Here is a 144,179-nt window from a genome sequence, read left to right on the forward strand (position 1 = left end):
TCACACCCATAGTTCCCACCATTGCAGGCATGCTTGATTCTGAGGCTTTCAGAAGGGTATACTTGTATCTTGACCTTTCTCTTTCCCACTGAAGTGAAAGGAAATAAAGACTAGAAAACCTAATGAGGACACCAGGAACTCTAATTAGGTACAGTTGCTCATATTATCTTCTTGCAACACCAACCAGGACTTTCGATTTATTGGATATATGGGGAGAGCAGTGGCGTAGCCAGACCTGAGATTTTGGGTGGGCCCAGAGCTAATATGGGTGGGCACGCACTGTCTATATAAGTATGAGTAGTGTCTCTTGGGATCCTACAAAATAATGCCTAAGAATTCACTTGATGATGGATTTCTAAGTAGTCTGCCCAACAGCTGCCCTGCATCAGTATAACCACATACATACTTAATGGAAAAATTGATATTTTTAAATATAATTACATTATCCCACAATCTCTCCACTGCAAAATGCTATACACAAACTTGTGCAAAAACACACTCATATCTTTAAAACCATAACAGCACTAATTCCAAGGACAGGATGAGCTACAACATTATGCTTGAAAAGGCAGAACTGTAATTACACTAGGCTCTAAAACACCAATACACTACCTCGTGAAAAAAAGCAAAACAAAAAGGGCTGCAAATACTACATGCTAGCAGAATACTGCACCTTGATCACACTTGAAAAACACATGACACAACAGACATGACACAAGGAACTAAAGATCAAAAAATATGAAGGCAAAATACTGAACTGGAAAGTTAACTCAAGAAGTCAGACTCAGCATGCAGCAATACCAGAAAAATTGAAACTTACATGCAAAATATCACAGATGCACATTTCCAAAAGATGACATATTCAAATTAATAAATTCTAAATAAAATACTTTTTTCTACCTTTGTTGTCTGATCTATTCGCTTTGGTCCCAGTGTCTTCTGTTTTACGCAGTGTCTTCTTTCCATTTGATATTTTTTCACTCACCATGTCCACCATACTCCTGTGTCCTTATGCGTCCTGTCTACCATCTGTAGCCCTGCCCCTATCCTTCCTCGAGTTTCAGTATCTGCCCTCAACGTGTTCCAACCCAGCCCTTAAACTCAGCAGTTTTCCCTCCATCCATATCCAGCATTTCTCCTCACTCCCCTCCATCCATGTGCATCTACTTCCACTGTCTTCCCTTCCCTCCATCCATGTCCAGCATTTCTCCTCTCTCCCTTCCCCTCCATCCATGTGCATCTCCTTCCTTTGTCTTTCCTTACCTCCATCCTTGTCCAACATTTCTCCTCTCTTCCCTGCCCTCCACTCCATCCATGTCCAGCATTTCTCCTCTCTTCCATCCCCTCTATCCATGTGCACCTCCTTCCTGACTTCTCTCCCCTCCCTCCCTCCATCCATTCATCCAGCAACTCTCCATTCTCCCCTGCCCTCTCCTCCAGCCATCCATCTCCAGCAAATTTCCTCTCTCCCCTTTCCACTCCATCCATTCATGTTCAGCAATTTTCTTCTTTCCCCTGCCCTCCGCTCCATGTCCAGCAACTCTCCATTCTCCCCTGCCCTCTCCTCCAGCCATCCAGCTCCAGCAAATTTCCACTCTCCCCTTTCCGCTCCATCCATTCATGTCCAGCAATTTTCTTCTTTCCCCTGCCCTCCGCTCCATGTCCAGCAACTCTCCATTCTCCCCTGCCCTCTCCTCTCCTCTAGCCATCCATCTCCAGCAAATTTCCTCTCCCCTTTCCCCTCCTTCCATCCCTGTTGTCCAGCAATTCACCTCTCTCCCCTGCCCATCCTGTTTCTGTCCATCCCCTTCCCCCTTCTATTCAGCGTGTCCCCCCTCCCCCTTCACAGCATCTCCAAGCCAACTTCCGTTCCAGTCTACTCCCGAAGTTGCAGCGATGAACGGGCATGCAGCGCTGCGGTAGTAAAAGCAACAAGGAGACTGGTTCGACTCTCCGTCCTTCACTTCCCTCCCTCTGCGTCCCGCCTTCCTCTGACATCATTTCCTTTCGGGCGGGACGCAGAGGGAGGGAAGTGAAGGACGGAGAGTCAAACCAGTCTCCTTGTTGCTTTTACTACCGCAGCGCTGCCTGCCCGTTCGTCGTTGCGACTTCGGGTAAAAGTCGCCGTTCCAGTCGTCGTCGCTTGGGCAGGCCTGAGCCAAGATTGGGTGGGCCTGGGCCCACCCAGGCCCACCCGTAGCTACGCCCCTGGGGGAGAGGGTAGAGATGGGGACAGGATATTTACATTAGAGGGGTGAGGTTTATGAAAGGGAGCAGGGTTTTCTGTTGGTGTAGCCAATTGTCTGCAGGGGTTTCAGGACTGGATTTAGGTATCAGAGTAGTGATGGGGGGTTGGGTTCTATGGTGAGGTGTCAGGGCTTCAATCAAGGGGTTGAGGTTTGAATCAAAGGGATCAGGTCTTGCATCAGGGAGTCAGGTCTGCAATCAGGCTGTGTGTGGGGGGATGGTCAGAGCTATGACTGGGAAGATACAATTGGGGGGAGGGAAGGTGAGTTCACTGCCACATCAGATCTTACTTATTTATATATTCTACACGATATCACATGCAGTGCCTGATAGAGGAGGTGCTCCTATGCTATAGTCTATGTCACTGCATGTAATGCAGTGGCTGTGCTGCTTTATGGGGGTCTTTTACAAAGGCACGGTAGTGTTTTTATCATGCACTAATGATTAACACACGCTAAATGCTAGAGATACCCATAGAAATATATGAGCATCGCTAGCAATTAGCGTATGTTAAAACGCTAGCGTGCCTTTATAAAAGGGACCCTATCTGACTTTCCCTGGATTTACCACACTGGCTTTGCACTTATTTTTGTGTTAAATGTGTGATAACCCCCCAGATTCTATATATGGCACACAGATTTGTGCACCCAAGTTTGGGAGCACTTACTGTATGAGATGCACATGCACCTTCTTTAATTGAGCCATTAACTAGCAATAATTGGAGGCTAACAGTCACTCATTGATGTTAATTGGCACCAATTAGTATTTGCATGCACATCGGGCTGAATGCTATTCTATAATGCTGGGTGCCTAATTTCCATTGCACACAACTTCAAAGGGGGCATGGCCATGGGAGGGGCATGGGCTGGTCAGTGGCATTACAAAAAGTGTTTTGAATAATGGGTCTCTGTGTCCAACTTGGGTGCCGGGATTTACGTTTCAGCAAACTTAAGTCTGGCACTCAGAGTTGGGCACAGAAATGGTGCTAAGCACTATTGTGTTAAGGGTATGGACTTTCTAGAATAGTGCTTAGGGCCAATTTTCTCTGGCGCTCATTTTTGAGCACCATTTATAGAATTTCCCCCTTAACCCCGAGATTCTATATATGGCACCATAATTTCTGTGCGGAAAGCGAAGCATATCTATAATAATATGTGTAGCTTAATTGGTTAACTAGCTAATCAGCGCTGTCAAGTAGATGTTAACATCTGGTCATTTTGGGCATCTTTTTGTACCTTAGTCGTAAGAAAAACAGGTCCGGGTGAAAACGTCCAAGTGCTCGTCAGGGACGTCCTTGTTTTTTTTCAATTATGGGTCAAGGACATCCAAGTGTTAGGCATGCCCACATCCGGCCTTCGCTACGCCTTCGGCATGCCCCCTTGAACTTTGTCTGTCCTTGTGACGGAGTGCAGTTGATGATGTCCTAAATTGAGCTTCGATTATACTGATTTGGATGTCCTTCTCTTTTGAAAATGAGCCCAATAGTTGAAAAGAGAACATGGTCATGGGTGGGACGTGGGCAATTCTAAAGTCTATGTGTGTTGTTATATAATATACCTGCTGTGCACCTAATTTAGGCATCAAGATTTACACCAAGTAAAACATGGCCTAAATGGCTGTGATTACATTTGGTCGCATGGAGAGTCACTCAGCATTATTCTATATACCACGTGGAAATGTAAGCCTATTCTATAAAATGTAGATGTATTTTACAGAATACATCTAAGCATATTTTCTTTTTCCACTTGGAGTTTTGAGGCACCATATATATAGAATCTAGCTCTAAGAATTAGGGGGGTGTACAGACAAAACATTTTGCCCTATATTTGGAAAATTTGGCTTTCCCCTGATATATATATATTAGATTTCACATGTTTGTTTTGATAAAATAAATTTCAACTCATGTTAGAATTTTTCAATAAGTGGAAATTAATTGTTTTTATTAATATATAGGTTAATTCCCATTAAATTAATTTTGTGTTTACAAAAAACATTTAAATTGCCTTAATGACTTGAATGTGTGCTAATGAATGCACATGTCTAGCTGTGACAGCTATTTGTATGATACTGTTAAATGGGCAGCATTATCTGGATGGCAATAAATATTGTCTCTATCCCAGTAACTTTTTAATCTTTCCCCCAGAACACCTCCTGGCTCTACTCCTCCTATATAAATATCCACCCAACACCCACTGCACTACTACAATGGCCCTTATGGTGGGGGCACCTATATGTGGGCACAGTGGGTTTCTGGTGAATTTTGCAGGGCTCACACTTTCCCCCACAAATGTGACAGGTAGAGGGAGATAGAGACCAGAGTCCCCCCACTCCATGGTGCACTGCACTGACCACTACACTACTTGAAGGAGCTGCATACTGCTCTAATAGACCTGGCTCTAACATCTGAGGCTGTCATAGAGGCTGATAAATCATATTTGTATTCACATTTGGGGGGTGGGAGGGGATCAGTGACCACTGGAGGGGTATTGGGGAGTCACCCTGATTCTCTCCAGTGGTCATCTGGTCATTTAGGGCACTCTTTTGTGCCGTATTTGTTATAAAAACAGGTCTAGCTCAAAATGTCTTAGTAAAATATGAGGATACTGAGGATGATTCGGGAATTTTTCATGGTCAAGCTTGACATGTATTTCCTGTAAAGAGACAACATGTGGTTTTAAATGAAGCAATTCCTTGAAAAGCTTTTGTCACTTATGTGGAAAGTTTAAGTCTTTAACATTATAAGTTAAAACCTTCACATCAGCACACATTTAACAAGAATGCATCAGCAATTATATAAGTATCTTGAAGTCCACTGCAGTGCCCCCTAGGGTGCCCCATTTATCTCCTTGGATGTCTGGGAGACCAGTCTACTAAAAATGCTGGCCCCTACTACATCCCAATGACTTGATTGTCAACATTTTTCACTTGGACCTTTTTTTTAATAGACCAAAAAAACAAAATGTCCAAAGCATAAAACCTTTTTAGAAACAGTATTTTCGAAAACAAAAGATACACGTTTTTCTTTTTTCAGATTTTGGACGTTTTTTGCAAAACATCTAAAGTCGGACTTAGATGTCATATCGAAAATGCCCCTCTATGTTACCTAGTCCTTGTATTAGCTGGGTGTGTGTGTGTGTGTGGGGGGGGGGGGTTGGATGGGGGGCTACTGTGTAAAAAATCACAAAATGATTAGAGGGTTATCTTGTAGTTCTATCATTTTATCCAGGCTCATTATTTCTTTGCTCCTGTTTGCTGTGCATGCTTGTATTGTTATTTTGTTTTGTTACATTTGTTTTTGGTGCTTGGATTTCAATAAAGACTTTTTGAAATTATTTTTTAAAAATCAATCTCCTTATTTTCCAACTCCTGCTAATATATTTTATTTATTTGCATCACCTTTTCTCAGACTCTATGCTGTCTATTCAAATGCTTTATTGAATATTGTGTCAACATTACAAGTATCATAATATGCCATATTAAGGTGTTATTTGAATATTTTACTGCTTTAGTTGTTTATTGCTTATGTCCAATGTATTCTTGTTGTACACCGCCTTGAGAGAATTTCAGTAAATGAGCCTGATAAGTAAATAAATACTAATAACTAATTAAATAAATACAAATAAATCAGATTTTTTTTTTATTAGAAGACAAACCGGAGGCTGCTCTGGAGAAGGAATGTTGCATGGGGACAAGTAGACTGAATTACTTACTCGATTGCATAATTGACTGTTAGGGATGCACATTCAATTCATTAGCATGCCTTAAAAATATACTTCCCCCTCCCCCAATATTCAGCCAGTGTCAGGCTGCGTGGTGACTGCCCAACGCTGATGCTCAGAGCAGACATTCAATGTTGGCCCATATCCAGCAACTGGCATTGAATATCCGGTTTCACTTTTGACTCAGGCAACTTAAGTAGTTAAGCTGATATTCAGCGCTAACTGGTATAGGGTCCCATTTGCCAAGCTGCGGCAAAAGGGGGCCTCCACTGGCATCGGCGCATGTTTTTCACATGTGCCGGGTCCCCCTTTTACCACAGCGGGTAAAAGGGAAGTTTCTCTTTCCTGCATAAAATGGCCCTGTGGCCATTTTTTTTTTTTGGGGGGGAAGCCCTTACCGCCACCCATTGAGGTGGCAGTAAGGGCTTCCGTGCTAACCCCCGATTACCACCAGGTATACTCTGGAGCTACAAAAATAAATATATTTTTGTAGTGCCGGATGTGATGTCGCGCTAAGAGTGGGAAGTACTGCAAGCTGCTGTGGTAGCCCAGCAGTACTTCCGATTTAGCTTAGTAGTGGTGAAAGATAGACCTGTTATTTATATGGCCTATTTTAACTGCTAAACATAGTCGGTTTGGCCTTAAATATCTGTTTAACCAGCCAGGAACAGTTCCTGGCCATTTAAATAGTTTTGAATATTGGCCAAATAGTGCACACAAAATAAATTTAGGGTGGAAGTTACGGTGGGCTCCTGTTAAGTCAGGTTATTTCACTACAAATTGGGTTATTTTGGCATAGGGTCTCATTAGCCTATAAGTCAATACATGCAACAAAAATGAGCACATGTTAAAAATATCTGATGTTCATTTCTAGTGTTATATAAACAAAAATCTTTGAAATGAGTAGAATTGATGTCAAAAGTTTGAGCAAAAAGTTGGTTAATGATCTACAAACTACTTCTCCCCCCACCTCCCCCACCCCCGCCCCAGGTAACCCTTACTGTTTGAAAATCCTTCTGAATTGTCTTTGAGGCATGTTTAAGTATAGTAAATTTTTGCACTTACCTCTGGATTCTATATAGCACATCAAAAGATCTACGCTGAAAGCCAGGCAGATTCTATAACAATGCATGTAACTTAATTGACTTAATAAGCTAATTAGCATTGATAACAGCACCTAACAAGCAATAATGAGCACTAATTGGAAATAATTAGAATTTACGTGCACAACTCGCTAAGCATATTTTGTACTGCACTGCACCTAACTTCTAATATGCGTAGACAAAAAGGGATTTGGTTATGGGCAGGGAAATGAGTTTTTTGTGGGTGTTCTGAAATGTACGTGCATAGTTTTAGAATATGGCCCTCTGTGCCTAAATCTACATGCCGGGATTTACACCATGTTTTCATTGGTATATATGGACCTGCATAGTTTTAGGCGCTGGGATATCAACTAAGTGTTTTCTATATACTGCGCCTAAATCTCGGCACTACATATAGAATACGCTTAGGCGAAAATGTTTTCCGCACTGATTTTTTAGGCACCATATATAGAATCCTCCCTTAATGCACACTTAACTGCAAAAAATGAGGTGACGTAAGTGCAAAACCTGTGTGGTATATACAGGGGGTGTGCCCTTCATTTGCTCTGCATTTACCGCACAAGGCAATCACTGACTGCGCAGGCACTACATTATCACATGCAGAGCTAGATGATGTGAACCTGTACTATTAGGCACTGCATGTAACTCAGTTCCTAAGCTGACAGTTTCTCTATGTACCATGGTGAAACAAGAGACCAGGTATACATGTATAAAATATTGAATGTAAAGTATTAATAATGAATGTGGGAGCCCTCACTTCCTAACTGTGGCATCCAGTCCTCAGTGTGTGGCAGCATATTAAATGAATAATACCTAAAAAGAGGCTATAATTAGTGTTCTACCATGCATCAGCAGGCTCCCACGAGATGAGTAATAAGTGCAATCAAAATAATAAATTGCTTTCAAATAAATAAGTGGGCCTGATATTCAAAAGTATTTAACTGGCCAGGAATGGCTCCTAGCCTGTTAAATAGAGTTTTAGCGCCTAGCTGCAGATATTCAGCGGGAGACAACCGATGATTAGCGGCTATATTTTGTGACATAAATAGCAGGCCTATCTTTAACCGCTAACTGCCGGATTCTATACAGCGCACCTAGAGATCTGTGCTGAAATCCAGGCATATTCTATAACAACACACATAACTTAGTTGGCTTAACAAGCTAATCAGAGTTGATAACAGCACTTAACAAGCAATAATGAGCACTAATTGACAATAATTACAATTTACAAACACAACTCGCTAAGCGTACTCTGTAATGAACTGTACCTAAATTCTAATGCATGCAGTTCAAAAGTGGTGTGGCTAAGGTGGGGAAATTGGTGTTTCATTCTAAAATTTATGCACATAGTTATGGAATATGGCCCAGTGTGTGTAAATCTATAAGCGGGCGCTTAGTTTTAGGCGCTGGGATATCAACTAATCATATTCTAGATACTGCACCTAAATCTAGGTGCTACTTATAGAACACACTTAGGCGGAAATGTTTACTGCATGGATTTTTTAGGCACCTTATATAGAATCTGGCCCTAAGCACTTAACCAGTTAGTGCTAAATATCAGCTTAACCGGTTAAGTTGCTGCAGTCAAAAATGAAAGTAGATATTCAATGCCGGTCGCTGGAAATGGCCCAACATTAAATATCCAGGTCTAATGCCAGCTGCAGACAGCAAAAGTGCTGCCTGCCATTGGCTAAATATTGGGGGAAGTGAGTTTTTGTGTTAAAAAGCCTTGCTAAATATATATAAGCATCAACCTCAGTAACTGTATCACCAAATCATCAATTGTGAGTCTCAGATGTGTGTAAGCAAAAGGGCAGTACACTGTTAAGTAATCTCGTAGAAATATCAAAACTTATCAGCCCTGTCTGTCTTAACCCTACCTATTATCCAAGTGGAAAGGTTCAACAGTCTATCAAAATTCTTTTCTATCTGATCCATGTTTATTCTTTCTTTTGGAATGTTATTCTAGTCTTTGTAGATCACAACACTGGTATGTCAAAATGTTGGCACCAGTGTTAACTCACTCATACTAGAAAATGTAATAGAATGTTAGAAGAGAAGATTAAGGGTCTGTTCATGCCTTGTGCCCTTACACCATAAAAAATCCACTGAAATGAGAAATTTATACCAAGCACTGCTGTCCACCCAATGTAATTCTGTCCCCCTTTGTGTCTGCAGATGTGATCTGCAGGTTATCAATGCTTCTGCACTTTGATAATCACATTCTAAATCAAACCCCTACAGGATCAGATTGGATTGAAGGAATGGTTACAAAGCACTAATATTCTACAAAGTGAAAAAAAAAAAAGCTTTCTGGATAGATTTTGCATGTGTTTCAACAGTTTAAGATTTGCACAAAAGCTTGTGCGGTTTCAATAATATGCACTTAAAATAATTAGAAAGTTATTAATTCTAAACCATTTGGATATAATATGAATTGCATATGATTTTCTTTTATAAAAATATAATCACGTAGCTGACTAATGCATTACCTATTTAAATGGCATCTTAGAAAGCTGTATCTTCTTTGCATATCTACTATACATTGGATTACTTTCCATTTTTGTATAAGAGCTACTTTTCTAAAATGTTAAACTGTTACAAACATGCAATTATTCTGACTGCAGGATTTCATATATCACAATATGCAGAAGATAAAAGCATATGAATCCAGTGTCCTGTGGTCCTCTATTTCCTGGAAAATACTATCACCAGTAAAGGAAATTCACAGGAAGAGAAAGCAATAACCCATCTAATAAATAGCTTTAACAATAAGAAAATGCAGAATGAAAAGAGAAAAATAAACATGGATTTATTAATACCATTTCTTACCTTGGTCAACTGTGATATCTTCATGATTGGTATTCTTCCTGAACCTACAGTTGAAAAAAACCTTTCAATGTGTAGAACAGGAACATTTTTTGCTAGTAAGCTTAGTTTTATACTGAATTCACAACTCACAAATTTTCTCTCTATAAATATAAATATTGTTTATTTTATTTATTTATTAGGATTTATTTACCGCCTTTTTGAAGAACAGATCAAACATGAGCAATAGGCAATTACAGCAGTAAAAATATTCAAATAACAATACAAAGTACAACATAGTATACTACTTACAATGTCAACACAATATGTGATAGAACATTTTAATTGATAGTGAAGGGTATAAGCAAAGATGGAACATATAGATAGGTAAGAGAGTAAGAAAGTAAGGTGACTAATTTAAAGAAAGTTGCACATGAGGTCAAAGAGATGGTAAAATATTATCTCAGCTAGGGTAGGAGTGGATAAACATGTCCTGCTGCAGTATGTGCAGCCGGTGTCACTTTGTGTGTGTGTGTGAGTGAGACTGACAGGTTAGTTACTTCTTCCATTGAAGGCCTGGTTGAAGAGCCAAACTTTCTCCTGCTTTCTGGAGTTAGTGTTGTGTTAAGTGTAACCTTTTAGGCAGTGCATTCCAGAGTGTGGGGTTTACTTTGGAGAAGGCTCGCTTGTGGGTATCACATTGTATAATGTCTTTTGGAGAGGCATTTGGGGGCATTTTTACCTGCTTCAGTAAAAAGGGCCCTGGTGCATGGGACAAATGGCCCCCACCACTAGCGCAGGGACCTTTTTCCTGCAGTTTGGTAAAAGGGCCCCTAAATGTATCAGAATTTAAAGCAATTTTTTTTTTTTGCAAGTCCCATGCTAATTTTTTCCCATTAACATGCAGGACTTGCAAACAGTTAAGGCAGGATCATTTACTACCTCCTATATAGAGGTGCTAAGTGCTCCTGCTTTAATTCTGTACTATCCAGTTAGAACACACCAATGTGAACTTAGTGGCTGGATAGTACTTTCATGCCCATCCCCACCCACGTTTTGCAGTAAGCGTTTTTTCCATGTTAAGCACACAATAGGCACTTAGTAGTTTAGTAAAAGGCCCCCTTTGTTAGACTAAGGTCTATTAAATCCAGCATCCTGTCTCTTACAGTGGCCGCTGTCGTGGACAGGATGCTGGGCTCGATGGACCCTTGGTCTTTTCCCAGTGTGGCATTACTTATGTACTTAGTCCAGATCATATGTACCCTGTGAATCCCATAAAATAGACTATTATGATGATGATGATGATGATAATCATAATCATAATTATTGTTACCAGTCCTCTCCCTGAAATCAGCAACTGACCAACTAAATAACAAATTGTTGTAGTCATGACTTGAGTACCTCAGGACAAACTCACGAACCTTGCCTGGCTTGTCTTTAGATCAGGGGAAATAGGATCTGAAACAGTATGATGTTAAAGATGATATTTTTATTTTGTTTTAATAAAATAGGTAACACAATGAATTCAGGTGCCTCGGTGTGTGGCAAACCCATGTGCTGATGCCACCACAGGCCCCTTTTACCACAGCTTGGTAAAAAGTACCACTTAAATCTCTGTTAAGCTTTTCATTCAGAGAATAAGAGAGAATAAGGTCCACAGTAACTATTCAAAAGAAACAGCTTGGGATTGGAGTACAGTTTTCACAAGACCCATAATCAGAGAAGTACTACCATTTATTTCTTACTAGCCGTTAAGCCCGTTAAAACGGGCGAGTATTGGTATGGGGGTTTTCCAAGGCCCCCTCCCCTCGCGGCTGCAAGGCCCCCTGCCCTCCCTCCTTCCCTCCCAGCTCCAAGGCCCCAGTCCCTCCCCCCCAGCTCCAAGGCCCCCTGCCCTCCCTCCCAGTTCCAAGGCCCCATTCCCTCCCAGCTCCAAGGCCCCCCTCTCCCAGCTCCAAGGCCCCCCGCCTGCCCTCCCAGTTCCAAGGCCCCATTCCCTCCCAGCTCCAAGGGCTCCCCTCTGTCCCTCCCTCCCAGCCAGCTCCAAGGCCCCCCTTCTATCCCTCCCTCCCAGCTCCAAGGCCCCCCTCCTTCTGACCTCCCATGTCCAGCATCCTCCCTCCTTCCCTGCCAGCTGTAAGGCCCTCTGTCCCTCCCTCCAGGGCCCACCCCACCCCACCCGAGGTCATCGTCGCCGCCGCCCCCCCCCCCCACCCGCTACCGGGCCCTGAACTAACCTTAAACGCCTCCTTCCTTTCCTTTCACCACCTTCGCGGCAAGCAGCAGCAGGGCAGACCTCTCCTTCCTTCCGTGCTCTGCCCTCGCGGACGTTACATCACGTGAGGACGGGACAAGGAAGGAAGGAGTGGCCTGCTCTGCTGCTGCTTGCCGCAAAGGTGTTGAAAGGAAAGGAAGGAGGCGTTTAAGGTTAGTTAGTTCGGCAGCGACGGCGGGCGGACCTGACTGGGGTGGTGCCGGGCCCCCTCCGGAGGCCCGGGCCCGGGGACTTTTGTTCCCCCTGTCTCCCCCTCTCGGTGGCCCTGCCTTCCTCCCAGCTCCAATGGCCCTCTATCCCTCCCCCTCCCAGCTCCAAGGCCCCCATCCCTCCCAGCTCCAAGGCCCCCCTCCTTCTGATACCTCCCATGTCCAGCATTTCTCCTGCCCTCCCCTCCCTCCCCCCACAAGGTCGCCGCTACCGGTCTCCCCCCCCCCCCGAGTCACTGCTGCCGCCACCCCTCCACCAGGGCTGGGCCCTCTGTTCGCCACTGAACTTACAGCGCAGAAACTGCAGCAGGCAGATCAGCTGAGCTCCCGTCGGCCTTCCTTCTCTGCCTGTGTCCCACCCTCGTGTGACGTAACGTCGGCAAGGGCGGGACATAGGCAGGGAAGGAAGGCCAACGGGAGCTCAGCTAATCTGCCTCTCTGCGGTTTCGGCGCTGTAAGTTCAATAGCGAAGAGAGGGCCTGGGCCGGGTGGAAGGGGGGCGGTGGCGGCGACTTCGGGTGGGGGGAGCGGTAGCGACCTCGGCGGTTCCCTTCCTCCCCTTCGCGCAGTTTCCCTCTCTGTCCCGCCCCCATCATCACATATTGATGCAGGGGCAGGACAGAGAGGAAAGTCTCTACTGCACATTTGCGGGTGAGTACGGTCACTCGCAATTTATATGTTTGATTACTTGGGTGGCATTATTTATCTTTTACTAGTGTATAAAATTTAAAAAAATATATTCTTTGTATGTTTTATCCTTTCTCTACAGGTGAAGATTTAAAATGTCTGAAGACACCTAAGAAATCCTCAGCGTTGACTCCTACAAAGGTACGTATTAACTTATTTTTTCTCTCTCTATATATATATATATATTTGTCTTTAACTGTTCCTTTTCCTTTTTATGTATTTTATTAAATTTTTATACTCCACATTTTCCAACCAATGTGGCTTACATTTTACATCAGTTAATCAGTTAATCATATTATGTTGTTTTTGACGTTTCCATGTGTCTTTGTCCGGTTTCATTCGTAATTAATTCTTTGTGTTATGTTGCAGTGTTTTATTATTGTCCAGTGAGATTAAGTAGTGTTTGGCTGAAAAAGTGGACTTTCAGATGTTTTCGTAAAGTTAGGTAGTTAATCATGGGTTTACCACCACTTTGTAAAAGTGCCCCTAAATTCTTAATGATAGGACAATCATCAGAAATTTGGAATGACAACATCTTGAAATTGAGTAATGCTAGATTTAAGTTTGAAACCAAGTTGAAAGATTTGGTTAGTTATCTCCAAAGGCACATATAAATGCATTGGTTAAGAAAACCTTCTTTTTGATGAAGAAATTACAGAAAATCAGAAATATGATGACACATCGGGCATTCAAATTGGTGGTCCAAAGTTTAATATTAGGCAACTTGATTATTGTAATATCATTTATCTGGGTTACTCAAAATTTCTTATTATAAAGTTACAGACAATACAAAACACCGCAGCCAGATTATTATTCTCTACACATGCTTGAGAGTGGGCTACCCCACCACTGATATACTTGCATTAGTTACTGATAGAGGCCCTGGTTGAGTTTAAATTATATGTAATGATTTATAAGATTCTTAATGGTATTATGCCATTGGAATTAATAGGCTTTCGTAATTTTGATAGGTCCAGGATTTCTAGGAATCATTTTTTTATTACACTATCCAAGTTTAAAGAATGTTTGTTTGAAGTCAGTTTTTTCTACCACCTTTTTTTCTGTCTGTTTGGGTTTGGAATAAGCTGCAGGTTCAGCTAAGAATTGTAACCATCTATGGCCAACTTGGAACATTTTTGTTTCAGAAATATCTATCTTGTTATTTGTTATATGTTATTACTTGGAAATTCTCAGGATTTGTCTGAGTTACTCTGCATGGAACTTGGTGGTTGTTGTGGACTACAAGAATAAATTGTAATGTAATGTAATCAGGTTGCTTTATATCTTGAGTCAAACTACTGGTATATGTTAACTATCAATTTAAATAATACCATCTGATCTGTAATTGATGTGCCTACCGGTTTAGAATAGTAGTGTCTCCTTGTTACATTTAATTCATATTTGTATTTATTTATCTGTTGTTTCCATGTACTTTTAGATGCTGGAAAACCACACTTTCTCCAAATGTATTCTAATTCCATACAGATCCTCTTTAAAGAGATCAGTTGAGGTGTATACCATGGGGAAACTCCTAGTTTTTGGAGAACTCATTTGTAAAGGAGCTATGGAGGGGCATTTTCGATATCACATCTAAGTCCGACTTTGGACTTTTTGCACAAAGGACCTAATTCTATATATGGTGCCTAAAATTAATGTGTGCAAGGCAATCATGTCTAAGCGTGTCATGTTTTCCAAAGCAGGAACTAGGATTGTGAGCCCTTGGGCCTCTGCTGAGGAGCGGCAGTGGCAGGCAAAACCACCCCACACAGGGATAAGACAGAACTCTGACAGGGATGGCTAGACTTCATCTGCACCTGGCCACCCTTCCCCAGGAGTTGAGCCCCTGGGTGCAGGTGGCCGGCAAAACTTGCCAGACAGGGCTGGAAGTGGATACCAGCAGGATACATACAGGGACTAGAATATACAGGGAGGCTAGGCAGAATACTAGACTAGGACTCTCAGATAGACAAGGGACAGATCTGAAAGCTGCAGGCAGCTACTGAAACAGGGAACAAACACTGATAGACAGGAGACAGAACTGAAAGCTGCCAGGCAGCCACTGAACAAGAAACACAGGCAACTAAGAACTAGACAAAGACATACAAACAAGAAACAAGACTGGGAAACAAGCAATACAGAAGAAGAAGCTACACAAAGACTAAACTAGAATCAGGCAAGAATTACAGACTATAAACTGGACTAGGCAGAAGTGCACCAGCACCCCAACATACCAGGGACCTTAGACGATGCAAAGGCAAAGCAGAGAGTTTCCAAATGGCTAATAAGCCCAGCAGCAGCTGAGATTCAGCTGCAGCAATCACCAGGCAGCTACGGGTGCTGTGCAGGCTCAAACAAGACAAGCAAGTCTGGCAGGCCGGAAGATCCGGACTGGACTGGGCTGAAGTCTGGAACGGGAAACAGCACACAGAAAATCCAATGCAGCCACCAGGTCTGGCCACCAGAGGGCAAGAGGAACACAAACCAAAACACAGGCAGAAAGCATACTGAAGCACAGAGACGCTTAACACACAGAGGTGCATTATAGTGGAATAATCAGAGCCATGCTGGAAGCAGTCAGCACACAGAGACAGAACTAGATCAGGAAGAACAGATAGAAGCCAGCTCAGAAGCTGACCGCCGGAAATAAGGTGAGCCTGAGAGGGGTCACAACCACAATCGTGACAAAGCGCATTGTAAATACCACATGTAAATCTACACGTGCCCAGGAGAGCAATGGGGCACCCTAGATAGCACTTATGTGCACTGCATAAAATGATTCCCAGGTGCATTCTCATCTTTGTTCCCTTATCTTGTCCCCTAAGCCCTCCAAAACCTACCCAAAACACACTCTCCCCCAACTGTAAAATACTACAGTAGCCATTGTAGATGAAGAGGGAATTTATATGTCAGTTTAGTAGGGTTTTGGAAACATTGGGAAGGGTCACAGTTTCCACCTCAACTGTGACAGGTAGAAGGAGATAGGTACATTTGTCCCCCACTCCATAATGCACTGTACTGACCACTACACTACTCCAGGGACCTGCATGCTGGTCTAATAGACCTGACTTTAACATCTGAGGCTGTTATAGAGGCTGGTAAGTCATATTTTATTCACATATTTGGGGGGGGGGGGGGGTCAGTGAACATTGGGGGTTATTGGAGGTCACCCCTGATTCCCTCCAGTGGTCATCTGATCATAGGGCACCTTTTTGTGCCTTATTCATTCTCAAAACTGGTCTTGACCAAAATGACTTAGTTTTACATCTGGATGTTTTTGTTTTGTTCAATTATGGCTGTAAAATGCCCAAGTGTTAGTCATGCCCTAATCCCACCTTCAAAATGCCCCTGAAATAACCCCTTTGTGATTTGGACATACTGTGGATGAATTGTATAGCTAAATGTCTACAAAATAGGTTTTGAAAATACCGATTTGGACATTTTGAAGTTTTTGAAAATACTAATTTGGATGTTTTGAGAAGACAAACATCAAAATGGTGCTTTATGACATTATTTGGATGTTTTTCTCTTTTTAAAATTAGTCATGTATAATCCAAAGTGTTGGCTACAGCATTACAGCATTGTTCTAATGGGATAAAGAAGTATCAGGATCTTTAGTAAAGGCGAAAGATTTATTCGGTCTGAAGAGAAACCAGAGATTATCAGTTCCTGATTTGATAGTAGGCAATTGAACGTGTGCCCAAAAGGTTAAGGATTCTATTTTTCTTCTAGATTGATAAGAACGTCTAGATAAATAGTGACTTGACCATGCATCTGAACACAAAAACAATGAGGAACTCATATCACTGTTTGTTAAACAAGAGAAAAAGGCAATTAAATCCAATGAATGGCTTTTGGAATTAGTTGGACTAATGGGCACATATTTAGTTTGAAGTGATTCCAAAAAAGAGAGCAATTTAGAAGTATAACTATCATCAGTCCTCTCCAAATGTAAGTTCACATCGCCAAAAATAATTATCCTAGAATATGTATCAGAAACAGATACAATATAATCAAAGAGACTCTGCTATTAGTCCAGCTGCCTGGTACTCAATAGATGAACAAAATCCCAATTGATTCATTTACCATAAGAATATAAGAACATAAGCATTTGCCATACTGGGACAGACTGAAGGTCCATCAAGCCCAGTATCCTGTTTCCAACAGTGGCCAACCCAGGTCACAAGTACTGGCAAGATCCCCAAAAAGTGCTTATCCCAGAAATAAGCAGTGGATTTTCCCCAAGGCCATATTAATAACGGCTTATGGACTTTTTTTTAGGAAGATATCCAGACCTTTTTTAAACCTCGCTAAGCTAACTACTTTTACAACATTCTCTGGTAACGGATTCCAGAGTTTAATTACACTGAGTGAAGAAATATTTTCTCCAATTCATTTTAAAATTACTACTTTGTAACTTCATTGTGTGTCCCCTAGTCCTAGTATTTTTGGAAAGAGTAAACAAGTGACTCACGTCTACCCGTTCCACTCCACTCATTATTTTACAGACTTCTATCATATCTCCCCTCAGCTGTCTCTTGCCCTAGCCTTTCCTCATAGGGAAGTTTTCCCATCCCCTTTATCATTTTTTGTTGCCTTTCTCTGTACCTTTTCTAATTCCACTATCAGGCTCATTTTCAAAAGAGATACACCTCTGAAAAGAAACATACGTCAGCATGTGGACGTTTATCTCACAGAAATGTCCAAATCAGTATTATCAAAACCTCTTTTTGGACGTCTTTCTCTGAAGTCCATCAGAAGGACGTCCAAATCTCAAGGGGGTGTGATCAAGGTGGGACTTGGGCATTCCTAAGATATAGACGTCTTTCAGCAATAATGGAACAAAACAAAAACGTCCAAGACTAAAACTTAGATGTTTTGAGCTAGACCTCTTTTTATAGTGAATACCTGCAGTGGGCATTGAACCTACTTCTCCAGGATCAATGTCTGCTGCACTAACCACTAGGCTACTCTTCTACTCCACACATGAGGTGCCCCAAATGGCCAGATGACCACTGAAGGGAATCGGGGATCACCTCCCCTTACTCCCCCAAATCACAAAACATTTTTCAAAAGGAAAAGATAGACTTTTTTGTAGAAAATGACCTTTCCTGTTCTGATTTTGGACGTTTTACAAAAAACTTCCAAATTCAAACTTAGATGTCATATCCAAAAACACCCTTTGTGTATTTGACTTGCCCAAAGTGACAAGACGCAGCAGTTGGAATTGAACCCATGTTACCAGGATCAGTGGCGTCGTGAGGGCAGCTGACACCCGGGGTGGGTCGCCGCTGCGCACCCCCCAGCGGCGTGCACCCGGGGTGGACCGCCCCACCTCCCCCCCTTTCTATGCCACTGACCAGGATCAAAGCCCGCTACACTAACCATTAAGTCACTCCTCCTCTGTTTTTGGATATCTTGCATTTGGACATCTTTTATTCGAAAATGGATAAAAAAGACGTCCAAATCACAGGGCGCCCATAGTATTTTTGAACACAAAACATAGACGTCCATCTTTTTCAAAAATGACCTTCTTTCCTGTTCGGAATTTGGACGTCTTTGTAAAACATCCAAATTCTGATTTAGACGTTTATTTTGAAAATGCCCCTCTAAATCTTTTTTGAGATGCGGTGACCAGAATTAAACACAATATTCGAGGTGCAGTCGCACCATGGAGTGATATAAAAGCATTATAACATCTTCATTTTTGTTTTCCATTCCTTTCTTAATAATACTTAACATTCTATATGCTTTCTTAGCTGCCTCTACACACTAAGCAAAGGATTTCAACATATCATCACCGATGACACCTAGATCCCTTTCCTGATCTGTGACTCCTAATGTGGAGCCTTGCATTAAGTAGCTATATTTCAGGTTCCGCTTTTCCACATTCATCACTTTGCACTTGCTCACATTAAACGTCATCTGCCATTTGGATGCCCAGTTTTCCAGTCTCGTAAGGTCTTCTTACAATTTTTCACAATACTCTTGCGATTATTTAACAACAACAAATTTAGGGCCCTGTTTACTAAGTCGTGTTATAGGTGCGTTAACATTTTTACCGCATGTTAACCATGTATATGCGTTAACCGTGTATGCACCTACAATATCCCTATAGGTACCTATAAATAGAAAGAAATATTTTTTCACTCCCAATGAATAGTTAAGCTTCAAAACTCATTGCCAGAGGATATAGTAACAGTGGTTAGTATATCTGGGTTTAACAGAAGTCTGGACAACTTCCTGGAGGAAAAGTCCATAGTTTGCTATTGAAATAAGACATGGGGGAAGACTCTGCTTGCTCTGGAATTGGTAGCATTGAATGTTGCTACTATTTAGGTTTCTGCCAAGAACTTGTGACCTAGATTGGCCACTGTTGGAAACAGAATACTAGGCTAGATGGACCATTGGTCTGATCCAGTATAGTTATTCTTATGTTCTTATGACATCCAACAGAGCTAATTGAACAGTAAGAAATGTTCAAGTCTAAAAAGAAGAACATTTTTATTTAGATGTTTCAGTCACCTCCAGGGAACAAAATGCTCTATGATAGCATCAGGTATTGCTGATTAGGGGCATTCTGAACAAAACAGAAACCAGATCTGATGAGTAGTCAGTGTTTAGTGCAGTGGCCTGTAAACCAGGTGACCCAGCTCAATTCCCACTTCACATTTCTTTTCCTTTAAACTGTGAGCCCTCCAGAAACAGACATATATCTACTGTACCTAGTGGTGTGCTGGAGCCGGCTCGAATTTTTAAAGCTCTTGCAAGCCGGTTGTTCTGGCAGGGGAGCCGGCTCCCAGGGGTGGCGCAACCTGGTGGTAAGTGAGGTAAACACGGCAGGAGGGCACCACAAGCCATGCTTACCTCACCTCCCGCTGCTCTGGGGGGGGGTTAAATTGTTGATTTACATCCGTCGCAGCAGCCACAGTGAAAGCCCGTCTCTAGTCTTCCCTTCGTTCCCGTCAGTGTCCTGCCTTCTTCTGACGTCATTTCCTCTTTCCGCAAGGGCGGGACACTGACAGGAAATGAAGAGAAGGCTAGAGACAGGCTTTCACTACGGCTGAAGCGACAGAGGTAAATCAACGATTTAACCCCCCCCCCCCCCCCAGGGTGGCAGGAGCAAAAAGAGGGATGTTGGGGGGGGGGGATAAGAGGGCGGGCAGGTGGACATTGGAGTGGGAGGGCAGGGGAGAGAGGAGCATTGAAGCCATTGATGGAGATGGATGGGAAGGCAGGGCCCAAGGAGAGAGGAGAAATTGCTGGACATGGAGGGGAGGGCAGAGGAGAGAGGACAGCTGCTGTATATGGATGGCTGGAGGGGGGCAGGGAAGAGAGGAGAATTGCTGGGAATGGATGGCTGGAGGGGGGCAGGGGAGAGAAGAGAATTGCTGGATATGGATGGACGGATGGAGGGCAGGGGAGAGGATAGTTGCTGGACATGGGTGGATGGAGGGGAGTGCAGGGGAGAGGGCAGTTGCTGGACATGGGTGGATGAAGGGGAGGGCAGGGGAGAGAGGAGGGTTGCTGGACATGGATGGATGGAGGAGAGGGCTGGAGAAATTCTGGACAAGGATGGAGGGGAGGGAAGACAGGAAGGAGATGCACATGGATGGAGGGGAAGGGAGAGAGAGAGAAGAAATGCTGGGCATCGATGGAGGGGAGGGAAGAGAGAGGAAGTGAGATGAACATGAATAGAGGGGAGAAAGGAGAATTGCTGAACATGGATGGAGGAGAGGGAAGGGAGAGAGAAGAAATGCTGGACATGGAGGGAAGAGAGAGGAAGGAGATGAGATGAGGGAAAAGGAAGAGAGGAGAAAAACTGCACATGGATGGAGAAAATAGAAAGAAGCTGGATCCACTGGACAGTCAAGTCTGCGGAGGACCAGAAATGAAGAAGAAAGGAGGAAAGAAAAGAAATAAATGGAAAGGAAGCCCTGGAAACTGAGTCAAGGGAACAGATAGAGAGCAGCAGAACCAGATACTGGGCCAGCATGATGAGAAAAAACAAAGTCACCAGACAACAAAGGTAGAAAAAATTATTTTCATTTTAGTGTTTGGAATATGTCCACTTTGAGAATTTACATTTGCTATCACATTTTGCAGTGTATAGCAATGTGTTTCTTTCTGTTTTTTCTGTTATTGCGCTTCTTAGGATTTCAGGTTAATTTTTGAAGAATTTGAATAGGGGCTATCTTTGTTCTGCATGTATGACTGCAAGGCCAAGTGTCTGAATATGGATCTGTTTGTTATGTTCTGAGATTTTGATAACACATTGTTTTTCAGAGTTGGCAAGACTGTCTGTTCTCCTAATTCCTGGTCTGTATGCTAATTTGGTTTGTGTCATTTTGGGTATACTGCAGAGATTTTATTTTCCTGGTAAAGGGCTTCTAAAACAGACATCATGTTATGAGAATCAGGATCTCAACATTAAAAGTTTATATTTATTTACTTAATTATGGCATATAGCCAGCTCTGCAATTGGGGGGGGGGGGGGGGGGGGGGGCGCAGAGGTGGACCGTGGAGAGAGCCTGTTGTTAAACATTTACCAGCACACCACTGACTGTACCTAAATATTTATGACACATGCAAGCCTGAAGGCTATTGAGGTGGTGTGCAGTCAGGTACAGTGGGCATTTCCCTATTTCTGAAGGACTCCGCATTTAAAATAAAGGAGTTATAGGGGAATATGAACCTGGGTGCCCTGGTTTACAGTCCACTGTACAGTCCACTGTACTGACCACTAGGCTGCTCCTCTACTCTGCAAGAATGACTATGTGGCCATTTCTTCAAAAATGTTGCCAGAAAAAGTCCTTGTCCCTGAAATTTTAGCATTCATACTTTGAATGTTTTGGTTTGTAAAATGGCTGTTCATTTTGGACATTCTCACATATTTCTTATCAGGAAACCCTAACTTATTTCCTGTTTGAAAATAGCTGAGAGATGGATTGTTTGTTTGTTTGTTTTGAGGTTATGAGCAGGACGTCCTTTTGAAAATGCCCCTCTATGATTGCATTTGTACAAAGGAGCACCTCTGTCTAGGTGCTTCAAGGCCTCATGGTGAGATCCTTTTCTATAACAACACCTGGGCGACCAGATTCCATTATTGAATACTAGCACAACCTGGTATCAGCTTGCTTTATATTTATGTGCCTGCAGTTCTACCAGCCATGTATTCCTCCCCCCTTGAATTGTGTGCTATGCCACTTACACACACCATTACAGAACTGCACTTTAATATCCTGCTGACACTTTCACAGTTAAGTGTGTACTTATGTGCATAAGTATTCTGTAAATTTATGCACACAAGTGGCTGGTAAATATGGATGACCAATTTTAGAATTTAAACACCTATTAAGAATAAAGGCAGAGGAAAAGAGAGAAAGAAGGGCAAGAGAGAGAGAAAAAGGGGCAAACGGTGGGGGGGGGGGGGGGGGGAGTGGAGGACGTCAAACAGGGAAATAGGAAATACCATTTCTCAGTTGCAAAGATCTGTGGGAGGAAAAAAATTTCATAGCTCATTTCCAGGGTGTAGTTCCCTGTCTTATTCTCCTAGGCCTGTAGAGGAGTTTTAGGTTTGTCCTTCTTCCTCTTGTAAATCTGACATGGATCCTCTGATAGAGGGGATATATTAATCACTTTAAGGCCCAAGGTGTGACTTTTCTTCTGTTCTATTAACAAATTACTCTGGAAATGTTAACAGTGCTAAAAAAAAAAAAAAAAAACTTTCTTAATGGAATTAGTTCATCCATCCTGTCAAAACACATTGCAGCAGCAAGCAAACCTCCAAATACTAGCTCTAAAATTTGTATCCTTCTTCTACCTCTCAGTTAGGGATTCTCTCTTAAACTGGGGAGGTTTCTCTCCACAGATTCTTAGGTACCTATCAGGATCCTCAGGCAGCACCTGATTGCATTTTGATGAACTTGACTATCTCTGAATCTCTTTTCTTCGGTTACTGGTTCAGGAAGCTTTAGTTGTGCAGCTCTGTGTGTTCAATGTCCTCTCTACTGGTCACTTTCTACTCGACTTCCACAGTACATCTTCTCTTATGCCCTACTTCTGTCTTCAGTATCAGATACAGACACCAAGAACAGACATTTACTCTTTAATTTACTTCACACAGGAGCACCTGGACAGTTGCTTCAGCTATTTGCTATAATTCTGGGGTCCTTTTACCAAGTTGTGGTAAAAAGGGCCTTGCGCTAGCAGTAGGGGCTGTTTTTCCCATGTGCCATGACCCTGTTTACCACAGCAGGTAAAAAGGCCCTAGAAATAAAATGGTCATGTGGTAAGATTACTCTTATCACGTGGCCTTGTGACAGGGAGCACTTACCGCCACCAATTGAGATAGCGGTAAGGTCTTCCGCAGTAACCTAGCGGTATCCTTGCGCTACCTTATTACCGCCAGGTTAGCACCATGGTGAAAATAACAAAAATATTTTCTGGCACACCGAAAATAGTGCATACTTGAGGTGGAACTACCGCCGGCGGCTGCGATGGGCTGGCGGTAGTTCCAGGTTGCTGCGCAGCGACCCTTTCTTAAAAGGGCCCTTCTATTTTCTTTCTGACCTTAAACTCCTTATGGAAACACTTTGCCACTCCTAGGAATCCACTAGTGTAGTAATGTGGTCTCTCGTAGGAGGAGTACCATAGTGAGAAGTCAGTACAGCTATTCCATTCCTTTGCACAAATGTTTCAGTGCTGTCATATGAGAAAGGAACCTTAATAGTGGGGGGAGGGGAGCTAAGCTGAACTTCCCTGATTTATAAACTGCTTTTTCTGTAGTCTTCCTCCCCTCAATTCCCCTGATATGTTAATATAATATAAAAGAAACATTAACTGCTCAATGAAAAACAAAGTAACAACTAGTAAAAAAAATTTAAAAAAAGAGAAGAAAAAACATAGAAAGTTGAGGCACATGGAGTGCCTCAAAGCCCTTAAAACTAAAGACTAGTGCATGTGTCACAACTCCAAGCTGCCTCATAGCTGGTTAGAACAGGACAATGCTATGGCGTTAACTGAAAACAAGGAGATTATGTTGGAATATATTTTTTTAGCTGGTCCAGTGGATCATGGTACCCACCAGTAGGCCCAAGTATAAAAAATTAAACCAGGAAGGGAACATTGAAAAATGAAGGCATGGGGAAGAAGCTACAAAATAAATCTAAAGCCCCAGAAAGGAGGAAATAAATTTAAAGCTGTTTTGTGTCTTGGGAGAAGTAAAACTGTATTAAGATTCTTTTGGAGTTAACACACCAAGTCCTTATCTACTAGTCCTTGATAAGACACTGCCTTATTGCACTATTCTATATGCAAATTATTCTTCTTCAAAAAAGTCATGCCTCTAGCAGTATCTAATGGCTACCACATATGGGAGCATTCCCTTTTTTTGCAAGCTTTATCCTGTAACTTAAGACACTTAGCAGTATTATCACAAGATTATGGCTAAAGGTATGGTAGCATAATTTTTGAAGATAGAGCTAAAGGGGCAGAAGTAGTCAGTAATCAGTGGTGTTGTATACTAAACCTCATGGACAGCTGATACATGCTAGGGGAAGGGAGGGGGGTTACTGCCAAGATGTTTCTTTAAATTTTTATAATGATCACTACTATTTTATTTGTGTTTTATTCCAAACATTTTAAATATTTTTATGAATTGTATAAATTCCTAAAAGAAAAATGAAGGAAAGTCTATTACATTGGTGTCTCAGTCTAAGGGCTTCTTTTACAAAGCAGTGCATTATGGGGTCCTTTTACAAAGCTGCGGTAAAAAGTGGCCCGTGGTAGTGTAGACACATCTTTTAGGTGCGCGTTGGACCAGGAAATGGGCCTGCGCTAATATTAAAACTAGCACTTGCCTATTTATTGCCTGAGCCCTTACAGCCACCCATTGACCTAGTGGTAAGGGCTCACGTGCTACCCACACGGTACCTACGCAGCATGTGCCAATGTGGGCACACTGCCAGTTACCACTGGGAACGCTCCCTGTGGTAGAAAATAGAAGATTATTTTCTACTGTGGGATTTGGCCAAAATCGGAAAAACTACTGAGTGCACGCACTACACCAGCGGTAGCGCACTATAGCCTTCCTGCACCTTTGTAAAAGGGCCTCTAAATGCAAAGAAGCCCGTTCAATTCACATGGGCTTCCTCACGTTCAACACATGCTAATCGATAGTGCCATTTTGTAAAAGGAGTCCTAAGTGTCCCAATGCCATGCACTTAGTGCCAATTCTATAAAGGCATCTTGGTACCAAGATTCCATTACAGAATACTGGTGTAAGTCGGCATTGGTGTGTCCATTTTTATGCATGTCCTCTTTAGCTATGTCACTGACAGCCATAAATTGGAACATTATTTATAGTATGACCTTCCCATGCTCCACCCACATGTATACCCCCTCCCTTGTAATTAGGCATTATGGCATTTAGGTACTACTTTACAGAACAGCACTTAGGGGGCTGCAGGCATTAGAATTTATGTGTATCACATTGTAGAATATGCCTAGAAAGTTCTGCAGGTAAATGCTAATTAAATCTAATTAGTACAGCTAATTGGTTGCTAAGTACCAATTATCAGCACTGATTGGCTTGCTAATCAATTAAGTTGTTTGTGCAATTTGGCCACTCAGCCAAATAAGCACGCACATGTTAAAGCACCATATAAAGAATTTGGGGATTAGTGCACATAGGCGACTATTAATTAACAGCTCATTTGATACACATAAGTGGCTCATACATCTAAGAGCCAGCTTATAGAATTGCCCCAAATGTGTTTTAATATTATCTTTCAAAACACACAGTGCCTGGAAAATACAGAACTTCTTACACAGGGCCCTGTTTACTAAGCCACACTAGAGGCACACTAGCATTTTTAGAACGTGCTAATTTTTAGCACATGCTAAAAATGCTAGTGCACCTTAGTAAACAGGACCCTTAGAATGACCTTTGAAATTAAAGTAATATGATTATTTTTCTTAGTTAATTCATAATTTGAGTTCAAATTAAGGCTCAACTGTTTTGCAAACTCCATCTTGTTGAAAAATAAAATGCTCAGAAATGTCTCAAATTTCAGGCACATGTTTCTGCTGTTAAACATTGGTGATTCCATTTTTTCCAGACATCATGCATTATGCTGTATTTGTCATATTATTCTTATGTTTTATGATTCACTTTAGACTGAACTATGTCTAGGGGATGTGGTATACAAATGCAACCGTGAAATGCACAGCACAAATATTGTCAGTTTCTTTGGGCTTTGTCCTGATTTTCATACTTGTTTTGGATCTTTTCACATATTTGTTTTAATAAAACTTAACACACATTAGAGCTTCTTAATGTACACTGATGGACATGAAGCCCTATTGCACATCAAGGAGTAGAGTCAGTAAAGGGTGCCTTAAGGTAGGTATTGGGATACAGAACATTAAACATGAATTCTATATCGGCAGTTAGGCATAGCTGTTACAGAATACTAGCTAAAGGCTGGTATAAATGCTCACGCCTAATAAAGCATGTAGGCTTGTAAATACAAATATGTTATAACAGTTCATCTAAATACTTGGCAGAGCCCCATGTATCAATACAGCAGAACTGGTTATTTGTTATCTATTTGTTTATCAAGTCTATTTATATGATCTGTTCCGTTTTTATTAATGTTGATTTGAATGGTCATTTTATACCCCTTTTTAACCACATTTGGGCTTGTTCTAATATTAGTATGTGTATTTTAAAATGTTTCAAGTGTTTTCATATTCAAATAGATTACCTCATGTTGTCTAGAGTGCTCTGGATGGCCAATGATGTTATCAGCTTCACTGGAATGCATTCATTATGGTCACTGGAATGCATAGTGCATAGTATTTTTATACTTTTCCAGTGCTTTCAGTTAAAAATTAGTGTTTAAAGTTGACAAACATGCCTTTGTTCAATATGACCCTCAATTTTAAAAGAATACATATTTATATTTTTATGGACCCAACGAGGTTTAATTGTGATGTTTTTTTTTTCTTTGGTGGGGGGGGGGGGCAGTTTATTTAAATTGCTCCTTAGTTGGTGGATCTAAGATAGCACTATAGGCAGCAGTGTTGGAGCGACTCTCTTACCTCCATGCGCTATCTAGAATCTTTCCTGGTGTTAACGGGAAGAAGAGAAGGGCCAAAACCATGGAATCTCTCCTGCCTCTGGTATGACTGCCTTGTTCCAACCATTGCTGGAGTCATTGGGAGTTGCTCCGGTAAGGGAGTGTCTTTCTTTGGTGTCTCCACTTACATCAGAGAGGAGTGCAAATGGGGTCTCTTTGAGCCCTGAAGAATGACCCAGCTGCTGCTTCTCCGTCCTGCCATGGGACATGCAGGGGAACGTGAAGAGTGATATTCCCCATTCCCCTCTTATTGAGGGAGACCCGGCAGTGTTTTTTTACTCCCCGCTTGGAACCAGCTGAATGAACTGGTGGGGAACTAGAAGGAAGTGCATTTGCTGGAGCTGGTTTGAGCCTTATGGCTACAGGTACTCTTGCAGCATTAAGAGAGGCTATTGGGGTGTTGGAACATTCTTTAAAGTCGTTTTCTGCTAAGGTTCTTGAGGATTCGAGCAAAGTTAGTGCATTTGTTCAAGAACAGATAGTGACTCAATCTCAGCACATTTCCCTGCCCATGACCTTCCCTCTTTTGAACTGCGTGCATTAGAATTTAGGTGCATTTCATTATAGAATACACTTAGTGAGTTGTTTGCGTAAATTCTAATTATTGCCAATTATTGCTTGTTATGTGTTGTTATCAACAATGATTATTGGTTATTGATGGATATCTATCCTTTTTGTATGAATGTTTCTCTTTTACTATCCTGTGGTTGTTGTAGTTTTCTTGTTTCTTTACCATTTTAATTATTGTTTGTACATTGCCCTGTTCTGCACATAAGTTTGGGCAGTGTCAAAATTCTGAATAAATTGTAAGCTGTAAACTAATTAGCTTGTTAAGCTGATTAAGTTATGTGAGTTGTTATGGAATACACATAGATTCAGTGCAGAATGGTGGGCATGCTAGATAGAATCCAGAGTTATATGTCCTTCTGCAAAATGCTGAAAACATTCTTGATGAGTACTGCTTTTAATGATGACAAAATATGATTCAACCGTTAATAATATTATCTGTCTTCAACAGTTCTCTGACAGTAACCATCTTTTGGCGTGATGTAATAATCTGTGCTTACTATTAACTTTACTTTTTATTGTTAGTCAATGCTGTTTATTGCTTGGAAGTCACAATGAACCTGAGCCAGTTTGGGTTAACATAGACAGTGCAATCAAACAAAAGTAGAAGCTGGCAAACAGGCAATCCAACATAGGAAACAGTGCTTAAAAGATGTTTTATTCACTACTTAGGCAAGAGGACCTGTCATGGTCCGTGTTTCAGCACAAAAGCCTGCTTCAGGGGTCCTATAAATATTCAAGCAAAATCTGAACAAATTAAATTGCCCAACACAACTCTGTTCAGGAGAAAATATCAGACACACAGCATAACCCGAAGGCATCAGCTCAGTATAATAAATAAATAATAAATGTGTGCACTTTTAGATTTGCTGGTCAGCATTGTGTCATTTGCTGGTAAGAGTTATTTGCATACAATGGAATCAGCACATGCAAATCAATCTCATGCATATTTGTTGTGGAAATCTTGAAAACCCAAATGGGTTCTGGCCCTTGAGGACCATGGTTGTCTACCCAAAACCAGTACAAGTGATTCAAAAGATTGTATAATGAGTCAACTGAACGAGATTGCATCTATGAGAGTCAACAATAATTTTTATTCTGTTGGAAAAGCTTACGAGTCTTATGGTTCTCACACATGTTCATGGAGTTGATTTTAAACTACCTGCTTTGGTGCGCTCTTCATGAGTAATTTTTACTTGTATACTTTGGGGCCTTTTTATTACATTGCGTTAGATGTTAATGGGCACCAAAAGAAGCAAAAAGTGGAGTATTGTGAGACAGTCCACAGCATTGCACCACAGGTTTGGAATGTGCACACAGTAATCGCACACTATATAATTCTTTGCATTTTTGTATCAGGGCGGAGAGTGGGTGCTCCTGTACTAACCAGTTGGCACATATATATTACCCTGCACTAGTTGGTTAGCACATGAGTAACACGGGACCCTTTCAAACTACAAATTAAGTGGCAGTTAGTGCTCAATTGGTTATTCTTAGCATATGAAAAAACCCCAAATAAGGGCCTATTTTTACTATAGCTTAGTCAACAGACCTCTTTATGCCATATTTCAAAGGGAAAATGAGTATAAACTTCCTCTTAGAAATTTTTCTTGTATTATTTTTCATCTTCTTTGAGCGTGGGCAAAATTCCGGCATGAAATAATGTGTATTAAAACATCAATCTATACATGATATTTTTGTAACATGCCCAGAACATGTTGTTAAACCTAGACTGTCCTGTTTGCTGGATGAAGAGAGGATACTTTTCTAGGGGCTCCTTTTACAAAGATGTGGTACTGATTAGTGGTGCGCTGAATGGGAAGAAGCTCAGGGGAATAGAAGGAGCTTTCTCGCATTCAGCACACCACTAATTGGTAGCAAAGCTTTGTAAAAGGATTCCTAGGAATGTGCAAAGGTTAAAAAAATGTGGTTCTTTTTTAATTTGTTTGTCTTTTTCTCCTGCTGTTAGCTCATTTCACACATTTGTTGTAACATAAATTTTTATCATCGTCTCTAACTTTTTAATATGCAGTAATATGATTACCATGCATATGCATTTAAATCCATTTAGCATGCATTAACATTTTTAATTAACACTAACATATAGAATGTACACTAACAAATGTTCTTACCTATAATTTTCCGATAACCAGTTTAACTAAGTAGATTGCTATTTACCTAGGTAAATGCTTTTCAAAATTGCTCTCAGAGTCTTACAAAGCCTTTCATGTTCCTTTGTTTATAGTAAAGAAAGAAAACTTCACCATGAATGCATGGTACATTAAGAATGATCAAGATTCCACTGTTAAATATCCCAAAGGAGTACCTATTGCTATACACACAGTTTCTGCTTTTTGTTTAAAAGAATTCTTGCTAGAATTATTCATCACAAGAACACTGGAGTGACAAGAGGGATATAATTCATTGAATGGCAGCCTTAGAAAACACATTAAAATTCTACACTGAACCTGGAGCTGACAGAATGGGCAAGCAGCTTCTCCTAAGTGATCATCTACCTATGAATGTAATACAGAAGCCAGACACAACATCTTTCGTTTTCTGACACCCTTGTTCCCATATCATTGGCCCTGTATAATCTTTGCTTATGCAAGAATGACCTTCAACTCTGATAGAAGGGGATGTTGCCATTGTTTTTATTCCATTTGCAGTTTTTATCAAAGGAGGAAAAAATGACAGGGCTCACATTTGTTCTTCAGCAGGTTAATAAATAAGAAAGAGGTAAAGACAGATCAAAAATACTACAGCTGAAAATGCCTCATCTTGTCACAGATCCTTTTCCTATGCCATCAAAAAGTTCTAAATCATCATGTCCTCATGACACACTGAATAAGACACATGGCATAGGAATTGCCATACTGGGTCAGACCAGGGGTCTATCTAGCCCAGTATTCTGCTTTAAACAGTGGCCAAGCCAAGGCACAAGTACCAGGAAGATTCAAAACATAGCAAATATAAGATGATCTTAAAATGGCCAAATAGGTAGAAAAAGCAACAGCAAAATCTAGAAGGATGCTTGGGTACATAGGGAGATGAATGGCCAGTATGAAAAAGGAGGTGATGATACCCCTGTATAAGACTCTGGTGAGATCTCATTTAGAATATTGTGTACAATTCTGGAGACCACACCTTCAAAAAGATATAAACAGGATGGAGTCGGTCCAGAGGATGGCTACTAAAATGATCAGTAGACTTTATCATAAAGTGTATAGGACAGACTTAAAGATCTCAATATGTATACTTTGGAAGAATGGCAGGAGAGAGGAGATATGATAGAGACATTTAATATACCTGTGCAGCATAAATACACAGGAGTCAAGTATCAACTGAAAAGAAGCTCTTGAACGAAGGGGCATAGGATGAAGATGAAAGGGGATAGACTCCAAAGTAGCTTGAGGAAATACTTCTTCTTGATAGAAGGGTGGTGGATTCATGGAATGGCCTCCTAGTGAAAGTGATGGAGATAAAAACAGTACATGAATTCAAGGGAGTACATAGGATCTCTAAAGGGAGTGATAGGGAGAGTAGATGGCATGGATGGGCAGACTGGATAGGTCTTGTGGAGGAGCATAATCAAACTGGGCGCCCAAGTTTTCCTGAGGGCGTCCTCGCAGGACGTCCTCGTGAAGGGGCGGAGAAACCCGTATTATCGAAACAAGATGGGCAGCCATCTTTTGTTTCGATAATACAGTCAGGGACGCCCAAATCTTAACATTTAGGTCGACCTTAGAGATGGTCGTCCCCGGTTTTCAGCAATAATGGAAACCGAGGACACCCATCTCAGAAACGACCAAATCCAAGCCATTTGGTCGTGGGAGGAGCCAGCATTTGTAGTGCACTGGTCCCCCTCACATGCCAGGACACCAACCGGGCACCCTAGGGGGCACTGCAGTGGACTTCACAAATTGCTCCCATGTGCATAGCTCCCTTACCTTGTGTGCTAACCCCCGAACCCCCTCCCAAAACCCACTACCCACAACTGTACAACACTACCATAGCCCTAAGGGGTGAAGGGGGGCACCTACAGGTGGGTACAGTGGGTTTGTGGTGGGTTTTGAAGGGCTCACATTTACCACCACAAGTGTAACATGTAGGGGGGATGGGCCTGGGCCCGCCTATCTGAAGTGCACTGCACCCACTAAAACTGCTCCAGGGACCTACATACTGCTGTCAGGGAGCTAGGTATGACATTTGAGGCTAGCAAAAATATTTAAAAAGTTTTATTTTGAGGGTGGGAGGGGGTAGTCTTTATCTGCCTACATTTTGCTATGTTTCTATATAAGATTCCATGCTGCTTAACCCAGGGATAAGCAGTGACTTTCCCCAGGTGTATCTTATTAATGGTTTATGAAATGTTCTCTAGGAATTTGTCCAAACCTCTTTTTTTAAACCCAGCTACATTAACTGCTTTTACCACCTGCACCAGCAATGAGTTTGAGCTTTTAACTATACTTTGATGAAAAAAATATTTTCTCCTGCTTGTTTTAATTGTGCCACTATCCACCTTATAATTGAAAGAGAAAAACGCCTAGATTTCGACCCAAATCGGGAGATAGACGTTTATCTCACAAAAACGAATAAATCGGTATAATGGAAAGCCGATTTTGGACGTTTTCAACTGCACTCCATCGCGGAAGCGTACAAAGTTGACGGGGGCGTGTTGGAGGCGTGGCGAAGGTGGAACTGGGGCGTGGTTATCGGCCGAGGAGAGATGAGTGCCTTTCGCCGATAATGGAAAAAAAGTATACGTTTGTAGCTAGAATTTAGGGCACTTTTCCTGGACCCTGTTTTTTCACGAATAAGGCCCCAAAAAGTGCCCTAAATGACCAGATTACCACCATATGGAATCGGGGATGACCTCCCCTGACTCCCCCAGTGGTCACTAACCCCCTCCCACCACAAAAAATGATGTTTCACAACTTTTTATTTTCACCCTCAAATGTCATACCCACCTCCCTGGCAGCAGTATGCAGGTCCCTGGAGCAGTTGTTAGGGGGTGCAGTGGACTTCAGGCAGGTGGACCCAGGCCCATCCCCCCCTACCTGTTACAATTGTGCTGCTTAATGCTTAGTCGTCCAACCCCCCCCCCCCCCAAACCCACTGTACCCACATGTAGGTGCCCCCCTTCACCCCTTAGGGCTATAGTAATGGTGTAGACTTGTGGGCAGTGGGTTTTGAGGGGGATTTGGGGGGCTCAACACACAAGGGAAGGGTGCTATGCACCTGGGAGCTTTTTTACCTTTTTTTTGGTTTTTGTAAAAGTGCCCCCTAGGGTGCCCGGTTGGTGTCCTGGCATGTGAGGGGGACCAGTGCACTACGAATCCTGGCCCCTCCCACGAACAAATGCCTTGGATTTATTCGTTTTTGAGCTGGGTGCTTTCATTTTCCATTAGCACTGAAAAACAAAAACGCCCAGCTCACAAATTGTCGAATAAAACATAGACGTCTATTTTTTTCGAAAATACGGTTCGGTCCGCCCCTTCACGGACCCGTTCTCGGAGGTAAACGCCCATGGAGATAGACGTTTTCGTTCAATTATGCCCCTCCACGTAACATCATGGAGTTTCCCCCTAGTCTTTGTACTTTTTGAAAGAGAAAACTATTGATTTGCATTTACCTGTTCTACTCCATTCAAGGTTTTATAGACATCTATTGTATCTCCCTTCAAGCATCTGTTCTCCAAGCTGAAGAGCCCTAATATCTTTAGCCTTTCCTCATATGAGAGGTGTTCCATCTTCTTAATCATTTTGGTTGCCCTTCTTTGTAACTTTTTCAGTTCTACTATATCCTTTTTGAAGTGGGGTGACCAGAATTGCACACAACGGACCAAATTCTATATATGGAACCTGAAAAATCAGTGCAGAAAATATTTCCACTTAGGCATTTTCTGTAAACTGCACCTAGATTTAGACATGGTCTATAGAATATGCCTAGTGGATTTATAGAATATGCCTAGTGGCCATACCTGTGCCTAAATCTGGGTGCGTCCATTTACAACAAGTAAAAATTGGTGTAAATACTGGTGCCTAAGTTAGGTGCAGAGCAAGTTTATTCTATAACCCTGCATATAGATTTTTGGAATGCCCACAGCCTGCCCATTCCATGCCCATGGTGGCTGCACTCCCCTTTTGACAGTATGCATTAGAATTTACATGTACCACTTTACAGAATACCCTCAGCAAATGTGCGCATAAATTCTAATATATATCAATTAGTGTCAACAATTGCTTGTTAACTGGTAATTACCAGTGCTGATTGGATTGCTAAGTAATTAAATTGCGTGAACAATTTCAGAATACATCTGGATTTGTGCACACAATTTTGGTTGTGCTATATAGAATCCGGGGAATACTCAAATTCTAGTCACACCAAGAAGCATTATAATATTCTTTGCTTTATTCTCTATTCCTTTCCTAACAATTTCTAACATTCTGTTTACTTTATTAGCCACCACCACCTACTGAGCAAAGAATTTCAATGTTTCATCTGTGATGACACCAAGATCTTTTTCCTGGGTGATGACTTTTAATGTGGAGCCCAACATCGAGCATCTATAATTTGGGTTGTTCTTCTCAATAACCATCGCTTTGCATGTGTCTATGCTACATTTCACCAGCCATCACCCCCCCCCCCCTCCCGATACTCAGTGCTATTTAATTGGCCACAAATAGTTCCTGGCCAGTTTAATAGCCTTAAGTCAGCTAAGCGCTAATATTCTATGACCATCTCATCTGAATATTAGTGCTTAGCACCAACCAAGTCATCAGCTATGACACACAACCTAGCTGATTAGTGCCAATATTCATCGGTTGACCAGCTAAGTTTAGTGGCCAGATAGACCTGCATAAATAGCAGGTCTATCTTCGACTGCTATATCTTAGATGGTCAGAAGATGAATATCGGCTTAACCAACCACGTTCATAGCAGTCAAAAAAAAAAGGGAAATTCAATGCCAGTCGCTGGATGCAGTCCGGTATTGAATTTTCGGGTTCGCAGCCAAATGCAGGAGTTAGCCGGGTTGCCTCCCATGTTCTGAACATCAGTCCTTTGATTGTACACCTATTGCAAGTTGAGAAATAAATTGGACTTCCATCATCCAGCTTTGGATTCCTCATTTTTAATTTCCTCACTCCTTTTTGTTGGTGTTTATGTGTTCATGAGGACTGGAGTTTCTCCTTCTTTTCCCTTTTCTGAATATCAGCTCCATTCATAAACTGTGGAACTTGGGTTTGTATATAAGTTTTTTCCTTTGATTGCTTCTAGCTTTAATTAGCTGTGATTTAATAGTTGCTTTTCTGGAAAAGGTGTATTTCTTGGTTGTATATATTAAATTGTTTAAATAAAAATTTCAAAATACACTTCATTTGTCAGTTGGATGCCCAGTCTTACAGTCTTCTGCAATTTCTCACAGTCTGTAAGTGATTTAATAATTGTGGGTTTTGTGTCATCTGCAATTTGATCATCTCACTAGTCATGTTTATTTGTTTTGTTACATTTGTAATGTGCTTTCCCACTCATGGCAGGCTCAATGCGGCTTACATGGGGCAATGGAGGGTTAAGTGACTTGCCCAGAGTCACAAGGAACTACCTGTGGCTGAAGTGGGAATTGAACTCAGTTCCTCAGAACCAAAGTCCACCACCCTAACCACTAGGCCACTCCGCCAGATACACCATGATGCTAGATAGATGAGACCCCAGAATGTAGGGCAGTATCTCTGCCTAGGGGAAACACTTACAGCTATCCCTGGTTCTGACTTCACTCTGGGGCTCATTTTCAAAAGAAATAAAATGTCCAAAAAATGACATAACATGCTAGAAATACATTTTTTCTCACAAATTACTACTTATCATTTTTAAAGCACTATTAGACATAGTCAGTGCTGTACACATTATATACAGGTACTTTTTTCTGTGTAGGGCTCACAATCTAAGTTTTTGTGCCTGATGATTAAGGGCCCCTTTTACAAAGCTTGGCAAAAGGGAACCTGCGCTGGTGTTGGCATGTGTTTTTGATGCATGCCAAGACCCCTTTTACTGCAGCTGGGTAAAAGGTAGGTCTTTCTTTTCTACAGGAAATGGCCGTGCAGCAAGTAAAGCACTTGCCGTGCAGCCATTTTGGGGTCGAGCCTTTACCGCCACCCACTGAGGTGGCAGTAAAGGTTCCTATGCTAACCGGGCAGTGAGTGTCACTGCCTGATTGCCACTGGGTACAAACTGGCGCCAGAGACAGATATCACGGTGCGTTGGGGGAGGGAACTACCACTGGGCTGCTGCAGTAGCCTGGCAGTATTTCCTTTTAGAAAGTGGTAAGTCCACATTGGGCTTGCCACTGCTTTGCAAAAGGGACCCTGAGTAACTTGCCCAAGGTCTCAAGGAACTGCAGTGGGAATTGAACTCAGAATGCCAGAATCAAAGTCTGCTGCACTAACCATTAGGTTACTCCTCCACTGGTCCAAGTCTTGATTTTCAAAACTCCAGTTTTAGATGTTTTGCTCCGCTGTTTGTCCTAATTTCAAGGGTGTGTATTAGGGGGCATTTTTTGGATGGGCATTTCCAAAAGATAGATATTTTTTTCTGCTATAATCGAACAAAGATAAAATGTCTAGGGCAAACACTAAGATGTTTTTGTTTAGACATATTTCAAATAAGATAGAAAAAGGTGCCCTATATAACCAGGTGACCACTGGAGGGATTAAGGTGTGACACCCCCCCCCCATTCATCCTTCAGTGGTCACTGACCCCCACCCACCCCTCTAAGATGTGAAAATGACAATACATACCAGGCTGTATGATAGCTGCAGATATGATCACTATTCTTATCAGTGCAGTAAGCAGGTCCCTTTCTGTTCAGTCCACTGCACCGTTGGGTCAGTGAACTAAACAGAAAGGGACTCAGGCCTATATCCCACTCTAACTTGTACATTTGTGGTGGAAAGTGTGAGCCCTCCAAAAACCACTAAACATGTACCTACATAGAGATGACACCTGCAGGCTTGAGGGCTATTATAGTGAGGTACAATAGGATTTTGTTTTCTGTTCCTGAAGAGCTCACCATGCAATATAACGGAGTTATAGTAAGATTTGTACCTGGGACCTTTTATGTGTGGTCCACTGCAGTACCCCCTATGCTGCCTCTTTCTCATCTAGGATATCTGTTTGGCCATTCCACTAAGAATGCTGGCTCCAAGACATCCAAATGGCATGTTTTGGGGCATTTTTATCGTGGATGCTTTTTATTTTCCTCGAACATGTTCCTAAACGAAAGATACACTAAGCACAAAAACATCTAAAAAAAATTGTGATTTTTTTTTTTAAACCCAAAAGATAGATTTTTTTCTGGTTTGAAAATGGCGATGTTCACTACTATATTTTGTGGCGTTTTCACAAAACGTCCAAAATCGGATTAAGATGTCATATCAAAAATGCCCCTCTATATCTGGTGTCAATAATAACTGCATATAAATATATAAACAGATTCTGTAAAACTAATAATTTATTGTAGCATGGCAAAACAAATAATAACAACTTATTATATCCTTCTTCTTACCCCTCCACTACATTTTTCCTATAATAACTACATGTTATTACAATAATGTAAGCCATATGTAAGCCATACTGAGCCATTCTATATCATTTTGTTAATCCGTTTTACTATGTAAGCCGCACTGAGCGGGAAAGTGTGGGGTACAAATGTTACAAATAAATAAATAAGTAAATAAATAAAAACCTGAAGCAAATTTCTAAGAGTAGATTCAATATTATTTTCACCCAAAAAAACAAATTTCTATTTTATGACAACTAACAAATTTTCCCTAGCAATCAAAATTTCACACAGAGCTTAGCTTCCACTTGGACCAAATGAAATGCCCTTATCTAGCAGAAAAGTACCTGGGGAGATCAGGGCATATATCTGTTCACAGAGCTTCAGCAAAGAGATCTCTCTCTCTCTTCTCCCAGGCTGAAACTGAAGCAACAACCAACAACAACTGCTAGATAATTTCAAACTCCAGTCCAATCAAAGTCCAGTCAACAAGTTTTAAATGTATACTGCTACTTGCTTCCTGCTTAGGTTAAAGAAAAAGAACATTCAGGGGTTATTTTACTAAGGCACGCTTGTGTTTTTAACATGCGCTAAATGCTAAAGACACCTATGTATTCCTATGGATGTTTAGCACGCACCTATTTTTAACGCATGCTAAAAACGCAAACGTGCCTAAGTAAAAGACCCCCTCAGTTCCTTATAATAGCTTTACAGCAAAGAAACACCACCTGCTGGCCAAATAAGAAAAATACAATTCAGAACAATTAAAACAGGGAAATATCTAATACATTTTACAGGCTTCAAACACACTGTTTCTTCACACACATTGTTATGGAATAAACTTTGATTTCCATGCAGAAATCTCAGCATGATATACAGAATCCCAGGGTAAGCACCTAACATGCTTTAATAAAAGGGCCCCTTAAACTGCAAGTGTGTTCTTTAATGATTTCTTGCTTAAAAGAGTGTTCTTTCATAGCATCAGGGCTTTTTTTGAGGGGGTACTTGGAGGTACTGAGTACCGGCACCTTTTCCATTGTCTGCTAAAATTGACCCATGGAACCCAAGTTTTAATGAAAGAGCTCAGGCTCTACACACCAATTCTGTCTTGTCATATATTCTATGACTGGTTGCAGGTGGCCTGGCTATTATGGGGTGGGTCCCTCTGTGATTACCCCACTCTTGAAGGGTGGCCTAGCATTTGAGTACTGGCACCTTTTTTGCTAGAAAAACAACACTGCATAGCAGGGACAATTTCTAACTCCTTGCTTAGTTGCAAAGCCTGTGCTTATTTTTAACATGTGGATCTTGTACTAGTTTCCTTCAAAGGGAAGGTGTGTGTGTGTATTTCCCTTTCAACATTCTCCAAGGCTGCAAAAGACCTATGGATTCTACATCAATTTTTCTTGTTGTTCTTCTTTATTTTTTATTATAATTATTATTATTATTGCAGAATAGAAATTTCAATTGAAAATAACACACGAAGATGTGAAAATACAGCTTATACATATTATTTTCCTTCCTGGTCCAAACATGTACTTCAACCAGATGAAAAAGGTCAAATTTCAGATGACCAAGCTACCTTAATAAATAGTTATTTATCTAAAGAAAATCTGTAATTCAGCTTGTTTTTTCTATAAAGAACTCATTTTTTGCAGTTTCACCTATAAACTGCCACTGAAATGATGTCAGTGAAAACCAGCAATGTTGTTTCAGCCTAAAAAATAAACTAAGTGTAATCTGCAGGAAAGAAATTGGAAAAGGATGTCTGAAGCCTTCTCCAAACAGTCAGTAATGGAGGATATTTTCTGTTCCAGGACACAATCCCAATGAGATCTGGTCAATACTGTATTCTGTGTTGCTGTATTCTATTTGAGCACTCAATTGCCAATTTTTCTCAAATCGGTATCATCAGGAAAGGGCTGTGCTCTGGATGGCCGGGAGTGCCCTCTTTCTGTGCATAGCCAGATCTAGATTGAAAAGCTATTCATTTCACAGTTGGATGTGGCAATTCAGGATATAAGACAGTGAGCCAGCAGACTGTACAATATTAGTATGAGTGTTTCAGCTTCTGTCATCTTGAGCCCTAATAAATGTAGGTCTCTGTGAGTTGCAATGTATACATTTCCTTTTAAGGATGCATATTTGTTAGTTCATATTTAGTTCATTAATACACCTTAAAAATGTAGTCCTTTCTAAATCAATGTACGTGTTCGATACATACAGCCAAAAATAATTTTTATTTTCGTCCGCACGTATTGGATGCACGCCAAGTGGCATTTGGCGCACATAGGTTATTACTGTCCGGTTACCATGTGAGACTTTACTGCTAGGTCAATGGCTGGTGGTAAGATCACAGGCCCAAAATGGACATGCAGCAATTTTGATTTTGCTGCACATCCATTTTCGGCAAAAATAAAAAAAAAAACCATTTCTTACAGGTGCACTGAAAAATGATTCTGCGCATGCTGAAAACCCACGCCTGTACTACTGCAAGCCATTTTTCAGTGCACCATAGTAAAAGGACTCCTCAGTTTTTGCACATAAGTCATTTCCTTATTCAAATGGAATGTCAGTTTTTCATGTTATGGAATGTTATCTGTTCATCTAAGTTATCAAACACTAATAATTATATCTGTTTTAATATATGCATATAAATCATTTACTTTATTCAAATGGAAAGTCATTTTTTCATTTAAATGGAATATCATCTGTTTATGATTGCTTTGTGCCCTTTTAGAGTTTTTAGCTATTCATGTATTTAAGGAAGTTATTTTTATTTTTTACATATATTTGCTCTTTTTTTGTTTATAGAATTGCATAGCTCCTGATGCAGGCATTGTTTGCTGAAACACGGCCATGTTGAGTCTGTTTTCTGTGTCGTGGATGCTGGTTGATAATAATGAGTATTAATGTTTTCTCGGTTCACCAATTATTTCTTCTCTGTTGATTTATTCATCTGTTTTTTCCAACAGAAGCAGTAGACAATTTAAGTTAGCTTTTCCATTGCCATGTTACTCCAGTGTTTATTCCATGAAGCTCACATGTGTATTGAAGCATGTCCATTGTGGCTTTGCATAGATACTCATAAAATAAACATCCTTAACATCAGTGTGAATTATGGTAGGGGCTGTAGGTGCTAATGGTCAAGGCATGCCTACTTGTGGGGATATTTAAGCAGATAAGCATTAATCTGTCATTGATTCCTTATGGAAAAATGTCCAATTTAGATAAGAAATGTACAACTGCAAAACCCACTCCATAAGTTCCCATTGATTTTTGGGGTTTTCTATCCAGTTGTGTATGTAGCTTATGTCAAACTTTATGAGATTCAACTCTGGTATTCCATTGTTGTATTTGTAGAGTCTTGCCTAGTAGGACTGTGTGTCTTTTTCTCTCTTTTCTTGAAAACATCAAAGAGTGTAAGACTAGCCTACTGGTAAGAGCACCGATTTTGAAATCCAGAGGTGGTTGCTTCAAATCCCACTGCTGCTCCTTGTGATCTTGGGCAAGTCACTTAATCCCCCATTGCCTCAGGTACAAACTTAGATTGTGAGCCCTCCTGGGACAGAGAAATATCCAGAGTACCTGAATGTATCTCACCTTGAGCTACTACTGAAAAAGGTGTGAGTAAAATCTAAATAAATAAAGTTACATCACACTCATCCAGTAATGACTGCCATCAATACACACATGGGGGGGGGGGGGGATTCTATATATGGCACCTAAAACAAAATTGGCACTGAAATCAGTACTGACTAAACATAATCTATAATCGGCACCTAGATTTAGGTGCCGATTATAGAATACACGATAGTTGATATTTCAGCACCTAAACTTGCACACATACATTTACATGAATGAAAATGTGGTGTAAATCCCAGCACATAGATTTAGGCACACTGGGCCATATTTTATAACTAGGCATCTACATTTCAGAATGCCCACAAAATGCCCATTTCCCCACTTATAACCAAGCCCCTTTTTACCTGTGCATGTTAGAAGTTCTGCGCATATTGTTACAGAATACACTTAGTGAGTTGCACACCTAAATTCTAATCAGTGCCAATTAGTGCTCATTATTGCTTAAGTGCTATTATCAGCACTCATTAGCATATTAAGCCAACTGAGTTGCACTAATTGCTACAGAATCCATACTGATTTCGGCACAGATCTCTAAGTGTGCTATATAGAATCCGGGGGATAGGGCCAGATTCTATATATGGCGCCCAAAAACTCAGCGATGAACAAAACCGCACTTAGCTCTATTCTATAAACCTCGCCTAAAGTTAGGCATGGTTTATAGAATACATATAGTGGCTGTCCCATGACTAAAATTTAGGTGCACCCATTTATGCCAACTAAAACCTGGTATAAATGCCCATGTCTTATTTAGGTGCAGATCGGGTATATTATTATATAGTACAGTGTGTGTAAATTCTAGGAATGCCCAAGACCTGCCTATGCTCCTCTCATGGCCATGCCCCCTTTTGTGATCTGTGCATTAGAATTTATGCACACCACTTTACAGAAAGTTCTTAGAAAGTTACATGCATAAATTCTAGTTATTGCCAATTAGTGCCGATAATTGCTTGTTAGCAGCCAATTAAGTTGCAAGCACAAATCGGATATGTGTGCAGATTTGTGCACACAACTTTAGTTGATGTTTATAGAATCTGGGGTAATACAAATTACAAAAAAAAGACAAACTACAATAAGACAAGAAGTTCACTATATTAACCAGTCCAATGGCTAAATAGACCATTCCTCATAGCACTCTAGCTCTGTATAATTTATTTATTTATTTATGGTTCATTTGTATCCCACATTTTCCCCACACATGCAGGTACAATGTGATTCAAAAATTTTAAAAAGCATTTTTCTTAACTATCCTCTGATCAAACCATAGTCATTTAATTAAACGCTTCAACTAACAGCTGAGATTTAACATTTTTGAACACGACAAGTAGTTATTTGTCAGAATCATATCCAAAGGCAGCTTATTTCATAAAGGTCTTTTTTGTTACTACTTCTTCAACTGTAAGTTTTATTTTGTCTTTATGTAATTATTTTATAGCTTAAGTTGACATTTATATGGAATTCTTCACAAAAGGTTTTCAAACAAATAATTTACCTTGAGTATAGAACCACATACACACACAAATATGAATTCTGCCGTATGGGTGACTAACATTTTTCTGCTCTTTTCATTGCTTTCTTTGTTTAGTTTTATCTTGGATGTCAGATTTTTTTTAGCACTGAAATTGCCAAACCAGTGACAAGTCAATCACTTAGTTCCATCACACCCAGCTAAAAATGATTTGGAAAAGTCTACAATTTTGATTATCAGCTCAGCAATCTGACTTTTTTTATTATGGTCATCATTCGCTGGGTAACCTCTCTGGTCATTAGCTTGAATGAATTTCAACCACTTTCCTTTTAAGTGGGAAAATTCAAAGCAGATCTCTAGCTAAAAAGGTCAATGTATTAAGACAGTACATAAATCTACTATATGGATAGGTCCCAAAGAGAGGACATTTGCCTGCTTATAATCGAACGAGAAAAACGCCCAAGTTCCAACCTAAATCGGGAGATGGACGTTTATCTCACAAAAATGAATAAAGCGGTATAATCGAAAGCCGATTTTTGGACGTTTTCAACTGCACTCCGTCGCGGATGCAGACAAAGTTGATGGGGGCGTGTCAGAGGTGTGGCGAAGGTGGAACTGGGGCGTGGCTATCTGCCGAACAAAGATGGGCGCATTTCACCGATAATGGGAAAAAAGTATGCGTTTTTAGCTAGAATTTAGGACACTTTTTCTGGACCCTGTTTTTTCATGAATAAGGCCCCAAAAAGTGCCCTAAATGACCAGATGACCACTGGAGGGAATCGGGGATGACCTCCCCTGACGCCCCAAGTGGTCACTAACCCCCTCCCACCACAAAAAAATGATGTTTCACAACTTTTTATTTTCACCCTCAAATGTCATACCCACCTCCCTGGCAGCAGTATGCAGGTCACTGGAGGAGTTGTTAGGGGGTGCAGTGGACTTCAGGCAGGTGGACCCAGGCCCATCCCCCCTACCTGTTACAATTGTGCTGCTTAATGCTTATTAGTCGTCCAACCCCCCCAAACCCACTGTACCCACATGTAGGTGCCCCCCTTCACCCCTTAGGGCTATAGTAATGGTGTAGACTTGTGGGCAGTGGGTTTTGAGGGGGATTTGGGGGGCTCAACACATAAGGGAAGGGTGCTATGCACCTGGGAGCTCTTTTACCTGTTTTTTTGTTTTTGTAAAAGTGCCCCCTAGGGTGCCCGGTTGATGTCCTGGCATGTGAGGGGGACCAGTGCACTACGAATCCTGGCCCCTCCCACAAATAAATGTCTTGGATTTATTCGTTTTTCAGCTGGGCGCTTTCATTTTCCATTATCGCTGAAAAACAAAAACGCCCAGCTCACACATTGTTGAATAAAACATGGGCGTCTATTTTTTCCCAAAATACGGTTCGGTCCACCCCTTCACGGACCCGTTCTCGGAGATAAACGCCCATGGAGATAGGCGTTTTCATTCAATTATGCCCCTCTTGGTCACCTTGATGTGCTCATAAAATCTAAAAAATATGGGTAATTAAACATAATATATCTTTGTTTGCTAACTTAACAAACAGAAATTTTTATGGTAAAAGCTCTGCTTCTATAGCAGATAGTTATTGTTATTCCAAGCTCATGAATGCTTTCTAGACAAAAAGATTTCTTTCATTTATTGTTAGTCAACTCTTCCTTAAGGAAACAGTGTATTGATCAGTTGTCTTGTCTTTCAATGATCACAGTCACTTTTAGGCTGATAGACTTGGCAGTATTTCTGTCCTAGTGGCAATAGTAGGCACTGTTAATTGACCATGAAGCACATAGTTTTCTAAATAACTAGGACTAGGCACAAATTAGAACAAATGATATCACAAGATTTGTTTTACTTAATTATTTGAAAATATATGTGCTGCTCTATCTATAGTTCAAAATAGATTATAATACACATAAAACTTCAATATAAAAATAAATGAGACGTGGAGGGGCTTTTTCGATATGACATCTAAGTTCGACTTTGGACGTTTTGCATAAAACATCCAAAATCTGAATAGGAAAGTGGATCATTTAAAAAAAATCTTTTTTTATGAAAATAAAGTTTTAAACAAGGTTTTATGATTTGACCTTTTTTTTGGTCTATTTTCAATAAAAAATGTCTAAGTGCAAAATGCACAAAATCAAACCATTGGGATGTAGGAGAAGCCAGCATTTTTAGTAGACTGGTTCCTCAGACATCCCCAGAAAGTAATAGGGCACCCTAGGGGGCACATATCTCACCATTGTTCCCTAATCTTGCCTGATCAGCCTCCCAACCCCAACCCAACCCCACTACCCCAACTGTATACCACTACCATAGCCCTTACGGGTGAAGAGGACACCTATATGTGGGTATAGTGGGTTTCTGGTGAGTTTTGAAGGGCTCACAGTTTCCACAAGTGAAATAGGTAGTGGGAGGTATGGGCATGGGCCCACCTGTCTACAGTGCTTTGCACCCTCTACTAGACTACTCCTTGGACCTGTATGCTATTCTAATGGACCTGAGTATAACATCTGAGGCTGGCAAGTAATGTTTTAAATCACATTTTTGGGGGTGGGGTGGGAGATGGTTAGTGACTATTGGGGGAGTGAAGAGAGGTCATCCCTGATTCTCTCCAATGGTCATCTGTCATTTATAAAAACAGGTCTAGCTCAAACATATTAGTTTTAGTCCTGGATGGTTTTGTTTTGTTCCATTATGGATGAAAAATTTCCAGGTGTTAGAAATGTCCAAATCTAGCCCTTAAAATGCCCAGATCCTGCACTTAACACACCCTGACACACTCCCTTCTGATAAGAATACACTTCTGATGGACTTCATAGACATGTCTAAACATTGGTTTTGAAAATACCAATTTGGACGTGAGAAAAAAAGTCCAAATGCAGATTTATGCCACTTTTTGGATGTTTTTCTCTTTTGAAAATGAGCTCCATGGTTATCTTGGAAACATTATTTTCCATACAGGTCTTTATCTGCCATCATCGACTATGTTACATTCCTACCACTCTTGACACAATAACCAGCTTTCCTTACTCCATATGTGCTGTGTTACACCTTTCTTACATAGCAAATATATGGTTAAAAAACAAAACCTTTGGTTGTTTCCTAATAACTGGCACCATAACAATTATCCTCATCTGTATTGTTAGTTTACTCCATTGTATGGGACCTGCCACTAAAAAGTCATGACTACAAGTTTCCAGTAGACACTGCATAATAGGTGGTACTTGAAGCAATTGAATTCATTCCAACTTATGGAAATGTAATGGTTTGTAGATTTTTAAGATGGCATTAATATATTTAGGGGCTTCCCTGCTGAAAGCCTGAAAGAAAATAGCACTAAAGAGGTTGATATCCAGCCTGCAACAGTAAGTGGCTGGTAAGCTACTGCCAGCCACAGAATGAACTTACCACGGATATTCAATGCTGGGGCATGCACAGCCCTGGCACTGAATATCCAGGTATGACCACAGACCTAACTTTATGCAGTTACTTAGCTGATTAGGGCCAGATTCTATATATGGTGCTTAAAAAATCCAGGCAGAAATCCACGCAGAAAACATTTCTGCCCAAGTATATTCTAAAAGCTGTGCCTATATTTAGGCACTGTATATAGAATATGCTTAGTTGATATCCTAACGCTTAAAACCATCCATTTACACCAATGAAAAAATGGCATAAATCCCAGCACACAGATTTTAGAATGCCACAAAACACCCTTTTCCCCACCTATAACCATGCCCCTTTTTGCCTGCATGCATTAAAATTTAGGTGCAGTGCGTTACGGAATACAATTAGGGAATTGTATGCGTAACATCAAATTATTGCTCATTATTGTTTATTGAGGGCTGTTGTCAACACTGATTGGCTTGTTAAGCCAATTAAGTTATGCACATTGTTATAGAATATGCTTGGATTTGGGTGCAGAATGCTAAGGGCCCTGTTTACTAAGGTGCATTAGAGTTTTTAACGCACCTACAATTAGTGCGCATGCTAACTGTGTAGACACCTATAGGGATATTGTAAGTGTGTATATAGTTAACACACATACATGGTTAATGCACATTAAAGACACTCATGCACCTATAATGCAGCTTAGCAAACAGGGCCCTAGGTGCACTATATAGAGTTTAGGGCTTAGTGGACCGAAAATAACTGTTAACTATTTAAGTTGCTGTTCTACCTTAACTCTGCCCCCTACCCACCCCTTAACCTATCCAGTCAGGGGATGGCTAGTTAATGGTGATATTCAGCGGCCCTAACTAGTGTAACCCTATGGGTTAAATTTGAAAAGATTACCTGGCTCTTTCTAGATCTGGTGTAGAGACAGTGAGCAGTGCAGTGAAACTGAGTAGTCTGTGTGCATGAGCTGAGTATTCCGCATGCTGATGGAACTCTCAGGAGAGTGACAAACAGCTCAGGCTGGCAGTTGGGAAGGAGCTGTATTGGTGAGAACATGTTACTAGGATAAGACTGGAAGAAAGTTGATGCTGGAGATCATCACCTGAAAGAAAAGGTGCCCATCGTTCAAGAGAGACAGAGAGAAAACAAAGAGAACAGCTAAGTGACTGAAACTATTTTAAAAAAGTGCACATAAGAGAAAATAGTAAAGGAAACCTGAACAATAAGTGATAGATAACTAAAAGAAGAGGAAAAAAAAGAGTAGAGGAAAACTTGAGATCCTTGAAGGTCTCTGGAAATCTGAAAGACAGGAGAAAAGAAAGTTTAAAGGATCTAGTGTTTTGTAAAATTGAATGTGCTTAAATGATTTATATACCTAATATTTATACTTATCTGAAAATGCTCCCAATGTTTCTAAACTGATTTATGTTGCAAACCTGTAATTGAAATACATATGTTAAATTTGCAAGTTGGTAAAATTTCATTAAAAATTTAAATATAATTCAAATAATAAAAAATATTTTCTTTTTATTGTTAAACTCCCTGGTTGGTGTTGAGTCATTTTGGGGAAACACTGTGACATATTTGGTACCATCATTGTAATACCTTGCTCTGCCACCAGGGGGTTTACACTAGTAAAGACTACTCAGCTCACTCAGTGGAGTCAAACCCTTTTGAATATTGACCCCTTAAATTTTATTGTATAGGTCAATGGAAGCCAGTATCAAGATGGCCGCTGAGTAACAGGCTGAAACATCGTTAGCTCCAGCTATCATCGCTGAGCTGCCCCGTTGCCTACCTGATCGCTGGCCCAATTTTGTACATCGCAGTTTCGATGGGTGTCGCCGTGGCCCGCATGTCTCCTCGGCACCTGTTTTGGACCGAGGCTCCGGGGGGGGGGCGCGGTTTTCCGTCCCTGCTTGCTGTGTCAGCGGTCCGGCTGCGCACTCGCTTTCGTCACTGGTCCGGTGCGGAACTGCGGGGATCGGCTCCCCCCCCCGATGTGGTGCACGGGTGTGGCCGCTGGATGGCTCCTTCCCGACGCTGTTTTGAATAGGGATTTGAACCACCTCTCCTTCTGCTTTCACGCATCTGGCATTGCGTGCGCTCAGCTGTTCGGCCGAGCGATGCCACCCTCCGGTTCCTCTTCTACTCTCTGGACCGCTTACTGCTACTGCCGCATTTTGGTTGCGGGCTCTTCCTCTTCGGCCAGCCTGTTGGAGTTGCAGTGGTGGAGGTCCCTGGCTGGAGTGCCCCGTCAGTTGAAGCTGCGGAGGATGACCGTTGGTCCGCCATCTTGTTTCCTGCTCTGCTGTCTCCGTCGCTGTGGATGCCTGTCTTCAGCTTCATTTGTTCCACCTGGGCCCTGTTGCCGTCCCGAATGGGGATTATCTTGCTGGTCCTATCTGTGTCAGCCTGGATTTTCATCTTTCCCCTTGGCCCGCCAGGATTTTCGCTGTTCATCTCTGTCTCCCTTTGCCTCCATTCCTTTTTCCTGCTTTCCCACTCTAATTATTAAAATGTAACTGTAATGTATTTATTTTAATTGGTTCATTGTAAGCCGCTTTGGGGCTGAATCACTGTGGCAAAAGGCAGGGTATAAATGTACTGAAATAAATAAATAAATAAATTATTCTTGCAAATATGGTTTGATGTTTTGAATCCTGGGAATACCTAATAGCCATGTATCCAAATTTTGTATCGGCTATAAAGGGCTAATATATTAATTGGCAACCATAAATACAATGATTTACAACTATTGAGCCTAGAGAGGGACAAAATTGAAGTACTGGCCAAAATCAGAATAAGGGTTAGAACACTGACACTGGCCTGAGAACCAAAGGATCCTACTTTGAAACCCACTCTAGCTTCCTGTATTCATGGGCTAGTCACTTAATCCTACTTTATGTCAGGTTCAAACTCAAACTGTGAATCCTCCAGGGACAGAAAAATATATACTGTACCTGAATGTACACTGTTTTCATAGCTACTAGGCTTGCAGGTGGTACATAAGAAATTAAAATTAAATCAATTAATTTAGCTTTCATCTTTTATGGATGATTCAAAGAAAAGCAAATCACTTGCTATTTGTGCCTTCCTAGATAAAGCAGAGTCCAATGTTACACCCAGGTTAGAATCTGGGGTGTACAACAATTAAATAGTCCCTAAACATTACTCTTTCAGGACAATCTATAACCTTTTGCAATACTTTGATTGCAGAATTTCTGTATAGCAACTATAGATAGATCAGACATTAATCTAATTGTCTGACCAAAGAAACCAACAGAATTTTATCTAGCTTAACAAAGCTGTATTCCCAGCAAACGTGTCCTTAGGGGGTCATAGCTTTGATATACTGCCTTCTTGATGCATGGTCAGAATCACAAGTATGAGGAAAAGATAGCACTATGGGGTCTTTTAATCAAGCTATGATAAGCACTAGCATGATCATACCGCAGCTTGAAGAGCTTACTGCGGGACTAACTCAGGTACCCTGTGGTAAGCTCCAGGTTAGCATGTGCATGAGGGGGCATTTCTGTGGATGGAGAGTGGGAGTATCTGTGGTAATCAGCACAGCTACATTGCCGTGTGCTAATTGATTAGTGTGTGAGTCCATGCCGCCTACAAAATAGGTGGCAATAAGAGCTCATGCATTAATCTTTTTTAAATGGCCATGTGCTAAAGGCCAGATAGCAGAAGAGAGAGTTCAAGAGTACACAAACAAAACAGCAAAAAAAGAAAAGACTGGCACAATTGACAGTACTTTTGACCTGACACGGACCGAGTTTCGGCATGTCCATGCCTGCCTCAGGGGTCAGTATGAAAGTGTACTCTTGAAAGGAACACAATGGGTGTGAAACAAGGTTCTTCAGACAACTTACTCCTATGTTTTGGCTGGTCACTTGGACTTGGTTTTCTTCCACCTTTTGTGTGGTGTGCTTGCGTTTTTGTGGAAGGAGTGGACCCCCCTCCTTCCCCTTTGTTTCCTCTTCAGACAACAGTGCAGATAAAATTTAAAAGACTAATATCTGAGAGCGCCGCAGCACATATACTATGTATGTGTGCTCCAACATGGAAAATAATTCCAACATAAATACAGACAGCAAACACTAAACAGTTTGAGTTTAAAGAACACTGTAGCTTACAGTAAAACTACCATAAGAGTCTGAAGAACATTGTTTCACACCCATTGTGTTCCTTTCAAGAGCACTCTTTCATACTGACCCCTGAAGCAAGCGTAGACATGCCGAAACACAGCCCATGTCGGGGCGACCTAATAAAGGACTCTCGATTGTTCCAGTCTTGAAGGCCCATTTATGTTCTTTCATTTTTGCATTTTCATTTATTTATTTGTTGCATTTGTATCCCACATTTTCCCACCTATTTTCAGGCTCAATGTGGCTTACAATTTCTGTCATGGCTTTCGCCATACCAGAGACAAAGATACAATTGATATTATATGAAGAACATGGGTGACCATAGTAAAATTAAACACTCAGGTAAAAGAGAAAACTTTCAATTGATATTACATTTGGAGCATGGTTGACACAATGAGATTAAACAATCAGGTTAGAAAGAAAAAAACATTCAGAATATGAGTAAGTGGTAATGCGTTACAATACTTATTATGGATCATTGTGGTATGCCTTATTAAAAAGATAAGTCTTCAGTGATTTACGAAACTTTATTAGGTTGTAAACTGTTTTCAGGTCAAACGGCAATGCGTTCCACATTTGCGAACTCACGTATGAGAAGCTGGATGCATGTATTAATCTGTATTTTAATCCATTACAACTTGGGAAGTGAAGATTTAGGAATGTGCGTGTTGATCTTTTAGCATTCCTGGATGTCAGATCAATAAGGTCTAACATGTAGGCCGGGGCATCTCCGTAAATGATCTTATGAAACAGAGTGCATATTTTGAACATAGTATGCTGTTTAAGAGGAAGCCAGTGTAACTTTTCTCTTAAGGGTTTGGCACTTTCGTACTTCGTTTTTCCAAATATAAGTCTGGCTACAGTGGTTTGGGATGTTTGAAGTTTTTTGATAATTTGCTCTTTACAGTCAGCAAAAAGTGCATTGCAGTAATCTAAATGACTTAGTACCATTGATTGTACCAGAATGCGAAAATTCCCCTTGGGAAGAAAGGTTTTATTCTTTTGAGTTTCCACATTAAGTGGAACATCTTCTTTGTTGTATTCTTCACATGGTTCTCAAGTGTGAGATTTTGATCAATGGTTACTCCAAGAATTTTCAGGATGTTCGATACGGGAAGAGTAAAGTTTGGTGTAGATATAGTGGTGAATTTATTTTATTATATTGTGATGTAAGTATAAGACATTGAGGGGCATAATTGAACGAAAACGTCTATCTCCATGGGCGTTTATCTCCGAGAACGGGTCCGTGAAGGGGCGGACTGAACCGTATTTTCGAAAAAAATAGACGTCCATGTTTTATTCGACAATTTGTGAGCTGGGCGTTTTTGTTTTTCAGTGATAATGGAAAATGAAAGCGCCCAGCTCAAAAACGAATAAATCCAAGGCATTTGTTCATGGGAGGGGCCAGGATTCGTAGTGCACTGGTCCCCCTCACATGCCAGGACACCAACCGGGCACCCTAGGGGGCACTTTTACAAAAAAAAAAAAAAAGCACCCTTCCCTTGTGTGTTGAGCCCCCCAAATCCCCCTCAAAACCCACTGCCCACAAGTCTACACCATTACTATAGCCCTAAGGGGTGAAGGGGGGCACCTACATGTGGGTACAGTGGGTTTGGGGGGGTTGGACGACTAAGCATTAAGCAGCACAATTGTAACAGGTGGGGGGGGGATGGGCCTGGGTCCACCTGCCTGAAGTCCACTGCACCCCCTAACAACTGCTCCAGGGACCTGCATACTGCTGCCAGGGAGGTGGGTATGACATTTGAGGGTGAAAATAAAAAGTTGTGAAGCATCATGTTTTGTGGTGGGAGGGGGTTTGTGACCACTGGGGGAGTCAGGGGAGGTCATCCCCGATTCCTCTGGTGGTAATCTGGTCATTTAGGGCACTTTTTGGGGTCTTATTCGTGAAAAAACAGGGTCCAGGAAAAGTGCCCTAAATTCTAGCTACAAACGCATACTTTTTTTCCATTATCGGCGAAAGGCGCCCATCTCTCCTCGGCCGATAACCACGCCCCAGTTCCACCTTTGCCACACCTCTGACACACACCCCTCAACTTTGTACGCTTCCGCGATGGAGTGCAGTTGGAAACGTCCAAAATCGGCTTTCCATTATACCGATGTATTCGTTTTTGTGAGATAAACGTCTATCTCCCGATTTGGGTCAAAATCTAGGCATTTTTCTCTTTCAATTATAAGGTGGATTGTGTTTTTTCTGTATTAAGTTTTAATTGAGATGCATCCGCCCATGAATGCATGATTTGGAAGCTGTGGTTGATGTAATTGGTGATTTCTTTTAAATCATGTTTAAATGGGATATATATCATGTCATCATCTGCGTATATGTATGGATTAAGGCCCTAATTGGATAACGATTTGGCCAGGGGTGTCACCATTAGGTTGAAAAGGGTCGGGGAGAGTGAGATCCTTGGGGAACTCCACATTCAGGTATCCAAGAAGCTGACATATTCAAATTATATTTCACTTGATATGTTCTTGTAGTTAGGAAGCATCTAAACCAATTAAGAACGTTACATCCAACTCCGAAGTATTCTAGGATATATAGCAATATTTTATGGCTTATCATGTCAAATGCACTGGACATGTCAAATTATAGAAGAAGTATATTGTTGCCGGTAGCGATTGCTTGTTTAAATTTATTTATGAGTGATTAGTACTGTTTCGGTGCTGTGATTAGACCGGAATCCTGATTGAGATTCGTGAAGAATAGAGAATTTATTTAAGTATTCTGTAAGTTGCTTGGTAACCATACCTTCCATTAATTTGGTTACCAAAGGGATAGATGCTACTGGGCGATAATTAGTTAGGTCGCTTGTATTTTTCTTTGAATCCTTAGGTATAGGGGTGAATAGAATATTTCCTTTATCCTTAAGGAAAAATCCATTTTGTAGCATATAGTTCAGATACATTGTGAGGTCTGATATAAATTGTTGAGGGGCAAATTTTATAAGGTTGTTTGGGCATGCATCTAGTTTTGCAGTAGGACTTGGCGAACATTTTGATCACTTGGAAAATGGTATCATCAGAGGAGAATCGCTGGACACGGAAGGGACGGCAGGGCAGAGGAGAATCACTGCACATGGAGGGGAGAGCAGGGGAGAAAGGAGAAATTGCTTCGATGACAGCCTTAAAAACATAATCACCATTACAAGATAGCCTTGCTAGCGCCCGTTTCATTTTTTTGAGAAATGGGCCTTTTTTACTAGTTTATTAATAACAGTGTGATACCAATTAGTTTGTGGCCATTAGTGTGTGAGCCCTTACTGACACTTTTTTACTAGGCGGCAAGGGCTCCTGTGCTAGTTAGCACTAGACACACCTACTCTTTGCTTCCAAACATGACCCCAGTCTTTGTATTTTTTAGCACATTGAAAGCATGTTCAGATGCCAAACCTAACACAGCATGCTTGAGCATGCGCACTGGTAGTGAATTTTCCCACACTGTAAACATGTATTAGGACCCTATCTCTGAATTTTCAGCACTATCTATATGGACAGTGCTGCAGATCATTCTTACAGACTGCTCTGCCACTATCATGATAGTATAGCCTGTAATATAAAAACACCACTGTAAAGATAGTTGCAATGATAACTTAATATAGGGCTACCATTTAATAAATATAAAGTATGAGAGGTAAAAGCCTCAGTGAGCTCAAAGCTGTTTAACAGTCAATGAGGCTCAGTTTTTTTTATCATTAGCACACACACACAAAATTCCTCTTCATACTGAATATCTTTTAAATTTAAACCACTTTAAATCTTTTATTTAGCTCCAATAATCCTCCAGTAGCAGTATATATTCATTTCTTTCTATCTATGTCTGACGATGGCCAGTGTTTTACTGTCGCTGAGTCACAGAATCATGGAATATTGGAGGAGGGGACAAGATAAAAGTATGTTATTAAAACAATATATTCACATCTTTCTTCAAAAATCCCCTTTATTCCAATTTACAACTTAAACTGTACTATCCATCTGACTTCTACTAACAACTGGTGCACAATTGGTGGCTAAACAGAGACACCATCATACGAGCTATCCACCTCATTACTTTCAGTTTCTGGAACCCAATCATTTTACAAAAACCCATTTTCAAATTAAAAAAATAAAAGAATAACAATCTCAAAAACACTTGTCAAAAATAAATTAGTTTACAAAATTCTGATGTTCAAAAAAAAAGTTACCATTTTATCTGGCTATTTAACCCTTTGGATTCCATTGTACCTAACATAAATCCAGTGTTGTTCATTTTGAAAAGCAATTTGTGTCTGTTACCTCTGCTCTGTAAAGTGTGTGTGTATGGGGAGGGGGGGGGCAAACTAATTACAATGTATAACCCTAAGGGGTTAATATTTTTTTTATAAATAAAACTTACCAGGGCTTCCCCAGGCTTTGTTTTGGCCACTTCTGACCATTCTGTATAGCCTTGAATGGCAGGGGTGCTTCGGTGCCAGTTTTGAGCTAGTTCTCAGCGGGCATTGGTGGCCAGGGGCTCCTTGATGCTATAGAGCGCAGTCAAAATGAGTCCAGCCACGAAGGTGCGCTGGACGCGAATGACGGAACCCAGGCTGGGACCCGGGAGGAAAATGGCAGGCTTTCGGCCTAGCCTGCCGGGGGAGGAGGCGGACTGAGCATGTGCACAGTTTGTACATGCTCAGTCAATCCCTGGAGCTCCAGTTAGGCCTCCCTGAAGCCTGGGTCTCGATTTTAGAGCTGCCTAGCCAGAGTTCCAGGGATTTTGCTGTTTTTTGGGATCTTTATTTTTTGACCCAATTTTTGATGGGGAGCTTTGGGACCGGAACCAACGGTGGTTGCCAGGTCATGGGACTCTAGTGAGTCAGGTAAGGGGTATGGTGGGCCACAATTTTATTTGGTTTTACTTTAAATTGTGGGTTTTGGGACTTATATTTATAGAAATTAAAGGGTTAATGGGATCTTCAATTTTTTTTTTTTTAGTTAGGTGTTTTTGAGAACCTCTTGAGATTTACTGGGAGGGGGGGTTAAAATTTGGAAAAAAGATTTTAATTAGTAGTAGTTTTCCCAGGGGGGCTTAAAATGGGTCTCCGCCGGGGTTTGAAAACAAACTTTCGACAGAGTAGGTGTTTAAAGGGTTAACTAAATTTTTGATAGGCATTTTAATTTATTGTGGGATTTTTATAAGGGTTTTATTAATGAAAAATGTGGGACGTCCATTAAAAATAGTTCATTTTGAAAAGTAAAACTATAATTCTGTGGGCATTGTAATGCATAATTGATTTGGTGATTTTGGTGTAGTTTGGTATATAATTCACTTTAATATTTAGTAAATAGTACTTTTTCCATTATTCTCTGTGGAAAAAACTTTAAATCAAAATGGAGAATTAGTTTGGTTTAGGCAGGATTCTATGTGTCTGTAAAAAGAATGTGGGTTCTAAATGGACATTTTTATTGCCTTAGCAACAGCTTGCCTGTAAGCTGCTGAGAAGGGCAGAAGCAGCTGAGGACAGAGGATGTGTTTTGAGTTTCTCTGTGGTAGAGAGATAGAAGAAGCAGTTTTAAAGTATTAAAAGGGAAATTATAGTGTAAGACAGGGAAACTGTGACACTGTGATAAGTGTGAATATCTTCACAGGATGGTATAAGTGGTTCTGGTGAGAGATTGAGCAGAACTGAGTGCTGTGTATTGCAGGGTAAGGAAAGCTGATTTAAAATAGCTTTAAAAGAAGTTTTAAATTTTGGGAAGTGAAACTGAGCCGCTGTGCTGAGTATGACTATGTACTTGGTGAGATCAGGTGAATTATCACAGGTGAGTCAATAAAATTGAATCAGCACAGTTGCTTAACAGTAATGCTGAATTAATTTTAAAAAGGGAAAAGGCCTAGTATAAATTAAAAGAAGCTAGTAAAGCTAATTCTAATTAATTTTCTGAGAAAAAGGAGGTTTAATTTTATTATAATACCAAAGGGAATTAACAATGTATGAATGAAATGGTGTTTGTGTGTTTAGAATGTGGTATGAAATGCTGACAGTATTCCAGTGTGACAGCATGTGCCTTTTCCTTTGCCCTTCCTAGGTTAGGGAAATAAACATATTGCAGCAGGCCTGGAAGTAAGGAAATATTTAAATTCATTTTATTTTATTTAGATAAATTGGCCACAATATTTTAAGAATCATTTAATGTCATCTATTGAAGTTTAATGAACAGTGTCAGGAAGTAAGGGTTTTCTTTCCCAAATTTAATTTGAGTAAGAGAGGTTTAGGAAGAAGCTTTGGAAGAAAAGGAAAGAGAAGGCAGTGAACCACAACCTGAAAATTCTTCGGGCCCCCACGCAAAAAAGAATTCTGTACTTCAGATTTCCTTTGAAGAACAATATTACTCAGCTACAGCTAAGTAACTGTATACAAGAAAGATAAGCTGATATACTCACCTGAATATTTGTTGGGTTTTCTTAAGTGAATCCTGTGAACACACAAAAATACCCACAAAGAATTAAATTCATACTAAATGCAAGAAATGTAAAAGTTTATAAAGAAAATTGACACATTTTAAGGTTAGAAAGTGTATACGTATATATGATGGTTGTTCTTGTTCTGGAGTATTTGAGGTAACTCTGCTAAGAGAACAAAAAATATTGTTGAATTTAAGAGAAAAAGGTTGAATACTTACCAAGTTGTGCTGAAGGAAAATAAAAAAATAATAAATTGTGAACACTTGTGTCTGGTTCCTACAAAATAAAAAAAAACTGAAATTGGTTTTACTTTCTCTCTCATACCTGTGTGTGTGAGAGAATAAGTAAAGTTTAATGTGCTTCCCCCTGCTCTCGGCGGTGTGACTCTGGACACTCGGCTCGACTAAAAAACAACAACAGGTATCCTGGGGCACACTCCTTATGCCGAGGGTCACAGGGGTGTGGGTTTACAAATGCATAGCCAAAGGTGAATTTTATTTTTTTGTATTAATTTTACTTTTATGCTCATCATCCCTGAGCATAACTTGCATGAAGTATGTCCCATGTAAAGCTTCTGACAGGGGGACATTTTATATAATACACTATATAAGTTGAAGCACAAGTAGTGCACCATTCCAAATTACAGATTTGACCATCTCCTGGATTCTTAAAATTCTCTCTCTAAAATAAATATCACAGATTGAACACTTTTTACTTTGTTAAAATATCATTAGTGCAGATGTAGGTTCCAAGGTTAGTGCAAAGCCTGCCTTGTAAAGCAAAGCTGGTGTCTGTAATTTGTCTTGTTCCAATATTCCTCAGGAGCTGGACAAAGCTGAGGGGCCCTGTTCCTGTTTCCTGTTACCCTAATTGCTCATCTGATTGTTTGCTGATGAATAATTGGCTGCACCTGCACGATGTCACTGACTGCTTATAAAGAGCTAAGTATAATTATACATTTTTAAGGTGCCTGAGCAGAATTGTTTGAATCATGCTGTGGCTCTATCTAGATCATTTGTGACCCAAGTGGCATACAGCATTTGGTGTCAGAAGTAGTATTACTCAAATTGCAAGCAGAAAACATTCCAAAGTACTAGGAATATTTTGGGTTTAATTAGACAGCATTGTGATTGTGTGCATGACAACTATAGGGAGTCTCTTAAAAATTATCTGGCATAGTACAGCTGTCAAAGACAGTTTAGTTTTGAGCAGCAATGGGCACAAAACAGCAGAATTGGATGAGAGGAAATCACCAACTGAGAGCTAGCACTGGCTCTCCTGAGGCAGCTAGTGTGATTGGCTGGGCTTCTCTCACAATCCAGCTGAAGGTTGATGCCATTTTGGCCCAAATGGCTAGAGCATTTTCAGACTAGGAAAACATCATACAGGATCAGATATCTTTCATGGCTTAGCTAGGTGTTAAGCTTTTTGGGCCCACTTTGAATGTGGCACTCAAAGAAGCAAATATAATCACTAGAGAGGAATTGCAACTTGCTGCACAACCAGTGCACAAAACAGAAGAAAATAATTTTGTTATTTGCATGCTGCATAATGAATGAAAGCAGAATGTGCATGTGAAATCCCGAGTGAGGGTTGGGAGTGGGCCAGAGAAATAACACAGCTGGACAAAAGGTATGAACAAAATAAAATAAGTATTTATTTACAGGATTCCCAGGCCTGTTACTTCACAGGGCCTGAGTCATAGTGTGGGTAAACCTCTGTAGTTCAAAAACTCAGTTATTAAACAGGCCTCTGGTAGCAGCCCTACCGCTGTTTGTGGCTGTTGGGCAGGGCTGTGCCGATACGATAAGCGGGGTAAGCACCGCAGGGGGGCAACTACCTCTGGAGGGCGCCGCCGCGGTGCTTACCCTCGCCACTTACCTGAACTCCGTGCCGCCGAGGCCTTTAAATCTTTTACCTCTGGTCGCAGCAGCGTCAGTGAAAGCGCTGCCAACGTCGCCCTTCCCTTTGCGCTCTTTGGTTCCCTCAGTGTCCCGCCTTCTTCTGACATGTCAGAAGAAGGCGGGACACTGAGGGAACCAACGAGCGCGAAGGGAAGGGAGACGTTGGCAGCGCTTTCACTGACGCTGCTGCGACCGGAGGTAAAAGATTTAAAGGCCCCAGGGCGCGGAGCTGAGGTAAGGGAAGGGCAGAGAGGCATGGATGGGAGGCCAGAGAGGCATGGATGGGAGGGCAGGGCCCAGGGAGAGGACAAATTGCTGGAAATGGAGGGGAGGGGAGAGAGGAGGATTGCTGGCTATGGATGGAGGAGGGAAGGGCAGAGAGGGACAAGGATGGACATGGATGGGAGGACAGGGCCCAGGGAGAGGACAAATTGCTGGAAATGGAGGGGAGGGGAGAGAGGAGGATTGCTGGCTATGGATGGAAATGGAGGGAAGGGCAGAGAGGGACAAGGATGGACATGGATAGGAGGGCAGGGCCCAGGGAGAGGACAAATTGCTGGAAATGGAGGGGAGGGGAGAGAGGAGGATTGCTGGCTATGGATGGAGGAGGGAAGGGCAGAGAGGGACAAGGATGGGAGGGCAGGGCCCAGGGCCCAGGGAGAGGACAAATTGCTGGAAATGGAGGGGAGGGGAGAGAGGAGGATTTCTGGCTATGGATGGAGGAGGGAAGAGCAGAGAGGGACAAGGATGGACATGGATGGACATGGATGGGAGGGCAGGACCCAGGGAGAGAGGAGAAATTGCTAGAAATGGATATAAAGCAAGAAATGAAGAAGAAAGGAGGAAAGTAAAGAAATAAATGGAAAGGAAGCCCTGGAAATGGAGTTAAGAGGACAGATAGCAGCAGAATCAGATACTGGGCCAGCATGATCGGAAAAAGAAAGTCACCAGACAACAAAGGTAGAAAAAAATCATTTCATTTTCATTTTAGCGTTTGGAATATGTCCACTTTGAGAATTTACATCTGCTATCTTATTTTGCAATGTGTAGCAATTTGTTTCTAAGAATATTGCTGACAATTCCTTTCAGTGTGGCAAGTGGTGAGCGATCATTTTCACGGTTAAAAATCATAAAAAAATTATTTGTGATCTATTTGTTGAGCAATCCCACAAAGATGCACTCCATCTTTCAGCTCCTATTTCTTTTGCATGTTGTGCCACAAGGGGGGGGGGGCGCCAACTGATAGTCTGCAGGGGGGTGCCAGAGACCCTAGGCACAGCCCTGCTGTTGGGGTTGCCATGCCCTAAACACAGCCATGGGTTCTCAGGTCTCTGTCAAAGTTGAGGTCTGGCTCCTGCCAGACCTCAGCAAAACTTGCAAGTCTTAAGGAAAATACAAAGGATGGCTTACCTCAGCCAGGTCACAGCAGTTAGCTGTATTCAATCAGGGCATATGCTGGGGCCTCTCCTCCTGCTACCCTGGTCCTCCTTAACTTCTGCCTGGCCCTGTCTTTTGAACTTCCCTGTAGTGACTCCACCTCACTCAGCTTACTTCATCCCAGGGTAGGACCTGCTCTCTTAAGGTGGCCCAGGCTACTTAAAGAGTGCATCATTAATCAGTATTACACTCCACAACAGAGGCAGAATGTAATGAGAGGTCTAATTTTAAGACTCCAGTGGGAGGGGGATCTCACACACAACCCGTGGAGGGGCATAATCGAACGCGAACGCCTATCTCCATGGGCGTCTATGTCTGAAAACGGGTATGTGAAGAGGCAGGACAGATCGTATTTTCGAAAAAAAATGGACGTTTTTCAGCTGGGCGTTTGTTTTTTTTTAGCGATAATGGAAACTAAAAACGCCCAGTTTAAAAATGTCCTAACCTGAGCCATTTGGTCGTGGGAGGGGCCACGATTCGTAGTACACTCGCCCCCCTGACATGCCAGGACACCAACTGGGCACCCTAGAGGTCAGTGCGGTGGACTTCAGACAATGCTCCCACATGCATAGCTCCCTTACCACGGGTGCTGAGCTCCCAACCCCCTCCCTCAAAACCCACTACCCACAAATGTACAACACTACCATAGCTCTTAGGGTGAAGGGGACACCTACATGTGGGTACAGTGGGTTTTGGAGACCTCCCATTTACCAGCACAAGTGTTACAGGTACAGGGGATGGGCCTGGGTCCACCTGGCTGAAGTGCACTGCGGTACCCACTAAAAGTGCTCCAGGGACCTGCATACACGCAGGCCTCTAGAGCTTGTTGCTGCTATATAACCTTGGCACACCAGTTGACACCTGAAGACTAATCTCTCCGAAAACGTCCTTTATTGGAATAAGCACGCTTACTCACATTTAACTGCAGATCAGAGGTTGTGCCCCACTGGCAACGAGTCTCCCTGGTACTGAGATTAGCAGTAGGTCCGAGCTGGCAGAATGCTGTACAATGCCCTCTTTCAGCCACATTCAAGGTAAGAACTAAGTTGTCTAACATGGCTAACACGTGAAAGGGATCTAAAACTGGCTTACAAAAATGGCCACTACCTCATGGACTACCGGAAACAAAACAGGGCACACTCTGACCCAGTAAGCAGGGGGAAAAGCACCATGGGAGTAGAGCCTACCAACTACCAACATCGTGAGCATTTGCCACAAGCTAGTGGAATCATGGAGCCCAATACCCTACACCCACCACAATGCATTGCTGATGTGACTCTGCAGTGCACATAACAGAAAAGGTGTCACACTCACCCGAGAGCCACATCAGAACCAGGGAAAGGCTGTCACAGGATAGAACACATTCTGCTGTCATGGAGGTGGGTACGGCATTTGAGGCTGGCATACAGGCTGGAAAAAAAGTTTTTAAAGTGGGTTTTTTTTTGTGGGAGGGGGTTCCCTCCAGTGGTCATCTGGTTAGTTGGGGCACGTTTTTGGGACCTGTTTGTGAAAAAAAAGGGTCCAAAAAAAGTGACCCAAAATTGCAGTAAAAACGCCTTTTTATTTTCGATTATCAGCTAAAGACGCCCATCTCTCCTCGGTCGATAACCACGCCCCAGTTCCGCCTTCACCACACCTCCAACACACCCCCGTCAACTTTACCCGTTTCCACGACGGATTGCAGTTGGAAATGCCCAAAATCGGCTTTCGATTATACCGATTTGGGCGTCCACGGGAGAAAGACGCCCATCTCCCGATTTGGGTCGCAATATAGGCGTTTTTCTCTTTTGAAAATAAGCTGGATAGAGTACAGGGACATATTTTTGTTTACAGCTAAACAGTGTTGTAAAACCTGAACACATCAATAACAGCACAGACGCACACCAAGAAACTTGTATTGCTAAGGAAAAAGAAACAGACTCTGTAAGACCAAAGTACACTTGCACCACAGACACACATTCACAAGTTTGTTAAACAGAATAGATACAAAAAGAAATAGTTCAAAGGGTGCTTTGAACTTTTGACCATAGAAGCAATAAACACATCCTCTAATAAGGGAAGAAACACAGTTTTCATGGAAGAGAGAGGTTCCATTAGAAGGGTGAAGACACAACAGTGATCTGAAAGCTGCATAGACAGAAAAGCACACCTACAGAAAGATGGGTGCACTTTTCATAGGTTCTGCTCTGAAACTAGAGAAAGATTGCAATGAAAGTAATTTTGAAACACAGAGAAACAAGTGTTTCTTTTGATCTGAAATTTGTACAAATGCAGAGTAGTCTTTCAGAAGCAGAAAGGAAAGTAGAGGGAGACAAAGCAGTCTGCTCCAGGGAAATCTTAAATATGAGACAATGTGGTACATAAAGAGTTTGATTCAGTCAAAATGCAAACCATGCAGAATTTAGTTGGTACAGGTTATGTGACTGAAATAGCCCTGACTGAAGAAACAGATTACAAAGCATTAATGCTCAGCCCTGTGGATACATTGAAAACCGGTAGGGAAGTGGTTTGCACAGAGAATGAAACATGTCCTATGACACAGGCTGAGAGACACCCTGTAAACGTGGCACCAGTTGTTATCCCTCCACCTAGAGCAGAACCGTATTGCTAAAATGAGGGGCACATAGAAGAGAGATGATCTAGGAATTACTGCAAATGGGTCAGGTCATACCTGCTGTGAGTTCGTGTAATAATTGGGTATAGTCCAGGTTCAACCATGCCTTATATCAGCCTGCACAATAGATACCCTCAACTGATGCACCAGAAGCCAACATGCAGTATCAGGTACCTGACCTCAGAACCGAGCAACAGCACCACCTGGAGGTTAAGAATAACAAAGACATTTCTGTGAAATCTGGGTTTAGACAATTTTCTGAAATCCACCTCTGAAGAAGCAACTACATCCACTGACTGGACCAGTGGTTCCCAAAGCTGGTCCTGGAGGCACCCCAGCCAGTCAGGTTTTCAGGATATCCACAATAAATATTCATGCGATAGATTTGCATACAGTGGAGGCAATGCATGCAGATCTCTCTCATAAATATTCATTGTGAATATCCTGAAACCCTGACTGGCTGGAGTGCCTACAAGACCAGGTTTGGGAACCACTGTACCAGACCCTCCTCCCAACAAAGCATGGAACTGACAGTCAGCTTCACATGAGGACAGGTCTATCCATTGTCAAATGGGTAAGAGACACAGACCTGGGCACAAAACCAAGGGGTACCCAGAAACAAGCCTTAATGAAGTGGAAGTAGAACCCTCAGGGAGGGGCATCCTTACAAACTAAAAAGCCATCAAAGTTATAAGAAGAGATGGAAATAACAGTAACCTTTATTGCAACAGAGACTATCACAGGAACCTGTGATGATAGAGGCTTCTCTACCCACAGAGGTACCACTATGTGAAGGATTAATTATAGAACTGCAAGATGCAATTCTATCCACCAATCAAGACTCCCTACCTTCCAATAAAGCCCCTCCTCTTTCATAGAAGTCCTAAGGTCCCTATACCTGTGGTCTAGTGGTCTAAGGGCAGATCCCTGCTGGTGCTGGAACCCAAAGTGTTGCTAGCAACCTCTAGCAGTATTCTTGTAACACTACTGCTAGGGATCATCTTTCCATATAGGTACTTCTTTTGCCACATACCACAAGACCACCATTAGGGGTTGCTGGCACCATTTTGGAACCCAGTGTCAGCAGGGCAGGAAAAACATAGGCTCTCACTGATGGGGGGGGGGGGGGGCTTGATTGGAGGTCTAAAATAGGTCTTCTTCAGAGAGTTAGGGGTTTGGTCTGGGGGGCTTGATTAAGGGATAGGGATCTTGATTTGGAAAGAAAGTATGATCAAGGATGGGGTATTGGGGAGTTTCCAATCAGTCCCACGGCCCCTTTAAGGTAAGGCTTAGGAGCATTGGGCTACGATTTTGAGGTTTGATTCTGCTGGGCAGATGGAATAAATGCTGTTTGTGAGGTGGCTCATAAGCAGAATTATTCATTTTCCACAAGAGTCAGCAACTTGTGGTACTGCAGGATGCTGACTTCCATGGTAAATCAAAGTGCAGTAAAAAGCATACCTTTTACTGCACCTTGTTAACTTCAACCCTAAATTAATTTAACATTCACTTTTTTTTTCAAGTGCACTTAGAACCAAGTGCACATTGGCAAATTCATATCCATAAAAATGTTCAAAGCTTTCTTGCATATATAACATGGTTTATATAGGGGAATGTCTTACATTTGCTTGGATTCAATGTAGGCAAAAGTGTTCAATAAATGCAATTTTTGTAGATATTGTTTCTCACTGGAAAGCATAAGCACTTCCCTGGATGGAGTAGAGTTTGGGGGGAGGGGGGCAGATAAAATGATGAATATGTCTGTTCTCATATTAGATACTAAATACGTAGCAGGTGTAAAGTTGTGCCAGTAGTTTCAGTGAAATAATTTCCAAAGGAACAACGATAGAATGACTTAACTTTATGTGCACATTTGATGCACAAGTTAGATGATCTATTACAAAATGACCTTTTGCTATGTTTATTGCAGTCTATGTTTAAATGTCTGCTATACACATCAACAGTGACACTGGAGTCTCAGAGGTATGACATTGTGCTGTTATTTGTGATGGAATAGAGACAGAAAGAACATAAAGAATACTGAAATGGTTTGGGGTGATCTATCAGGTGTTCAGAGGAGGCCACTGGGAACATGTTACAATAGCACAAAAGAGCTTTCAGATCCTGCCCTAATTTCCAACCCCTACTTTTCTTTTCTCCTCCACTCTGAAATTGTGACATCCATAAGAATTTGCTTTTATATAATGCTTGGATCACAAACATACTGTGTGGGACTGGAAAGGAGAGGGGAAAGAAGAAACTGAGAGTTTTCCATCATGATAACATATGTTTCCAGTGCAGTTAGTCCAAGGCCTTCCTTACCAACATGTATAATATAGAATGAGGGTTCTTAATTCAGTCCTCGGGACACACCCAGAAAGTCAGGTTTTAAGGATATCCACAATGAATATGCCCGAGTTAAATTTGCATGCACTGCCTCCATTAAATGCAAATCTATCTCATGCATACTCATTATATATATTCTAAAAACCTGACCGGCTCGGTGTATCCTCAGGACTAAGTTGAGTCCCCCTGATACAGAAACTTTTCAAGGTATAAACAAACAATTATTCTTAAAATGGCATTATTTTTCCAATAAAAGAAAAAAAAATAAAGATGTCTCAAGATCGTGTGAGTGAATATGAAATGAGAAAACTGATTGTCAGGTACAAGTCAGACTGATTTAAGTTCCAATCCCTGGGCTATTTGGGGAATAAAATATTTTTTTCTGAACTCTGGAGAATTGGTACATGAAGTTTGGCCTGAGGGATTTTTTTTTTCCAAAATGACACATCTTGTGAAATATGTGCTCAGAAAATGAAGTCAACAGAAAGGCTATCGAGGACAGAAAGAAATTCAATGCATAACTCTCATTCTGAAAAGGAGCAAAAATGTCTTGCATCAAGGCATTCACCCCACAATTCCCACATTTCTTTGAAGTATTGTTGTCATATGATCAAAGTAATAGTAAGTGAAAATCTTTATATTCCTTATGCTGTATGTGATGATATATTTTCTAAATGATCCCAAACCTAACCCACCTGTTAACTAAGCCATGCTAGCAGCTGCCGGTGTGCTAATGCCAACACAGCCTATTCACTTTGAATGGGTTGTGTCTGCATTGATGCACAGGAGTCGCTAGTGTGGTTTAGTAAATAAAGGGGTTAAAGTGCTAACCAACTATTTCTTTTAAAATATAATCCATTGATAGTTTCCTTATCTGGAGTGTGTTTCTAACATAGTAATATGGTAACATAGTAGATGATGGCAGGTAAAGACCTGTATGGTCCATCCAGTCTTCCCAACAAGATAAACCCTTATGTGCTACTTTATATGTATACCTGACCTTGATTTGTCCTTGCCATTTCAGGGCACAGACTGTAGAAGTCTACCCAGCAATAGCTTTGTTTCCCAATTACCGGTGTTGCCACCAAATCTCTGCTAAGATTCCATAGATCCATTATTTCTGAACAGGATTCCTTTGTGTTTATCCCACGCATTTTTAAATTCTGTTACCGTTTTCATCTCCATCACCTCCCGTGGGAGGACATTCCAAGTATCCACCACTCTCTCCGTTAAAAAATACTTCCTGGCATTTTTCCTTAGTCTGCCCTCCTTCGACCTCAATTCATGCTTCTAGTTCTAAAGCCTTCCCATTTATTTATTTATTGCATTTGTATCCCACATTTTCCCACCTCTTTGCAGGCTCAATGTGGCTTATAATACATCATGAGTGGTGGAAATATATTAGAAAATAGACATTTAGTGTTACAGAAGGATCTTGGGTAACATGATAATGAAAAAGAAAAACATGATAGTAGCATAACAAGTAGATACTGTAAGACAATTCTGAATATATGTGGAGGAGTTGTGTATATTCACATTGGATTATCTTTGTGGTATGCCTTGTTAAAGAGATATTCTCTTTAATTGTGGGGTCCTTACTACTACTACTGTTTGTATACTAGATAATCTTACTATGAAGACTTGTAAAATTGCTTCTTTCAAAGTTACAGGTATTAACAGCTCTGTGAAGCAGAAAAAGCTATGGATTTAGCTTAAACAACTGCACATTAATGTTGATTTCCTACAAGAGACATACTTATCCATTCCCGAGTCAACTACACTGCAGAGAGACTGGATACGAGATTGCTTTTACTCAGCTACAGTGGGAAAAACAGGGGGTAAAACAATACTTTTCCCTAACACCTTCTGGCCGATATTCAGACTACAGCAGTCAGTGTGTTTTAAATACTGACAGTTGTGGTGAGAATTAGCCCCAGATATTCAGTGCTGGGACATGTCTGGGCACCTGCACTGAGTATCGGGACCTAATTAACATGGCAGAGGCCACCAGAGCTTATGCGGACCCTGCATAATAAAGATTGCCTCATTTCTCTCCAATCCCCATCCCACCCCCTCAGCAAGGTCTACACCTCCCCTCACCCCCCCCCCCCATACTCCCACAGGCCCATAACCCCTCCCATCCCCTCTCTGCATCCCCCACTGAGGATGGATACCCCCTGGGCAAACCTCAAGCCTCTCATGGTCCAGTGGTGTGACAGGGCCAGAAGCAAACCCCACTCACATCCTGTATCACAGCTGCCTTTACAAAGCAGCTGCTGCACCCTCTAAAAGGAGCCTCACAGTACTTTGGTAGAACTGGGCAGCTGCTGCAATAAGTTGTCGCAACTATTTTGTAAAGGTAACAGTTAGTAGGATTCGCTCCTGTCCCAATCGCCCCACTGGGCCACCAAGGACTTCACGTGGCCTACGAGGATATATCTTGAGTGAGGGGCAGGGGTTTCTCCGGAAAAGGTTTGTTTGTGGATTAATACCTTTCAAATATTTGAATGTTTGTACCATATCACCCCTGTTTCTCCTTTCCTCCAGGGTATATATGTTCAGGTCAGCAAGTCTCTCCTCATATGTCTTGTTATACAAATCCCATACCATTTTTGTAGCTTTTCTTTAAACTGCTTCAAGTCTTTTTACAACCTTAACAAGATACGGTCTCCAAAACTGAACACAATACTCCAGGTGGGGCCTCACCAATGACTTGAACAGGGGCATCAACACCTCCTTTCTTCTGCTGGTTACACCTCTCTATATACAGCCTAGCATCATTCTGGCTACGGCCACCGCCTTGTCACACTGTTTCATCACCTTCAGATCCTCAGATACTATCACCCAAAGATCCCTCTCCATGTCTGTGCATATCAGACTCTTACCACCTAACACATACATCTCCCTTGGGTTTATACTTCCTAAGTACATCACTTTGCACTTCTTTGCATTGAATTTTAATTGACAAACATTAGAAATTTCTTCTAGCTTCTGTAGATCCCTTTTCATGTTTTCCACTCCCTCTGGGGTGTCCACTCTGTTACAAATTTTGGTATCATCCACAAAAAAACAAACTTTACCTTCTAACCCTTTGGCAATGTCACTCACAAATATATTGAACAAAATCGGCCCCAGCACCGATCTCTGAGGCACTCCACTACTCACCTTTTCCTCCAAGTGAATTCCATTAACCACCACCTTCTGGTGTCTGTCTGTCTGTCAACCAGTTCCTAATCAAGTTCACCACATCAGGTCCTACTTTCAGCCTGTCAAGTTTATTCAAGAGCCTCCTTTGAGGAACCGTGTCAAAGGCTTTGGTGAAATCTAAGTAGATCACGTCTATTGCACATCCTTGATTCAATGCTCTGGTCACCTAGTCAAAAAATTCAATGAGATTTGTTTGGCATGATTTACCTTTGGTAAAACCATGTTGTCTCAGATCTTGCAACTTATTGGATTCCAGGAAATTCATTATCCTTTCCTTTAGCATTGTTTCCATTACTTTTCCAATAACTTAAGTGAGGTTTACAGGCCTGTAGTTTCCAGCTTCTTCTCTGTCACCACTTTTGTGAAGAGGGACCACATTCGCTCTTCTCCAAACCCACAGAACCTCTCCCACCTCCAAGGATTTGTTAAACAAATCTTTAAGAGGACCTGCCAGAACCTATCTGAGCTCCCTCAAAATTCTGGGATGAATCCTGCCCGGTTCCATGGCTTTGACCACCTTTAGATTTTCAAGTTGTTCATAAAAAAACTCTTTTCTATGAACTGTGCTATATCCGCTCCATTCTCATATATACTTTTGCCAGTCAATCATGGCCTTTCTCCAGGATTTTATTTCGTGAAAACAGAAGTATTTGTTTAGCACATTTGCTTTTTCTTCATCATTTTACACATAACAGTTCATAGCATCTTTCAGCCTCACAATTCCATTTTTAGTCTTCCTCCTTTCACTAATATTCCTGAAGACATTTTTGTCACCCCCCCTTTACATTTCTAGCCATTTGTTGTTCCACTTGCGTTTTCGCCGATGTTTCTCTCTCTTAGCTTCTTTCAGTTTTATCCGGTATTCCTCTCTGTGTTCCTCTTTTTGAATTTTTCTGTATTGCATGAACACCAACTTTATTTTCTTAGCCACTTGCTTGGAGAATCATATTGGTTTCCTTTTTCTCTTGCTTTAATTTATTCTCCTTACATAAAGGGTTGTAGACATATTTATAGCTGGCTACAAACCTTTATGTAATTGCACATCAAGATGAAATAAGAATATTAAGTTTCAGACATGCAAGGGTGTGAAAAAAACAATCCTTAAGAAGAGGTATTGACAGATGTTAAGACATATGGAGACATATGGATCTTCTTAATCATGGACAAACTCAAACAGATTGTTACAACAACAAAAATAATTATAATATCCTTGGGTTATGGATTTAAACTTAATCCCAAATACTTAATTATAAATAATCCAAGAAAAAGAGGTCTGCTTACTAAAGTGTGCTAAGCAACTAGCTCAGGATTTAGCACAAGCTAACAGAACTGGCCCATGCTAAAAACAGCTAGCAAACAAAAATCCTGCACTGACTGCATAGCATGTGTGACAAGGGAACTACATGTTCACTTGTCATGGAGCCAGGGCTGGATCAAACTGTATGGCTTTTGTTGCCACACTCTTATCAGGGAAACCAGAACGCAGCATTTTCTTTAAAGTGTGGGAACTACATTTCCCAGAAGCCAATGAGGAATGAAGTCAGAAGGATAGGCTTGGGGAAAGCTCAACTGTGACAATTAAGAGGCTTGAGGCTAGCTAGCAGGAACACTTAAGGTGCTCTAAATTAGGAGTACTCTAGCTGGAGACTTTTGTTCTTGAGAGTGAGAGAAGAGGGCAACAATGTAGAGGTTATAGAATTCCTGGGCTGAGGAGGACCCAAAAGATCCTTCCAAACTAAGTATAGTTGTCTTGTGCTTTAAGGGTTGGTTGCCTGCCTCAACTGCATGCAAATCTATCTCCTGCATATTCATTATGGATATCCTGAAAACCCGATGGGACTAGGTGTGCCCCAGGGACTGGGTTGGGAGTAGCTGCTATAAAGGAATGTAGACACCTGCTGTCCATTACAGAGTACTAGTGTAATTGCTTACACACTTACAAGTAAAGCACCAGGAGTTATGCCAGCCATAGAGCTGGTGTATGTGTTAGCACCTAAAAGATAGAGATATGCATGTAAATTATATTATTCTATAAGTTACACATGTAAATGTTGAGTCTCACCCATGGTCTCCCCATATGTGTACCTCTTTTGCAAATATGCAAAATCTCAGAGGCACTTCAAATCCACACAGGAAAACAAACAGATTCAGCAATACAATCCACACAGTAACTTTATTAGAACACTAGTAAAAAAAAGCCCGTTTCTGACACATATGAAACGGGCGCTAGCAAGGTTTTCCTCATAGTGTGTATGTTTTGGAGAGTGTATGTGAGAGTGACTGTGTGTGATAGAGAGAGTGAAAGTGCGAGTGTGTGTGTGTGTGTGTGTGTGTGTGTGTGAGAGAGAGTGAGTCTGGGTGTAAGTGTGTCTGTGAGAGAATGTGTGTGTGAGAATGAGAGTGTGTGCAATTGCGTATGGGAGATGCAGTGTGATAGAGAGAGAGTGTGTTTCACACAGATACAGTGTGTGCGAGAGTGAGAGTGTGTGTGAGGCACAGATTGTCTGTGAGACTGAGTGTATGAGACCAAGCGAGTATGTAAGTAACTGTGTGACACATAGAGAGTGAATGTGATACACTGTGAGACATAGAGTGTGTGAGAGTGAGAGACAGAAAGACATTGTCTGTGAGAGAGAGAGAGAGAGAGAGAGAGAGAGAGAGAGAGAGAGAGAGAGAGAGAGAGTGACAGAGATACCTCCCTCCTTCTCTCTCTATGGTGTCAGGCCCCCCTCTTTCTCTGGTGTCTGAGATTGCTGCCACTGCACCTAAGCAATTGGTGTGCTGGAGGAGAGGAAGAGAGAGAGAGAGAGAGAGAGAGTGTGTGTGGGGGGGGGGGTGTGGGGGGGTGTGTTGGAGGGGTTCAGCTTGGAAGAAGAGGGGTGTGGGGGATTCAGGATGCGCTGCCAGATGAAAGTGAGAGAGTGAGTGTGTGTGTGTGTGTGTGGGGGGGGGGGGGGGTTCAGGAAGCAATGCCAGATGACAGAGTGAGGGAGTGTGTGTGTGTGTGGGGGGGGGGGCAGGGGTTCAGGAAGCGCTGCCAGACGAGAGAGAGAATGAGTGTGTGTGTATGGGGTTTCATGAAGCGCTGCCAGATGAGAGAGAGTGAGTGTGTGTGTGGGGGGGTAGGGGGTGCGTGGAGGGGGGGGGGGTTCAGGAAGCGTTGGCAGATGAGATTTTGTGAGAGTGTGTATGTTGGAGGGGTGTGGGGGGTGTGTTGGGTGGTTCAGTTTGGAAGAAGAGGGGTGTGTGGGGGGGGTCTGGTAGCGCTGCCAGATGAGTGAGTGAGTGTGTGTGTGTGGGGGCAGGGGTTTCTGGAAGCGGTGCTTTGAAGATGAGTGAAGGAAGCGCTGCCAGATTGCAGGATTTTGTTTTTTGCCGTCACTGCCTCCTCCGCGCGATGTTCTCCCCCCCGCCGCCATCCCACCCACCGCGATGGCCCCCCTCCGCTGCCATCCCACCCACCACGATGGCCCCGCCGCCGCCATCCCACCCACCGTTGCGTAGTTTTGCTGGCTGGGGACCCAAAATCCTGCCAGCAGAAGTCCTGTGTTGTCTGCTGACTCAGCATGTTCTTCAGCATTGCTAGCCTCTGCTGGGCGGGGTTATGTGCGTCTGACGTCCTGCACGTGCAAGATGTCAGATGCACAGAAGCCCTGCCTGCAGAGGCTAGTAATGCTGAAGATCACGCCGGAGTCTGAAGACAGGACTTGTGCTGGCGGGGTTTCGTGTCCCCCGCCAGCAAAGCTACGCGACGGTGGGTGGCTTGGGGGGGGGGGTGGGCGGCTCGGGGGGGGGTGTTGCACCTCCTGTTTTTTGTGGGATTGTCTTCTTTGGGGGGGCATTGCGCGAGGGGGGGGCGGGGGGTGTTGGACCTCGGTCATTCTGTTGGCGGGGCTTCATTTTATCTACGTAGCTTTCGGGTGGTTTTCGAGGTTGGTGGCCAGCGTTTCCTTGGCAGGGGGAGGAGTAGGGAAACACGCTCCGCGTGTTTCCCTACTCCTCCCCTTCCTTGATGCGGTCCCTTCTTTCATTTTTCTGTTGGTTTTCCACCCTCGACGTCATGACGTTTGACGCGAGGGCGGGGCAGCAAGTTGTTCAGTGGCTTCACCACCATGAACTTACGAACCGTTCCGGGAGTCTGAGTGACTTCAGAACGTTGTACTCAGAATGTTGAGGGTGAGTTTTATTATATTAGATGACCCGACATGGTCCATGTTTTGCTCACTGATGGGCAGCTTCAGGGGTATAATACAGCTGCATGAGTGTAAAGCTGCTCACACTCCTAGCACAAAACAATTAAATTTTCAATGCCTTCCACAGAGTTTGTAGCAACATCCCACACTCTCCACTCATAAACAGAGAGTGTGGTGTGTTGCTACAAACTCTGTGAAGGACACTGTTAATTGAATTGTTTTATGCTGCGAGTATGAGCAGTTTTTCATTCATACAGCCAGTGGAGTTCCCCGGTTGGCTGCCACCTGGGGCGGATTGCCGCTGCGCAACCCCCCCCCCCCCCCGGTGCAGCATGACACCCCCCTGGGTGCAGTGTTCCCCGCCAGTGCATCACCGTCCCTCCTCCGGCATATCACCTCCATATCTATATAAATAAGTCTCACCTCAAACATTCTGAAGCTCACTCTGTGCCAGGGAAACACTGAAGCCCTGCAGTGTTGGTAGGGTAGGCTGTCAGTACCACTCACTATCACTCATGCACTACTCACTCTCACTCATAGACCCGCCCTCAGCCATACCCCTTCTGCACATAATTCACAACCCCAACGTTCTAATGCAGCTCCAACTTCCGGTTTTGAAGTGGCAGACATTGGAATTTCGTTTTTGAGGTGGCAGAGATCGGAATTTCTCCCCATGAGTGTGTGCCCCGCCCTGACATCACAACGTGATGATGTCGAGGGTGGGGCTATCACACTCAGCAAATTGTGGCCCGCATATCTCTCCCCTCCCTCTTCCCCCACCCTCCAACGCTCCACCCCCCAGGCCGCACCTAAACCCCCACACCCAACTCATCCAATCGCACCGCTCAACCATTGCTACACGACAAACCGTGACGTCAGACGCAAAACAGACCTATGTGAACAACCTGCATGAAAGAAGGGAGGAGTAACTGCAGGTCACAACAACACATTCAGAGAGCGCGAGCCGGGCCACCGAAGATGGGCACTCTAATTGCCCATCGCTACAGCCAGAGAAACAGATGGCAGGCGCGCGCCTGCGGCAGGTGAGCAGTGCACAGAGGGCCCGGGGCAGCCTCGCGCAGTTGTGCTGTGTCCTCGGGTCCCTGTTGAGTCTGTTGTGTGTTCAGCAGTTCGCCCTGTGGCATTTAAAAAAATGGGGTGGGAGAAGCGTAAAAGCAACATCGCCGAAGGAGCAACATCGCATTCAGAAGGATGCACACAGAGCGCGAGCCGGGGCACCGACGAGCAGCACTCCAATAGTCTATTGCCGCAGACAGAGAAACACAGGGCAAGCGGGCGCATCCGGCAGGTGAACAGTGCACAGAGGGCCCAGGGCGGACTCGCGCAGTTTTGGTGTCTACTCAGGCCCCTGCTGAGCCTGTTGTGTGTTCACACCACTTCACCCTGTGGCTTTAAATTACATGGGGTGAGTGAAGCGTACTTTACATAAACAAAAGGGGGTCGGGTAACTTGGGATAATCAATGCTTGGGATGAGGTGGTTTCTTCTCACTCCTTTCGATACTTTTGCAACGTCCTGTGTCGCCCACTCACACGCATGGCAGAAACTCAACACCTTGCTAGCGCCCGTTTCATTTGTTTCGGAAGCGGGCCTTTTTTACTAGTATATATATATGATAATTGACAATTAGTGCTGATAATATTGGAGATAACAATTATTAGCACTAATTGGCAATAATTAGGATTTAGGTGCGTATCCATTTTGGGGCATGGTTAGGAGTGTTCCTGGATTTTATGCACTTTAATAACAGGATGATGCCTAAGTGGAGTGAAGGAGTGGCCTAGTGGTTAGAACACTGGTTGTGCAATCCAGAGGTGGCTGGTTCAAGTCCCACTGCTGCTCCTTGTGATCTTGGGCAAGTCACTTAACCTTCCATTGCCTCCAGTACAAATTTAGATTGTGAGTCCTCCTGGGACAGAGAAATATCCAGTGTACCTGAATGTAACTCACCTTAAGCTACTACTGAAAAAGGTGTGAGCAAAATCTAAATAAATAAATAAGTGCACCTAACTTAGGGGCCCTTTTTCTGAGGCACCTATGTGTGTTTAAAGCACGTCAATTTGGAACTACCACCCGGCCACCTGGCTACCACGTGCCCCAGGCGGTAATTCCATTGTTTATGTGCATCCGATATGCACGGCAGAAAATAGGTAGCGGTAAGGTCTCAGGCCCAAAATGGACGCAGGTCAATTTTTATTTTGCCATACATCCATTTTCGGCCAAAAAAAAGGCCTTTTTTACAGGTGCTCTGGAAAATGGACCTGCACGAGTCTAAAGCATGTGCCTATACCAGCCCAGGCCATTTTTCGGCACGCTTTAGTAAAAGGACCCCCTAGGTGCCACTATTTTGACTTGCTTATAGCAGGCCTAATTGCAGGAGCCTACAGTTAGATGCAGCTTAGTGGTAAGAGTGATTTTATAAAGGAAGCACACTCGCATTAGAATTGAGCTAAGTGCATCACATTATCGGTGCCAATTTTTAGGCGCTACTTATAGAACTTACCCCTTAGTGCCCAATTTCTATGATGCACATCTCCAATCTCTAAGGGGTGTAGACATGGGCAGGGCATGAGAAGGTCATGGGTATGACAAGCACTTAGGTGCTAAGTTATAGAATGCAATCAGTTATGCATGTAACTGCAGGAATTTGGGTGCAAACATTTACACCAACCCTTAAAGTGTAAGTGCTTGCATCTAGAGTTAGGTGCCAACAAGCAGACACGCTAGTATTCTGTAACGATAACTATGTGTTATATTGCTGTTATAGAATTGGTGCTTAGTGCCCAAATTTTGAGTGTCTATATTTTAGCACCTTTTATTGAATTTGGCCCTATTCACATATGCACAATGGTATGTGCGTGTGTGTGATACTTTGCACATGCATAATGGGCACCCTCTTTGCAAATTGCACAAATTCTTTTTAAAGACTATGCACTATTATCATTATTATGATAAAATACAAATGCTTGTGGAGTTTTCTTCTGCTTGTTTTCATTTGATAATGACAAGTAACGTCATGGGATACGCTGTCAACATTTCCTATATTGTTACAAATGAATGTCCGTCTCTAATAAATATCTGATCCACCCCAGTTATGAATTTGTAAACCTATATCATATCCCCCTTGATAGTCTACTCTCCAAGCTGAAGATGACCTATTATATGTTCAGCCTTTATTAATATGGAAGCCATTCTACCCCTTTATCATTTTTGTCACATTTTTCTGTACTAGTTCCATTTCTGTTATATTGAGATGGAGCTTCATACAATATTCAAGATGCAGTAACATCTTGGATCTATACAGAGACATTATTTATTTATTTACTTCAAAATTTATATATTGCATATAACCTAGGTGGTTTACAAAAATAACTTACATATAAAAAACAAACCAGCGCATTCCACTCATTGCAAACAATAAACTACTTATGCTGCTCTTCATCAATAAAATAAGCACAGATTCCTCCTACATAAAAGTTTCTACAAATAACTGTGTTTTTAATAATTTCTTGAACTTATGCTCTCTTGTATTTTCTATTCTATTTTGATAGGGATGTGCATTCATTAATGCATATTTGGCTTATTAGCATATCTTAAGAACTTAATGCATGCGGAATCAATTTAACATGGGGTAACATTAATTTACCACAACTTTTCATCATAATTGGGATATCACTTTTGCAATCAGGTGTCAGAAAGGTCTTTAAGGTGACAATAAGGCTAGCAGAAGTATTCCATTGTGGAGGTGATGAAAATAGCAAAGGGGTAGACTGACTCTAAGACAGAAAGCACAGAAAGCACACAGAAAGCAGTCATTACTCCTTGAAGAAAGAGTGGTAAAGAAGAAATAATTATTCTATGGGGACTTTGGTTATATATTACTAGGCACTGACATAAATAAAGCACTGAAATTCAACCAATGCACAACCTGTAGTAAAAACAATTATTTAAAAAAGTAATAATAATAATAATTACATCAGTGGCCACTAAACACCAGATTTTATAAATGGTGACCAACGTTGCGAGTATAAATTTGGGTGCACACCTAATTTGCTCAAGCAATTTAATAATGAGCCAATAAAGAACCAATAATTGGGTGCTAACAATAATTGGCGATTTAAGGGTCTAGGCCCTGCCTATAAAAGAAATACAGAGCCTGCCAGCATCCTTTTTTGATTTGATACTTCTGGACATTGCATTAATGCAGTGTGACTGTTCACTCGTTTTCGCACAACAACATGGAATTGCTTATAGAAAACTTGGTGAAGGAATTGCATCACTGCACTGCTTTTGCCCACAGGAATGGAACAATCAGGGTATCATTTACTTATTACAAGGAGATTGTGCCTGGGTTCATAGACTTGCCTGGATTCCAAGAACTGCACCTTGATGTAGAATGTCCAAAGCTGTATAAAAGGCCTCTCTAAAGATCAACCGGGCTGTTGAAGGTTTTTCCATCAAACCTGAAATGTCATCATGTCAGGTGTCTATGAGACACAGTAACATGGTGAGTGATGGCAGATAAAGACCTGACCAGTCTGCCCAACAGTTACACTCATTATCAATTCATGATTAAATCAACAATGAATGTGATATTATATAGTTTATTTTTGGTGTTTCTGGGCCATAGACTGTAGAAGTCAGTCCATATCTATCCTTGCGTTCCATCTACTGGAGTTGCCATCAAAGCCCACTCCAGCCTATACAAATCCATCTCATCATTTGTGAGACCCAGACCATAAAAGTCAGCCCAGCACTGTCCTCGGTTCTAGCTACTGAAGTTGCCATTGAAACCCTTTTCAGTTTATCCTAAACTGTATTGTCATATTACAGACCTACAAATTCTGCCTAGCACTGGCCTTAGTTCTTGACAGTCAGAGTAGCCATCTGAGCATCACACACACACATCCACCCCCTGCAGCCATTTTTTTAAAATTATTTTTGCTTTCTACCATCTATTTTCTAAATAGAGTTCATCTGTGCTCATCCCATGCCTTTTTGAATTCCATCACTGTTGTTCTCTCTACCACCTTGAATTCTGTCACTGTATTTGTCTATACCACCTTCCTTGGGAGGGCATTCTAAGGCATCGAGCACCCTCTCCATGAAAAATAATTTCCTGACTTTACTCCTAAGTCTACCACCCTGCAACCTCAGCTCATGTCCTCTTGTTTTATCATTTCCCCTTCTCTGGAATAGATTTCAAGTATATAAATGTGTGTATCATATCTCCCTTATCCCTTCTTTCTTCTAGGCTATACATATTCAATTTTTTTACATCCTTAACAAGATATGGCCTCGAACACTGAACACAATAATCCAGGTGGGCCTCACCAGTGACTTGTACAGGGGCATCAACACCTCCTTTCTTCTGCTGGTTACTCCTGTCTCGATGAAGCCTAGCATCCTTCTGGCTATGGCCACCACTATATCATACTGTTTCTTTCACTTTAAGGTCCTTGGACACCATCACCCCAAGATCCCTCTCCCTGTCTGTGCGTATCAGCCTCTCACCTCCTAGGACATACAGCTCCCTTGTGTTTCTACTCCCCAAACACATCACTTTGCACTTTTTTGCATTACATTTTAATTGCCAAACATTAGACTATTCTTCTAACTTTTGCAGATCTCATTTTCATGTTTTCCACTCTCTCTGGGGTGTCTACTCTGTTACAAATCTTGGCATCATCTGCAAAAAGGCATACCTTACCTTTTAATCTTTAGGCAATGTCACTCACAAATATATTGAACAGAATCATTCCCAGCATTGATCCTTGAGGCACTCTGCTGCTCACTTTTCCTTCCTCTGAGTGTATTCCATTGACCACCACCTTCTGGCATCTGTCTGTCAAACAGTTTCTAATCCAGTTCACCACTTTTGGTCCTATCTTTAGCCTTTCGCCTTCCATGAGGGACCATGTCAAAGGCTTTGCTGAAATCCATGTAGATTACACCTACTTGTAAACTTAATACAATTCTGTGGTCGCCCATTTGGTATGATTTACCTAATTTATGCATGATGATTTACACCAGGTTTCATTCCTCACTCCTTATGTTGGGCACAGATCCCAGTACTATGTGCTATTCTATACTCTCAGAGTGCTGTTTATAGAATAGCGCTCAGTGCACATTTTTTTACATCATCTAAATTTGTTCACCATTTACTGAACCTAGTCCTTAGTGTCTACTGATTCCGTCACGCAACCATGGGTAATTTCATGGAGTTCTTAGGGGGTTGTGTGGGTCGGAGGAGCATCGGGGAGTGAGTTCTGCTGTCTTGGAGGACCATCATGGAGTGGAGTTGGAGGGTGGGAGAAGAATTAGAAGGGCTTTACCTTGAAGGATCATCACAAAGGAGTCAAGTGGCAGAGGAAAATCAGAAGGACTCTATTGCCTTAAAAGGACCATTACAGGGATGTCAAGTGGGTGGGGGGAGCATAAGGGCATCTCCTTGATAGAGCATCATGGGTAGTCAGGTGGTTATGAGGAGCAGCTGGGGGTGCTAATTTGGGAGAGGAGTGGCCTAGTGGTTAGGGTGGTGGACTTTGGTCCTGGGGAACTGAGGAACTGAGTTTGATTCCCACTTCAGGCACAGGCAGCTCCTTGTGACTCTGGGCAAGTCACTTAACCCTCCATTCCCCCATGTAAGCCGCATTGAGCCTGCCATGAGTGGGAAAGTGCGGGGTACAAATGTAACAAAAAAAAATATGAGGGGATTGGAGGACTTGACAGATTCCCTTATGTGGGTCCCAGCCAATATCCAGCCAAGACCCACATAAATGTCTCATCCACATATGCCAGCACATGTCCATTCATGTCCAGATATTCAATGCTGGTGCTCGAACATGGCCTGGTATTGAATAACCAGGTTTCATTAGGCAGTGATGGTCAGCACTTATATAACCACTGATCAGTACAGGCAGAATATCAGGGGGTAAGAAATTAAGGGGGGTGATTTACACTATTCTCTCCAGTACAGTGCTGCCCAAAACAAAAACTTTTTTTTTTAAATCTCTGAATGTCAAGGCACAGCTGTAAATCCCAATATTGATCTTGATGATCATAGATGTCTTATTTTTGTCCCACTCTAATCTCATTCAAAACACACCCCACTTCCATATAAACTTATTGCAGATTTACACATGTAAATGCCAGCTTTCTAAACTTGGGTTTTCGACATGTATCTGAATTACACATCTAAATGCTGGTATTTACAATTGTAAATAACAAATTGAGCTTCTAAAATAACATCACAAAAAACGTTCTTCCTTTAAAATATTTAATTTCTTTTATTACAATACATATATCACATAAAACCACTTATGCTGTGTAAGTTCCGGAACTTGCCCAGTCACACCCTTCACTTCACCACCCATTCACATAAACCTTGTGTGGGCACATTTCTATATATCCATAATCTGTGTACATGCTCCCCAATTGTTGTTTCCTCAATTTCAAATCTTCCACTTGTGTCTTAGATATTGTCCTTAAAGGTTCAAATTATAGTCCTTATAAATCATAAAAATCTTCTAAATCATATCACGCAGGAGCACAGTGTTCACAACAAAGTCTCTCCAGCACTCTTCTTGGAGTAGTGTTAGTTCAGCAGAGTGAATCAGTGCAGTGTGTCAAGGGCTTCCTGGAATTTACATACTGTTTCCAGACTTTAAGCACCTTCTAACTCTTCACACCTTCTCTCTTTTGTTCCTGGATGGGAGACTGCATTTCGAACACTCCTTCTTCAGGAGGAACATTTCCCTTAGGAATCATGAGTCCAGCACAGGACCCTCTGTGAGTGTCTCAGCAACTTAAATGGTTCTAAAATAACAACCATAATGTTGCTTTGTTTTCCAGTGGCTGAATATTGATAGTACAAGTTCCAGCCCAGAACATGGAAATTATTTTTTCATGTCACTTTTGTTTTTAAAATGTTATTCTCAGACTCTAACACTCTTGCCAGAATGTCAGAGGTCACAAATCATTTGTTATTTCTGTCAGCTTTACAATTTATTCCCAAATAAGAAAAAAAAAATGTTCTTTTCCCAACAGCATATTAAATCCCACAGCTGCTGTGCTTGAATTTCAGACCTTTCTCACACCTACCTTAAAACAGTTTTTTGAAAAAAAAAAAAGCGTGATCTTTTTTTTTTTTTGACAGAATCAAACATCACATTCACTCAAACAATTTTCAAATTCCTCTTTTCACTTGATTTACTAAAATGTGTTACTCCTGGGGGAATTCTGTGCACAACTGCACAGCACAGAATTTGCACTGCCCCCCCCCCCCCCCAACACACACACACATACACTGAAATGTGCATGGTTCATATACACAGTCCGGTGTAAGCCAGCAGAAGAGAAGGAAGTGACCCCAAGTGTAGCAGTTCATTTCCTCTTCAGTCTGCCATGCATTCTGTGTGGGGAAATGTGTGAGATCAGCTGATGCTGGCTGAGTGTGCCATGGGGTGGGGGCAAGCAGAGCAAGGTGACTGTATGAGGGAGAGTGAGAGAGGGGACAAGCAAAATGAGTGTATCATGGGGAGGGCAGGGGTTAGAGCAGGATGATTGTACCATTGGGAGTGGGGGGGGGGCAGAACAAGGTAAGTGTGCAATGGGGAGAGTGGGAGGGGGCAGGGCAAGATGATACTCTGCCCTGGGGTTTGCAGGGGGAGGGCAGCAAAAGCAGAATGTGTGTCATGGGGATTTGTTGAGGGGGCAGAGAAAGCTGAGATTATACTATGTGGGTGAGGTAATTGTGCAGACAGAAAAAGCTGAAACTGTGCCATTGGTGTGAGTGGAAATCAAGCTTGAAGGTGAGGCATGGAGAGGGTGGAAAAGAGAGAATGATAGCTGGGGAGAGGGCATTGTTGAGGAATGACATATGCCAGCTCACAGGATTAATATTATGATTTATCTCTTGCAATTGCTACATTTTGAGGTGATCCATCCAAGAAATTTGTGTCCATCTCGGGTTCTGTATTTTAAAGTCATTGTCCTGTGAGAATCTGTAGGCAAAAAGTCCTAGGAGACCCAATCAAACACCTTCTCTGCATCAAAACTAATGAGCAGAGAAGGCAGTTTATGACCTTGGACATATTCTAAGGAAGCAAGAATCACTCTAATATTCATGGATGCTGTATGTCCTCGAACAAAACCAACTTGGGAGTCATCAATCATGTCTGGCAACTGCAGCCAACCTGTTTGCCAACACATTAGCCAATAGCTTTGCCTCAAAATTTAAAAAGGAAATAGGATGGTAGGAAGATGGGAATAGAGGGTCTCAACCAGGTTTTAATAAAACAATCATCTGGGCCACCTAAAAGGTATCTGATATCGACTTGGCATTAAACAAGCGTAACCCTAGTAGCGCTCTAGAAATGTTAAGTAGTAGTAGTAGTAGTATACAGAGAAAATAAGTGGAGGGCAATAGAATCTGTAAGAATTTTATAAAATCCAGCCCGGAACCCTGCCCAATTTACTATTCTGAATAGACAATTGCACCTCCTCTACATTAATTGCATTGTTTAATTTGATGCTCTGGAAAGGAGATGGTAAAGGTAAATCCAGATTAGTGAGATTATGTGACCCATCTCTGAAGATGCATAAAGAAACTCATAATGGTATGAGATTTGCGTTGCAAACTGTACTAGGAGAGACTTGCTGACCTGAACATGTATACCTTGGAGGAAAGGAGAAACAGGGCTGACATGGTACACACACTCAAATATTTGAAAGGTGTTAATCCACAAACAAACCTTTTTTGAAGACGGGAAGACGGTAGAACTAGAGGACATGAATTGAGGTTGAAAAGGGGCAGACTCAGGAGTAATGTCAGGAAGTATTTTTTTCACAGAGAGGGTGGTGGATATGTGGAATGCCCTTCTGCAGGAGGTGGTGGAAATGAAAACAGTAATGGAATTCAAACATGCGTGGGATAAACACAAAGGAATCCTGTTTAAAAGGAATGGATCCACGGAATCTTAGCGGAGATTAGGTAGCGACATCGGTAACTGGGAAACAAAACTGGTGCTGGGCAGACTTCTACAGTCTACACCCTGATCATGACTGAAAAGATATGGATGGGCTGGAGTGTAAATTTGAAGGGGTTTTGACGTTAGCTTCAGAACTAAGTACAAGAACAGTGCTGGGCAGACTTCTATGGTCTGTGCCCTGAGAATGGCACGAACAAATCAAACTCAGGTATAAAGTATCACATACCATATAAAATGAGTTTATCTTGTTGGGCAGACTGGATGGACCATACAGGTCTTTATCTGCCGTCATTTACTATATGTCACTATAATAGGACTTAAAGATTTTAGTAATAGCTTAATCCGATTGAGCCAACAAGCCCCCGTCATCCCTAAGTTGAAGAATCTTCCTGGGGCCACCCCAAGTGTGTACTAAGTGGGAGAGAAGTTTCTTGCTTTTGTTGCCATGGAGGTATAACTGATATTTATAGTAGTTAAGTGTTGATGAAGTAATTCATTTAATTCAACCTGAGATACCAACAGAGAGGCTTTACTTGTGGCTGTTGGAAAGGCCTCAAATAAAACGCTATCCCTACAGATTTGTTTCTCCAAATGAAATGCCTCTTGCATTTATGCTTAACATAAGCAATCTGTAGGGTTATTTAAAGTTGAATTGTACTAGACATATATCAGATCATGTTCTGCTTAAATACCCTTCTGTCAGGAGAATGAGATCAAAGTATTAGAAAGTTCTTTTTCATAAAAGGCTGCTTCTATTTGGAATTACTTGCAGCCTCTTTCACAAACAGCCTAAGACCTTTTTATTTCACAGATACCTTACCAAGATTTATAATCTGATCAGGTAGTTTCATTTTAAATCTTAAGTTTTTATGCAAGTCTTTAATGGCTGTTTTCTGCAGTGATTTTGTTTGTTTGTTTTTTGTAATTCACTTTGGTCCTTTTTGGGAGAAGGTGGATTAGAAATACATGATTTTTTAAAAATGTTTTGATAGTATTATGCAACAATTCCTAATGCCAAACTCTATGAAGAATGAAGCATGACCAGATACAATGTTTAGTCTTTTTGTATCTTTTTAATGAGCTCTATAGTATGTGGGAACATTATGCATTGCTCTTCCAGATAGAAGCCACTGCCCAGAATTGAGCTTGCAACCTTTGTTCTAATGTGGTATTAGCTAATCACAGGGAATCCCTTATTGGCCCAATTACAGAAAAGATATGCCATTGTTAATCAAACCAGGTGTTTGCCTTAATGCTCTTCTACATACCCTTAAACCTCACATCCAGATACAACAATGTCGCCTTGATGCATATAAAGAGCACATTAGCATCAAAACAGAAAACATTTATTTTTTTAATTGATTTTATACAAACATACAATATAGCAATAAAGCATATTTTGAGAAAATGCATACAATATCATATAGCTAAAGAAAAAAAAAGAAAGTATTCATTCAAATTGCTAAAGCAGCTAGCCCACATTATTGGAACATCCTAATTGGAGTAGTAAGAAAAAAGGAAAATCTTAATAACATAATAAATGCAGAAAAAAATGAGTAGAACCTTATTTAATTTTTCCTCAAGCTACACAAGAAAACATCACTCTAGAGTTACTAATTAAGAATCCGCCGCAAACTTAAATAAGAGTCTAACACAGTGGCGTAGCCACAGGTGGGCCTGGGTCATTTAGGGCTCAGGCCCATCCAACAGTAGCACATGGTAATGAAAATGCTGCTTTCCACAATACTGGCACCTTTGCATGCTCAGTTTTCAGCGCATGCCTGCTGCAGACTAACAAGGTATAGACTGGAGAGAAGCATTTTCCCACCAGCTGAGATATTTTTTTGATGTGGGGGTGGGGAGAGAACATTTGTTGCCCACCCACTTCTTGCCTAGGCCCACCCAAAATCTGCTGTCTAGCTACACCCCTGGTCTAACAGCTTGGTTTAAGAACAGTATTAGTCCCATGTGTAGCCAAGCATTTACAAGGAAACTTCATGAAAAATATTCCATTTAGGTCAAAACATGAGATTTAAGCTGCAGTAACTCCTTCCACCTCTGTTGTGTCATTAGATACATCTAGAAATATCATTACAGGTTACCCACAAAACACTTCCTGTTTCTTCCTAAAATAAGGTTTTAATACCATAATTTTCTGGTCTACTCTTCAGAAAGTCACAAATAAAGTTACCTATTTAGTTACTGAATCATGCAAAGATTCTAAGAACAGTTAAATCCAAACTGTCAGGTGAGGAGATTGAATCCATATCCCCTTCTGCACGCTCAGTCCTGGCATCCCTTGGAATATAATATGCATTCACTATAACATGCATATCCTGTAAAGGAAGCTGTAAAATTTCTTTAAAATATTGTTCACCTGATATTCATCACCATTTAACTGGCCAGGAATGGTTCCGACCAGTTAAACTGTATTTAGCCGGCTAAGCACTAATAGCATGAGCTAGCCGGTTATCTCCGCTGAATATTAGCACTTAGCGTATAGGACTAGATTCTACATATGGTACCTTAAAATTGTTGCTGAAAACAAATACACCTAAAGTTAGGCATGGTTTATAGAATACGCCAAGCGCTTATGTGTGTTACTAAATTTAATTGTGGGCGATTATGCTGAGTAAAACAACTTGGTGTAAATGTCTACACTTAAATTAAGTGCAGACTGGGTGTATTCTATAACATGCATAGTTTTTAGAAAAGCCTATGACCTGTCCATTTCACACCCATAGCCATGCCCCTTAGAATTTGCATGCATTACTTTACAGAATAGACTTAGACAGTTGTGTGTGTAAATTCTAATTAATTAGTGTCAATAATTGTTAATTGGCAATTGGTGCTGATGGGGTTGTTAACTAAGTCTTATGCACAAATCCTGAATATGACCTGATGTTTGCGTGCACTATATAGATTCTGGGGGCTCATAGCTAACCGGCTATATTGCACAATATAACTGGCTAGCCATAAATATTGTGCTTCACTGGCTAGGTTTAGCAACTAAATTGGACTGTATAAATAGCAGTTACGTCTTTGCTGCTATAAACTTAACTGGCCAGCACTGAATATTAACTTGGCTGGTTAAGTTTAAGCCAGTCACAAAAAATACGGATATTCAATGCAGTTCACCAGAAATAGCCTGGCATTGAATATCCAGGCTCAGCGCCAATTGCGGTACTGAGCTGACCTGCCCCCCGTGGGCTGAATATTGGAATGTTAGTCATTAACTCAAAGGGTACCAAATAGCGCCTGACAGAAACATTCAAAATCCTTAATTTAAATTTGCGTAGGTGATTGAAAAAAACAGAAAATCCTTCTAGGGCCTGTAATTTATCTTTTGCTACAGCAGATACAGTTGTTTGTAAGTTTGAAAATTGGGCTTCCATAGCAGAACACTTTTGATCAAACAAAACCAATTTTTCCATATGACCTTTAATTTCATTAGTAACATCTTTTGTTAATTTACAAAGGGCCCTGTTTACTAAGGCGCGCTAGCGCTTTTAGTGCATGCTAAAATTTAGCGCATGCTAACGCTAGAGACACCCATATATTCCTATGGGTGTCTCTAGCATTAGCGCACGCTAAAAATGCTAGAACACCTACAGCGCAGCTTAGTAAACAGAGTCCAAATTCTACTCAAAATACTTTGAAGACTAGAATCAATTTTTGTAACAGCTTCCCAAACATCCTTTAAAGAAATTTCCAATGAGGAATCAATATTATAGTATCTGATTGGACCACAGATGGTAATTTAACTGGAACCAATCCACATGATAAAAATATATGCCTAAGTGTTTTCTCTAAAGTACGCTTCTATTTTATAGAATCAGCTTAAATTTCCATGCAGTATATAGAATACGCCGAGCGCCTCTCCACGCAAACAAATTTGGTCACATTCATTTTGGCCATGTTCTACTTGTCATAAATCCCAATGCCAAAATTAGGCGCAGAGTGGGTGTATTATATAATTATGTGCATAGATTGTAGAAATGTTCATGCCCCACTCCCAATCAAGTCTCCTTTTTAACTATGTGACTTAGAATTTAGGCGCACCACGTTACAGAATACACAGTGAGTTGTGCACGCAAATCTTAATTAATACCAATTAGCACTGGCAATTGCTTGTTAGCATCCAATTGACAGTGCTGATTAGCTAGTTAAATAATTAGGTTATGTGTATTGTTATACAATATGCTTTGGTTTCCATGTAGAAATCAAGGCATGCTATATGCAATTTGAGGATTAAATGCAATGTAAGTGCAACCTGGGTCTCACCCTTTACTAGCTCAGGTCCGCAAAAACCCTGAGTTGGGTCACTGGGAAAACACAATTTATTATTATTTTTTTTCTCTCTCTGGTCATAGTGTCATAGGGGATCACTCTTATACCACACCCAAATCAATATCGTCTGCAGTTGAGTTGGGAGCAGGTAAATGGTCCGGATTAGAGATCCAGGGTATTGGAAGCTTCAAAATCTCAAGGTGTCATTTTACTCTGTCCAGAACACTCGCTTTCACCCTCTTGCCAATGATAATGCTCCACTCCGGAAGTTTTATTGAATGCAACACAACTTTACTTTAACTTCAACAGTCAAACAGTATGTCAGTTCAAACAAGTATGCCAACCCTTCCTCTATTTACAGTCCCGTTCAAGATCATTAGCAATGCTCTCAGTTCTCTTCCCGCTCATTAGATAGGAAGTCTGCTGTACATATTTACACCACCTCATGTTTTTACCCATTTTTTTTTGTGTCAGCAATAAATACAAAGCTGCTTTATTATTTCTGACTCCAATCCGCTACTTTCAGCACAGACCCTCTAGGTTGTCCTTCTTCCAGCAGCGTACCTCACAGGGCAACACTCCGGCCTCGGACAGGCTTCTCCTGTCCTGGTCCTGCTCCCAGGCTGGACTCCCTTTGTCCATCTGAAGCTCTCACACCCTCTCCATTTGCCACTCATGGGAGAAGCAACTGCTTGTTTAGCCAGCTTTTATTTATTCCTTCATTCCAGGATCCCACAATGCTCCTGAAGGTCCTGGCAGGAATACAGACAACCACAGACTCTTGTACTTCACCACAACTCGTTTTATTAAACCCAAATTCCACCCCTGTTGTAACTCTCCACAGGGATGCACTTTCTCTCTGAAACTTATTGCAACACCACTCCCCTTGGGCTGGGCTTCCACCCACCCAGGTACATCCTACCAATTCCAGCCCTCTGGCAGGAACCTCCCTCCCCCCAGGGCCTCTGGAAAGGTCTTTCATATACAAATTTAGTAATTTGTATTTATTTGTTTACTTACAGAGACTTGCTATACCGCAAGGGGCCAAGGTGGCTTCTAGGCAGTTTACATTAAAAGCAATTAACTGCCATGGGGTATTACTTAATCCTTCTGAAATAATGTTCTTGTTCTCTTATTCTGTTGCTTTTCTAGGAGTGGCCTAGTGGTTAGGGTGGTGGACTTTGGTCCTGAGGAACTGAGTTCGATTCTCACTTCAGGCACAGGCAACTCCTTGTGACTCTGGGCAAGTCACTTAACCCTCCATTGTCCCATGTAAGCTGCATTGAGCCTGCCATGAGTGGGAAAGCATGGGGTACAAATGTAACAAAAATAAATTCTGATAACAGTTTTATCTTTTGACATGAGTGTCTGATGATGAGGTTTTGTTTCTATTGTTGAAGTATAGTAGATTATGTCTAGAAAACACAGATTGTGCAATTGTTGATTTGTTTAGAAGATTTGCATGGATATTGCTGTGACATAGAGGGAAATTTCCTAGCAATAGGAGTGTGAGAACCACCAAGCAAATGGAGCTGTTCGGCTCTGAGACCATATTTAGAGGTGCCCCATGTAAACCATAGTCTACCAATCATGAACTCCACTAATGAATCACAAAGAAAGAAGAGGGAATGCTCTGAATGACCATTAAAATTTTATAGTGCATCTCACAGGCAGTGAATCACAAATCCAAACATCAAACTACTCAAGCACCAAAGAAGTATTTTAATGACCCAGCAAAGCTTGACCTTGAGAGTTTCGCTGATTCAAAAGGTCAGAAGCAATGCAATACTCTGATAGGATGCACATTGCTGAAGTCTGGCACTCTATAGTCTTAGATAAATGAAATGATTTTATTTATATTTTTTTAACAAATCTTTGCTTTTTATGATAACATGTAAGATGTACATTAAGAGCAATGTTTACTAAGCCATGTCGTAGGTGCACTAGTGTTTTTAGTGCACACTAAAAATTCTATAGGTGTCTCTAGCATTAGCGCATGCTAATGTTTAGCATGTGCTAAAAACGTTGGCGCACCTTAGAAACATGGCCCTAATGTAGTTATTTATTGCGTCTCCAGAAGTTTTCACTCCTTGCTGAACCTGCCAGGCAGTCACATACTCTTACCAAGGCTCCATGAGGCATTCAGTGTTATATAGTAAGCATTAATGACCAGCTGGTACACTGCAAGAAGAAGAAGAAGCCATTTTCCCCCACCCAAATCTGACAATAGGGAAACAACTTTTTGGGTCAATATTCGAAGCAATTTAAATGGTCAGAAATGGCTCCTGGCCACTTGTCTGGGGCTAAATAGGTATATTCGGTGCCACTGAAAATGCCCAGTTAGCACCTAAGCCAAATTCGGCTACTTTGTGTGCATTCGAGGGGCAGAATTGGCATTTAGACAGTTGTGTCAATATTCAACCTTTAACCTGTTAAGATAACTGCATAAATAGAACTGCATGAAACACAGTCTTATCTTTATGCGGTTCATCATATCCAGTTAAATGCTGCATATCGCTCTTAAATGGCTATGTTTTAATCAGCCTTGTATGCTCGGATAATCAATGTAGGTACCCAGACATGGACTAGAATTAAATATCTGGGAACAAAGCTGGCAGGGTCTGCAAAATGACTCCTTTAATTATAAAAGTTATATTTATACTTCTGAGAATAAATAATGCTATACAATTTTTTTGTTCCATGCTAAAGGAACAGTAACATCAGAATAACATTTTTCATAATTAAAGGGGGGCCATTTGTCCAGGCTTCTTTGTTTGATTTTTTAAAATAGATTTTAGATGTTTCACTAGGATTGGATTGGATAAGATTTATTCTCCCAATATTCAGAGCAATTTAAGCAGCAGGAGAAACTCTGGGCTGCATACATCACACTGAGCTGCCTAAAATGGGTAGTGCCACTGAATATCATCTCTGATAGCCTGTTTAAAAAGTTGGCAGGTCAGTGGCGGTATTGGGGAGGAGCCAGAAGTTATGTGGGTGTCAGCACTATTCAGTTCTGGGGCCCATATAACTAGGCCGGACAATTTAGGACAGCTCGAAAGTGTCTTAACTTTGACCAGCATAGCTATGTGGCTCCCAGAACTGAAATCTGCCAGGACCCACCTAAATTTGTTTGGGTTTTTTTAGCTCCCTGATCCACAGAAAAAGTTCCACCTCTTTATTCCCGCTCCCCCAGTCCATGAGTCACAAACCCCCTTTCATCCCCACCCGGAATGACCGGGTGACACCCCCATCTGGGTTGGCCCCCTGGGCCTACCTGATCTTCCTGATGGTCCAGTGGGGTCAGTGGGTGCCAGATCAAAGGCTACTCACTCTTTCCCCTTGTGGCTACTAAAAGCAACTTGCGAGAGGTCATGGAAGCCATGTTTTCTTAGCGGATGCAAGGGGCAGGAGCAAGTGGCCTTTGCTTCTGCACCATTGACTCCACTGAATCACCAGGGATATCAGGTAGACCTAGGGTGCCTTCCAAGATGAGGAGTCAAAAGGTCATAGTAGGGGGTGGGTGGGAAGGGGGATTGTGACTCCTGGGTTGGGGGGAAAAAGAAGGAGGGGTTTTTTTTTGGGGGGGGGGGGGAATTCTACCCTGTGATTTCCCACTCATGGCAGGCTCAATGTGGCTTACATGGGGCAATGGAGGGTTAAGTGACTTGCCCAGAGTCACAAGGAGTTGCCTGTGCCTGAAGTGGGAATTGAACTCAGTTCCTCAGGACCAAAGTCCACCACCCTAACCACTACTCCACTCCACTTGGAGGAATAGCCTAATGGTTAGTGCAGCGGACTTTGATCCTGGAGACCTGGGTTCAATCACCACTGTAGCTCCTTGTGGCCTTGGTTAAATCACTTAACTCTCCATTGACTTAGATTAACTTAGATTGTGAGTCCTCTTGGGACAGAGATAATACCTGCATATAATGTGTACAACACTGCATTTATTTAGTAACACTATAGAAATGATTAGTAGTAGTAAGATGCAAATTTCCTTGTGACAGGAAGTACTATGGGATGTGGAGTTGTTTTAAAGTCTTTAGAGAATCTTTCCATTTCTCCCATTCTTGTTGCATTTCTGGTGGCAATGGAACATCCCATTCATCAGTACTTTGGGAAAGTTCTCTCAATAGGGATCTTCCTTGAATTGTGACTGGAGCCACAAACGTGGGTTGTACAAAATATTGACTGTGGACAAGACACCTCTGCATGTATATAGTTTCTCTTGGGCAGAGACTTGAAAGGTAAAAATGTCTCTCTTTAGATCCCAATTCAATTCAAGGCTTCTCTGAAGTGCAGGGGTGTCTACTCTTAGATCAAATCTGTTAAATCTTTGGCATGACCCTCTGCAGGTAATGCTCTCATTATTTCTGGCCTGTTGGAGGCTATTTTATGAAGTCTCAGAGTGGCCTCTCTCAGCATTGCTTGTGCTCTCTTTAGCAAGTCAATGGCCTCTCCTGCAGTAGGCATGGATTTCAAACCATCACGAATGCAAACGTCTCTTTAAATGAAGTGTCTGGCATCTGTGCCATATTCTCTTTCTCCCTCTTGGGCTGTCCTTCTAAGCTTGTAGGTTACTAGTGCAGATGATGGACTGTTACCAAAGACATGAACTTTTCTATAGTTTCCTGATTGAAGTCATTGTCATGGTACCACAGGTTTCTCAAATAGTTTCTGTAGTCTGGGTGTACAACAAAGCAGTAGAATATTTGCTGGATATCTGCTGTTATGGTGATAAGGTCCTTCTCAAGTAAATCAAGATTCCTATTAGGCTGTTGATCATGTGAGTCCCAGAAAGCAGCACATTTTGAGTGAGATTCTTTGAAATTGAGCACTGGAATCAAACACATTCCTGATCTGACCTGTTTTTTTGTGGGAGATACACACCAAAGGTAGATAAGTACCAACATTCTTAGTTGTCTTTTAAAGATGGAGCTGGAACGATGGAGCTGGCTCTGCAGGGCCATTATCCAGCATGTTCTGCAAAAATGTTGTAAGGTGCTATTTTCTCTGTTTTCTTCTCAGAGTGTCTTGCAATGAAATGAGATGAGAGCGAGCTTGCTGTATGTTGTTAGGTAATCATGTTCTGGGTGTCCAGAATGGTAGTGGAGCCACCCAGATGTTGGACTCATCTTTGTAGAATTCCTTATCTATAATTCTCAAACACTCTCTATCTTCTCCTGAAAGATTTGGTTTGTCATTATCCTTGGTGACTTGGAACACCATATTCCCCAGATATTCTTCTAAATCTGGTGGAGAGGTGTCCTGATTGATAGTTGAGCTAGGGTATGTTTCTTCCTAACTGTAAACCTCCTTCATGTGCAGATGGTTATGACAAGGCTTGACCAAGGTGGTGCGCTCATTTTCCAAAATGCATGTTTTATAGACATCTATACTTGGTCTCCTCAATCTGTTAAGGCAGATGTCATCTGCTGGAGGAGTAGCCTAGTGGTTAGTGCAGCAGACTTTGATCCTGGGGAATCTGGGTTCAATTCCCCCTTCAGCTCCTTGTGATTCTGGGCAAGTCACTTAACCTTCCATTACCCCAGGTACAAAATAAGTACCTATATATATGTAAACCACTTTGAATGTAGTTGCAAAATACTACAGAAAGGTGGTATATCAAGTTCCATTTCCCATCTACTATTAACCATCCCAGGGCGAGTCAATAAGAATATGGGGCATCAGGTGGACCTGCATGTGACTCAAACTCTGATCAATGTTGGTGCATCTTTTTCCAACAATAGCAAGATCTTGGCCTTTGAGTCCAAAGGCTACAAATACTCCAATATAGGTTGGAGATGACGATGGTGTTGCACAACCTCTGCTGTAGGAATTTCTTCTTAGTTATCAGGTATCTGATTACATTCAATAAAAGTTGGTAGATGGGTCTTGTTGCTACCATCCATTGCTTCTATTATATATGCATTTACTCTTCTCCACATCTTCTTTCTCATCCCTGATGTCAAATAGATCAAAGAACTCAGTCCTGACCAGGGACTGGTTACTCTGCTTATCTATGATGACATACATCTTTACTGCCTTTTCTGGTTGCCTCTTTTGGATATACTTTATCTACACATATCTTAGTGCACAACCACCCTCTGTGGCCTCCTCTGCATACTTGTGTACAGTTTGGAGTAACATTCATCAGTGATGCTTGCTCTACCTCCTTTTCTCTGCCATGACTTGACTCTGAAGCTGAGGTTCCTGTAGATGTTGGCTTACTCTTGTCTTGGTGAGTGACATCCATGCACTTAATCGCTGCTTTATAGTCTTTAGCCATGTGCTTGGATGAAGAGCAACATTTATAGCAGATTCTGTACTTTTTTAAAATAGATCTTTGTTCTCTTAAGGGTTTCTCTCTAGAACCTCTACATTTTTTTAAGGGAATGAGGTTTCTTGTGTATAGGACACTGTCTGGATCCTCTACTTTCTCTGTAGTAGGAGGATGTTCAGTTAGTGGGGTTGCTGTGGGTTACATATCTGTGATGTGTATAGCTACAGGTTTCCTGGCATTATTATGCTTCTTGACTGGCCTTTCACTCGGGAAGTAGTCTGTCTTGACTGCTTCAGTCACATAAAACATGAAGCTTTGATCATTTCTTCTCTTTGCCAGATTCTGGATAAACTTCACAAAGATAGTGAAGGGAGGAAACCTCTCTTGGTGGTTGTCTTTATAATTGTCGCCTACTGATGACCATTTTTCTCTTATGTCATGTGGCAGCTTTGATATAATATCATTTATGCCCCAATCTGTGTCCAAGTAGTACAGACCAGGAAGGTTCAGATCAGCTTTGAGTGCTTCCTGTTCATGGAGGAGGTCTCCCAATGACTGTAGCTTGTTACTATCTTTATTGGTGATCTTTGTTGCATCCGTGTCTGATGGATAGCTTCTGGGCTGCCATAATACTGATTAAATCTCTCCCACATTTCTTTCAGTACTCTGTAGGGGTCATTCAAATATACATCTGGTATGCTTGGTTAACTCTGTTCTCAGCTATTTTATTATCATGTTCATTTTTTGATTTGGGGTAGGCTTCATGATTGTCATGGCCTTCTTCTACTATACCTAATAAATTCCTTCCCTCTTCTCTCTTCCCTAATTAATCTCTGCACAATAATAATTGTACCTGACATCCAGGATTAACTGTGTTACAAAACTATGTAAGCCACTTTGAGCCTGCAAATAGGTGGGAAATGTGGGATACAAATGCAATAAAATAAAATAAATAAAAAATTCTATCTTCTATACTTTTCAGGGCAGTCATTGAATTGAGTGAGCCCTGTGTTTTACCATCTTTTTGGGAGCTATGTATGTTGCTATATCTTCTCTTTCTGAAGTTTCTAGTGTGTTGGCAGTAGGTGCCTGTGGCTGGCTATGTGCTGGTGTTGGTCTGAAGTCAGTCATGCAATATAGCTGTTCAGGTGGCTCTTGCTTAATCACAGAGTGTTTTGCTGAGCTTAACTACTCAAATTTTATCTGAACTCAGTTCCTAGGTAGCACCAGAGTCTGTGGTTAAAATGAAGTATTTCCCCTGGTGTGCTTACCTAGAGTGAGAGCCAATGCTAGTGGATCTGTTTGCTTGCAAGCATGTTGATCATTCTGGTGGCAGTTCACCTCTGTGGTATGTGTTACCTTAGGCTTGCTTCTTTTGGGCAAGCAAGACTCTGGTGAGGAGAACATGCTTGTTCAGAATCTGATGATTCTTCTGAGTCAGACTGTGACTGTGCGCTTTTGTGAGCCATGGTATTGGCCTTCATATATTCTGCTGTTAGCTGGGTAGAATCTTCAGTGATACTGTGGTTGAGCTGACTCTCCCCTCCATCCTGCTTTATACCTTCTTTAAGAACTTTTACTTGGGCTTCGAGGACTGCTGCTTCTTCCTTCCCCTGGAGCAACTCTAAGGCAATGCCTCTGTCTCCTTGTTTTCAGAGGCAGCAGCAGTGGTGGCAGCAGCATTACATTCAGCAGTAGTAACAGCAGCATTAGCAGCAGCAGCTCCTGCTGCTGCTTTCTTTCCCTCTTCTTCTAGTTTAAGTTTCTCCATTTTTATAGCTGCTGCTTCTTGCTTACTATAAAGGACTCTCGATTTGGCAGCCACAGCATCCATTTTCAATCTAAGAGCAAGAGGGCTTGTCGTGGCCCTGCTGGAATGACTTGTCCTGTGTGATTTCAGGGACCTAGAACTTCTAGTACTATGAGAGTACTGGGTCAGATTCTGCTATGCAGGGGCTGTGTGTGTTTCTGTGCTTTTAATTACTTTAGCCACCATGGCCTGGAATTTGAGATCTGTGGCTTCCTGTTTCTCTGGGCCAGACTATCTGCTGTATTTTTCCTGCTTAGAAATTGACAGTACTCTAGTGATTTTTGCTGATACTACTTATAGGTTGCTTGCCGTTGGTGTATATAGTGGCTCTCAGTCTGGCTTCTTTCTGATACCTCACTTATTTTCTACATTACTTTGAGCCAGAGTTTGTTCTAAAGGGAACATATTTTTCTACGTCAGTTTCATGCACCTCTCTGGCTTTCTCTGTGAGTGCATGGAGTCATTTAGATCTTAAACCCCTGTCAGTGTCATGGCTGGCTTGTACTGTGTTTTGTTTAGTGACTTCAGCCTCCTCAGTTACTAGTTTGTCTGACTTAATAGGCTCTGTTATGGTTTGCACAGGTAAAACAAAGCACGGAGGAGAGTTCTCTGTAGTTCTGTTGCACACAACACCTAGCAACACTGTCCTGAGACACTGCAGGAAGCCAGGAAGCCCTAATATGAGAAACATTTTGTTTGTTTGTTTTTTAATAGCTTTGAAGACAGTGAGTTTGTCTCAAGTCTGGGTTCTGCTCAGATAGATATTTAGTTTGCTTATCTCTATGACAATAATGGGAGGGTTTGCTACACGAATGGATACTTTTACTTGAGACTGAAGAAACTAAAAGTCCCTATTTGGCAATCCTTTTTTATTTCTAAATGGATACAAGGCACAGAGTATACTTTAAATTAAAACTTTGTTTGCTGGCAGTGAGTGTGCTATTGGAGAGGGGGGTATGCCCCAAATTGATACTTTTTGTTTGAAGAAGCTGGAAGTCCGTATATGGGAGCAGTATGTCTTAGGCCTGTGCCCAAATTTCAACTTTGTTTGCTATCACTATAGCAATTGTGGGGGGAGGGTGCTAGCTAGCTCAGTTTTAGCTAATGATTGTTGCAGGTTTGTAAACTGCATGCTGTCTGTTTATGTCTGCAAAGATGGTCAGCTATACTAATCCCCCTAATTTCTGCTAATATGCTTGTAATATTCTGCACCTTGCACCAGTTTATTGTACTTCTATAGTTTCCACAAATGTTCACTATACAGTCCTTGCAAAAGTGCTATCTCAACACTCAGCTAGACTGTCAGCAAAATCAGAGTATAGTGCATCACTATGAAGACTCAGAACTCTTGAACCAAAATCTTCTTTAATGCAAATTCAAACAAAAGGAAGCAACTTACAGTTAGATGTGCTGGGCAAGAGCCTCTGCCCTGTAGAACTGGGAGTCTGCTCTCCATCAGCTCACTCTGTAACCCGGGAAGCCAGGAAATCTCAGCACTGGCTGAAGAGTAGATGCTTTCAATACTTTTAAATGGTGAAAATTCAATGATGTTACAAGATTCTTGAAAGGCTTAAATCAGCATAGCACAGTGTAAGAAACAGTTCTTAATAAGCATGATACCGACAGATTCTTTTCACTCAATGGAAAGAGAATGGGCATGCTACAAGGACAAAGAACCAGCCAATAGGAAAATTCCTCACAAGATATAGGGAATAGGAACAGGTGATCAGGAAGAGCCTATCACAAGAGAGCTACAATTACAACACTTTGTAGTCCTATCCTACTCAAAGAGCACACATATAAACAACAAGCACTCTACCTCCATGGAGACAGAACAATGAGTGAGGGAATCTGATTTTTGATGACTTCCCTATAATAAATCTATCTTGCATTGGATCCTATTGCCTGATGTATTCAAGTCAATCTGCTATCCTTTTCTTTAGAATTACAAGTCTCTACTTTTTTCTTCTGGTCACTTATCTAGAAACATAGAAACATGACGGCACATAAAAGCCATATGGCCCATCCAGTCTGCCCATCCTCTGTAACCCCTAATTCTTCCTGTTCCTAAGCGATCCCACATGCTTATCTCATGTCTTTTTAAATTCTGGAACAGTCCTCGACTCCACCACCTCCACCAGGAGACCATTCCATGCCTCCACCACCCTTTCTGTGAAATAATACTTCCTTAGGTTACTCCTAAGCCTATTTCCTCTTAACTTTGTTGTATGCCCCCTCATTCCAGAGCTCTCCTTCATTTGAAAAAGGCTCTCTTCCTATACATAAATGCCCTTGAGATATTTAAACATTTCTATCATGTCTCCTCTCTCCCAGCGTATACATGTTGAGGTTCATAAACCTATAATTTTTGCATTCAAGACTGCTTACTAATTTTGTAGCCGCCCTCTGGACCGACTCCATCCTGTTTATATATTTCTGTAGGTGCAGTCTCCGGAACTGCACACAGTACTCCAAATGAGGCCTCACTAGAGACTTATACAATGGCACTATCACTTCCTTTTTCCTGCTTGTCATGCCTTATCTATGTTACTTTACCATCCTCTCCAGTTATTTCAACCCTCCAGTTATTCAGCATTTCCTCATTTTTCCAATCCCACAACGCACGTGCCTCCTTCTCTCCCTGTGAGACCTACCATTCTTTCTTTCTCTACATGCCCTCCTTTTGCTAATGTGTCTTAGAAAAATGAGGCCTCTTTGCCTTGCTTTATTGCTGTAACTGTCTGTGTTAGCTTTTGTGCCTTTTTATTCCACTACACTCTGTTTACCATGATATACTCACCTCTCCTACATCAGCAATAACTTTCTGCTCCTTCCCACCAGCAGTCTGGCAAAAGCTTTCTGGAAAAAAAGCTATCATTCACCCAGCTATCAGTACAGTACAATGTGTGGTCTTCTTAGAGCTGTGGAAAAATAAGAGTTTACAGCTCGGGGTATCTAATGGTCATATGTTGGCTTCTGTTTAGAAAAAAAAAAAGTATTTTGTGTGTCTGTGACAGTAATTTAATAATAAAGTGCTCATGTAAGTAGTTCTCACATTCTTTTACTTTATATACCAGCAAATTTCAAGCAAAAGAAAGTAAGTCATTCTGCTTTGGCAATTATCCCGGGGGCTTTATGCATTGATTTTGAAGCTGCTCTCGATCATAGCACACACATTTGTCAGATTGATAATTGTGCACATGCAATTATTTGTTATGTTTCTTTGAGGTTTTGAAAGAGACAGCAAACACAATTAAAGTATTCACATATATTTTATCTCCTCTTGAATCCCACCCTGGGAAGGGCTTCACTCTGTTTGAATAAACTTATGTGCATACAAGCTATAAGTGCATGTTTACACTCATATGTGGAGGACAATTTTATAATATCCTATTTCTGCACATTAAGCACTGCTTTACCTTCAAAACTTGTCTTTAAAATTGTCCTTAAAGGGGGCAGTTCTATAAATGTTACCAAACTTTGGGTGCTGAAAAAAATTTGGTATTAAGCATTATGCTATATAGGGCACATGCCTTATAGGATAGCGCTTAGGTGCTGGCCTTACACCTGCTGAAACCAGGCATGTTGGTGCCCAAGCTAGGCATGTGAAAGCCAAATTCAATAATTCCACATGCAACTTTTTGGAATGTCCCCAACACGTCCCTGGCTATGCCCCTTTTCCAGATGCACGGCAGAAAATTTAGGCGCTGATCCTTAGCATGCAGCCAGATGTGTGTGCAACTTCTAATTAAAGCCAATTAACTGCAATAATTCGCTTTTAGTGACCAATTATTAATAGGTAAGAGCTTACCCTCAGATTCTATATAGCATGCCTAGAGATCTGTACCAAAATCTAGGCGTATTCAATAACAACGTGTGTAACTTATTTGGCTTAAGTGTTGATAACAGGTCTTAATTAGCAATATGAGCACTAATTAGCAATAATTAGAATTTATGCGCACAATTCGCTAAGCATTTTCTGTAATAAGCTGTGCCTAAATTCTAGTGTGTGCAGTTCAAAAGGGATGTGGCTATGGGTGGGGAAATGATCATTTTGTGGACATTCCAAAATGTATGCACGTAGTTATAGAAAATGGGCCAGTGTGCATAAATCTACGTGCAGGGATTTTGGCCTTATTTTCATTGGCCTAAATGGATGTGCATTGTTTTAGGCGCTAGGATTTCTGCCTAAGCGTGTTCTATATACTGCACCTAAAACTAGGCACCACTTATAGAATATGCTAAGCAGAAATCTTTACCGTGCAGATTTTTTAGCCACCATATGTAGAATCTGGCCCTAAATAATTAATTCATATATATCTTGGACACACACACATAAATTTTAGAATATAACTTTAGGTGCAATATATAGAAGGGGGAAAGTAATCAGTTTTGTGATTATAATTGTTTATACACTACTCCAAAAAGCTGCCTGATATCAGTCATGGCAGTCAGCATTTCTTTTAAACACCAGCTGCCTCCACTGTATGCCAATTGATCTCATGCATATTCATTGGGGACATCATGAATACCTGACTGGGTTGTGGCCTAAGGACCGAGGTTGCCAACCCCTACGTTAGGGGAATATAGGAAGCATAATGAAATTTAATGCCAGTTACATGTGTAAATGTTTAGAATGTATATGTGTGTGTACAATTGCATTTATGCTGAATATTTGCCTAAGCACTATTCTATAATTTGTGACAGGTTGGGTCCTGTCACATAGATGTCACAGGCTGGAGTTATGGCTCCCTGTTTACTAGTCGGAGTTTAAATAAACAAAGGAAATAGTAGTTTCCCTTTAAGAGGAAGGAAACTACAACTCCTACCTTAGCTGAAATCATATTTAACCATCTCTCTGATCTCATGTGCAACTTTCTTTAAATTAGTCACCTTACTTTCTAACTCTTCTTACTCTCTTACCTATCTATATGTTCCATCTTTGCTTATACCCTTGACTGTCAACTAAAATGTTCTATTACTTATTGTGTTGACATTGTAAGTAGTATACTATGCCATACTTTTTACTGTATTATTTGAATATTTTTACTGCTGTAATTGCCTATTGCTGATGTTTGATCTATTCTTACTGTACACCACCTTGAGTAAATTCCTTCAAAAAGGAAGTAAATAAATCCTAATCAATTAATAAAACAAACAAATAACTAAATAAAAAAAACTCCTACAAGGCTTGGCTCTACAAGTGGGAACTCCAAGAACCCATGAAAAGGAAGAGAAATCAGGTATATACTAGCCCAACTTGAAGATAGTTGGGAGGTATGACTTGGAAGGCTAGGAGCAGGAAATCCTAACAGGAAACTGCTCATATTTGGAAAGACTATTATCCCAATTGGCCATGAGAGGAAATGCTGCCCACATTAGAGGAGGCGCTCAGCAGGATCCTATCCTAACTGAGGGTAATAATGGCTCAGGCAAACCAGTAGGTTGTGGCCTAAAGGGAAGAAAGGGGATGAAAGCAGGGAATCTCTTGAAAATAGGTCCCAAGAGGCAGACAACTGGAGAAACCTGGGGAAGAGAGATGGCTACAGCACCAGCACAGACTGAGGACCCTGGGGTATGGACCCTTAAGCAAGAGCCCAAAGGTTGGCCAAAAGACAAGGTAGGAGTGGAGGACAGGAGTGTAAAGTCATGCTGAGTTTCTGGGTGAAGAGGCTGTCTAACTGAGTTTCTACTATCTACTTAAAAGGGCTTAGTCTCAGTGTTTTGCTACTTAATAAAGAAACATTAGATGTATCTTCTACTTTCTTATATAGAATTTGTGTCTATCATGTGCCCTCCAGGTTTAAATATTGATGCACTATTACAAGGTTCCAGTTCCTATAGAAAAAGGGAGCTATTGACAGAAAGATAAGTATCCTTCCAATTGACACAATCTGTTCCATTAAACGTTTACCATCTTTATGCTAACGACTCTCAAATCTACCTTCCTCCACCATAATTTCACAGAAATTCTGGCCTAAGTCTCAGTCTGCTTGTCTGATATTTCTGCCTGGATGTCCCACCACCATCTGAAACTGAACAAGGACAAGACTCAGATTCTTATTTTTTTCCATAAACTCACCTCTTCTTTCTGTCAAAATCTGTCACACTGGTCAGGAAAAGTGAGTCCTTGGGACACTACCGATAACCTGCAGTGGCAGGAGAACCACCCAAACAGGCAGCAAGGCAGACCATAGACAGATGGGCACAGGCTGGACTGGAGCAGCTGGAATGGAACAGAAGCAATAAGCAGTAAGCAGGAGAATAGTCCACGAATCAAGCAGTGTCTTACTGGCCGCAGCAAAGCAGAAGGGAAACCAGGAACCAAACAGAGTCTATAAGCTGGCGGCAATCAGTAGTAAACCAGGAATCAAGCAGGGGCTTGGGCAGGCAGCAAACAGTAGAATAAACCAGGAAACAAGCAGAGTCTTGGGCAGGCAGCAAACAGTAGAATAAACCAGGAAACAAGCAGGGTCTTGCTGAAACTGAAAGTAGCAAGGTTAGCATTGCAACAGGATGACCAGACTGGCAAGGATAAACGTGCTGTTGAACTGGCTCATAATCTATCACTGTTGGATTCCCTACATTTGCAGAAAGAAGCCTGGAATTATGTTACACAGGCAACCATTGTGAACTGCTACAAGCGGGCAAGCTTTGCTAAAGATGTGGAGAGGGACGAAATAGATGCAGCTGTTGCAAACGTGTCAGATGAATAGGCTATTGACATCCCAGCTGGTGTTACTGAAGAGGAGTTCCATCGCTACGTAGCTGTTGATTACGATCTACAAACAGCTGACGACAACACTGATGTCAAGATATGCGCCTACACGCAGGCAACAATGGCTGATGATAGAACAGATGAAGAAATGAGCAGTGAGGCACATGCTGACGAAATTCAACAACCTCCTCCTGTCGCTTTTGCAAGAGCGCTGGAGAGTCTCAACACCATGCGGGCCTTTCTGGAGGCCACTGAATGTCAGTGCTATGACAGTTTTTACCGCCTGGCAGATGTAGTCTATGGAACTCACAGACCCAAGAGTGTACAGAGGACTATAACTAATTACTTCAAGCAAGCCTAATGTCACTTTAAATGGGCTGTGTCGGTACTGCCACATGGCAGCCACTAGTGTGGCGTTATAAACAGGGGGGTTAGTAACATAATCACCAAAATCCATTGTATAAAGGCTGCACAGAAATAAGAGAGAAATGTCTCTTCCCACAGTCCAGTTTCTGTCTGTCTGTCTCTCTGGTTAACCCCCCCCCCCCTTTGCTCCAGGTCTCTCGCTTTCTCTTCCTTCTGCTTCCCATCCCCAAGGTCTAGTATCTCACTCCCTCTCCCCTCCCCCCAGCATCACACCCTCCCCCGGTATGCAAACAGGCAGTGAGTCACTGGCATAGGCAGTGCTGAATAAAGGCTACCTCCAGGCTGTCCCTACCAGGTCCTTTCCTGTACCACATCCTGCCCATAGGAAGTTGTATCAGAGAGGTGGGTGCAGCACATAAAGGGTTCTGGTGGGGCCATCCCAGAAGCTGCCTGTATTCAGCGCTACCCGTGCCAGCAACCCACTATGTGTTTGAATACTGGGGGGTGGGGGGTGGACAGGTGCCAGACTGATGCAGAGGGGGTGTGATGGGGAATGGCAGACTTGTATGGGAGGGGTACGATTTTCTTCTCTTACCCCTGAGGCAGGAACAGCTCATTGGGGAGGGGGGCAAAGCTCTCCTCATCCCTTCAAACTATACCTATGATTATATGTTTATATATAGTGTTGTGTACATCTAGTAGCACTATAGAAATGATAAGCAGTACTAGTAGTAGTAGAATATGATTCAATATACTTCCTTTCTGTGGTACTTTCAGTATTAAGTAGTAGTAGTAGCAGCAACCACTGAGAGATGAAATCTTGGTCCAGTGAGAAATGTGCTCTGTAGAGTTTAGCAAAATAGTCAACCATTTGGCTGCATACAGGAGTAGCAGCACCACTTCTAGATACCAATTTACTAATGCCTTTCTTTAATCTAGAGCAATTCAATTACCATAGTAATATCTTAGTTGGTTTATTTGCATGCTCATAGAAAGTCTCTTTGTCAATCTCATACAGTAAATCATACAAGAATGCACCAGTTTACTTATCTCTCTCCTATAATTTTAATGAGATGTTGCAATGTGCCCTCCTTTTTATTGTACTTATAATCAACTTCTAAGTGTGCTAATTTATTTATTTTTCAAGAAAAGGAGCTTTTCTTGCCTTTGGTTTTGAAAAGCTGAATGAAGAGACATAATTTGTCCTCAGAGAACCACTTTGGCAGCATCCCCTTTGATAAACCATAATATTACAACTAATCATTTTTATAGCACTACTGGGCATATGCAGTACTGTATAGTGGTGATAATTATTCCGGTTCAATATTTCACTGCTTAAAAGAGCTCAAAATCTGGTTGGGTGCCTGAGACAATAGGAAATAAAATATCTTGCCTAAGGTTACCCACAGTGTCAGAAGCAGGGATTGACTCCTGCCTTCTCTTCAATTCAGGCCATAACTTTAACCACTGGACTAGTTGTGGGGGGTGCATTGTGGGGGGTGTAGTCATCAGGCAATGTGACTTCACTGGCCTGTCTGCATAGAACTGTTATATGATTGGTTATGCTGTTGCTAGTTGGCAGGCTCTGTTCCCATTGGTGGGTTCCCCCCCCCCCTGCTCACTGGATCAGAGTGTGCCCCTTTTTGTTCCCTCTAGTCTGAGGTAGGCTCCATTTTGTGAGACAGTGCAGAACCCTTTCCTATGTTACCCTCTGTTAAAGTACTTAGTTTTTACCTTGAATATATCTTGCTGAAAAAGATATTGTACACCATTCAACCAGCTCTGAGCTAATGTTGTTCTCAGTAGCACTGAGACTCTTTGCCATTGGGGCAGAACCTCTGATCTACAGCTGACTGTAAGTAAACATTGTGTTATTCAAATAAAGGACTTTCAGAGAGACAGAGTCTTCAGGTGTGAACTGGTGTACCGAGGTTATACGTCAGGATATAAGATTTAGAAACTACAAGTCTTAGAGGCCTGAACAAGGGCTCCCATGCAAACCCATCAGTAACTCCAAAACAGCCATGAGGCAAATGCTTCACTTGCCGCACTGCCATTTCCTGAAAAAAAGAAAGACCTTTTACCCACTGTGGTAAAAGAGGTGGCAGTAGTTCCCACCCCCAGCATGCTGTCATATCCAGTACTACAGAAACAAATATATTTTTGTAGTGCCGGATATGATGGTGTGCTGCGGGTGGGAACTAGTGCTGGGATGCTGTGGTAGCCCAGCGGTACTTCCTTTTCAGCGAGCGGTAAGCTCGTGTTGAGCTTACCACCACTTTGTAAAAGAGGCCCTAAGTTAATAATTGGACATTAATTCGAGCTAGGAGTCAATTATACTCTGGAACACCATACCAAGATCCATCCGAACAACCAATGAACACCTACCCTTCCGAAAGCTGTTGAAAACTTACCTCTTCAAACAAGCCTATCCAAATGACCCAACCTAATTTACGAACCTAATCCACACCACTAACATTACCCATAACTCAATCCTTCCTCCCACATCTCTTCCTCTTGTCCTACTCTATTCAACTGTGTTATCTCTGTGATACTTTGTAACCCATACATTGTAAGCTGCACTGAACCTGCTATCGAGCGGGAAAGAGCGGGGTATAAATGCTACAAATAAATACATTATTGTCTTAAACTGGTGTTAATTGACATTAACTGGCACAAGTTGGCGTTTGAACACACAGCTACCCTTAGTCACTATTCTAGAACCCCATAAGATTTGAATGGGTTTCCTCTAATTTGCCGCACCGGAAATCAGTAGTGTGACTTTGTAAAAGAGGCTCTGAGTGCCCTTTATAGAATTGCCCCCAGTGCTACTATTTCCAAATTGTCTGCACATACACGAACCATCACGCATGCTCATAAATCTTCACTAGGCTGTGACTGTCAAGCTGAGTGTGGGGGACAATCAAATTGAAGTTGATCTGGCACATTTAAGGAAATGACAGTCATGTATTGGTTGGAATAGGTGGGATTAACAAACAAAGCTGGGCTAGTTCATGCCACACATTACTTGGTCTCTGTGTTTGATATGGAGGTGTTTGGGAAAAGAAGTTGGGCTAATGACATTAGCGTATGGACATTAACTGAAAAAAAAATAGAAAATAGGCTATTTTACGGTCAAGGTATAAATGGCCTTAGTGAATGGGAAAGACCTGTGTAAGGCTGTTTCAGTCAGCTTATTAACAAAATCTGGGTCTACAAACACATATCTGTTCAGAGACCAAAACGAAGGTTAAACTGTGTAAGGATAAAGAACTGTGTGTATGATCAGAAATTAAATCTGAGTCGATATTACATGTTTTCAGTGCACATAATATATCCACAGAAATAAACCAAAAACTCAATCTGTCCACATCATGCCTCTCTGCCAATACATATCTGTAATTTCCATTAACCTTTTTGAACCATATATTCCCAAAAGAATATAAAGGAGGAAATGGAAATCACCATTGAGAAATAGAAAAGAAGCAAAAGCAAAACAATAGAATCCATAAACCAATGTCACAAGAGGAGGGATACAAATCAAAATGATCAGTCCAATCAGTAAATATGATATAGGGCCCCACCCATAAAACAAATCCATATCATCCAACCCATTATCATTTCAAAACTTTTATTATCAACCCCAACAATCTCCAGAAATCAAATAAGAACTAAGAATAGCCACACTGGGTCAGATCCATGGTCCATCTAGCCCAGTATCCTTTCCCAACAGTGGCCAAACCCAAATAGTTGCAACATTCCATGCTACAAATCCCAGGGCAAACCGTGGCTTCCCCATGTCTGTCTCAATAGTAGATTATGGATGTTTCCTCCAGGAACTTGTCCAAACATTTTTTTAAACCTATACATGCTAACCGCTGTTACTACATCCTCAGCAACAAGTTCCAGAGCTTAACTATTCATTAAGTGAAAAAAATATTTCCTCCTATCTGTTTTAAAAGTATTATTTCCATGTAACTTCATTGAGTGTCCCCTATAACTAAGTATTCATTTCTTCCATTTCCAATAAAATGTTTTCAATTTTGCAGGATCCAGAAAAAATACATGCTACTACAATAAATATTTATGTGGGAACCCTACAAACATTTATCCCCCAGAGACAAACTTGAAACTTCAACATAAGGGAAGTTTTTCTTCGCAGCTAGGTGAGACATGAGACATCTAGGAACACATGCACCTTTTGATCACAAAATAAAGCATTTATCTTCTTAAAATATAATTTCAAAATTATACTTTAAGAAGTAAAACTTGGCAGAGCCTTTTGTAAAATATAATAGGAGTTCTCTCCATCTTGACCTGAGCATGGGAATTTCCATCTTCATGTAATCAATAGAAATCAAACAAAATAAAACATGGAAAAGAAAATAAGCACATTTGCTTATTTCCGATCTGACGAAGAAGGGCAACCTTCGAAAGCTAATCAAGAAATGTATTAAGTTATGTCCAATAAAAAAGGTATCATCTTATTTTCTTTTCCATGTTTTATTTTGTTTGATTTCTATTGATAACCTTAAGAGTGGACTAACACGGCTACCACACTCCTCATCTTCATGTACAATCTAAAATCTGTTTGAATCACCTTAGTCAGGAAAGTTAGGCTGGATATGACGTGAAGAACTCAGCAGCAAGATGTCTATAGTTGTGGAAGGCCATGGCATCTCAAAAATGATATAGTGGAATTAGAAAAGGTACAGAGAAGGGCAATGAAAATGATTAATGGGATGGGACGACTTCCCTATGAGGAAAGGGCTAGGGCTCTTCAGCTTGGAGAAAATACGGCTGAGGGAAGATTTGATAGAGCTCTATAAAATAATGAGTGGAGTGCCCCTATCGGACTGATCGTTCACTTGTCTATTAGATTGTAAGCTCTTTGAGCAGGGACTGTCTCTCTTTGTTAAATTGTACAGCGCTGCGTAACCCTAGTAGCGTTCTAGAAATGTTAAGTAGTAGTAAGTAGTAGTGGAGCAGGTAGACATGAATCATTTGTTTACTCTTTCCAAAAATACTAGGGCTAGGGGGCACGCAATGGAGCTACAAAGTAGTAAATTTAAAACGAAGTGGAGAAAATATTTCTTCACTCAGTGTGTAATTAAATTCGTTGCCAGAGAATGTGGTAAAGGCAGTTAGTTTAGTGGGGTTTAAAAAAGGTTTGGACAGCTTCATAAAGGAAAAGTCCATAGACCATTATTAAAATGACTTGGGGAAAATCCACTGCTTATTTCTGGGATATAACAAAATATTTAAACACACATGAATACAAGTGTATTGCTTCTTCAGCTTATTGAGAGTGGAGTAGTCTCATATATAACACACGATAAAGATTATTTGATTTTTCACCCAATGACTGGGTGTATTATCTGTGTGTATTGTCTAATCATTGACTTAACCTCCACCACCCTTTGCTAATCTTATATATGAAAATATATTTCTGTTTATCAATATGCTATCATCTAATTTTATGCAGCACTTAGCTTGAACAAGTTGGTGCTCTTAAAACCCTGACAGGTCCCCGTTTCGTGGCTACTTTTTCAAGGGGGAGTCACCAGTTCTAAAACCAAAAACAAGATGCAGCATAAAGTTACTTACAAAATTGTTCTAAAAGGCATATTAGTTGTATAATTACTTGTATTCTAAATAAAAATGCTGGTGGCTTACCAAGTAACTGTCTCAAGTGCAACTGCAGCATTACTCTGTCTCTCTCAAAATGGCCACCGCATCTTTTTGTTAATGCTCAGCCCTGCCAGCTGATTATGAAGCTAACTTCAAAATAAAAGTCCTTAACAAAGACTTCTAACAAAATAAAAGGCTTGTGCCCTGTCTGAGACTAGTGTGGAAAACTACCACTGTTGATATTCATCTTGTATGTCTCAAGCAAACACTCCTTAGTTGACCATTTGTTTGTGGCAAAAGTTTTAACATATCAAAAGATTTTTCTATATATTAGGAAATAGAGAAAATTGAAAAACATTGAAAAAAATTATGTTAAACTTAGTGCCTGTTGATAACTCTAGAACTGATATGGGTATGTTCAAAACCAGTGTGCGTGTTTATTACGAACCATCCAACCAGAGGCAAGAACTGGATTGCTCACTTCTTATATCAAAAGGGGAATATTGTGTTAGAAAAAACAACTCCATTGTGTGTAAGTATTCAAACCCCTTGGTTCTATAGTATCCAATGTAAAGATCCAAAAGGTTTCACGCTGTAAAATTTTTCTGTTTAAATCACCTCCTCTAGTGGAGGGAATCACTTGTTCAATCACCATACATTTAAGATCTTCGATGGTATGATTTTGCAATGTCCAATGTTGTACCATAGGTGCTCCAAAATTTTGTGCAGTAATTCGTGAACGGTGTTCAATCAGTCTCTCATGTAATGACCTCATTGATTTCCCAATGTAGTATTTGTCACATGGACATTTGATGTAATAAATGATGCCCGTGGATCGGCATGTAGTTCTGCACTTTAATTTATAACTCATGCCGTTACAGATGAAATCTGTCCCTTCAATGGTTGTGGGGCATGTTTTACAACGAGGTTTCATGCATTTAAAGTGGCCAGAGTTGCCTGCGTTGTCAATGGGAACCATAGGTAAAACCGCTGGACTTAAAATTTCTTTCAGATTTTTGGAACGTGAAAATGCCATCCTGATGTTGTAATTTGTGAACACTGGGTGTGCTTTAATAATGTCCCAATGGCGGCGAATAATAGCAGCAGTAGCCTCTCCACCCGGAGTGTATCTTGTCACAAAAGTCATAATTTGTCCATCATGTTGTGTCCGTGGTGGAGATTGGAGCAGTAATTCTCTATTGTTGTACTTGGCTCTGGTGTAGGCTCTCTTGATGGTTTTATGTGGATAATTTCTCTGCAACAATTTAGAGCCAAAAGATTCAGAATGTGCCTTGTAATCGGCATCTGTAGTACAGATCCGCTTGAAGCAGAGAAACTGATATGCCTTTTAGAACAATTTTGTAAGTAACTTTATGCTGCATCTTGTTTTTGGTTTTAGAACTGGTGACTCCCCCTTGAAAAAGTAGCCACGAAACGGGGACCTGTCGGGGTTTTAAGAGCACCAACTTGTTCAAGCTAAGTGCTGCATAAAATTAGATGATAGCATATTGATAAACAGAAATATATTTTCATATATAAGATTAGCAAAGGGTGGTGGAGGTTAAGTCAATGATTAGACAATACACACAGATAATACACCCAGTCATTGGGTGAAAAATCAAATAATCTTTATCGTGTGTTATATATGAGACTACTCCACTCTCAATAAGCTGAAGAAGCAATACACTTGTATTCATGTGTGTTTAAATATTTTGTTATATTTTGATGCTCGACAGAGCACAGGCACAATTGTTTATTTCTGGGATAAGCAGCATAAAATGTATTGAACTTTTTGAGGGATCTTGCCAGTTATTTGTGACTTGGATTGGCCACTAACAGGATGCTGGGTTTGATGGACCTTTGGTCTGTCCCAGTGTGGCAATACTTATGTACTTATGACATTCACACAGTTTCTTGAGGCCAGATGGCAATCTTACAACTCATAAAATAACTTTTATAAAAGCTTTAATTCAGCTGAATGACCAGGAATCATCAGAGGAGGTAGTGGTATTTAGCTTGCTAATCATTTGTTGTAATTCTTCCTTCCAAAAGTTACAAATTCTCTCCCATCCCCCCCCCCCCCCCCCCCCCCCCCCTCTCTCCAGTGATTGGGCATTTCACATAGCTTGGCGATAACTACCTTTGGACCACTATGATGTTGCTATTCTGCAGTTTCATTTTAAACTTACCTGCCAATTTATCAGGACTCAAACTGTACTTTTTAGCTGATTTTTTAGGCTCTCTGATCAAGGTACCCACTATCTGAAATAGTTCTCGAGCTATTTAGAGAAGCTTGGATTTTTTTCAAGAAAAGCATTGTCTCTTTGTATCTATTATCAACATCCTGTAAACTGCTTGTAAATGATGGCACTCTTGTCTTACTCTTTCATCCTTATGTCTCCATTTTCTGTCTTTCCTATGTAAAGCTTGCTTTTTTCTCTGACCTCAGATTTAAACCAGAGTGCAGTGTACTTTCTGACACTTTTACATGTTTCTTGCTTCAACTGTGCACTACTGTATCTATTTTGTCACCAGTCAATTAGTAAAAATAATAAATTGCACTATGAACAAAATTTTCACTATCAAATTTAGCATAGCAACACTTTGCCCCCTGTGTTGGGTTAACCTGAACTCTCAGTCTCAACCCCTGCTGGTATAATCAGTTTACCTTTCTCAGGCATTAGATCATGTACAATTTATTCAAAGACCACTGTATGCACTGCAGCTAAGAAATTCTCTGCATCTCTGTCCATCTCGTGCAGATTCATAGAAAGATTATAATCCCCCCAAAAAAGCAGCTTTGATGAGTAAACTGTATCAGAGATGATTGTACCCACAAGGAGCACAAATCATAATGTCCCACAGTTTATGCCCTAGACACAAACACTTAGTATGATTCACTAAAGTACTCATATCCTTATCCCAAGCTCATTGGCTTTAAAAACTAAACCTTACTTGACAGAATAAGCACTCCTGCTCCCCTCATCTATACAGGGTCAGTTAAAAATGTCATAATTATGGGTATACAGTTGATTAACTATCACAGAAATGCTGTCTTTATCCAGGATTTGGTGATATATAATGTGTCAGGTTTTATATAAGTACATAAGTAATGCCACACTGGGAAAAGACCAAGGGTCCATCGAGCCCAGCATCCTATCCACGACAGCGGCCAATCCAGGCCAAGGGCACCTGGCAAGCTTCCCAAACGTACAAACATTCTTTATATGTTATGCCTGGAATTGTGGACTTTTCCCAAGTCTATTTAGTAGCGGTTTATGGACTTCTCCTTTAGGAAACCGTCTAACCGCTTTTTAAACTCTGCCAAGCTAACCGCCTTCACCACGTTCTCCGGCAACGAATTCCAGAGTTTAATTACTTGTTGGGTGAAGAAACATTTTCTCTGATTTGTTTTAAATTTACTACACTGTAGTTTCATCGCATGCCCCCTAGTCCTAGTATTTTTGGAAAGCGTGAACAGACGCTTCACATCCACCTGTTCCACTCCACTCATTATTTTATATAGCTCTATCATGTCTCCCCTCAGCCGTCTCTTCTCCAAGCTGAAAAGCCCTAGCCTCCTTAGTCTTTCTTCATAGGGAAGTCGTCCCATCCCCGCTATCATTTTAGTCGCCCATCGCTGCACCTTTTCCAGTTCCACTATATCTTTCTTGAGATGCGGCGACCAGAATTGAACACAATACTCAAGGTGTGGTCGCACCATGGAGCAATATAACGGCATCATAACATCCTCACACCTGTTTTCCATACCTTTCCTAATAATATCCAACATTCTATTCGCTTTCCGAGCTGCAGCAGCACACTGAGCAGAAGATTTCAGTGTATTATCGACGACGACACCCAGATCCCTTTCTTGGTCCTTAACTCCTAACGTGGAACCTTGCATGACGTAGCTATAATTTGGGTTCTTTTTTCCCACATGCATCACCTTGCACTTGCTCACATTAAACGTTATCTGTCATCTAGCTGCCCAGTCTCCTAGTCTCGTAAGGTCCTTCTGTAATTTTTCACAATCCTGTTACAAGTTAATGACTGAATAACTTTGTGTCATCAGCAAATTTAATTACCTCGCTAGTTACTCCTATCTCTAAATCATTTATAAATATATTAAAAAGCAGCGGTCCTAGCACAGACCCCTGAGGAACCCCACTAACTACCCTTCTCCATTGTGAATACTGCCCATTTAACCCCACTCTCTGTTTCCTATCCTTCAACCAGTTTTTAATCCACAATAGGACTTTTCCTCCTATCCCATGACCCTCCAATTTCCTCTGTAGCCTTTCATGAGGTACATTGTCAAACGCCTTTTGAAAATCCAGATACACAGTATCAACCAGCTCCCCTTTGTCCACATATTTGTTTACTCCTTCAAAGAATTGAAGTAAATTGGTCAGGCAAGATTTCCCCACACAAAAGCTGTGCTGACTCGGTCTCAGTAATCCATGTCCTTGGATGTGCTCTGTAATTTTGTTTTTTTATAATAGCCTCTACCATTTTCCCCGGCACCGACATCAGACTCACCGTTCTATAATTTCCTCGATCTCCCCTGGACCTTTTTTAAAAATGGTCATTACATTGGCCACTCTCCAATCTTCCAGTACCATGCTCGATTTTAAGGATAAATTGCATATCACTAGCAGTAGCTCCGCAAGCTCATGTTTCAGTTCTATCAGTACTCTAGAATGAATACCATCCGGACCAGGAGATTTGCTACTCTTCAGTTTGTTGAACTGCCCCATTACGTCCTCCAGGTTTACCGTGAAGTCAGTAAGTTTCTCCGACTCGTCCGCTTGAAATATCATTTCCGACACCGGTATCCTATCCAAATCTTCCTCGGTGAAGACCGAAGCAAAGAATTAATTCAATCTCTCCGCTACGTCTTTGTCTTCCTTGATCACCCTTTTACCCCTCGGTCATCCAGCGGCCCAACCGATTCTTTTGCCAGCTTCCTGCTTTTAATATACCGAAAAACATTTTTACTATGCTTTTTTGCCTCTAATGCTATCTTTTTTTTCGTAATCCCTCTTGGCCTTCTTTATCTGCGCCTTGCATTTGCTTTGACACTCCTTATGCTGCTTCTTGTTATTTTCAGACGGTTCCTTCTTCCATTTTCTGAAGGCATTTCTTTTAGCCCTAATAGCTTCCTTCACCTCACTTTTCAACCAGGCCGGCTGTCTTTTGGAGTTCCGTCTTTCTTTTCTAATTTGTGGAATATGTTTGGCCTGGGCCTCCAGGATGGTATTTTTGAACAGCGTCCAAGCCTGTTGTACAGTTTTTACCCTCTCAGTTGTCCCCCTAAGTTTTTTTTCCACCGTTCTTCTCATTTTATCATAGTCTCCTTTTTTAAAGTTAAACGCTAACGTATTTGACTTCCTGTGTATAGTTACTTCAAGGTCGATATTAAAACTGATCATATTATGATCACTGTTATCAAGCGGCCCCAGTACCATAACGTCCCTCACCAGATTATGAGCTCCACTAAGGACCAAGTCTAGAATTTTTCCTTCTCTCGTCGGCTCCTGCACCAGCTGCTCCATAAAGCTGTCCTTGATTTCATCAAGGAATTGTACCTCTCTAGCGTGTCCCGATGTTACATTTACCCAGTCTATATTTGGATAATTGAAGTCACCCATTATTATCACATTGCCCATTTTTTTTGCGTCTCTGATTTCTTTTATCATTTCTGCGTCTACCTGCTCATCCTGGCGAGGCGGACGATAGTACACTTCTATCACCGTCCTTTTCCCTTTTATACATGGAATTTCAACCCACAATGATTCAAAGGTGTGATTTGTGTCCTGCTGAATTTGTAATCTATCTGAGTCAAGGCTCTCATTAATATACAATGGTACCCCTCCATCAGTCCGGCCCACCCTATCACTACGATATACTTTGTACCCCGGTATGACAGTGTCCCACTGGTTATCCTCCTTCCACCAGGTCTCAGTAATGCCTATTATAGCCAATTTTTCATTTAATGCAATATATTCCAACTCTCCCATCTTATTTCTTAGACTCCTAGCATTTACATATAGACATTTCAGAGTATGTTTGTTGTTCCTATTTGCATGATGCTTAGTACAGGACACTACTGATTTGCCATCTTTTGTCTGATCTTTAGTTGTATTTAAGGGCACCTGGCCTACCATGGTCTGTTGTGCAACCTCACTATCCAGAAACCCTATCTTTGCAAGATACCTTATCCCGAACCATGCGCTTTTGAGCGACTGTCGGCCTTCCCCCCATTTCTAGTTTAAAAGCTGCTCTATCTCCTTTTTAAATGCCGATGCCAGCAGGTTGGTCCCACCCTGGTTAAGGTGGAGCCCATCCTTTTGGAATAGGCTCCCCCTTCCCCAGAATGTTGCCCAGTTCCTAACAAATCTAAAACCCTCCTCCCTGCATCATCGTCTCATCCACGCATTGAGACTTCAAAGCTCTGCCTGTCTCTTTGGCTCTGCGCGTGAAACAGGTAACATTTCATTTGCTATAGGAATCTTGTTGTAAACCAAACATACAATATATTTACTACAATGCTGTTCAAAAATAATTTAACTTGTTCCAATATCCTAACTAACTTGAATGGGGCATTACAAATATTTCTAAATGTTGGAGGAACCCTCTTTTTTATTTTGCTTGTTGTAGGACTAGTTAAGGAAAACAAAAAGTGAGGAGAGTGGATGAGGATACCAACAATTATATATTTGTTGGTATCCTCATCCACTCTCCTCACTTTTTGTTTTCCTTCCCACGGTTCCGTGAGGGTTTTCACCTCCTTTTTGATTTTGCTGTGTAGGACTAGTTAAATCATAGTGTCCATGCGGTAGGTACTTCTATATCAGATAATCACTATAGCAATTATTATGGACTCATTTGCTAAGGATATGAGAGTACCTAATTGGCCCTTAGGTTCTTGTCAGGCTGTGCCAGTGGTGTAGCCAGAAGGCAATTTTTGGGTGGGCCAACAAGTTAGATGAGTGGGCACTAGGGTTGCCAACTTCTGAAAGAGAAAAACCCACCACCTGATGCACCCATGCCCTGCCTCACCCCAAGCTCCACCCCTACTCCGCTCCCAATAACTTCAATGCAGGTCACACTGAAGCTAGAGGGAAGTCCAAAAGACTGCACTCTTCAGTCCCTGTTGAACTATGGTCCCCAACACATTTATGCTTCTCCTGTATCAGGGCTTGCCAATTCTTTTGTGGCCACAACCCCATAATAGTGGCCAAATAAAATTATGTGACCCCCCTGGAGGTGCAGAACAATTATGTACCTATAGAAAGCCCACTCAAGTTGTGACCCCAAATGTGGGTTTTGTGACCCCATTTGGCAACCAAACCCACAGTTTGGGAAGCTCTGTCTTATAAGATATTGAAGCCAAATACATTCTGCATCCACAGAACCCCCCCTGGCCCTTCCCCAACAGTGGATGCAGAGCAGGGCTAGGACACTTCCCCATAAAACTCACCAAATACATATTTGTCTCTTGTGTAATCTCAATAACAGACATGTAGAGTAATTCAAGCTACTCAGAACCTATATCAAATCTATCATTCCTGCACTAGCTCCCAAAGAAGGATTCTACCTACGATATTTTAGGGCACTAAATATTACAGTGATTCCCTAAAATATCAATACATCTATTGGGAAAACTGAACAAGCTAAATTACTACAGAATGCTACATAGAAAATTCATACTAAAAGAATACCTTGGTCACACACACAGAACACAAATGCCAAATACAGAATAGGTGACCACAAATATAAACATGAATTAATAAACCGAAATCCCAAGAAGCCAGCCCTTTCATGTAGTACAATATCAGAGAAATAGAAAGAGATGCATTTCCTCCTATACTATGCAAAAAAGAAATATGACACATGCCAGGGATGGTATTAGAGGAGTGCAGCTAGGGCAACTGCCTTTGGCTCCCTGGTCAGAGAGAGTCCCAAGCCTGCCAGAACTTGAAGAAGGTGCAGCCTGATAATGTGCTTTGGGGTCCCTCCTAGATTTCTGCCCTGGGCCCCAGCCATATCTAACACCACATTTGGCAGGATGTACATTTCAAATCTGATGTATTGTAATCACAAAATAGAAAATAAAATTATTTATTCTACCTTTTGTTGTTTGGTCATTTTTTTTCCAAATAATGTTCATCCCAGGCTCTGGTTTCTGCTTCCCACTGCCTTCTCTTAACTCTCTCACTAGGGTCTTCTTCTCTCTTTATGCTCACCATCCATCTTTGTGTCCCTATCTTTCCCCATTCAGCTTCTCTCCCCTCCCTCTTTCCCCCCACCTGCTCGCATTTGGCTTGCCTGCCCTCTCTCCTTTTCTCACTTGTTCTGTGTGTTTAGTATTTGACTCCCTGTTCTTTCATCCCTTGGCTTCAGTACCTCTTTCCTTTCCCTTCCCTGCTCCCTCTCCCCTCCCCTCCCCTAGGTTCAGCACCTCTCTTCCTTCCAGCCAGTCAGCCGCCACCTCCCATGAGTCCAACACCTCTCTCCCTTCCCCCCAGCCCCCCAAAGGGTCCAACACCTTTCTCCCTTCCCTTCAGCATTCCTCACAAGTCCAGCACCCCTCTCCTTTCTCTTCAGCCTACCCCTATGGGTCCAGCACTTCTCGCCCTTCCCTCCAGCCCCTCCCTCAACAGCTCCAGCATTTCTTTCCCTCCAGCCCCTCCCCCTCCAGCCCCTATCTCCCTCCATCCCCCTCCCCCCCCATATGTCCAGCACCCAGCCTGCCTCTCCCATAAGCAGCACTTCTCTCCCTTCCCTCCAGACCCCCCCCCCCCCCCCGCCCGGAAAGTCATCTCTGTCTTTTTCCTCCCTGCTTCTGTTGCTCCTTTCCCTGTGCTCCCACCTCGTCCCGCGAGTCTGGCACTTTAGTTTTTTTTCTTTTTCCTCCCTGCTTCTGTTGCTCCTTTCCCTGTGCTCCCATCTCGTCCTGCGAGTCCGGCACTTCAGTTTTTTTTCCTCCCTGCTTCTGTCGCGGTGCTTCTTAGTATTAGCGTGCACTACCAGTGATTCACAGACACAGGCCCGGCTCTGGGGGTTCCCTCTGCTGCGTCCTGCCCTAACAGGAAGCTGCATCGAAGAGGGCGGGATGTGGAAGAGCGAACCCTAAAGCCAGCCTGTGTGTGTGAATCGCTGACAGGTAGCACACATCAATACTCAAGTTGGAAGCACCACGGCAGAAGGACAAAAAAAAAACAGAATTGAAGGATTCGCAGGACGGGAGTGGGTGTGGAGGGAAGGGAGCGAGCCATCTAGGGATGTGGTATTAGTTGGGGACGTTGAGTGCACCATTCTTGGGCGGGCCTTGGGCAAAAGTGGGTGGGCCTGGGCCTACCCAGGCCCACCCGTGGCTACGCCCCTGGTATTTTCTTGTTCCTCCAAGAGAGAGAAATAAATTTGCCAACACGTAAGACCACTGCATTTAAAATGATCTCATACATCATTAAACCCATCTTCACTTAAAACCAAAGCTAAGGAATAACAAGAAAAGGTAGCGGAAAAGAACCATCAAAGCTAGATGAATCAAGAGACCCATCCAAACGACTCACAGGAGGGTGGATCAGCTCTAATCCCCTTTCTTCATCACAATTAAAATATATATCTATTTATCTATATGGTAGTGATTGGCATTGAATATCTGGTTTAACTTTGACCTGTCTGATTTTAACTGGTTATGCTGATATTCAATGCTGGATGCTTAAAGTGAGACTGGATAAAGTTATTCTACCTATTGTGGAGTCCAAATATGGCCACCAAACTTGGCCACTCTCACTTTTAAAATCGGTGGATAACCAATTATATCGCCCAATATAGCCAGCTATCTTTAAGTTGCTAAACAGCGATATTCAGTGATGGAGAGCTGGCTATCCAGGACTGAATATGGTCAGATAGTCATTTAAGTGTCGTTTTAGTGGCCATTTTGAATATTGGGTGGATTTGCTTTAAAAAACAATTTTTTATGAGTTAGGACTTTTTAATTTGTGCTAATTGACTTAATGCACATTAATTCTTAGGCTTATATGCATTCAATCAATTTAGTATGCATATAAACCAATTTGGCCCACTGTCAAACTTAATGTGTCTTTTTACCATCACATTCCATTATTTGTAAATCCCTCTCCCATTAGTCCATTTTTTAGTGGACTTATTTCTCTAGAACCCCTGTGTGATTTGGCCTACTTTTGAACTCATGCTGCCCAATATTCAGCCAGTAGTGGGCAATGCTTTGACTACCCACTACTGGCGTTCAACCTGGATATTCAATGCCCGGCCATTTCCTGCGACTAGCACTGAATATCTGGGTTTTTCATAACTGGCTAGCGCATGATCACTTAAATCGATATTCAGACTTAGCCAGCTATGGCTTAGTGGGCAAAGGTAGACCTACTTTTAATGTGGCCTTATTTGGTCGCTAAGCTTGGCCGGTTAAATTCCGAATATCGGGACTTAACTGGTCATGCACCTGGAATGTACCGGAATGCCTCCAACATTGCTAGCTTTATTTTTGGCACTAATTGAGAATTTTCAGCAGCAATAACTGGTTAAATACTGCTAACAATGACTACTTAACTTCTGAGATGCAAGTTAACCAGTAGGTAGCAGTTCCCAACAAGTTAACTCAGGCTGAATATCAGCTGGATTGTGTGTTTTTACCAGTTTTTCCTTCATGCCATTTCATTAAATTTTCAGAGAGTTGTTTGCCCCCAGATAGATAAACAGATGGACAAACATGCCTGACCCCTTTTCTATAATTCTTCCCTTCTTCTGTTTGGAAATAATAAAAAGCCAATGTTTTCTATATAATTTTCCAAGTTTGTTAAATGTCCTGTTTATATATGAATTTGCACATAGATACACACATACTCAAGTTGATAAATTTATGCTCAGAAGATGCAGAACTAATCGTGTTTATGAATGTTTACTCACATAAGAAAGTGGTTGCAAATAGTCATTTTTTGCAATACACTCATGCATAGTGAACACATTTTTTAGATTTTTCCCTACAGTTACTTAAATTGTCTAACAAAAGCCTAATCACAAAAACCATGATTACAGAATGATTTTAATATCAATCTTCTTTAAAATGTGGTCCAAGCCTGTTTTTAATATTTCAGAATTGTGCATCAAGTTAGACAGTTATTATTTGTTGCTCTGTCCTCATTATAGAGACTACAAGACTGCCATTAATAATGCAATACTGCTAATAGCCATAATTATGATTTTGCAGTGCTTTCAACTGCAGATGATCTCATTAAACTTGGTACTTTGACCCTTTTCAAATACATATATATTCACCGGTGGCAGAAAATGTTTGATACTTGGACTGTCGAAAATATTGAATTTCATATTAAGGCAATTTTCCACTAGAATAAAATATGGTTATCCAGTAAATACAGATAAAGTGATATTCTGCTTGCAGCGGTCAGTGTCTGTTCAAATGCTAGTCACTGTGAGAATTTTATACCCTAATTTTAGCCCACCCATGGCTATGCCCCTGCTGCAAAGCTAATTGCTTTTACCACATTCTCCAGCAATGAATTCCAGAGTTTAATTACACATTGAGTAAAGAAATATTTTCTCCAATTTGTTTTAAATTTACTACTTGGTAGTTTCATTGTGTGCCCCTTATTCCTTGTATTTTTAGAAACAGTAAACAAGTGATTCATGTCTATCCATTCCATCCACTCAGTATTTTATAGACCTCTGCAATAATTCCCCTCAGCCATCTCTTTTCCAAGCTGAAGAACCCTAGCCACTTTAGCCTTTCCTCATAGGGAAGTCATTCCATCCGCTTTATCATTTTTATCACGCTTCCATGTACTGCGCTTACTAAAGTCTCCAATGACCTATTACTGGCTAAATCCAGAGGTCAATATTCCATCCTCATTCTTCTTGATCTTTCCGCTGCTTTTGACACTGTCGATCACAGCATACTTCTCGATACCCTGTCCTCACTTGGACTCCAGGGCTCTGTCCTTTCCTGGTTCTCTTCCTACCTCTCCCTCCGCACCTTTAGTGTTTACTCTCGTGGATCCTCTTCTACTTCTATCCCTCTGCCTGCCGGCGTACCTCAGGGTTCTGTTCTTGGTCCCCTCCTCTTTTCTATCTACACTTCTTCCCTTGGTTCAATACTACTACTACTACTTAACATTTTTAAAGCGCTACTAGGGTTACGCAGCGCTGTACAATTTAACATGAAAGGACAGTCCCTGCTCAAGGAGCTTCCAATCTAAAAGACAGGTGTACAATCTAAAGACAAGTGTGGAGTCCGTCTTATAGGGAATACTATATTTCACGAAAGGTTAGGTGCCGAATGCAGCATTGAAGAGGTGAGTTTTAAGCAGAGATTTGAAAATGGGTAGGGAGGGAGCTTGGCGTAGGGGTTGAGGAAGATTGTTCCAGGCAAAGGGTGAGGCAAGGCAGAATGAGCGAAGCCTGGAGTTGGCAGTGGTGGAGAAGGGAACTGAAAGGAGGGATTTGTCCTGTGAGCGGAGGTTACGGGCGGGGACATAGGGGGAGATGAGGGTAGAGAGGTAGTGAGGAGCCGCAGACCAGGTGCATTTGTAGGTAAGGAGGAGAAGTTTGAATTGTATGCGGTATCTGATCGGAAGCCAGTGAAGTGACTTGAGGAGAGGGGTGGTGTGAGTATATCGGTTCTGGCGGAATATAAGAGGTGCGGCAGCGTTCTGAACGGATTGAAGGGGGATAGATGGCTAAGTGGGAGACCGGTGAGGAGTAGGTTGCAGTAGTCAAGGCGAGAGGTAATGAGAGCGTGGACGAGAGTTCGTTTGGTGTGCTCAGATAGGAAAGGGCGAATTTTGCTGATGTTGAAGAGGAAGAAGTGACAGGTCTAGGCAGTCTGTTGGATATGCGCAGAGAAGGAGAGGGAGGAGTCGAAGATGACTTCGAGGTTGTGGGCAGATGGGACGGGGAGGATGAGGGTGTTATCAACTGAGATGGAGAGTGGAGGAAGAGGAGAGGTGGGTTTAGGTGGAAAGACGAGGAGCTCGGTTTTGGACATGTTCAGCTTCAGTTGGCGGTTGGACATCCAGGCAGCAATGTCAGATAAGCAGGCCGATACCTTGGCCTGGGTCTCCGCGGTGATGTCTGGAGTGGAGTGATATAGCTGGGTGTCATCAGCATAAAGATGATACTGAAAACCATGAGATGAGATCAGTGAGCCTAGGGAGGAGGTGTAGATTGAGAAGAGAAGGGGTCCAAGGACAGATCCCTGGGGAACTCCAACAGATAGTGGGATGGGGGTGGAGGAAGATCCATGAGAGTGTACTCTGAAGGTACGGTGGGAGAGATAAAAGGAGAACCAGGAGAGGACGGAGCCTTGGAACCCAAAAGAGGACAATGTGGTAAGAAGTAAATCATGATTGACAGTGTCAAACGCAGCGGATAGATCGAGCAGGATGAGGATGGAATAGTGGCCTCTGGATTTGGCGAGGAGCAGGTCGTTGCAGACTTTAGAGAGTGCTGTTTCTGTCGAGTGTAGAGAGCAAATGCTGGATTGAAGTGGATCTAGGATGGCATGAGAGGAGAGAAAATCAAGGCAGCGACTGTGAACGGCGAGTTCAAGTATTTTGGAGAGGAAGGGGAGGAGAGAGATGGGGCGGTAGTTGGAGGGGCAGGTAGGGTCAAGTGATGGTTTTAATCTCATCCCATGGCTTTTCCTACCATCTCTATGCTGATGACTCCCAAATCTACCTTTCTATCCCTGATATCTCACCTTGCATCCAAACCAAAGTTTCAGCGTGCTTGTCTGATATTGCTGTCTGGATGTCTCAACGCCACCTGAAATTAAATATGACCAAAAACGAGCTTCTCATTTCCCCCCCCAAACCCACCTCCCCGCTCCCCCCCCCCCCCGTTTTCTATTTCTGTTGATGGCTCTCTCATTCTCCCTGTCTCCTCAGCTCGAAACCTTGGGGTCATCTTTGACTCTTCTCTCTCCTTCTCTGCTCATATCCAGCAGATTGCCAAGACCTGTCGTTTCTTTCTTTACAACATCTGTAAAATCCGCCCCTTTCTTTCCGAGCTCTCTACCAAAACCCTCATCCACACCCTTGTCACCTCTCGTTTAGACTACTGCAATCTGCTTCTTGCTGGCCTCCCACTTAGTCACCTCTCCCCTTTCCAGTCGGTTCAAAACTCTGCTGCCCGTCTCGTCTTCCGCCAGGGTCGCTTTACTCATACTACCCCTCTCCTCAAGACCCTTCACTGGCTCCCTATCCATTTTCGCATCCTGTTCAAACTTTTTCTACTAACCTATAAATGTACTCACTCTGTTGCTCCCCAGTATCTCTCCACACTCGTCCTTCCCTACACCCCTTCCTGTGCACTCCATTCCCTGGATAAATCCTTCTTATCTGTTCCCCTCTCTGCTACTGCCAACTCCAGACTTCGCTCCTTCTGTCTCGCTGCATCCTACGCCTGGAATAAACTTCCTGAGCCCCTACGTCTTGCCCCATCCTTGGCCACTTTTAAATCTAGACTGAAAGCCCACCTCTTTAACATTGCTTTTGACTCATAACCACTTGTAACCACTCGCCTCCACCTACCCTCCTCTCTTCCTTCCCATTCACATTAATTGATTTGATTTGCTTACTTTATTTATTTATTTATTTTTGTCTATTAGATTGTAAGCTCTTTGAGCAGGGACTGTCTTTCTTCTATGTTTGTGCAGCGCTGTGTACGCCTTGTAGCGCTATAGAAATGCTAAATAGTAGTAGTAGTACTTCTTTTTATTTGCATTTATAATTTCTAGATAAGCAAAACATTGGATAGAAAAGCACAACTCAGAGAGGGGTAATAAATAATAAAGACAATAAAAGGAACAAGAATAGAAACATATCTATATGCTCCAATTATAGTTCCATTAATCCAAAAACCTATATCTACGCAGGATACTATGATTGTTTAGCTCCAATAAGAATCTGAAGATGATCTAGATCAAAGAAAAGATATTATAGAAAAAGTAACAACTATACATTTGCAGGGTAACATAATTCAGAAGTTCCTCCTAATGCATGAACACACTGTCTAAATAGAATAAATGTCTTCCTTCCCTCTTGAGTAGATTTAGTTAGGTCGGGAAAGACCAAAATGTTTTGTCCCATATGCTCAGTATTCTTGAATCGGAATAATAATCTTAAAACATGATCTCAGTCTTGAGGAAAAATAAAAATTGCAATAAGAGTTACTCAGCCTACTGACTTTTCCAAAAACCCAATAAGGTCCAAACTATCTTGAGTAATTTCAGAAACCTCCTCAGAGGAATTCTGAGCTTTTGAAGGCATTTTCTATGCTGTAATTTAATAAGCTGTAGACAAAAAGAGGCAATTCCTCTTTAAAAAATGTGTAAAAGCTAGTTTTGCAATGCCTCTATTCTTCTAGCAGTTAGGGGCCCTTTTACTAAAGTTTAGCACATGCTAACATGTTAAGAAGTATATAAATATAAAATAGACTTCTTGGCATTTAGTAGTGAATTCTACATATGATGTCAACAGAAAAAGCACTATTCTATAAACCACACTTAAAGTTAGGAATGGTTTGTAGAATAGTGCTGATATGCGGGAATCACATATAACTGTAGGCTGGCCATTTGCACCAGCTAAAATGTGGTGCAAATCTTTGCACCTAAATTAAGTGTGTATCCCCATTATTCTATAACTACCCATATAAATTTTAGGAACACCACCATTCCGCCCATGACCCTCCCATTTCCATGCTCCCTTTTTGAATTCACACATAAAATTTAGGGACATATCCCATGCCTAAATTTACATACATATGTCTTAATTAAATCTAATTAGTGCCAATAATTGCTTGTTAACATGCCAGTTATCAGTGATAGTTAGCTCATTATTCAATTAAATTGTGAATGCAAATTGGGCATACATTCAAATTTGCACAAATAATTTTTAGCGGCTTTTATAGAATTTAGTGGTTAGTGGGTGCTAAGTTTTAGTAAAAGGGTCCCTTAGCATTTTATCTTTAAGCATAACAGACTGAACTCTTTTTATATCGGTTGCTTGACCCAGGGCTGTAGCAAGCTATGTGTGGCCAGTGCAGCCACACAGGAAGCAAAGGAAGCCATGGAGTGAAAAATCACAAAGTGGGTGGGGCAGAAATGCACCACGTCAGTTGGGGGCATGCTGCATAGTGCATTTGACGCAATGCTCCTAGTTTGTCCATTCTTAGTTGCACAGTTCTAAATATTAGTAGTTGTTTCTGCTGAAATCACTTGACCACTGAACTTCAATTTGTAATAGAGTCATGAAGTAAAACAATTGCATTCCACAGGGAACTAAGAGCAACATTGTCAGGTTTGGTTAATGGAGAAACTTTCAAGAGGCTTCTGACTCTGCCACGGTACCTGAACTGGGTGACATGTTCCCACCATTATAGCTGTTCCAGGTGCACTCGGAGCAATATAAGTCTTCACTCCAACAGTGTTTGCTCTCCAAGGTGTCTCTTCCCTTGGTCGGGAATTTGACATCTCTAGTTGTCATTACCCTACCACAGATACCATCACTGGAGGAGGTGGAGCTTCTCACAGAACAGGGCTCAGAATGGTGTCAAATTCTCCAAAGAACTCTGCTTCTAGCTTCCCAATGACCTGGTCTGTGGGCTATCAGAAAAAGTGGTAAGCAACTCTGGTATCGTCTGCCAGTAGGGAGAAGCTCACTGTAGCTCTGAGGGAAAGTTCCATACTTTCCCACTATGTTTTTTTCCCCATTCCTGATGAAAAAAACTGCAGCACAGCTTACCATCTCTTTTCTTTAGGATGTTGTCTTGGTTTCCTCAGGCTCCCTCTGTAGCTTTTTCAATTCCACTGCATCTTTTTTGAGATGTAGTGACCAACATTACACACATGGAGCAATACAAAGACATTATTTATTATGCATCTGCTACCCCTGAATGCAGTTTCTAATATGCATCTCCTGTGTTGTCAATTGTTTCAAGTTGTGAAGATTTTAAGGCTAAGGATACCTTTGTGTGTAGGAAATTTGCATTCCTTTCATCACTAGTCATTTCTCACTGTCAACAGAAGAAGAGATAAGTTAGAGTACAAATGAAAACTTCAGGTTTGAAAAAAGTAAGCAATCATTATTTGTGAAGAGACTCTTTATTCTCCATGGACAAGTGTGTACATGGGATTATATTTTTTTAACATTAATATGAATTTGGCATATATGTGAGCTTTCCCCATCTATAAACTATCATGTTTTACTTTTTATGATTTAACTATTGCTATATCAATCAAAACAATTTTTATGTTTTTATTCCAATTATTTCCTATTGAGCAGGGTTGCAAAAGTGCATTTGACTATAGTGAGTGTGAGTTGACTTATGTGTGAGCTGGAATGGTTGGCTCTCCTGCTTATAATCGAACGAGAAAAACGCCCAAGTTCGGACCTAAATCGGGAGATGGACGTTTATCTCACAAAAACGAATAACGCGGTATAATCGAAAGCTGAACTTGGACGTTTTCAACTGCACTCCATCGCGGAAGCGTACAAAGTTGACGGGGGTGTCTCGGAGGCGTGGTGAAGGCGGGACTGGGGCATGGTTAGCACCTGAACAGAAATGGACGCCTTTCACCGATAATGGAAAAAAAGTATGCGTTTGTAGCTAGAATTTAGGCCACTTTTCCTGGACCCTGTTTTTTTCACGAATAAGGCCCCAAAAAGTGCTCTAAATGACCAGATTACCCCCAGAGGGAATCGGGGATGACCTCCCTTGACTCCCCCAGTGGTCACTAACCCCCTCCCACCACAAAAAAATGATGTTTCACAACTTTTTATTTTCACCCTCAAATGTTATACCCACCTCCCTGGCAGCAGTATGCAGGTCCCTGGAGCAGTTGTTAGGGGGTGCAGTGGACTTCAGGCAGTGGACCCAGGCCTATCCCCCCTATCTGTTACAATTGTGCTGCTTAATGCTTAGTCGTCCAACCCCCCCCCCCCCCAAACCCACTGTACCCACATCTAGGTGCCCCCCTTCACCCCTTAGGGCTATAGTAATGGTGTAGACTTGTGGGCAGTGGGTTTTGAGGGGGATTTGGGGGGCTCAACACACAAGGGAAGGGTGCTATGCACCTGGGAGCTCTTTTCCCTTTTTTTTGTTTTTGTAAAAGTGCCCCCTAGGGTGGCCGGTTGGTGTCCTGGCATGTGAGGGGGACCAGTGCACTACGAATCCTGGCCCCTCCCACGAACAAATGCCTTGGATTTATTCGTTTTTGAGCTGGGCGCTTTCATTTTCCATTATCGCTGAAAAACAAAAACGCCCAGCTCACAAATTGTCGAATAAAACATGGACATCTATTTTTTTCGAAAATACGGTTCGGTCTGCCCCTTCACGGACCCGTTCTCGGAGATAAACGCCCATGGAGATAGACGTTTTCGTTCGATTATGCCCCTCTCTATAAACTACTTCATGTGAACATCTCAGTGTGATTATTCTCATATGATTTCTTCATTCTAATTTAAAAAGTTTGACATCATCAGAGTGACAGTTGATTCAGGAAAGGAAAATGCACAATATTATGAGGCTAATAATTCATCACATGATTTTAAGAGGAGGGTCGATTTGAAAAGGTTACTCAAAGAAATTAAAATAAAAAACAACTTTTATGCACTACACAGAACTCTGTACTGTGATTTTTAGTGTGACTTCAACATTTTTGATATTTAGAAAGGTCCATGTACAAAGGAATTTAGTCTATCATGTAAGAATTTATCCAGCAATCACAACCTTTAAAAATTAGTTGGACTATCTTAACCCTGATCTCCATCTCAACGTCTCTGCAGTCAATATTAACTTTTAAGTTTATTTTAGTTTTACTATCCCACCCTATGGAAGGCCTTCAGGGCAGCTTACAATCTAAAAAGAAAGAAAGAAACTGAAAAAGATAGTGGGGGGTTTAGAAATGACTTACAGTGCAGAGGGTAGAACTACAATAATAAATAGGATGGGGGAGGAGAACAAGAAGGGACACTACAGGCATGTTCAAGATACTTTCCATAAACTCATCAGAAGCATATACTGACACTAATGGCATGCATCTTTGATTAGGTGGGTCTTAAGGTCTGTTTTAAATTTGTCAAGTGATGTCTGTAGATGGAGAGGGATGGGGAGGGAATTCCAGAGTTGAGGCCCTTGTGCACTAAAAATGACATGTCTAGTGTGCTCAGTGGCTGGGCACCACAGATTTGTTGTGTTGGCAGACCTAAGTATGCAGGCTGGGCTGTAAGGGATACGGTAATGGAAGAGATAAAGGGGCTGTCCAGTGCTCAGGGTTTTGAAGATGAGCAGTAGGATTGTATAGGTGATACAATAAGCGATAGGAAGCCAATGAGCTTCTCTACGATAAGGGGTGATATGGTCATATTTATGTGAATTGGAAATTAGATGGATGGGCGTGTTTTGAATAGTCTGTAGGCAGTGTATACCCTTGACTCCAAGCCCTCAATTCCCCAATTTTCGCCCAAATAAAAATAAATCTACTCCCCCAACACTCTGGGGCCCTTTTACTAAGCTGTAGTAAGCACTAACACCTGCTTACTACAGGTTAAAATGCACTAGTGCTGGGGTGGGGGATGTTTGGGGGCAGAGAGTGGGCACAGCTATGCTAATTGGTTAGGCATTGCTGCACGCTAATTGATTAGCTTGAGATTAGCGTGTGAGCTCTTACTTAGTAAAAGGGCCCCTTTGATTCCTCTCCTTACACCTTGTCAAATAATCAATTGAAAAAAAGTTCTCAAAAATTATCTGAATATTCTACTATGCTGTCTATTAAAATGTTTCCTATGTATTGTACTGGTATTGTGTGAATACCATATTTCACTTCAATGTAATATTGTGCTATTTTAATATGTACTTTACTGATACTGTTTCATATTATTACTATTATTATAATTTAATCTGGCTATTTCCAAGGTTACCTCACTGTTTTAATTGTGTATCACTCTGGCATTTGGTATTTGACTAGAATTAAAATGTTACCACAATGTAATACCAAGCTACATCTATTGTACATTGCCTTGGGTAAATCACTAAATAAAGGCAGTGTGATACTGTGAGTGAGGGTTGAGGGTATGCCTCCAAATAACACGGCCTGACAAAGTTGGAAAAATGAAGGTAAGCACTTTACTAACTTAAACCTGAGGCCTGTTACCTCACTGGGTCAGGAATAAAAAGTATAGTCTCCTTAGTTCAGAGGGAAAAGTCTTGACAAGGGCTTGTGTCTGACAAGGCCCAAACACAGTCTGTAAAGTTTCTCTCTCTCTCTCTCTCTCTGTCAGACTTGTGAGTTCTTGTACCAAGTAGAGCTCTGCTGAGCCCGGTACTCGGACTAGGTTCTGCTTGGCGGCGGACAACCCCGGGTTTCACCTGCGCTGACCGCCATTCCCCAGAGGTTGAGTCCCTAGGTGCGGGCGGCCTGCAGGACTTATGAGACGGAGCTGTAAGCGGGGTGGTGAACATATCGGCCAAGCAGGCAGCAAGCAAGAGAGTGATCCAGGTACAGGCAAAGTCAATAGGCAGGCAGCAGACAGGGGAGTAATCCAGGAACAGGCAATGTCACCAGGCAGGCAGCAGTCAAGAGAGTAATCCAGGTACAGGCAAAGTCAGTAGGCAGGCAGCAGGTCAAGAGAGTAATCCAGGTACCGGCAAAGTCAGTAGGCAGGCATCAGGCAAGAGAGTAATCCAGGCACAGGTAAAGTCAATAGGTAGGCATCAGGCAAGAGAGTAAACCAGGTACAGGCAAAGTCAGCAACGAGGGACAAAGTAGAGAAGAAGCAAACAACTGAGCAAGTAACACCTACCAAAGTAGAAGCCGAAGCATGGAGTCCAGGAAGAGCTCAGCTGATAAAGTGCTGGCATCTGACATCAGCAGGAACCAGTAGGGAGAAGGAGCACAGCCATAGGACAAGGAGGAGGAACCAGAAGACCAATAGGAGAGAAGCAAGGGAAGCCAGGCAGAGAGAGAGCAGACACAGGTGCATGGAAGCAAAGCAATCAAGGAGCCTGCAACCACCGTCTCTCTGAACAAACCCAGAGAAGAACTACACACACATGGCTCAGGGCTGTGCCAGACAAGTGTGCGTGTTGATGGGATCCTGCATAGCCCGAGGACGCCGCTTGTGTTGAGGTAGGGGACATGACACTCTCTCAGTCAGCCAGGACTCATAACCAAGCTCACAAGTATCCAATTGAAAGTTCTCAGCCAGATCAAAGTTGCTGGATGTAATGCTTAGAAATCACTTAGCAGTTTTTGTACCGACAGCATTTTTCTGACTATACGGATAATCACTACGCTCTGGCAAGATATCCTGATTGTTTGGTTATCTCCAAATTTTAATGAACACACTTATAAAAACTTTCTGACCCCTGAGGCAGGCATTTGTACACCGAAACATGGCTCATGTCGGTTCATTTTCAGAATAAAAAGAACAACATTTATCTCCATCCTGAAGGCTTCCTCAACACTATTCTAGCCCTGCCTTTTATAGTTCCTGGTACCTTTCCTTTCAACTCCACCCCTCCTCACTAAGGGTTTTAAGTTGGCTTGCAGTACCTGAGAGATCATTCTTAAGGGTGAGGAGCAGTATTCTATATACCTCCTCACAGGCAGCTAATAAATTTTAATAAGTATATGAATAAGTCCATGATACCCTTTATCTCTCTCCCAATATGCAATTAAATTAAAAAAAAAAGACTAATATTTTCTGTAATCTGAACCTCTGATGTCATATTATCCTACTACTACTAATCATTTCTATAGCGCTACTATATGTACACAGTATATGCAGGTACTTTCTTTGTCCACAGAGGGCTCACAATCTAAGTTTTTGCACCTGGGGCAATGGATAGTTAAGTGACTTTCCCAAGGTCACAAGGAACTGCAGTTGGAATTGAACCCAGGTCTTCAAAATCAAAGCCCGCTGTACTAACCATTAGGCTACTCCTCCACTCCAAATTAGGCTATCAGGAGGGGCATAATCGAACTGCGCTGGCCAGATCGATGGCCAGCCATCTTTGGGGCCAGCTCCGTGAGCGGGCGGAGCCAAGCGTATTTTCGAAATATGCTTGGCGCCGGCCAAATTGCTCACCGGGTTTGGAACAGGATCGCCAGTGGATCACCAGGTATAGATGAGATGGCCAGCTCTGAATTTCAGCCATAATGGAAACCGGACCCAGCCATCTCAAACCCGGCGAAATGCAAGGCATTTGGATGTGGGAGGAGCCAGCATTTGTAGTGCACTGACCCCCTGACATGCCAGGACACCAACCGGGCACCCTAGGGGGCACTTAAAAAATCTTTAAAAAAAACATTAGCTTCCAGGTGCATAGCACCCTTCCCTTGTGTGCTGAACCCCCCCAAATCCCCCCAAAACCCACTTTCCACAGGTCTACACCATTACCATAGTCCTAAGGGGTGAAGGGGGGCACCTACATGTGGGTATAGTGGGTTTTGGGGGTTTTTGGAGGGCTCAACATTAACCACAACAAGTGTAACAGGTGGGGGGGGGGGGGGGTCTGGGTCCACCTGCCTGAAGTGCAGTGCACCCACTGAAAACTGCTCCAGGGACCTGCATACTGCTGTCAGGGAGCTGGGTATGACATTTGAGGCTGGCATACAGGCTGGCAAAAAATGTTTTGTTTTGTTTTTTTTTGTGTGGGAGGGGGTTGGTGACCACTGGGGGAGTAAGGGGAGGTGATCCCCACTTCCCTCTGGTGGTCATCTGGTCAGTTGAGGCTCTTTTTTGGGACTCGGTCCTAAAAATACATGGACCGAGTCCGGCCGGTGAAATGCTCGTTCGAGCCGGCCTTTTTTTTCATAATAAGGTGAAGCCGGCCATCTCGTAACCCCACCCCGCCCCCTTCCCCCCTTTGCTACCCTACCAGCATGCCCCCTTGAAGGTTGGCCGGCTCCGTAACGAAAAAGCAATGGGGCCAGCCAAAATCGGCTTTTGATAATACCAATTTGGCCGAGATTGAGAGATCACCGGCGATCTCCCGATTTGTGTCGGAAAATCGCCGGTGATCCCTTTCGAAAATAAACCTCCTCAATAGGAGAAGGAAGATTAGGATTTAGACTTTTATTTTCTTTTGACACCGTATGCAAGGATATAATGTCTTCAGAGATACTGTTTAGTTATTTGGGTACTGGGAGGAAGAGAAAGGGTCAGAATCTTTTACCTCTCAAGATGTAATATGTAATTTTTGCCTGGATTAATAATAGTTCAGATGTAATTCACCTATAGCATGTACCTCATTGATTGCTCTGTGTTCACAAAATATAAAAAGTGCAATAGTTGTACGGTAATATACGTATGTAATATATACATAGCTGAACCTGAATGCAAGCTAAGACTTGCACTTCAGTTCTCACTAGGACAGCATCCAGTACTCTAGACCTTCCCATTAATCTGGCTGATTCTCCAGTGCTCCTTCAACCTACTTTAAAGATTCTTGGGGTTATTTTTGACTCCACCCTTTCTTACCACTCCCACATTTCCTCTGTAGTTAGCGCTGTTTCTTCAAACTCAAACTAATTTCTTCCGTCCATCACCTTTTTATTAAAAGAGCTCTTGGGGTCTTCATTCACTCTCTTGTAATTACAAACTTACCCCCCCCCCCCCCCCCATTCACTAAGCCATGCTAGTGGCTGCCATGGGCTAATGCTGACACAGCCCAGTCACTTTGAATGGGCTGTGTCGGCATTGCCTGCGTGGCTTAATAAACATGGGGGTTAGACTATTGCAACGGCCTCCTATATGGCATAACAGCTCGTCAATGCCACTGTCTCCAATTAGTGCAAAATATGGCAATGACTACTTACAAATCAAGGACATTTTTTTTATATTACTCCCCTTCTGCAAGAGGCACACTGGTTTCCTATTTCCTATTGGACCATTTTCAAAATCCCAACTCTGATCTACAAAGTTTACTTATACTGGTCTACCCCTCTATTTGCAACCTCACCTGACCCTATATCTTCCATCTAGGGCCTTACGTTTATCACAATCTAACTTGTGGCAGGTCCCCTACCTCCATCAAATACGCCATAATTTTATTCTTTCCAAAGCTTTCTGTGTCACTGGTCTCTCCCTTTGGAATGCCCATCCTTTTCAACTACAGTTTGGCCTGTTCATCTGTCCTAAGCTTATTGTTGTTCCTGCTTTTCTTTGCTTCCTTTCCTCCTTAGTTCTCCCTCAGTTTCCACCTATGTTTAGTCTGTGTGTTCTCTGTCTGCCACTATTTATTACTATTTTGTAAATTATTCTGAAGGCCTGTGCCCTGAGCGGTATATCAAAAAGTCAATCAACTTGAAACTTGAAGATATGGGGTTAAAGAATAGATATGTGGGGAAAGCTTGGTTTTGAGAGGAGTGATTTACAGAAGATTTATAGAACAGGGTAATAAGTTCCTACATGACACATGAAGGGTAATTTTATATAAGTTGGGTAATTTCTGCTGTGTGCTGGGAAATAAGGCCACCCAAACCTTGGTCAAAATCTTCTCTCCCTAGGTCTGAATTTGCAAAAAGAAAAAACTTCCTGAGGGAGAAGTGTGAATGCCCCTACCTCCCTCCTTCTTTCTGGTTTGATCTTCAAAAAATAAATAATAGCCCTTGCAGCTATTCCTCCTCCTTACATCCAGGTTTAAAGAAATGTAAAAAAAAAAAAGTTGACCCACAGCAGGATTGTCTGTCTTCTCATTTTCTCTGTGCAAGTTTGTTTATTTGTGGTTGTAAGGGGTCCCCATGGAAATGGCCATGCACCAATCCTTGTGATTAGTATACATCCATTTTGTTGTTGTTGTTGTTGTTAAAAACAACCTTTTATCCACTGTGGTAAAAAGTGGCCTTGGCATGCGGCAAATCCACACACCCACACCATTGCAGAACCACAAAATATTGTTAATACATTTTTGCAGTAAGCCTTTTTCTTGCATTATATGCACATTGGCTTTTGGTTTAGTAAAAGGCCCCCAAAGTGACTGCTGAAACTGGACCCCACTGATTCCACTGAGCACTGTAAAGAGATTCTCCCTTCTTTCCTTGCTGTTTGCTTTACTATCAAAATCTGATTGCTGGAACTGATTCCATCAGGGCTGGAAGAAGAAAAAGAACATTTGGGAACAACATATCTGGCTTGAGTTGCTGGCTGAGGTACTTGAACAGATGGAGAGACTGTCACCAGCTTGTAAACAGAGGTTTGCATAAGGCATTAGCAGAAAGAGGCATACTTCTGTATGGCCCTGATTATTGTTGGTACATTTTTATTTGTGATTTTATATACTTATTTTAATTGGATTTCAGTTTGAGAATGCATTGTTAGAGTATTTGTTCCCCATTTAGTCCATCCTACCCTATATAAGTAATCTGGAAAAAGGTAATTAGATTTTAGAAGCAGGAAACCACCTGTTATGAATAGATAAAGGAATTTTATTCAGTTTATTCAAATACAAATACATGGAATTCAGACTTCTTTCAATGGAAAGGAGACTCTGAAACCAGAGGTCATAGGATGACGGTAAAATGGGGGTAGACTCAGAAATAATCTAAAACATTATTTCTTTTCCGAAAAGATCTTGCCTAGAGCAATCTCCTACTGGAGTTGAAGGACAATATCAAAATTATTTTTTTAAAGTATGAAGCAAGTGCTGAGAATCTCTGAGAGAGAAGGAGTTGTAAAAACTTGATTGTTAGTTTGGATGGGCAGATTGGATTGGTCACATGGTGTTTATCTGCCATCATTTTCTCTGTTTCAGGACATGCTGGAAGCCTGGGCTGACAGTGACAACCAGGACTGCCTAACTTTCCTGATGGGAGGGGGTGTGGGGACAGCAACAGAACCTTAGCCATAACATCAGCTCTGTTCTGGTGTAGGGTTAAGGTGCTATTCTGCCCCTACAATCAGAGTGCTGTGCTTTGATCATAGGAGCGGAATACCACAGAGTTCATTTAAATATAATTTAAATGAGCTCTGCGATGTTCCTGTGCTTTTACACTGGACACCCTTTGATCAAGGGTGCCATGTAAATTCGGGCGCTACTGGCCTCTAGTGCCCACATTTACTTTAGATTATCTGGGCATGTCTGACTTCACATCTCCTATTGAGTTTTAGCTTCCTAAGATTTTCATCAAGCACTGTCTGCATAATTAACACTCCATTGTTAATCGCTGCCAAAGAGAAACTGGCTTTTTGTTATACTGCTAAAGAGCAGTGGCGTAGGAAGGGGAGGCGGTGGGGCGGTCCACCCCGGGTGCACACCGCTGGGGGGGTGTCGGCTCCACTTGTTCACTGCTCTCTCTGCCCTGGAACAGGTTACTTCCTGTTCCGGGGCAGAGAGAGCAGGGGAACCAACGGAGCCGACACAGCTCCCAGCGACTGCACTCGGGGCAGAGCGGCCCTCCGGCCCGCCCCCCTTGCTAAGACTGCGCTCCGAGGGGGGGGGTTGCACGCTCCGGGGGGGGGTGCGTTTGCGTTCCAAGGGGGGGGGCGCAGCGGCGAACTATCCGGGTGTCAGCTGCCCTCACTACGCTTCTGCTAAAGAGCTCTGTACACTTTCCTACTTTAAATAAGAATGTGCTATTACCTAGTAAACCAAAGAGCGTCATACATCCCAGTAACCTGGGGAAGAAGAAACAATAGACTCCCCCATCCACCTAGAGGAAACAAACTCAAGAGACAAAACACTTACCTAGCTATTCCCACATGAATACCTGCCTATCACCATCAATTAACCCCTAAAACTATAACTACAACCACAGCAACAGCTAACAGACCACTACTTGGAAAGTTGGGTCTAGTAAATGCCAGATCAGCAAATAAAAATTTCCCATAATCCATGATATCATCAGTGAATACCACCTAGGCATCTTGGGAATAACAGACCTGGTTGGATGACAGTGGAGAAGTACCATTTGCTGAACTATTCCCACAGGATTCACTATCCTGCACTGACCAAGACAAGGGAAGCGGGGTAGAGGGGTAGCAGTCCTGATCCAAGAGTCAATCAAACTGCGCAGAGCCTACATCCCCCATGCGTCTGAGTCAGAGTGCCTCGTAATCCAGCTGGGAAATAAAGAACTAATGTGGCTGCTCATAGTCTATAGAGCACCTCTCAACAACACATGAAGAACTTCTAAATTTGGTGACCTAGATAACCCTGAGCTACCCTAGGTTACAGATCATGGGAGACATTATCCAAAGGAAACACAAACGTAGGGGAAAGTCCATGGACTTCCAAATAAACAAACAAATCCACAGGAGTCCAATGTTTGAAGTTTATTCAAAATAATAGACAGTAAATTCAACAGTAGACTCAAACCGGTACCATGTTTCGGCAATCAAATGTCTGCATAAGGAGTCTTTTTCTCTGTTAAATGCGGTCTGTGAACTAAACCACAGTCCAGTGCTCTGTGACCAAAGCATAAAGAGGCTGACATCAACCTATTAAAAGGTTGCAATAAGTCCCTTACACCCAAAGCTCTCTAACCCTTCCACCCACCCCCTGAAGGCCTCTTTTGGCCTGCAGTACCTGAATCACTGGTTCCATAGCCCAAAATAGTACCATCAAGCACTAACAATAATGTTGTAGTACTATTGCTAGGGAACATCTTTCTGTATAGGGCAAAGATGCCTATAAAACTACATGGACTACCTTTTGTGCATTTCTGTCTTTTCCCATTTAGCTGTATGGATGCCAACACTTGCATAAAATCCAGATTTGTGGCTGACCTGCATATTCAATTATAATGCCTGGACATGGTCCAACATTGAATATCTGGGATGATTTAGTCCAGCAGCTGTTAGAGACTTTAAAATCACTGACAACTGTGGCCTTAATATTGGGGTAACATATTTTTGCTTTTTTTAATTGAAAACAAAACCTATAACCTTATATTAGTATTGCCATACTGGGACAGACCAAAGGTCCTTCAAGCCCAGCATCCTGTTTCCAACAGTGGCCAATCCAAGCCACAAGTACCTGGCAAGATCCTAAAAAGCACAATACATTTTATGCTGTTTATCCTAGAAATAAGCAGTGGACTTTTCCTTTAGGAAGCCACCCAAACCTATTTTTAAACCCTGCTAAGCTAATTGCTTTTACTACATTCTCTGGCAATAAATTCCAGAGTTTAACTACACTTTGAGTGAAGAAAGATTTTCTCTGATTCATTTTAAATTTACCACTTTGTAGCTTCATTGCATGGCCCCTAGTCCTAGTATTTTTGGAAAGAATAAACAAGCGATTCACGTCTACCCGTTCCACTCCACTCCACTGCTTTAATACTTTTTTTCATGCAGAATTCTCCTTTCTGTTGCAAAATGCTTTTGCCATTACTTTTGGGAAACCAGCAAATCACTGTTACTTTCAAGATCATGGCACAGCTTATAGAATCACTGTTGCTTCATATCACTATTGCTTCAAACTTTACTTTTTTTCTGATATCCACATGATTAATGAGACCTTTTTTTTTCTAATCAGTAAAACAATGCAAAATATGTACAGAAATTAAAATCAGCTGCACAGTGAGTTTACTCAACTGAGTCAGGTTTCAGGCAATTTGTAACTTTGCTGTCCTCAGCACTATCCAAATCACAATATATTACTCTCATAGTCAGTATTCATTACAAGTGGACAGTTTCTACTCCTGCAGGCAAAATATAAATTTGAACACATATATAAATGATCCTTTGTAATGTCAGAAAAACAACAACTGTAAGTGGAGATTCTGTTCTCTCTATGCCCTCAGAGTAACAATGATTTATGCATGAGAATTCACTTTTAATTACATTTTACTACACCAGACTTTATGTATTGCATTTACTGACTACATAGCAGTAACACTAATTTTTCCTAACTACTCTGCTTTCTCCAGGCCATGTTTCTCGTCTTTATTCCCTTTTCTCGTTACTGTCTCATAATGTCCTCCTTCAGGCACTTTATCTTGGATGGGGATTTTCAGATTTTGCATTTATATATTTCTATTTATTTATGCGGTGCAATTATAGACCACTCATCTTTGCAATAGTATCTAAGCAATATAATAATAGAGAAGCAAAATAAAAGGAAAAATACAAAAGACAACATACACTTTCACCCTACCCACAGACCCATCTCCTTCAATGCATTAAAAAAAACTATAAGAAATATATATATATATATATATATATATATATATATATATATATATATATATATATATATATATATATATATATATATATATCCCAACAATATAGATCATTAATATCCAAATCCAATCCAACCCACCATCTTACCCCTCAATTGTATGTAAGGCATTGTGAGTAGCTCAAATTAGGGGCCCCTTTTACTAAGCCACGTGCCTATATGCGCCCCATGTGCACCAAATTTGAGTCACTGCCCAGTTACTGCATGGCTCTTGCGGTAATTTCAATTTTGGTGCACGTCCGCTACGCGCATCTGAAAATTATTTTTTCGTTTCTGGCGCACATAGCGGACGCGCGCCAAATGGCATCTGATGCGCATGGGTCATTACCGCCCAAATTCTTTACCGCCAGGTCTATGGCTGACGGTAAAGTCTCAGACCCAAAATGGTCATGCGGCAATTTTGATTTTGCTGCATGTCCATTTTTGGGGGAAAAAAAGAAGAGGCCTTTTTTACAGGTGTGCTGAAAAATGAATTGGCGCGCACCCAAAACCTGCACCTACACTGCCGCAAGCCATTTTTCAGCGTGCCTTTGTAAAAGGACCCCTAAATTAAGTGCATAGCCAATTTACGCTTGCTATGTTATTGAGCAATGAGCCAATTAGTGATGATAATTGGCTGATAACAACCAATTATTACTAACTGGCAATAATTAGAATTTACACATGCTTCATTTTAGGTGTATTCTAAAATGAGGCATTCATAAATTCCAACACACTTAGCTGAAAAAGGGGTGCATCCATAGGAGGAACGTGGGAATGTCGGGAAGTCAATCATATTTATGCACGTTGTTATAGAATTTGGGGGAATGTGTGTACATTTAGGCGCGGGCATTTACACCAGGTTTTCAGTAGCATAAATGGCCTTGCCTAAATGTACGCGCATTCCCCCAGTCTATGCGCTATGCTATAAGCCATGTCCTACTATTGATGAGGTTTATAGACTAGCACTAGGTTCTTTTATTACGACGTGATTACATTTTGGACACAATATACAGAATCTAGCCCTTAATGCATTAAAGAAGTTTCAAGAATATTCTATCACCACAGGAATACATATCATCTGCTCTCAAATGCACATCTGAAAAAAATCAGCCTTGAGATGCCTGTGAAAGGTATCATAATTACATTCTACCCTCAGAACTTCAAGCAACACATTTGATACTCTTGGAGCCACCACTGAAAAAGCAGACACTAATGTCCTTGAAAGCCTAGCTTTACCCAATAAGTGAAACAATCCCATAAAGGACTCTATACTATTCTGCAGTACCATCAGTTCATAATTATTCTTAGCCTGCTGACCCACGACAACTCTGTTTTAATGCATGTAGTGCTAAAGCACTAGATGTCATCTATGTAGAATTATGATGAGGATGGCATTTACATTGCAAAACAAGCTAAGGGGGTCTTTTACTAAGCCGTGGTAGCATTTTTAGCTCACAGTAGAAATCTTCTGGCGGTAAACGCCGAGACGCCCATAGGAATATAATGGGCATCTCAGTGTTTATCGCCAGCTGATTTGTACCACGAGCTAAAAACGCTACTGTGGCTTATAAAAGATCCCCTAATTGATATATTTTTTCGAGACTGTTTAACTAAAGTTGTGCTATTTATTATGAAGGATATATGCAATATGACCCAGTTGAGCTATAAGTTAAGCTCTAGAGTAACATTAGTATTTCAGTGCAGTTTTATGACCAGTGATGTGCTTATTCACTCTTTGAGTTTGTGAAACAGTGAGATATGGACCGCAGGAGAGTGCACTGAGGTTTTTGTTCTCCACTATTTTTATAATAGTGAACTGTTGCTATTCCTTCATTAATGTTATTATTTGAGACAGGAAGTTTGGAATTTCAGTATCAAATTCTAGAATTAGGAAAGATTATGCCCAATCCAGAAAGAATTCCAAGAAATGCACTGCTACCTCTCAGCAAGGCAGCACACTCTGCTTGACTCTGGCCTAGGTCCCAAGAGGTACTAGTACAACCTTTAGCAAATAGCATCTGCTAGTCAGCCTCCGGCCAGATCTAAAATACAGCTCTGCAAAGTCTCAAGTTGAACTTGCCCTACCTGACTGTCCTAGTTGTAATACATACATATGTGGTGGAGGTAGTGAGCCTTCACTACTTCCCTCTGAGCCTCTTCAACCTAGTATTGCCCTGAGCTTTTATACTCCATGGACCACACCTCCTGGATCTACCCCACCTGTGTCACTTTTCTCTGGGTGGAAACATGAGGCATAAGGTGGGTCTACCCCTGTGAGGGAGTGTCATTAATAGGGAGTGATAGCTTCCTGTAGATTCCCTCACAAATGACTACTGAGCAGAGGTGTCCATCTATCAAAGAAAAGACAGTGTCTTTTGCAGTAGACTATCTAACCTGTTGAAGAAGGCTTTAAACTAGAATCAATTGGGATAGGTGAACAAAGCTCAAAGATGAGTAAAATAGTGAATACCTCTCCATAAGTGGTAAGAAAGGGCAACATTTGGAAAGCTGTGCATACTAATGTCCCTTACGGGGAACATCTGGAGGAAGTAGAGAAACAATGGGAAAAGTGAAAGGAGCTATTATAGAAGCAACAAACTTTTTTTGTTAGAAAAGTAAATAAAAGTAAGAGGAAAAGAAGTCCATTTTGGCTCTCAAAAGTAGTAGCTAAAAAAGTAAGGAAAAAGAGGCCAGCTTTCATAAACTAAAAAAGATTGCAGAGAGAAGAAGACATGCAATAATATCTGGAAAAGCTAGAAGAAACTGATAAAATAGTCAAGAAAGCAAAGTTGCAAAAGGAAGAAAAAAACAGCCAATACAGCAAAATAGGGGTACAAGTCATGTTTTTAGATATGTTAGAAACATGAGGAAGTGTAAACATGGCAATAGAAAACTCAAGAGTGGAGGGAAGGAATATATGGAAGCTGATAAGGATAAGGCAGAATTGCTTAACAGATACTTCTATTCTATGTTCACCACTGTTCCCTCTAAGCTGGTGGGAGTCCTCCAACTGCACTGCTACCAGTGGAAGGTGCTATTTGAATATTGTGTTCACAATGGCTAGAGACAGGCAGGTTCCCTGTAGTCCTGCAGAGTTTGCCTGTCCCACACTATTGAAAATATAATGAAACAGCACCACCCACTGGCAGGACTGTAAGTGGACTCCTGCTCAGCTTAGAGGGAACAATGCTGTTTACAAAAAAAGTGCCAGGATTATGGTTGATCCTGAAGGATTTTCAGAGGACTGTGTTTGTAAGGATGGATGGTATATATATGAGGGTACTAAAGGAATTTAGGGAAATTCTGGTGGCTTCACTGGTTGACCTTTTCAATGATTCTGTAGTGTTGGGAGTGGTCCTGGAGGAGGGTGGAGGTAGTCCATCTCCACAAAAAAATGGAAAAAAACTACAGGCTTGTTAGTCTGCCATCTGTGTTCAATAAACTAATGAAAACACTTGAAAAACTGAGAATAATGAGCTTTCTGGAATTCAGTGGATTGCAGGAGTCAAGGCAGCACAATTTTTCTAAGTGTAGGTCTTGTCAGACAAATCTGATTAAGGTATTTGACTGTGTGGTCAGATAGTTAAATTGAGGGAGAGTGCTTGCTGTGATGAAGTTAAATGATTTGGCATAGGTGATTTATAAATAAACTGAATGCCCTAGTTATAGACCCTAATGAGACTGACTAGGTTAGGAACTGGTTGCATGGAAGGTGACAACGGGTAGTAGTAAATGGAGTTCACTCTGAGGAAAGAGACATTACCAGTGGCGAGCCACAAGGATTGCATCTTGGCAGTAGCGTAGCCAGACATTAGTTGTTGGGTGGGCCAAGGAGTGAACTGGGTGGGCATGACCTGCATTTCCTCTCTGCTTGCTACAACCCCTTATCTGTCCCTGCACCCGCAGCATTAAAAATAAATATTTTGGCTGGTGGGGATTCCCAGGCCCTGCCAACTGAAGAATCCCAAGCAATCTCATCCTCGTGGCAACCCATTTGCAGCTGCCGACACCAGCACTGCCTCACTCCAGGCTCCCACACATGCTCAGTTCAACCAGCATGCCCCATGCACACATGCGTGAGGATGCCAATTGAACTGAGTATGTGCAGGGGGAGGAGAGTGAGGTAGTGCTGATGTGGGGAGTGCCAGTGTCGCAGCTAAAAATGCATTCCATAATAATGTGCATAAGCTAATTGGTTGACAAGCTAATCAGTGCTGATAATTGGATGTTAACAACCAATTATCAGCACCAATTGGCATTAATTAGAATTTACACGCACTACTTGCTAAGAGTATTCTGGAATGGGTATATGTAAATTCTAAGTTGCAAAGTTGAAAAGGGTGGGCAGGTCATGGGTGTATCTAAAATCTATGTACGTTGTTATAGAAGACACCTGCTCCATGCCTAATTTATGCATCGGAATTTACACCAGATTTTACTTGGCATAATTGGCCACAACTAAATTTAGTCACGTGCACCGGGGCTCGGCGTATTCTATAAACCGCATGGAAATTTAAATTTATTCTATAAAGTACGCCTAAATTAAGATGTACTTTATAGAATACACTTAAGCAAATTTCATTTTGGCACCAAACATTTAGGCGTGATGTATAGAATCTAGTCCTCTATGGATAAATATACTGTCTCCTCTTAACCTGTCCTCCAGGTCTTATCATACATACATTAAATGAGGGCAAATTAAAAGTGCAAAGAATTTTTGCTAACGGCATAAATCTTTTAAAATATTAGTCCCCATGTGCACACACTAGACATCATCACGCATAAATTCTCATCAGACCTAAATCTTACACTATCATCTACAAAATGGACATCTGTACCATGGTCTGATCATCTTAAATTACATTTTCTCCTCCAATGGCGAAGAAACGACTCACACCATTTTAAAGAACATTTATCATACACCACAAGAGGTCAAATTAACCCGGTTACATTTTGGCAACTCTTCTACATGGATGAATGGTCAACTCAAACGGACTCTATTCACTTTCTTCAAGAGTGGGACAACAGGTGCAGAAGCATTTTAGACAACATTGCACCATTACAAACCAGAACTTCACGCAGAAAAATCTCTATACCATGGTTTAATGAAGAACTGAAAAAACTAAAAACCCAAGTTAGAAGGTTAGAGCGAGCTTGGAATAAAAAGAAAGACGACTCCACATTCAATGCTTGGAAACATCTACAAAGAAAATACAAATATACTATTAGACAAACCAAAAAAACATACTACAAAAAAGAAATTGGGCTAGACTACAACAATACACAAAAACTCTTCCATCTAGTGAGTAAACTATTAGATACCACACCGATTACCTCCAATAGCACAAACATACCTTCAGCTGATAATCTTGCCAACCACTTCAAAGAGAAAATTGTTAAGTTACGGCTCACATTACCTATTAATTCCATAGATTACGTTAAATTTCTTGGCTGTCTAGACCCATTACCTAGTGAACATCCAGCAGATAGAACCTGGACTAATTTCGATACACTTTTGGATGATTCCATCTCCCAAATGATCAAGACGTTTGCTAAATCTCATTGCAAACTAGACATATGCCTTAACAAGCTTCTAAATTCAGCTCCTCAACAATTTATATCCAACCTCACGCTTCATATGAATTATATGTTACAAAATGGACTATTCCCAAAGGATAAAGGTAATATTTTGCTCACCCTTATACACAAGAATCCAAAGAAAAGCGCTGCTGACTTAACCAATTACCGCCCAATTGTGTCTATTCCCCTGATAACCAAGCTAATGGAAGGTATAGTGACCAAACAACTCATTGAATACCTAGACAAATTCTCAATTCTCCTTGATTCTCAGTCAGGATTTCGGTCTAACTACAGTACCGAAACAGTATTAACTACCCTTCTCACTAAATTCAAACGACCAATAGCAATTGGCAATAACATACTCCTCCTTCAATTCGACATGTCCAGTGCATTTGATATGATAAGCCATAAAATTGTATTAAATATTCTGGACTTTTTCGGAATTGGAGGTTATGTTCTCAATTGGTTTAGAGGTTTTTTAACTACAAGATCTTACCAAGTAAAATTTATCTCTAATATGTCAGCTCTATGGGTTCCGGAATGCAGAGTTCCCCAGGGATCCCCACTCTCCCTGACCCTCTTCAACCTTATAATGGAAATTATGGATGTTATCAACCACAGCTTCCAAATGATTCATTCTTGGGCGAATGCCTTTCAATTAAAACTTAACGCTGAAAAAACACAGTGTCTTATACTTACATCACAATATAACACTAACAAATTCACCTCCATAACTACTCCAAACTTTTCCCTTCCTGTTTCAGACACTTTGAAGATTCTGGGAGTAACCATTGATCATTATCTCACACTTGAATGCCATGTTAAAAATACAACTAGGAAGATGTTTCAGTCAATGTGGAAGCTCAGAAGACTAAAACCTTTCTTCCCAAGGTGCATTTTTCGCAACCTGGTACAATCAATGGTGTTGAGTCATCTAGATTAATACAATGTGCTGTATACTGGCTGTAAAGAGCATATCATCAAGAAACTTCAGACAGCCCAAAACACCGTAGCTAGACTCATTTTTGGAAAATCAAAATATGAAAGTGCTACACGCCTAAGAGAGAAGCTGCATTGGCTCCCAGTTAAGGAACGCTCTGTGTTCAAAGTTTGCACTCTGATTCATAAAATCATTCATGGAAATGCTCCAGCTTACATGTCAGACCTCATTGATTTACCTCCCAGGAACGCCAAAAGATCAGCACGCACATTCTTGGGACTTCACTACCCCAGATGCAAAGGTCTAAAGTATAAACTAGTACACGCGTCCTGTTTTTCTTACATTGACATGCAATTGTGGAATGCATTACCACTGGATCTGAAAAATATTCATGACCTCATCAACTTTCGAAAATCTTTAAAGACTTTCCTTTATAACAAGACTTACCATAATAATCAATAACTGGAAATCCAACACATCACCAATTACCTGATAATCTGTCTGCCTTCTGATTTATTGAATTGATTATATCCATTTCCTCTATAACAACACTTCCCATAATCTAATATAATAAAACGCACCGTAAACGTTCTGAAGACAACGTTCTGAAGTCACTCAAACACTCCCTGGCTGTAGGGTTCGTGGATTCATGGTGTGAAGCCAGCCAGCCGTCTCTGCCCCGCCCTCGCGTCAAACGTCATGACGTCGAGGGCAAACGTCATGACGTCGAGGGCAGAAAAAAAAAACAAACAAAGCGCAGCGTCAGGGAAGGAGGCGGCACTCCCGACGTCTAGCCTTCCCTTCGCTGTGTTCCGCCTTCTTCTGACATCATCCTTGACGTCAGAAGAAGGCGGAACACAGCGAAGGGAAGGCTAGAGATGTCGGGAGCGCCGCTTCCTTCCCTGACGCTGCGCTGCCAGAACCACCACCGAGGTAAATTTAAAAAGAAAAAAAAAAAAAAAAGGGATGTTGGGGGGAGAGAAGAGGGTGGGCAGTAAAGTTGAACAATGGGAGCGGGAGGGCAGGGGAGAAATGACAGCATGGATGCGAAGGGGGGGGGAGAAGAGGGCGGGCCAGGCTGGGACATGGGAGAGAGAGGAGCATGGATGCGAGGGGGGGGGGTCATTGAAGGGAGAGAGGGGAATTGCTGGAAAAGGATGAATGGA

The sequence above is a fragment of the Microcaecilia unicolor genome, chromosome 6 (assembly GCF_901765095.1).
Source record: "Microcaecilia unicolor chromosome 6, aMicUni1.1, whole genome shotgun sequence".
Classification (NCBI taxonomy): domain Eukaryota; kingdom Metazoa; phylum Chordata; class Amphibia; order Gymnophiona; family Siphonopidae; genus Microcaecilia; species Microcaecilia unicolor.